The sequence below is a fragment of the Eurosta solidaginis genome, chromosome 2 (assembly GCF_040869045.1).
Source record: "Eurosta solidaginis isolate ZX-2024a chromosome 2, ASM4086904v1, whole genome shotgun sequence".
Taxonomy (NCBI): Eukaryota; Metazoa; Arthropoda; class Insecta; order Diptera; family Tephritidae; genus Eurosta; species Eurosta solidaginis.
In genome coordinates, this window is record NC_090320.1 from 194568934 (window position 1) to 194713112 (window position 144179).

The following is a 144179-nucleotide window of genomic DNA, read 5'->3' on the forward strand; positions in this document are numbered from 1 at the left end:
AATCAAGTTTAAAAATTAGAAGTTCCTTATTAACAGAGTCAAGGCTTTAGAGAAGTTGGTGTAGATCACATCAAATTGCCTTTTGTTTAAAATATCCGTCCATCACTAAAGAGGTAAACTCTACCAAGTTGGTAGTGGTTGATCTTCGAGGTACAAAACCATTCTGGCAAGACGACAGTAAAGAGCTACACATGTGCTGAAGTTGGCGAGTAACGAACAACGGTGAGGCATAGGGATTGTTTAAACAAAATTTGTTTTGGGGAAGAGGATCCATATATGAAAAATCGTTATAATTACACATTGTTACAAAAAAGGCAAAAGCGAAAATACCCGGGAAGCCATACCATTTTTCCAGTGGATCTCGAGGATATTAGAACGACTGCACGGGTTACGGACAAAAGGCCGGGTTTTCGTGACACATGTTTTTTCACTTTTTTTTCGGTTTCATCAGCTTTGGTGGTATCTGTTTCCATTAATTTATAGGAGGACTATGCTAACCATGCATTTCATCAAAACTGGGAATTAATTATTTTTACATATTTAAAGGGTAAAATGATATTCGAACTTATTTTCCCACGACCAGTGATCGAACACTGTTTAGAAACATTTGAAGTTACTATTTTACGACAACGCATTGAGCTTCATGAAATGGAATCTTTATAGTTTCAACAATCAATTTCATGGCTCAACAATTTTAATTGGTCAACTACAAAATACAAACGTACATAAATGTATATATTAGAGTGGCCCTTCTTTGTATGGAAAAAAATTGTCAAATTTTTAAGGTCTTACCCCCTGAAATGGTTATATATAAGGAGCAAATAATCCTCACAAAATTTTGACTTTATTGACCAACGTAAACTCGAGCTTCAAACGTGTTGAAATAATGAACCGAGCCATTTACCACCCTTGGGTGCTGATATGAAGGTGATTCAATAGACATATATGTTTACATATTTCAGAAATTAGATCCTCTCAACTTTTCATTGATTTAACAACAAATAATTCATGTACATATAGGTAAAAAAATGTATAAAATAATTAACTTAAATCCTGCTGAAGCTTCATTGAAAGCGTTTTTTTTTTTTTTTGATAATTTGGATACTTTTTTCTGTAATCCTTGGAATTATACTCTTCGATCAACCGTACCCCTCTCTCAGCTGTGTCATTTACAACCTTAATTTGTTTAGCAATTTTTTCGCCTCTCATACTCTTTATTCGACTCCCATCCGAAGGCTGATTCATTTAAAAAAGAGGCACTTATACCAAATCGATTAAAAAATAATTTTGTTGCTGGACAAGTAAACTCATGCAGTCCTTTGTTTATAACGTCTGTTACATCTGAACGTGTAATCATTAATTTTTTTAGGTGGCCGCATTTCTTCTTCCGGTTCAACTACATTATTATTTGTTCGCATCTTCTCCTTCATTTCAAAGTCAATTTCATCATCAAATAAGGAAAATGCTATTGCTTCAGGACTTAGATACAATAGATGATTAAGCAATTCACCTAAAACTGTACCCGATAATTATTAATCTACATTTCTAAATTCATGCAAAGCCATAATAAGCTTAAAGTCAGTCTGTGGCGCTTTCGTAGAAAGTTGAAATAATAACCAATACTCCACATAAATTTTTACTATGAAGATGCAGAGATCACGTAACGCTGAAGAAGTAGAACCATTCATCTTAAATTCAGATCTAAATAGACATATTTTTAAAGTATAAATGGCCTTGGACATCCACCGAGCGTGATGCATAGCTCCTGGATATTTAAAGCTTATATTTTTCTATGGAAATTCGCCCAAGAAAATCAAGCAAAGTACAGAAAATTATTCCTAATCATTTCGAGTAAAATTGTGTAAAAATTCCACTATGGTGCATTTATCCACATTGAAAATATCAGATATTTGTTTGTCCTCAACTCCAGGTAAGAATTTGCGTCTGTCGATACTTGGACAGGCATCTTGAAATCTTTTAAAAAATGGAACATTGGGGCCAGACGATTTGGGAAGTTTCCACTCAAAAGCTGCTCTTAACAATATTTCACGTATATGATGTCTACAGGGCAGGTAAAGAAGTTGTCTTTCTAGAAGGCCTTCTAGAAGAACGCACGCTCCATTCAGTGCAACAGTGTTCGTCGCAGTTATGTCGAAACAACAAGCTTTTACAGAACTATCCAAACCCCAGTCAGATAAGGTGTGAAAGACAGCTTTTACTTGCATTTTCCGAGTACAATTTTCAAGAGACGGCACATGTAGAATTTGTTCTATATCCCCATTTGTTATAATAATCGGAAGTCTATTAGCTATTTCACGACCGATTAATCCAGGTAAAAGCTTTCCATCCCAGTGAACTACTGCCGCATTCAGATTAATGTTATTGAACATCTTTTTTATTTTAGCTTTTTTCTTTACCCGCCGGCAGCTTTGAAGCGATGTTCTATTTAACACCAAAGTATTCAAATCATGGCCTACATCAGCAATAGCGAAAACTAAGTGCATTGCTTCTCGATCACTTGTTTTACACTTTTCTAGGGCACAAATCACACGTTCATTGATCACCTGCTTTCTGCCGCGTCTTCTTTGTGGAACATATTCCTCAATTTTTCTATCTAATGGTTTTCTGACACAAATGGTTGCCTCAATTTCGCTTGTATCATAAAGGTCAACTTCTTCAGCTAAAAAATTGTATTGCGTAATAATCAGAATAAGACTTATTTGTCACGGAAAGCCGATACAACTTACCAGACTCCTCCAATATTTGATTCCACCTCTCATTATTTTCAATAATTTCGGCTTGCTCTTGTCTTGCTAGTTCATGGTCAATTCCGTGCATATAACCTGGACGTCCCTTTTCCCTCTGTTTTTTTTTTAAACTCAATGTCCTCTTTATTTTTCATTGAAGTTAACGCATTTTTCGAAGCGATGTCAAAAAGATTGTCAAGTTCATTAACAAACTTAGATTCCGTCTCTTTTTACATCACGGACTTTTTGTCTGGAGGATTGAAAGAAAGTTTTTGGATATTCCTCCATTCGTCATACAATAGTTTCAATTTTGGAATACAATTATATTCACTTTGAGTAGATATTCTTGCTTTTTCCCAAAACAGCAAAGCTTTTCGTATCGCTAACCTCGCACTGTCTTGCAATTTAGATTTTACAACTCTTAAGTTAAAAAATAATACTTTCAGCACTTGTCTTTTTGATGGTAATTTGCTACTAATAATTTGGGAGAAAATGTTCCTATAAACATCTCCGAATATTTGCGTAAATTTCTCCGTGAAGATTTAACAAAAGCCATTTTATCTTTCAACGCGCGCACTTTAAGTCTCACAACAACTGAGCAACGACTGAAAGTTAATTTCTTATAAAGAGCTCAGCGTTTGGTTTGCATGCAGTGTTACCATTATAGTAGAAATCTGCCAATATTGGTAAAAAAAATGTTAATTTTGTAGAAAGATCAGATATTTCCATTTGGTAGATTTTTTGTAATTTTACAAAAATAATATTACAGTAAGTTTATATGACATGGACAAAGCTGTTTTCTTGAATTAACCCATTAATACCCGGCATCAAATCTGCCGGCAGGAATACCTCTTTACACAGTTAATTAATTTTTGGTTAAATAATAAATTAAACACAAAAAAATATTTTTTTTTTTCCAATTTCCAGCAAATGGGTATTGCCACAAGGGGTTCAGGGGCCTTTTAGGTCTGAAATTGATTAATTCACTTGCGTTCTAAGCAGTTTATGTCATAGTTGTAGCAACATTATGGCCCGGTTTCACCAACTCGACTTAAGTTAATTAAGTCATATTTTTTTATTTTTCTGTTTCACCACCAATACTTAGATAAGTCGCAAGTTAGCCTACCTGCCAGCTGGCTTATTCTCGACTTTTAACAGTGTTGCTGTAGTACAAATTTTGAGTCGAACTAAATGGCAGTATTGATACATATTTCATTATGCAAATATAACAACCCTGCTATAGTATGTATTCACTGGGTGGCGTGTGATTAAAACGTAGCTAAAAATACTACTATGAATAAAACAGCTGATAGGGTTTTTGTATGTCGAATGGATTTAGTAGCTAAGTTGGTAAAACCGAAAAAAAAACTTAGCAACAAATCTGGGCTAACTTAAGTTGCAACTAAGTTTTAGCCTAAGTCGAGTTGGTGAAATCGGCCCTAATTGTCTTCGAAATTTAAAATGCAGTTTTCGGTATTTGAAAAGGTGTACTCGTATGGGTACAATGGGCGTTTATAGGTTAACTTATATATAAATACGGCTAGATTTTTTCCAAATTTGAAAGTTTTTCTTTACATGAATGGTAGATCTTTTTTCTTTGCAGGCACCCCTGTTTGCATGCACAACAGCGAAACGTTTGCGTGACTAGCCAAAGCAGCACTTACTAGAAGTGATGCTGCCAATGCTCGAAATTTGGGCCGTTTGTGGCATGGGTTAGAGTTGTTCAATCTGGTGGAAATTTTTAGGGAATTTTTTTTTTTTTATCACATACAACCATTTCAGGGGTACTACCTAGACATTTCCGATTTCGCAACATAAGGGCCACTCTAGTATATATGCATACCAGCGTACATATACAGATTAATTTAACTGATAAATGTTGTAGAAATATACTACGAACTGCTATCGACTGCACTGTTCAATCACAATTAAGGCACAAAAATATTTTTTGTGTTTCAATAATCGCGACATGCTTGTATACGGCCTTCAAAATGATTTTTCGAATCATACTCACAGTCGTAATATACCAAAAAGTTCTTTTCACAAGTGACCGATGGAAATTTGCATCAGCTTGTGCACCACATTTACATAAAGGAATTACCAAATTACTGCAGTGGCCATGGAACAGAGAAGCAAGTGAGCGAGAACATGACAAGGAAACAAAGCGCCGTTCATATTGGACAACGGTAAGTGTGAAAGGTGATTGAAAACATGCACTTTAATCAGAAACTTACAATGGATGACATTTGTTTCACTTTTCGGCGCCTCCGGTGCAAACACTACTACATTACTCACTGCCAAAAAAGACGGATTGGTTAGAAAAGCATATATACGTGGTTGAACTACACAACATTACTACAACGGATGGTTATGAGCTACTTCTGCATCGCATACCTAAATCTGGAAAACAACCAGTTTTGTTGGTACATGGATTGCTAACATCATCACTTGCCTGGGTGCTGCTTGGACCGGAGAAAAGCTTAGGTATACAAATTGTATTGTTTTGTAGTTGTAACACCTACGTACATATGTGCATATGTATTTGTTAAGCCTCTTATGCCAACTATTCGAAACTTACCGCTGTTTCATTTACATTTCTTCTATTTCGTGGCAACACATGTACATATACGTGCTCTATGCCCTTGTTTGTCTTCAAATAGCCTTCCTGCTCGCCGACCGCAACTACGATGTTTGGCTAGCGAATTTACGTGGATAACCATATGCGCGTAGTCACACGTATTTTAACGTACGAAGCATTGAATACTGGAATTTTAGTTTTCATGAAATGGGCGCCTACGATCTACCTGCCATAATCGACTATATTCAAAATGAGAGTTCGTACGAGCAGTTGCTCTTAATTGGTCACTCCCAGGTATAGTAATTGTACTTAGGATTTTCGACGCGGTGTTGGACAATGAATGAATGTGTGTTGATATATATGTTTTTGTTGTTGTTTAATGGTTATTTTTGTTCACGCTAAGTATTGTTCTTTAACACTTATGTAACTGTTTAAAGTCTGGTTGTTTTTTGACATTAATCTTTTCATTTGTTTTGTTTTCGCACTCGTCGAATGGATGCAATTGCAAATATGGTGCTAATGTCCCCTGTCAATGGTTGTATTGTAGTTTCTTTGTTTCGCATTCTATTGTGTGATTTTAGGCGTTGAACGCAGTTTTGGTCCTTTGCTCTATTCACCCCGAGAACAATGAACGGATTCTGCGAATCCAAGCGTTGGCTCCCATAGTGGACTACATGATTTTGTACGTTTCAAATCGGATGATGTACGAGAGGCGATGGGATTTGTGAAGGTGAGTAAAAGTGGTAGCAGAAAACACTAACGAGTTATTAATGTAGCGGGGTAGTAGAGATTATTTGACTTGATGCGTCAGGTTCCAGGCGCTTGCATTTCATAGCACAATTGCGCTCTTATTACGTAAGAGAAAGAGCAATCGCTGTTAATTTATGAAGACCCAAGATTCATATGTAACTATTGAGTGGTCTCTTACTCTCCTTTCCCTCCCTTTTCCTCTCTTCCCTTTTCTTTATCCTTTTATTTACTCCTCTCTCGCAGACCTAGTCCCAGCCAGAGTCCCAGTCACAGAGAGTTGTATGTGGTTTTGATCGCTGTTTCATAAAAAAGGGAAACAATTTGGTTTAACAAAAAAAAAAAAAAAAAAAAATTAAGGAGTAGACCACCCTTACTATTTTGGGGTATGAAAAATAGTTAAGATTCAATTCTCAGACCTACTCAATATGGTCACGAGAATCGGTCGAGCCGTTTGGAAGGAGTTCAACCACTAACACTGTGACAAGAGAATTTTATATATGAAATAAAAGGTTTTTTTCTAAGAATAGACAGATCTCAAGTGAAGGTATTTACAGAGTTCGCTAAGAACTGCTCTATTGTAGCAACGCTCCAGATATAGCGGCTACTAAGTACTTCTGAGTTCACACTTTGTTTATTAGGGACGAAAGAACTTAGTCTTTAGCAACTTGTCAAATTTACATAAGAAAAATTTGGTTTAACAAGAAATATCATTTTACCCATTTAAGCCTGCTGTGATGGATTCGGTGTATACACTGCCAAGCATTACATTACAGAACGAAAAAAGATGATAAAAAAATTTTAAGGACTACCTTTATATAAATGGACCAACAAATACAAGGCAATTTTTCGTTTAATACAGACATAGTCTTGTTGAATTTTGACTTAAAAACTTTAACAATAGCTCTTGTAAAAGAATTTTGGGATTTAAAACTATAAAGGTGGAGCGCAATCTTTCAATTTAAGGCAAACCATGTACTTGGGATTAACTAATTAATTATTTAAAATTTAAACGCGCGCTCTACCTTTATAATTTTAAATCCCAAAATTCTTTTACAACAGCTATTGTTAAAGTTTTTTAGTCAAAATTCAACAAGACTAAGTCTGTATTAAACGAAAAAAAACCGAGAAGTTAGTTAAAAATGGATTGAAAAATTCCCAAATTAAAATTAATTTTCCTAATATCTCGATCCATGCGCCACCTAGCGGATTTTTTGATCAAATATTGCATTGTCACCGGGCTCTGATGTACGGCCCAAGTTTCAAGTCTCTAGCTCACCGGGAAGTGACTTAAAAATCGATCGCAAGATTCCCTGGGTTTTTTCAGGAATTTTCGTTTATCTCGAAACAGTATTGTTGTAGCGGCATTTTGTTTCCCACGAATTGTAGCGCCATCGACTCGCAAACTATGTGCTAAGTTTCAAGTCTCTGGACCACCGAGAAGTTATTTAAAAGTCGATCGCAAAATTTCCATTTTAAAATTATTTTTCTGTGTATTTCGATCCGTGCGGCACCTAGCGGATTTTTTTCACTTGCATTGTAATGCCTTCCAGATCTGAACTATGTTCTAAGTATCAAGCGTCTAGCTCAACGGGAAGTTACCGAAAAAGACTTTTCCGTGGGTCAAAAATTCGTATGGAAATGAGGGGACAAACATGAAAGGGACTTAATATAAAGGTAATAATAATAAAAATGGACTTTTCCGTGGGTCAAAAATTCGTATGGAAATGAGAGGAAAAACATGAAAGGGATTTAATATAAAGGTAATAAAAATGGTTTTGAAGATGGCGCGACGACGAAATTTTATTGTCTCCAAGCCACATTTGACAAAGGATGACGGAAAATCGTTTCATTATAATTTAGCATTATATTGATATACATAGATATAAAACAAAAATCTAGCAGACTGGTCTGACAGCAATATCGCGAAGCCTGTCAAAGACCACCAGAACTTTCATTTGATATTTCGAAAGTGTTAAGTTAAAAGTGTATGCTTTGGAGCTGTTAGATCATCATATATAGTGCCGGCAAGCTCGTAAATATTGATCCATGTCCATAAACCGATCGAAACCATTCTGGGCCAGGATTGTTATATCAACACGCTATGAAATAGGCTAAACGCAATGACTTGCAGTAACACCAATAACTCGATAAGGATGGAGAACAGCTCCTCCGAGCCAACCAAACTAAACGGGGACTTGTACCTGCTCCTTTTTATTTATTTTATTTACTTATTCGAGATACGAGACGTCTGAATAGTTACGTCCAACTAAGACCTATTTCTTAATGTATCTCCTACTTCACGGACCATTTAGGGGTTTTGCTGCCAAACTGTATTGTTCTTTTAATAAACGAAGTTGTTTGCTTTATTAGTTGCAGTGCTGATCGGATTATAGGCGGCCAATGGGGCGCCATTTGAAGCACTTTTTCTTGGAATCAATTGTTGCTTTCAGAGTTTCTCAAAGCAGGCGAAGCGGTCTGTGTGCGGTGATTGTGACAGTTATTCTAAATGTATCTCGTTTTTAACATATCTTATCCTTGCCCCAATGTTCCAGTGACCCATATGAGGGTAATGTTTAAGAAGTTTGCTGCAGCATGAAGCATCCCCCTGCATTTATTTACCGCTTTGTACGATGCGATGGTGGAACTAAGCGCCATGAATGCTGGTTAACTGTCTGCTATTCCTTACCAAGGTAAGGTGTCCTCACTGAATTTTCATATACAATTCTTCCATCAAGAAAATATTTGCAAGTAACTGGCCTGGAACTTGTGCGACTTTAAGCTTTCCAGAGAAAATAGCAGCCCTATGCAGCACACTATTTTGAACCCGTCAGCGTGGTGGAAAATCCCCTGCTTTCTGCGTACCCCGTCTCTCCTCCAGGCCCTTCTGGAAGGGAACCTCACCTGATAACATCTGTTAAACCTAAGCGAGGGCGTGTGATAATCTGATGTCCGAGTCTTGCCGGAAGCCCTGCTGAGGACACAACTGAGGTCATACTGTCTCGGGCTTCACAAGTTTAACAATGTTTAAGAATCACGTTTAGTGCGTCAGTTAAAAACAACCTTATCACCTCATACTTTTGTATTGGTCTGATGACATATAAAGACACATCATGAGTTCGGGTTTTAGTCCCCAGTTCCTAAAACTTGTTTGCCTCTTTGAGATCTCTTCTAAACTACGTTTAATTTTAACTTTTGAACCGAGCTTGACAATTGCTTATCTCGACGCTCAGATACTTAACTCTCATGGAGAGGGCAGTGGGCTTGCCTGGGTTAACGTATATTCCATTTTTGGGCTCCCTCTAGTACTTAAATTGAAGTTTAGGGAAATGGACCAGAAAAGCAATACCGACGTTGTCCACGTTTGCTCACCTTCATTCTTTTTTCACCGCGCTTTATTAGAATCTCGCGACAGCCCATAGAATTGAAAAGAAAACTACTTTCTGGGGAGTTCCTCTAGCTATGCGGAAGGTCTGTTACCGCCGCTAGAATGTATTGTTTGTAGTTTAGGAGTGTTTCTATGTTATCCATTAGGACAAAGAGAACAGTTTCCATTGACCTGCCCTCGATGTTCGCATACTGCGCCAGAGACATTTTAAGGTCTTTTGGAACAGACATTTTGTGGATATTCAAAACCTATCAAGTACCTTGAAGGAGGGCCTGTAGTATTAAGCGTTGTCATAAGATCTTTTTCCTGCTATACGTGTGAAGATGACTTTAACATTTAATCAGCCTTGCGAAACAAAGGCTAGAATAACATCCTCTCTATACACCCTTTCCAATGGGCTCACCAAGCTTATGCAGCGCGTAGAGAGACAATTTAACCGATACTGGTTTCTTCGTTGTGTATAACCGAGCCCACGTACGTTAGAATGAGGACTTGGCCCCAGAACACCATTAGTTGAAAGAATATGGCAGTCAGGGAAAAAAGTGTTCATGAAGGAGTTTAATGAATGGTGAGAAGATTCCGTCCATACCTCGACGTCTCTTCTCTTGAAGTAGTCGTTATAAGTTATGTAGCATTCATTGTATGCCTGCATGTTAGGGGATCAGCCCCAGAGAAATGTTTTTGTTTAGTTTTTTTTTTTTTTTGTGTTTCATTTCAATCTTTTAAATATGATATGCAATAACAGGCAATTCTTCCCTAAACCATTTTTTCTTTCTCAATTCCACCATCACTGAATATCTAAATAAAATTTTCAAAAATACGAAACGCACTAGGACGCTTAAAACTTTGTATTGTAAAACTATGGAAACTTATCACATGCTATCATATTATTGCATTTAAGGCGAAAGAAAAGACTGGATCATACGAACTATTCCCAGCTGGTTATCTACGCAAGAAATGTTTCAATTATAATTCTGATGGCTACAAAGAGTGCACAAGAATAATTAAAACCTTTTCGGGAAGTGGACGCTATTCAAAAGTAAGTTTTTAAAAACCAAGCAATCCGAAACTATTAATGCGTTCCTTCTTTCCGCAGTCTGTAGAGCAACTTTTCTTTGGCCAACTTATCCAAGGCGGCTCAGTTAAAGAGATCAAACATCTACAACAAATCTGGAAGTCTGGTGATTTCGACGTCGAGGATAATCGTAAATATTACAACAATTCCGTCGAGCCATATAACTATAATCTAAATCTTGTTAGCGCGCCATTATTACTCTACTTTAGCGAAAATGACGCTTTTGCTACGCCCGAGGGTGTGCATTATATTTATTCGCATTTACTAAGGAATGCGTCGGTCATTGGTGTCTACCGCATAAATTCGAAGCGATTCAACCATTTTGATTTTTTATGCGCACACGATTTGAAAAAACTTGTGAGCAATCGAGTTATTGGTATGCTTGAACAATATTTAGACGGCAAATTGCCCTACGTAATTGAATAAAGAGCCAAAGTTCATATGAGATACGAAGAAAACCTTAATGGTGTGCAGAAGAATTGACAATTAACGTGTTTTCAAGACTTTCATTACTCATTTTCGTTAAGCGTTACGAATAAGAAATATATATAATGTATTTCAATTTATGTATTACTCTTAACTAGAAACAAAGCCGTCGATTTTAGTACTCGATTTATATAATTTTGTATATCAACAACAACTGCGCCGTAGGCGAAATAAATGATGCTTAAAAAATCTCAAAAATTACTTTCTTTTATCTTTGCTTTCCATAACCTTCAAAGTTTTTATACCCAGCTGTACTTGTATACAGGGTATTATAAGTTTGATTGGATAACGGTTGGTTGTACAGTGTAACGAAGCTTTTTCTTTCCCCCGGTGCTTCTTCAATAAGTGCTGGGGTATACCCGCCGTGTCCAAGGTTCGCTTACAATAAATTTTGTATTTCGGGGCACCTTGCAAATCGTTTTCATATAATATTCACTTTATTGCTTTAACTCTATATATTATAACCATAATAAAAAAAATGTATCAAAGGAAAGATATGTATATATTCTTCACATCGTTTAATGCTTGCTCTATGATTAGTGGTGGGCTAACGGTCCTCGTGTCCCGTTAGGATCGTTCCGTTAGGACGCCTTGCTGGTCGTTGCCTGGGTGTGCGTAAATGTATCGTTGTGACGCCCTGCGTATATTTGCGTAACTCTGCTGCGGTTAACGTCGTATGTTTTCGTAGCCCTGTGGCGGCCAACGTCGTATGCTTGCGTGAATCTGCTGTGGCCAACGTAATATGCTTGCGTAACGCTGCTGCGGTCAGCGTCGTATGCTTGCGTGACTCTGCTGTGGCCAACGTCGTATGTTGCGTAGCGCTGTTACGGCCAGCGTCGTATGTTTGCGTGACTCTGCTGTGGCCAACGTCGTATGCTACGTAGGGCTATTGCGGCCAGCGTCGTATGTTAGCGTGACTCAGCTGCTGTGCTCTGTTGCGCCCTGCGTCGGCGTATTGCTGGCGTTAGGGCGGTCGCGTTGCTGCGGTGCGGTTTATTACTGTCGCGGCGCGGTCCCCGTCGGCGCAGGCGGGCGGACGTCACCTGTTCGCGGGTGCGCGTTACTGGGGCAGGGCCTTCGCTTACGCGGGTGTGAACGAAGTCTCAAGCGGTGTTTGCTGGTAGAACCGACACATTCACAACTTGAGGCCACGACGCACTCCTATGAAGCGATCTCTCTTGGTGGTACAACCGACACATTCGTGGTAGCTCCGGTCACGACCACAGCTCCGTGCTAACTGACTGCTGTGCTGCTGTGTCGCTCCTTTTATGGTTGTTGTGTATGGTGTTGCTAGTTCAAATGGTTGCGGTTCCATGGTTACCGTGTTGCTGTTAAATGGTGCGATCGCTCGTTGTGTAGTTGAGACTTTTTAGTTTGTCGTGTTGCTATTAAGTGTTGTGATCGCTAGTTGTGTTGCTGAGACTTGTTGGTTTGTCGTGTTGTTAGGGCCTTTTGTAACTGGCTGTTGTGTTAATGCTGTGTTAAATATGTTGTGGGGTCGTTTTGTGTGGGCCAAATTAATGAGGTTTTATTTGGTCCCCCAACAGGTATAAAGGAATCGAGATAGATATAGACTTCCATATATCAAAATCATCAGTATCGGAAAAAATTGTATTAAGCCATGTCCGTCCGTCCGTCTGTCCGTTAACACGATAACTTGAGTAAATATTGAGATATCTTCACCAAATTTGGTACACGAGCTTATCTGGACACAGAATAGATTAGTATTGAAAACGAGCGAAATCGGATTGTAACCGCGCCCACTTTTTATATACATATATAACATTTTGGAAAACACAAAAACCTGATTATTTAATAAATAATACACCTAGAACGCTGAAATTTGACATGTGGACTGATATTGAGACTCTTGATAAAAATTTAAAAAAACAATTTTTTAAATGGGCGTGGCACCGCCCACTTGTGATAAAATCAATTTTAAAAATATTATTAATCATAAATCAAAAATCGTTAAACCTATCGTAACAAAATCCAGCAGAGAGGTTGCCTTTACTATAAGGAATGCTTTGAAGAAAAAATAACGAAATCGGTTAAGGACCACGCCCACTTTTATACAAAAGATTTCTAAAACGGTCGTGGACGGATAGAATAAGCTATATCTGTGCAAAAAAGAGCTTTATATCAATGGTATTTCATTTCCCAAGTGGATTTATAACAACAAATAGGAAATACTTCAAATTTGAAAAAAATGGTCGTGGCACCGCTCCTTTTATGACTAAGCAATTTTCTATGTTTCGGGAGCCACAACTCGAAGAAAAATTCGTTCAGAATAGAACCATATGTATGTACATATATGTATTATTGCGCAGCCTTGTAACACTATCAAGCACACAAAACAAACAACAACAGCATTTCAAGTGTACAGCTGGGTATGTAATGTTCGGTTTCACCCGAACTTATACTTCCTTACCTGTTATTATTAGTAATGAGATGAAAGTAAATATGTACATTTATACACGTGTAAAAAATGTGAAATAAAATCAAAAAAATCTTTTTACACTCGAATGGATTTTTATTTGGATATGGGCAAATCCACCAAACCCTTATCTTTTCGCATAGATAAATCATGTTCATTCAAAACTGAACTCCAGTTTTTCGAAGAATGCAACGAAAGGGCATGCTGTGGTTACCACTGTCCGCGAGATGATGAAGGCTGCGACAAAGTTTTTAAAACAGGCCACTTAAAACAATTTTTTCTTAGATAACTTAAATAGTTTACCTTTTTTGCTAGGGGTCAAATATTAGGATTTTCCCGGTATTTTGTTTTTTCAATAAATTTAAAGTGAAATTGTCATTTCTTGTATTGGTCATAACTTCTAAACGGTAAAGATATTTTAAATTTTAGGTAGCGCTACTACTTCCAGTACTTAGCAGTTTTTCTGCAAGTTAGCGAAAAAATATTCATGTCCTCAAACTTTCCCGAACATTATATATTGCTCCTTTTATGCAAAAATCTTGTTTACATCGATTTAAATAATGAAAAATTCGTAATCTATATCTTATTTATTTTATAGAAATAAAAGATTTTCCAATTCCACAATTTCATTCTATAATGGAGTTCAGGATTTTGTGCAAATGGTCTAATGGCGGCCCGTGGTGTGGTGGAGCATGCTCAGCCTACCACACCGCATATCCTGGGTTCGATCCCCGGGCAAAGCAACATTAAAAATTTAGAAACACGTTTTTTCAATTAGAAGAAAAGGTTTCCAAGTGGGATCGTCCCTCGGCAGTGATTTAGCAAACACTCCGAGTGTATTTCTGCCATGGAAAGCTCCTCACTTAAAATTCATCTGCGTTGCAGATACCGTTCGGAGTCGGCACAAAACATGTAGGTCCCGTCGCGCCAATTTGTAGGAAAAATTAAAAAGGAGCACGACGCAAATTGGGAAAAAAGATCGGCCTAAAATCACTTCGGAGGCTATCGTGCCTCCTGTGTTTACCTAAAAACAAATTTATTATTATCATTATTATTATTATTATTATCTTTTTTTTCAGAAGAACAAGTGGAATAAGTCGAGTGAAAACAAAATTTTGCGAATATATGTATAAATGCAATTATTCTAGGTGGCATTGGAAAATCTTTTGTTTTTTATAGCATAGGAGGTTATTAACTTTTAGTTTTTCAAATCGATGTCAAAAACAGTTTTGCACAAAAGGAGGAATATATAATTTTTAGGAAAGGTTGAGGTCATGCATGTTTCTTCGCACATTTGCAGAAAAAGCTTGTGCTTAAAAAATAGAGTTGTTCAATTTATTTAAAACAAAAATGGTTCAAATATCTGTACCAGTTCAGAAGTTAAGACAAATTCAAGAAATGAGAGTTCCACTTTAAATTTTTTGAAAAACAAAATATAGGAAAAAGCCTAACATTTGACCCTCTAGCAAACAAGGTTAGCGTTTAAGTTATCCAAGGGAAAACTGTTTGAGGTGCCCTGTTTTAAAAATTTTGTCGCAGTTTTCATTTTCTCGCGGAAAGTAAGAACCACAGCATTCTATCAGTGGAGAGAGTAAGCAGCGTCGAAGTAGGCATACGAAAGGGGAAGTTCGGAACTTTCACATGAACAAAGCTCGATTCGACTAGGTGGTGCAATGAGTTAAAATGTTTGCGTGCAACAATACTTCACTTTGAGGTGGGTAGCGGTAGTTTTTCTTAACCTCCGAAGGCAAGGCGCTATTGATAAAGATTGGGGTAGTGGACAGATTCTCACGAAACCAAAAGCCAATCTTGGTTTATAGGGAAGGGTCAGCACTATGCCGGGTCGATTTGTGGGGAGGCAAAAAAATCACTCATTGCTCTTTGAAAATCATATTCTAGGGATCAAAATAAGAAACTTTGTCGAAGGAACCATACCTCTAAAACGAATTCTGATGTCCCCCCCCCCCCCCTTTGGGTCGTAGGGGCAAATTTTGAAAAATCCCACTTTGAAATTTCTATGTTTTTTCTTTTTGGAGTTTATTTTTCTCTTTAGAAATTTATTTAGTCAGAACATATGTAAATGAAAAAATGAATTTAACTTAGTAATAGAAAAGAAATTAAAAAAAATTATTAGAAATTAGCGTTTTTACAACCCCCTTTTAAAACCAAGGCATCACTGTGATGCATTTGCATGTCGTAAACATAGTTGTGTGGGTTTTTTATTCAACCGTTTTAAAAAATGAAGGTATAAAATTGCTTGTGTTGCTTTTTTTAAGCCACCACAAGACACAGCAGGTAGAATTGAAATTGCCCCTACCCAAAAGTTCCACCCAAAGTGAGGGGGGGGGGGGGGGGGCATCAGAATTCGTTTTAGAGATATGGCTCCTTCGGCAAAGTTTCTTATTTTGATCCCCAGAATATGATTTTCACAGAGCAATGAGCGATTTTTAAATCGACCCGCCCTAGTCAGCACTCTTCCACCAAATAAACAAATAGGTGGAGGATAAGTAATGAAGTACACGCAGTTTTGACAACAGAACAACAACCATAACACGCTAGAAGCATCCGAGATAGAAAGGCCTTCGAGAGCCTTAATTCAAGAGGACAATAGGATGAGTAACGATAAGTACGTTCACATTCATTTAATGACACTTAATAGATATTTTTTATTATTTTAAGAGTTTTTACTAAATAAATATAAATCCATGAAAAAATATTTCTTTCGAAAATAGACTTGGCATTGGCCGTTTTAACATGTGCTGTCACCTTAAATGAAAAGGTCAGATGTTCCAATTACCCTATGCATCCTCAATATAATAATATCTGAACTTTCATTCCCGTGCAACACCAGCTAAAAGTTATCAATTGGAACCAAATATTATATTGTGGCGAATCTTGAAAAATTATCAATCGTTCCGTGCCTTCTGTTATCGATCGAATTACTGAACTGTCGACTACATTCACTCAAATGTTCTGTTTATGAAATGCTGTTTATTAACAGCACTACTATGGTAGTAATACTTTAAAGTGTAGTCGCGTACTTCACTTATAACGTGCTTTTACACTTTCAATTGCCTCGCTCGCCTATTTCTTGGGGGTCTAGACTCTTCGTGAACATCCTTCTCGAATAGTTGTTTATTTACCTTTCTCATCTACTAAATTTCATATTCGATGTTATCTTCTAGGTATATGTATGAGTAATGTCATCTGAGCCTTTTGACTGTGTATATGCGGGAGTAATGCTGTCGGCACTCTTAGTGAAGCATTTATTTGCTAGCGGCAGTGTTTCGACTGTATGGAGTTAGGTGGAAAAGTCAAAACCATTACAGTTGTGCTCCTATATTAACAAAACCACTGAAATTGAATTATACAGAAGCCCTATGCTTCTAATACTAAAAATTTGAGTATGTGTGTGTGTCTATATATATATTAGGGTGCTTCAAAAAAATTTTTTCCCAACTCTTACCCTTTTAAATCCTTTTTATTGTAAAGATAATTATACTTTGACTCATATTTGCTCAACAGTCGTTTATTTAATAAAAATACAACTACAACATACTTCTATATAAGATTATCATTCACTTATGTATTTACTGAAAATAAATATTTCAAAACTAGCTATCGTCTCTGACTTTTTTTACACAGATAACACCTTTAATATTTAACACATACAGTTGTGTTCAAAAAAATAGTAGCGACATTTTTCTTACTTTTTTTAATTATTTTTTTTTTATTTTATTTATTTTTTTTTTTTAAATAATTCTTGTTCGAATTATAGTGGAATCGCAAATAGAAACCACATAATAAAAACTTTTAAAGTTCTAGAAACTTAATCAAGCTTCAAAAAATATCACCAAAATTTTCAAGTTTTTTGGAGTTTTTAGAAAATTTTCGAAAATGCAGTTTTGTACCCCATCCAATTTTATATAGAGTAATGACTATGAATAATGATCACATATGTAGGGTTGCATTCACTTCTACCACAAATAGTTATATTTAACTTGAAAAACTTCCTCGAACAAAATAAGCGGTATTTATATTATATTTATATTTTTAACACACATTTTAATCTGTATGTCTACAGTGTTTCCTGTGTTTCTGTTGAATCAGGACAATAGACATCCCCGCTACTTATCATACCTGAATGGCGATCCCCAGAAGATAGTGATGGCGAGTCGGGTAAAACTAGTAAGTTCCTAACTTCAGACAGAAGTGGTTTAGTTCTAGTTTCAATGTTGTTTCTGTATTGATTGATCTTTGGATCAGATGAGATCAGCAGCATTGTAAGCAAGTGTGTATTCGTGGCGTAGCGGGAATACTTACGAATATTGAATTCGCTAAATCTTCGACAATCTTTATTCCGGGGTTTTTGCGCTTCCTCTGAGAAATTCCCTATAGGTAAAGCCAAGGAACAAAAAACACCAAACCAAGGAACAAACAACACAAGGCAAGCTAGACGTCGAAAAGCTTAAATCACAACTGCCAATGATTTCGCAACTCGACTCTCACACCTGCTCTCTGAGAGCACAACTCAGACTGAAGGAAAACAGGAGCAGTGGGAGCATATCTCCAAATCACTTCGTACTGCCGCCGAGAAAAAAATTGGTTACCGGCGGCCACGAAAAAACAACTGGTACGATGAAGAATTCCGCCTTGCAACCGAAAGAACATATGCTGCCTACAGGGCTATGTTAAAAGCGAGGGAAACAAAAGGAGTGTGTGAACGCTATCGTGAGTTGAAAAGGGAAGCGAGACGCCTTTTCAGCAAGAAAAAAGCAGAAGCAGAAAGGCGTGAGTGCGAAGAGCTTGAGCTGCTAGCCACCAGGAATAACGCCCGAAAATTTTACCAAAAAATACGGCGACAGACGGAAGGTCTTAAGACCGGGGCAAACTCCTGTAGGAACGAAAACGGCGATCTTGCAACTGATGTCCAGAGAGTGTTTAGACCGCGCAGAGATAACGAATCCGACCCCGCAATCGATGATGATGGAATATATGTCCAGCCCCCGCCCGATTATGATGAAGTTAGAATAGCAATAACCAGATTGAAAAACAAGAAGGCCGTGGGCGCTGATGGATTTCCTGCGGAGCTATTCAAGTACGGCGGCGAGGCGTTGGTAAGGCGCATGCAGCAGCTTCTTCGCAAAATATGGGCGGACGGGTGCATGCCCGACGATTGGAATCTACGTGTTCTTTGCCCATTCCACAAGAAGGGGGATACTGCAAAATGCACCAACTATCGTGGAATCAGCCTTCTTAATATCGCATGTAAGGTCCTTTCAAGTGTATTGTGCGAAAGATTGAAGCTCACCGTGAACGGGCTGATTGGACCTTATCAATGTGGCTTCAGACCTGGTAAATCTACCATCTACCAGATTTTCACAATGCGCCAAGTTTTGGAAAAAACCCGTGAAAAGAGAATCGACACACATCACCTCTTCGTCGATTTTAAAGCCGCCTTCGACAGCACGAAAAGGAGCTGCCTATATGCCACTCTGTCTGAATTTGGTTTCCCCGCAAAACTTATTCGGCTGCACAAAATGACGCTGAGCAACACCATCAGCTCAGTCAGAATTGGGAAGGACCTCTCCGAGCCGTTCGAAACGAAACGAGGTTTCAGACAGGGTGACCCCCTATCGTGCGATTTCTTTAATTTGATGCTGGAGAAAATTATACTAGCTGCAGGACTTAACCGCACTGTAACAATATCTATAAAATCTTACAATTACTGGCATATGCTGATGACATTGATATCATCGGCCTAAACACCGGCGCTGTTAGTTCTGCTTACTCCAAACTGAAAAAAGAAGCGGTAAAGATGGGTTTGATGGTGAATGGGGACAAAGCGAAGTACCTGCTGTCATCGAGTAAAGAGTCAGCGCATACGCGCCTTGGCAACCACGCTACTGTTGGCAGCCATAATTTCGAAATAGTAAAAGACTTCGTTTATTTGGGAACCAGCATCAACACTACCAACAACATCAGCTCTGAAATCCAGCGAAGAATCACTCTTTTCAATAAATGCTACTTTGGACTAGGTAGGCAATTGAAAAGTAAAGTCCTCTCTTGGCGAACGAAAATCGTACTCTACAAGTCACTTATCGTACCCGTCCTGCTATATGGGGCAGAAGCTTGGACCATGACAACAGCAGATGAAGCGGCTTTGGGAGTGTTCGAGAGAAAAGTTCTTCGAAAGATTTATGGACCTCTTAGCATTGGCGATGGCGAGTACCGAAGAAGATTTAATGATGAGCTGTACGAGCTATACGCAGACATCAACATAGTCCAGCGAATTAAAACGCAGCGGCTGCGCTGGCTAGGCCATGTTATGCGAATGAAAGATGATGATCCGGCCAAGAAAGTGTTTCTATTGGAACCCGCCTATGGAAGCAGAGGTAGAGGGCGGCCCCCACTCCGTTGGAAGGACCAGGTGGAAAACGATTTAAACTCCCTTGGTGTGACCAATTGGCGCCGGTTGGCGGAGCGAAGGAGCGACTGGCGCGCCTTGTTGGACGGCCATAACCTTTTAGACAGTTAAGCGCCAATTAAGAAGAAGAAAGTCATATGCTTGATTATGCCAACACTGTGCACAGTAATTGGCATATAAAAAAAAAAATAAATAAAAAAACGTTAATTTGACGTTCTTAACGTTAATAAACGAAACGAAATGACTTCGTTTCGTTTATTAGCGTTGATTATCGTAACGAAATGATATCGTTTCGTTCGTTAAGCATGCCTGATGTAAAGAATATGCAACATATATGCGAGTTCTATGGCCATTTCTGGATGGTTTTCGGGACTATTCCGGCATCATTTCTGGATGGTTTTCGGGACTGTTCTTCCTTGCGGACAGGGCCGTGGGTAAAGCCTAGTTAAGAAAAATCTGCGAATAAAATCAGAATTTAATCAGTCCATGAAAATCAAGATTTTTTACACAAAATAAGTTAATTTAGTTGTAGCTAAGACCACAATAACCTACAATTGTTTTTTCTAAATTTGCGAAATTGTGACGCTTATCTGTTAAGATAAGCTTATATGCTGAAAAAGAACGTTCAACATTACAAGGTATAACCGGAGCATATTTGAATTTGCTCCAAAAGTGAACGCGGAATTGAATATCGGTTTCCAATATGTTGTTGCCACCCGAAAGTATTTCCGCTAATTTTGATATGTCTCCGAAAGCTGGCTTTCTTTTTGAAATAGCATTAATTTTGGCCGAGACTATTTGCGCACATGGTCCAAGCGTTGTGTGAAGTTGTTCTAATAATAGCCATTAAATCTGCCAGAGGGACTCCCCGAGACTCTAACTTGTTTATGACATTTGGTAAACTAAATCACTCATCATCGTTTCACTTTGCAATATCTCCTGCGGTGAAGCAATAAGAGTACTTTCCCCTGCAGTTAACTGCATGACAACCTAAACATAAATTTGAATTAGAAACAAGTAAGGAAGCGTAGGTTCGGGTGAACCAAACATAAGATACCTAGCAGTATGTATTGGCATTTTATATAATGTAATATTACTTTTTTACACGTTTTATAAAAATACGCGTAGTTTTGAATAACATTTTTTTTTTGCTGTAATACTACATTATAATACCGTGTAAGCTTTACACAGCTAGTTACAAAATCTCAAAGTTTAGTTCTCCAGAACAAACCTACTTAATTTTTTCCAAGTTGTTGGCATAAAAAAGTTTGCTTCCAACCATGTACCCCATCGCGTTAATACTGGTTGTGGTAGTAGTGGAGTATTGACAAGTATTTCCCTATACTTTTCAATACGCAGCGGGGCTTTTATAAATATTTTTTTAACCAAAGAAATCAATTTGTTCACATTTGGAAAATATTGCCGAATTTCCTCGGCGATACGATTTATACCATGTGCAAGGCACGAAAAGTGGATAAGATTTGCATAAAAACTTCTCAACACGGCGGAGTCTGTAACCAGCAATACGACTTTCTCATTATTATCACCGTGTAACCACAAAATCCTTAAGACGTTGTTAACGCACTGCTTGCAGGCGAACATGCGGGAAGTAAGTGTTTCTTCCACTTCACATAACTTACCAACTATTAAATTTGCAATATAGCGTCCACCTGTATGTTTGGTATGAGTTAGCTTATATATTTATGGAGAAAGCTTCTCCATATTTCATTGTCCAAGCTACGTTAGGGCATTTTAATTGCTATCATCGCTTCACAAATATCAAAATAAAATAAATTTTTCTTTACTTCTCCTAGATTTGAGTTATTTTGCACCATTTTACATTTAAGATTCCTCTCGTGCACGTCGGTGTTTAAGTGCTGTGTTAGCTCACATTTCCGAGTACACATTTGCTTTAAAAACAAACACCTTAAATATAGGCTTAAAATTTCTTTATATCACAAGCTTGACAAAATACAGTATCGGCGTCCAGAACTAAATTTGGGTATTTGATAATTTCAACCCAATTTCTGAGCTTCATGGAAATTCTTTTCTTCGCTTTTTCCATAGCAAATGCAGAAACACCAAGTAAGGAAGGCTAAGTTCGGGTGTAACCGAACATTACATACTCAGATGAGAGCTTTGGAGACAAAATAAGGGAAAATCACCATTTAGGAAAATGAACCTAGGGTAACTCTGGAATGTGTTTGTATGACATGGGTATCAAATGTAAGGTATTAAAGAGCATTTTAAAAGGGAGAGGGCCATAGTTCTATAGGTGGAAGCCATTTCGGGATATCAACATAAAGGTGGACCAGGGGTGACTCTAGAATGTGTTTGTACGATATGGGTATCAAATGAAAGGTGGTAATGAGTATTTTAAAAGGGAGTGATCCGCAGTTCTATAGGTGGACGCCTTTTCGAGATATCGCCATAAAAGTGGAACAGAGGTGACTCTAGAAAGTGTTTGTACGATATGGGTATCAAATGAAAGGTGTTAATGAGTATTTTGAAGGCGAATGGGCCTTAGTTCTATAGGTGGACGCCATTTCGAGATATCGCCATAAAGCTGGACCAGGGGTGACTCTAGAATGTGTTTGTACGATATGTGTATCAAATGAAAGGTGTTAATGATTATGTTAAAAGGGAGTGGGCCTTAGTCCTATAGGAGGATGCCTATTAGAGATATCGCCAAAAGGTGGACCAGGGGTGACTAGAATGCGTTTGTGCGTTATGGGTATCAAATTAAAGGTATTAATGAGGGTTCTAAAAGGGAGTGGCCCTTAGTTGTATATGTGAAGGCGTTTTCGAGATATGGACCAAAATGTGGACCAGGGTGACCGAGAACATCATCTGTCGGATACCGCTAATTTATTTATATATGTAATACCACGAGCAGTATTCCTGCCAAGATTCCAAGGGCTTTGGATTTCGCCCTGCATAACTTTTTCATTATCTTCTACTTAATATGGTAGGTGTCACACCCATTTTACAAAGTTTTTTTTTTAATTTATATTTTGCGTCAATAAATCAATCCAATTGCATGTTTCATCCCTTTTTCCATATTTGATATAGAATTATGGCATTATTTTTTCATTTTTCGTAATATTCGATATCGAAAAAGTGGGCGTGGTTATAGTCCGATTTCGGCCATTTTTTATACCAAGATAAAGTGAGTTTAGATAAGTACGTGAACTAAGTTTAGTAAATATATATCAATTTTTTCTCAAGTTATCAGGTTAACGGCCAACCGGAAGGACAGGCGGTCGACTGTGTATAAAAACTGGGCGTGGCTTCAACCGATTTCGCCCATTTTCACATAAAATAGGTATCGTTATAAAATCTATGCTCCTACTAAATTTCACAAGGATTGGTAAATTTTTGTTCGACTTATGGCATTAAAAGTATTCTAGACGAATTAAATGGAAAGGGCGGAGCCACGCCCATTTTTAAATTTTCTTTTATTTTTGTATTTTGTTGCATCATATCATTACTGGAGTTGAATGTTGGCATAATTTACTTATATACTGTAAAGATATCAAATTGTTTGTTAAAATTTGATTAAAAAAAATTTTTTTTTAAAAGTGGGCGTGTTCGCCATTCGATTTTGCTAATTTTTATTTAGCACACAAATAGTATTACGAGTAACGTTTCTGCCAAATTTCATCATGTTATCTTCAACGACTGCCAAATTACAGCTTGCAAAACCTTTAAATTACCTTATTTTAGAAGTGGGCGGTGCCACACCCATTGTCCAAAGTTTTACTGATTTTCTATTCTGCGTCATAAGATCAACCCACCTACCAAGTTTCATCGCTTTATCCGTCTTTGGTAATGAATTATCGCACTTTTTCTGTTTTTCGAAATTTTCGATATCGAAAAAGTGGGCGTGGTTGCAGTCCGATTTCGTTCATTTTAAATCGCGATCTGAGATGAGCACCCATGAATCCACATACCAAATTTCATCAAGATACCTCAAAATTTACTCAAGTTATCGTGTTTACGGTCGGACGGATGGACGGACGGACATGGCTAAATGAATTTCTTTTTTCGCCCAGATCATTTTGATATATAGAAGTCTATATCTAACTCGATTAGTTTATGCCGTTACGGATTGCGGTTATGCGAACAAAATTAATATACTCTGTGAGATCTGCTCAGCTGAGTATACAAAATTTAGAACATTAAGAAGTACTGAATGGCAAATTAATAAGTAATAATTGAGCCAACTCAAATGAGATTTCATAGAATACTTCTTTATATAAATAAAAAATTAATTTCGTAAAGTTTTATTAATTTAAGCAAGGTATAAGCAAATATGCAAGTAATATGCAATATGTAAGACAGGCGGAAATAAATGTACGGATTTGGAATTCTCTATTCAAAACATAAAGTTTTCGCCTTGGAACCATACTATCTTTTTTCCTTAAAAACATGCAATTGCATAAACATCCGCAGTCCACTTATGACAGAAGTCGCTCATATAAGTAAATAAATGAATAACGAAATTAAGCTAAAAAGTTAGATTCCAAAAGTCAAAGGTCTAAAAAAACACCCATTATATTATGTCTTAAATCTTCAAAAGTTCACCTTAAGACTTAGGTACCAAAATTAATTCAACTTTTGCAAAATATATTAAAAATCTCAAGTGTGAAAGAAGTTAATTTGCATAAATTAATTTACATACCAACAATGGCGGCATGTGCGAAGTGTTGGTAAGCCCTTATCAAATATCAAGCCAGCCAAAATGATTCAAAAACTGACACTGACCGACATATTTGGCAGCGCTTCAAAAAAGTAGCTTAACAATGTGTACAATGGCTTCGACGTTGTTTTGCTTTACCAATTTTATTTTGATTGCTCTTTCGAATGCTTGGAAAGTTGTGTACTATCGATTCTTCAATTTACCTTTTTTCTTATTATAATTTTTTTATTTCTTTTTCATTTCTTCCGCTAAATGCGTATGCCCTGCTCAGTTTTATTGATTGTGGTAAAGCGCATTCAAAAACCACAACACCGCGTGAACGCACGTCCCGCGCTCGCTGACAGTTAAAACGCGGAAAAAACCATAGCAATAAATAGCCGAACGATTACGTTAATTTGTTTTTGTAATTTCACTTTCGATTTTGGTGGCTCAATGAAATTTTGATGGCAAACTAAACTTAAAATTTCAAAATTCGGTTTTTAAAAAGAAAAAATTGATGAATAGTTGTAAAATAATCACAACAGTTAATTCGATCTCTAAGTTCTCGGCACGATTCTTGCCTATAAAATTCAATGCGTTCATTTCAAAGTGTTAATAATTGGCTTCTACTGATTTGCATATTTATAATGTGCAATAAAATATATCGAACTCGCGGTCAGTTTGATTTTTCTGAAACTGATCCGGATGATGAGGAAGATGAAAGTGTCGAAGATGAAACGCCCGAGGAGAAAGCGATGCGGAAAAGTATTGAAGAAGACTCATATATGCCTGTGGTATGTCATGATTCATTGATCGCGATTGGTTGCACTATTAAAATTTTTATCATTAGAGAAGTGGCAAAAATTTAAATACAAGTGTATTAGTGAGAGCGAGAGCACAAGCATCATACCAGGAAATAAAAGTAAAAACTGCAACATTAAAAACAGTTACTTCAAACATTTTGGAAAATTTGATTTTGATTTAGAAATAGTTTGAAATATTCCATAGTCCCTTTACTCATACGGAAAGTTGTGAAGGGTAACCGAAATTTTTACATGTAACACATGAAACTTGGTTTGTATAAGCGGTTTAACACGGCAAATACAGGCGCCGCAACCAGAGAAGTATACAGTGTTTAAAAATTATGTGGATATTTAAAAAAGAAAAACATGAAGATACATTTAGATAAACTTTTTGACTATTTCGCTAAATTACTTTAATCATTCTATCGTAATTTACATGTTTGGCAGATGAGTTAATTATGGAGAGGCCATTTTACCAGTTGCGTTTCCCCATCATAATATTTCTCACAGGAAATCTTAACATGTGTGCGGCAGCCATACGCAGTCTTTAAGGGCCAGTTAATGGTGACTTAACCATAACCAGATAAAACAGCTGATCGAACCAACCTTATGGAAATCAATGTAATCGATTACTGGTGCCATACCATAACGCTAAAGCCATAACCATAGCCAACCAATCGGTTTTTGGTTTTTCGCCATATCCATAACCTAAAAATATTTGAGTTCGAGAATTTATTAACTTTTTGTAGATTTAGTTTATTATTTTAGGCACATTTTGACTAAGAGACTTATTTTCTGTGGTACATGTTTGTAATTTTTTGCGTTTACTTAATTTTTATGAAATTTTCACGATTTTTAGGTTAAGGAACCAATAACTGATGCCAATTTGATATGGAAAGTAAAAATATGGTTCTGACTATGGCGTTGTGACTATGTCAACTTTAATTCGGGCTCTATTCATTGCTGGCCCACCAATTGCTGAACGATGGAGAGTAAAGCCCCCGTCACATAAGCAGTTTTTCATATAGATGCGTGTAACATAGTCATATGCATTATGAGTAGATTGCAGGTAGTTTTATGGAGAACGGCAGATCGAGCGACACTAGCTCCATCTGACACGAAAAAGTAGCCATCTTCCAACTTTTGTAGCAAGCAATGCATAGAAGAAGAATTTGACATTTGATTTGGCTAAGGGTGCTTTCACAATTTGCAAGTGAAATTATTGTTGGTATTGCTTGAGTTTAGCTGTTGATGACTGCTTTAGTACAGGGTAATTTTCATACCTATTTGTGACTATGGTTTCGAGATATAGGCCAAAACGTGGATCAGGGTAACACTAGAATGTGTTTTTACATTGTGGGTATCAAATTGAAGCTGCTGATGAGTGCTTTAGTACAGGGATACGAGATATAGGCCAAAACGAGGACCCCTAAAATATGTGTATAATATTGTAACGAATTTAGGGAAATTCCGCTTATTGATACCTTCTACTAACGTTTGTATCGCTAAACTGTTGAATAAATAACTCCAATATTCAATAATGCAAAATGGTCTTTATTAGACTACTTTGAAAATACTTCACAATAACACCTATACTTCGCAACTGATAGCGTGCTTAAATCAACTGATTGGTGCTTACTCAGCTTTCGCTCCTTTTATACTCCCTGCTTTCTCGTTCGCATAATTCTAGGCTTTTCTTCTTCTAGAATATACTACTTGTTTACCAGCTATAAACTTACCAGCTATAAACTACAGATGCACGTTTATAGCCTCTCGCATAGCCATATGCGCGTGTTATGTGAGTAATACTTCCACCGATGTTTGCATACTTTTGTGAGTATCTCCGCTGCTTGTATGTACATATGTGTATATATAATGATTGATTTGTGTAGGTACATAAAAGTACTGCTTAGTATCGGTTTAGAGATGATAGTGTCCCTTAGTGTTGCTAATATTCATCACTTATTGGATATCAAATGAAAGCTGTTGCTGAGGGCTTTAAACTAGTTTTCATTGTGATATTCGATTGAGGCGCATCAACCTGGCAAAACTGATAAATATGCATGCGAAGCCGAAATAAAGACATAACTTAATAATACCCACATACCTATTTACATACGTCCTATTCGATTAGCTTGAAATTTGGTACATAAATTTGCCTATATTAGTATTTACGATTCTTTTTTCGGGAAGTAGACCAGAGACGGACCGGGACTGGGATTAGAACAAGGACTGGGACTGAGACTCGGAGTGGGACTGGGACTGGAACAAAACACCCTCTGGGACTGGCAATAAGGGATGAAGAAGAATGAGAAGAACTTGAGAGAAGAAAAAAGAGGGAAAGAGGAGGAGACTAAGAAAGAGATAGAGTGAGACGAAGATAGAGATATATGAAGCGAAAAAGGCGGAGGGAAGAGTGAATTAAAATATTAAGAAAAAGCAGAGTTAGACGGAAAAAAACTTATTAAAATGTATGCAGATAGACCAAATTTAGGGCAGAACCACATCTGACGGGTCTGCTAGTTTAAGATAAGATGGCAATCGTAGCTGAATATGCCGTCCTCTACGATAACAAATATTGGCCCAAGTTGTTGGCTGGTATAGAAGATACTAGTTAATCAAATATACATAATTAATTACCTGAAAAAAAATGTTTGACCTCAGCTTGCAATATATCGCCCGTAATATTGCAATAAAGCCAATACACAAATAAGTTTATCGATATTGATATTTAGTAGACACTATGCTCTTTCAAAATAACTTAAAAAAAAATTGTTTAAAAAATCTTACAAGTTGGGAATTTTCGACAAAATTTCGCACATTTACAATAAAATATGACCATGCCATTTGCAGTGGAACTTTCACACCGGTTCAATTCAATTTTTGACCAACAAAAAACAGATTTATGCAATTTATTACCATTCCTATAACATTTTCATGCAGCATAAACCAATTTGCTAAATTCTAAACAAATATTATGTCACCTCAATTAAGGGGTACTAGAGTAGATGCGTGGTATTAATGGGAAATTTTGTAATTGGTTAATTTTGTTTTACCCCTAGGCAAATTTAAACTCCAGTTAAACTACAGAGCAGTTTTTTAGTCACAGTCTAATGCCGCCTTTGGGATAATCTTTTTTGTACGGCAACATTTGTTTTGAAACGGTTTCGTTTAGGTTGACTATGTGTAGCGTTGTTTACGAATTTTGTAATTGAAATTTAAGTAACTTCCCGATAAGATACAAGCCAGAAAGGAAAACAAATCATATTTTTGGTCCCATTTGGTTCATATTTGGAACACATATTACATACAGAAATAGAAAGCGACCCATGAAAAAAATCGCCACCCGGTGGTGCAAGGAGTGATATATTCAAAACACTCGCATCTGTGGTAAGATTTGGCTCATATTTGGAACAAATATGACATACAGTCCGGTAGAAGTGATATCAAGATACTTTGGAGCACATAAGTTGAAATTTTTTAAGTGAAGTTTGAGTAAATAAAATAATTTAAAAGAGTTTCAAGTTCACGGTTTTATTGAAAACAGTACTTACATTAAGTAATAATAATACTAAAAGCTAGCAAATAATTGGGTAGGTCCTAGGTACCAGTCATCAGACTCCTCATAAATTTAGGACGTTGATCAGACAAATAAATAAAAGCGTTGGGAGCGTGAAGTTTTTACAAAGGTGAGGCTTAGCATAAATTGATTAAGGTTCAGTTGGTCTTACTTATACACATATATGAAGGTATCATTTATAAAAATGTTTGTAAATTTATAAGATACTAGCGTACCCTCGCCCGCTTCGCTAGGCGATAAATTCAATAATTTGCTGAAAGAGAATAAAACTAATAAGAAACAAAGCAAATTCTTTGATACAATTTCATTCGAACTTTATTGCAACACTTTTTGGTAGACAACGTTTTTGGGTGTTCCATCTTTCTCGTAAATGAATAATGATTACGGTTTGCCTACTCGTGAGCAAGCTACATACAATTGCCCATGAGAAAAAATTGGGTATTCTAAATTAATACCGCACATTTGTAGAGACTGTCCTTACGCCTTATTAATTGTCATACCGAAGGCAAGGCGAATAGGGAACTACAAACGTTTGAAATCGAATGGTAAATCCGTCGGAATCAGTGGAGTTTTGGGTATCAAAACGTCTTCTCCTTTGTACTTACCTTTCAAAATTGTTGCTTCGATAACGTTACCCATTAGCTTCTTCACAGCGAGTCTGGTACCGTTGCAAAGTCGTGGCACATTAATGTTGCGCAGCATAATAATCGGTGCTCCAATTTTTAATCGTAAATTATGAGGTGGCAGGCCTGGCAAATCGAGTATAAGAATTCTGTTGGATAATTTACGACATCACCTTGATCAGTAATAGTGTTCATTGACTTATATGCAACTATGTCACCAGGTATTTGATCCAGAATAGCTACATTTATATCACTGACGTCTTTATTTTTCCCAGCTAAAATTGCTCCTTCGCTGAGCCCATCATAGTTTTGTAATGTTGAACTATGTTTGGAAATACACTCTGTATCAATGCCTCTTTAGACTGTGCAAAAGTCCAGAAATTGTTAGGCAATGTAAAAATTCCTGTTGGATCGACAGACATTTGGCCATTTCCGATTTTCAGTAATTGCTGTGAAAATTCAGCTGCTGACGGATCGTTTTGTAGTAAGTACGTTTTGTAGTAAGTGTAAGCGTGTTTACATGTCTCCATAAATACGATGATTTTAAACATGCATTGATTTCATCTGCAGCCGTGGATTTTTGGATCACAGGTAATGTTTGCCTGAAATCCAGCCAGTAAAATCATGGCACCTCCAAAGACTGTTTGACTACCTCGTAGATCTTTCAAAGTCCTATCAAGTGCTTCAAATAATTTCTTATGTGCCATAGTATACTCGTTCCATACGATGAGCTTACATACTTTGAGAACTTTTGCCATTCCAGATGTTTTCGAAATATTACATATTGATGTTTCATTTACCTGCATATTCAAAGGCAACTTTAATGCAGAATGTGCTGTGCGACCGCCTTCCAGTAATGTAGCCGCAATTCCGGAAGAAGCGAGTGCCAATGCAACGTTATTATCTGATCGAGTTGTTGCTAATATCAATGAAATCAAAAAAGGCTGGCCTGTTCCCCCAGGAGCATCCAAGAAAAACAATCCACCAGTTCCATGGCTAACATTATTCATGATTGTATCATAAACATGTTGCTGTTGGTCATTCAATTTCGTTAAATTTGGTGTTACAAATGTGTTTAGTTCATTACAATTATAATGGTATTCACGCTCCAGTTCTCGATGGGACATATAATGTATTAACAATTTATTTGACATCGACAAACAAATGTCGTCAATCCTTATCAATGCTTCATTGTAAATTTCCAATGTGAATTCGAACTCATAATTTGCAGTATTTCGACGCATTTGGTTTAAAATATCATCTACCATATAATCTTTGAAAGTATTCCATAATTCCAATGGATTAGATGGGGAGAACATTGCAATTATTATCAAAAATAATGTTCGTATTTGATATGGACTGGCTATTACAGCTGAAACGGCAAGCGTATCTTTCGAATGCTTATCATCCTCCAACAAATTTAATTGTTGACATGCTTCACGATATATAGCACACAATTCACCATTAATTGTTCTTAAAGCTTGGAATGATGTTGGGCCACGAACATTAATTAACAACAATCGCAAGTAAAAACACTCAGCATTATTTGGATGGACTGCATAAATGCTTCCTAATGAATCTGTTGGGAACACATTACTATGGCCTTCAACTGGTTTTTCTTGTTTTCGCCTTTAAAATGTTTTCCTGGATTTGTCCCATATGAAATATTGTGCAATTCTGCATATAGCAAAGTTCTTGCAAAATCGTCCGATTGACATAAATGAAAAAAGGCAGTCAAAGTTGTAGACGGTGCACTTGTTGCTCTAAGCGCTGCATTTTCAGGAGTAAAATACACGCGTTGGCCATTTTCAAGGTGAATCGCTAAATGAACGACTTTTGGATGTCTTTCGTGTATTGGGTATGAAAAAATTCGCCATATCGCTTCGTTACTGTTTATATAACGTCCCATTTGATATTTTTTAATCTCGTCGTTGTCACTTTGGACTGCACCTAATACAGCCATATCGCTTCCTTTATTTACATATTTGCAAATGTATTTAATTGATTTAACGGAATTACAGTATTCCACGTTAATATGCGCTTTGAATGTTTTGAACAATAATGGACAATAATGAACAATCCAACGATTGTCAACTTCGACATTTTGATTTCCCATCTTAATTGTCGTTGATTTACCATTGTAATCAGTGGATCGACGACGATATGCCGGATATCCATCGTCACCTGTGACCGTATCCGAAATTAATGCTCGTGGGAGAGTTCACATTCAATGCACCGCAAGGTCCATATAGCATATTTTTTGTGACGACTTCGAACAAATCGGGATCAATCGTTTGATCCGGTATTTCAGCTGTTATCACACTATCAATTTGATCCGGTGTAATTTTATCAACCAACCAAATCAAAATGTGTGCGTGCGGTAATCCCCGCTTTTGCCATTCAACGGAATACATATAACAACGCACCTCTCCAAACACTTTATGTTTGACAATAAAGTCCATAAGTGATTTTAGTTTTAGTTTGAAAATACTTGTAGTTATGTCGTGTCGATCAATTAGGAATTGGCCAGGAAACAATTGGTCTTTGATTTCACTCCATTGCGGATTGCATGTAAAAGTAATAAACAGATCCGGCCATCCATAAGCGCAAACATACGCCATGGCATCCTATGCAAATTCATGCATGTGTCGCGGGCTATCAGTATATGTTGCTGGTAATATGATCATTCTACCGATGTCATTCACATTTCCATCGTTATTCACTGCATCCCGTAAGTGAATGTTTTTCTCGGACCGTAACTTAGTCTGGGTAAATTTGATATAGTTTAAGCGCTCGGTCTCAATTTTTGCATACATATCCACGACAAATTGGTAGAACAATCTTCTGCATTTCAGAATGTGAAATTCTTCATTTTCGCAAATCATTAATCGGTATGAATAATAATTCATAGCGCTAACTTTTTTATTCGTTTCTGCGCCTGCATTAAAAAAATAACATTTCTGAGATTATTGTTATCATATGTGAATATTTTTGATGTGTAAACATCTTTGCTCACTGTATGGGGGAATATTGAATGTAAGATGTGAGATGTAAGATGTAAGTGTAAGATGTAAGGTATTGGTGGGTATGAGTACGTATATGGAGGATGGTATGGATATGGGGGATATATGATGCAAGATGTAAGATGTATGATGTAAGATGTAAGAAAAAAATTGTAGCGCTTTTCTATGTGCATCGTTAAGTTCACGTAAAGTTATCTAAGCTCCCTCGTAAGAACTGACTTACACTTCTCTGAATAATTGTGGAAAAAATAAGATTTCTTCAGAAAACTTCTATAAAAATCGACTACCTATTTTTAAGTTTGCGTGGTAGAAGTTGTAGAACTTATATTTCAGGAAAAAAGGTGATAGATCTACCACTGCTCACAGTTGAACTGCATACAAATTAACGGAACATATGCGTCGTTTGTATAACAAATACAAAGCAGTAGAAATGCTCAGCCGACAACGAAATATGACATACGTTTGTGTATGCGTGCTGAAGCATCTCTCATAAACAGTGTACAAACCTCGGTGTTTATGTTTACTCTCCTTCGAAAAAAATTTGCAACTCAGCAGCACGACACAAATCGAAAAATTCGTATATTTATTCAAAAAATGTTGTACACATGAAATGATCTCGAGACGCTCGTCACCCAGAGAAAAATTACCACTCATCAACGCAGCTTCCTTTTGATACCTATATTGAAGTACTCATTAACAGCTTCCATTTGATACCCATAATGTAAAAACACATCCTAAGGTTATTCTGATCCACGTTTTGGGCAATATCTCGAGACCCTCGTCACCCAGATGTATGAAAATTACCCTCTGCTAAAGAACTCATCGACAGCTTTCATTTGATATCCATACTGTATAAACACATTCTAGGGGTATCTGGGTCCACGTTTTGATATATAACTCGCGATCCTAGTCACCCAGGGGTACGAAAAGTACCCCACATTAAAGTACTCATCAGAAGCTTCCATTTGATACCCATATTATACAAACACATCGTAGGGTTATCTGGGTCCACGTTTTGACCTATATCTCAAGACCTTAGAAATTTTTAAAAAAATTTTTTCGCTAAAGACCTTCCCGGCCTCGTATCGGCCCCAAAACATAGACAGGAACGAACATCATTTCATTTATATCTGGCGTATTCCATCCCATTTCGACCAATTTTGAACCCGACCCCTTTAGAATTGGCTGAAAGTTTTTCTCCTTTTTCTAGCTTACGAAAGACGTTTTTCAGAAGTTTTTCAAATTTTTTCATCCAACTCAAAAAAAGTTATGAATTTAAAAAAAAACACCGTTTTTGTTTTCAAAATGCAATAATTTTTTCAAAAATTGACCGTTTGGGATCTTTTTTGTTTAATTTGTTTTTAAATGTACTTTTCGGAAAAAATTCAAAAAAATGTTTAAAGTTTTTTTTTGTAATTTTTCAGTTTTTCGAGATTTCCGAATTTCGCCCTTTTTTTGTTTTTTTTTTTCTCATAAAAAACTTCAATCAATTCTGCAATCATCCCCACTAATCCCGGAGTGGGCCGAGTATTTTTTTTTTATTTATTTAATAGAAAAAAAAAAATTTAATTTTTTTTGTATTTTTTCCGAAAAGTACATTTAAAAACATATTTAACAAGTAAGGAAGGCTAAGTTCGGGTGTAACCGAACATTACATACTCAGTTGAGAGCTGTGGAGACAAAGTAAGGGAAAATCGCCATGTTGTAAAAATAACCTAGGGCAACCCTGGAATGTGCTTGTATGAAATGTGTATCAAATGGAAGGTATTAAGGAGTATTTTAAGAGGAAGTGGGCCATAGTTCTATAGATGGACACCTTTTCGAGATATCGCCATAAAGGTGGACCAGGGGTGACTCTAGAATTTATTTTGTACGATATGGGTATCAAATGAATGGTATTAATCAGTTTTTTTAAAGGGCGTGGGCCTAAGTTCTATAGAAGGACGCCTTTTCGAGATATCGCCATAAAGATGGACCAGGAGTGACTCTAGAATTTATTTTGTACGATATGGGTATCAAATGAAAGGTATTAATGAGTTTTTTAAAGGGCGTGGGCCTAAGTTCTATAGAAGGACGCCTTTTCGAGATATCGCCATAAAGATGGACCAGGCCTGACTCTAGAATTTGTTTGTACGATATGGGTATCAAATGAAATGTGTTAATGATAATTTTAAAAGGGAGTGGGCCTAAGTTCTATAGGTGGACGCCTTTTCGAGATATCGCCATAAAGGTGGACCAGGGGTGACTCTCGAATTTATTTTGTACGATATGGGTATCAAATGAATGGTATTAATGAGTTTTTTTAAAGGACGTGGGCCTAAGTTCTATAGAAGGACGCCTTTTCGAGATATCGCCATAAAGATGGACCAGGGGTGACTCTAGAATATGTTTGTACGATATGAGTATCAAATGAAAGGTGTTAATGAGTATTTTAAGAGGGCGTGTGCCTTAGTTCTATATGTGGACGCCTTTTCGAGATATCGCCATAAAGGTGAACTAGGGGTGACTCTAGAATTGGTTTGTACGATATGGGTATCAAATGAAAGGTGTTAATGAGTATTTTAAAAGGGAGTGGGCCTTGGTTCTATAGGTGGACGCCTTTTCGGAATATCGTTATAGAAGTGGACCAGGGTTGACTCTAGAATGCGTTTGTATAATATGGGTATCAAATGAAAGGTGTTAATGAGTATTTTAACAGGGCGTGGGCCTTAGTTCTATATGTGGACGCCTTTTAGAGATATCGCCATAAAGGTGGACCAGGGGTGACTCTAGAATTTGTTTGTACGATATGGGTATCAAATGAAAGATGTTAATGAGTATTTTAAAAGGGAGTGGGCATTAGTTCTATAGGTGGACGCCTTTTCGGGATATCGTTATACAAGTGGACTAGGGTTGACTCTAGAATGCGTTTGTACAATATGGGTATCAAATGAAAGGTGTTAATGAGTATTTTAAGAGGGCGTGGGCCTTAGTTCTATATGTGGACGCCTTTTCGAGATATCGCCATAAAGGTGGACCAGCGGTGACTCTAGAATTTGTTTGTACGATATGGGTATCAAATGAAAGGTGTTAATGAGTATTTTAAAAGGGAGTGGGCCTTGGTTCTATAGGTGGTGCTTTTTCGAGATATCGCCATAAAGGTGGGCCAGGGGTGACTCTAGAATTTTTTTGTACGATATGGGTATCAAATGAAAGGTGTTAAGGAGTATTTTAAAAAGGAGTGCGCCTTAGTTCTATATGTGGACGCCTTTTCGAGATATCGCCATAAACGTGGACCAGGGGTGACTCTAGAATGTGTTTGTACGATATGGGTATCAAATTAAAGGTATTAATGACGGTTTTAAAAGGGAGTGGCCCTTAGTTGTATATGTGAAGGCGTTTTCGAGATATCGACCAAAATGTGGACCAGGGTGATCCAGAACATCATCTGTCGGGTACCGCTAATTTATTTATATATGTAATACTACGAACAAACCAATTACCATGTTTCATCCCTTTTTTCGTATATAATTATGGCATTTTTTTCATTTTTCGTAATTTTCGATATCGAAAAAGTAGGCGTGGTCATAGCCGGATTTCGGCCATTTTTTACACCAATACAAAGTGAGTTCAGATAAACACGTGAACTGAGTTTAGTAAAGATATATCGATTTTTGCTCAAGTTATCGTGTTAAAGGCCGAGCGGAAGGACAGACGGTCGACTGTCTTTAAAAACTGGGCGTGGCTTCAACCGATTTATCCCTTTTTCACAGAAAACAGTTATCGTCCTAGAATCTAAGCCTCTACCAAATTTCACAAGGATTGATAAATTTTTGTTCGACTTATGGCATTAAAAGTATCCTAGACAAATTAAATGAAAAAGGGCGGAGCCACGTCCATTTTGAAATTTTCTTTTATTTTTGTATTTTGTTGCAAAATATCATGACTGGAGTTGAATGTTGACATGTTTTACTTATATACTGTAAAGATATTAACGTTTCTTTTAAAATTTGAATTAAAAAATTTTTTTTTTAAAAGTGGGCGTGGTCGTTCTCCGATTTTGCTAATTTTTATTAAGCATACATATAGTAATAAGAGTAACGTTCCTGCCAAATTTCATCATGATGTCTTCAACGAATGCCAAATTACAGCTTGCAAAACTTCTAAATTACCTTCTTTTAAAAGTGGGCGGTGCCACGTCCGTTGTCCAAAATTTTGCTAGTTTTCTATTCTCCGTCATAAGTTCAACTCACCTACCAAGTTTCATCGCTTAATCCGTATTTGATTGCGTAATGAATTATCGCACTTTTTCAATTTTTCGAAATTTTCGATATCGAGAAAGTGGGCGTGGTTATTGTCCGATATCGTTCATTTTAAATAGCGATCTGAGATGAGTGCCCCGGAACCTAAATACCAAATTTCATCAAGATACCTCAAAATTGACTCAAGTTATCGTGTTAACGGACAGACGAACGGACGGGCATGGCTCAATCGAATTTTTTTCGATACTGATGATTTTGATATATGGAAGTCTATATCTATCTCGATTCCTTTATACCTGTACAACCAACCGTTATCCAATCAAAGTTAATATACTCTGTGAGCTCTGCTCAACTGAGTATAAAAAAAAATGATCCCAAACGGTCAATTTTTGAAAAAGTTATAGTTTGAAAAAACACCGTTTTCCAACTCAAAATAAGTCAATAGAAATTTGATGTGGCCCACGCTTTTATTTATTTTTCTGATCAACGCCCTAGATTGATTAGGAGTGTGATGACTAGTATTTAGGACCTACCCAATTATTTTCTTGCTTTTAGTAATATTGTTACTTAATGTAAGTACTGTTTTCAATAAAACCGTTTAACTTTAAGTTTGTTTTTTTTATATTTTATTAAATATATAGATAATTTGTAGATACGACAACAGCTGGATTTTGTTTATACCTGATAGTTCTCAAGTGGGCATCCGACGTCATTTTACAATCACTACTCAACCTTTAAGGAATTTTGTAAAATTCAAAGTTTTCGAGTTGATCTCCAACATTATTCTAAAATTATTCTTCAACCTTTGCCAGATTTTGAAAAATGTATAGTTCTCAAATGAATATCCAAAGCATTTCTCCAGTTGATATCCTACATTGGATATCGAGTTGAGGTCGAGTTTAAAAAAATCTTCTCCAAGGTGGTATCACCCAAGCCAAAATTATTTCGTTGTTGAAAATAAACACCTGGTGGCAGCAGTAATGAATCGTTATAAATTAAAAATAAATTTTAAATGCTTTATTTTATCTTCGTGAAAATATTGTAAAAATACTTACAAAAAAAATTCCCTTTTTTGCTGAGAACGTTATGATTCTCAAGATGAGCCACTATTTCGGAACAACTCTTGAGATTATAGAAGTATGTTAGCAAATGCTTGTTGAGTATATTCGACGCCATTACGAACGAACGCAAATAACAGAAAGGTTAACTAGAGTTTAACCCTGCCAGATCGGTCGCTTAAGCTCAGATTTAACTTCAGTTAAAGTAGACTGACAAACTGCAGAATAAGTTTAAACGTAGTTTAACTGACACACTGAGTTAAACTTGTGATGAAAAATCAGGTATTGGTCAGCAAAAACGAGCTTTTATTGTGAGCAAAACAATTCTTTTATCTCATCCGTCAAATGCCCGGCAGAATGTTAAATATGGTTAGTGTTTAGCGTTTTGATAGGATGTTCAATATGGCGGCGCATACGGCCGGCTATTTTGAGCGGGTGATAGAAAGAGAGGCAGCAGTATCTTTTAAAATCAGGTAACCGTTTCTTATTGGTATTTTGACGTCTGATTAAGATAGCACACTTGTCTTATCCACAATGTGGGCTTCCTCATAACCCGATGTCGAAATCACCAGAGTAACGGAATGAAAATAGTTTTTAATTAATAAAGTATACAAACACAACGTTAGCATTTTTTTAGTTTGAACACGATCTTATATTAGTCAAATAATTCCATTGGGCTTTCAGCAATTGGTTTTGATTGAAAAATATTATATAAAAGCTATAATAAAACAAGTAAGGAAAGCTAAGTTCGGGTGTAACCGAACATTACATACTCAACTGAGAGCTATGGGAACAAAATAAGGGAAAATAACCATGTAACCCTGGAATGTGTTTGTATGACATGCGTATCAAATGGAAGGTACTAAATAGTATTTTAAGAGTGAGTGGGCCATAGCTCTATAGGTGGACGCCATTTAGGGATATCGCCATAAAGGTGGACCAGGGCTGACTCTAGAATTTGTTTGTACGATATGGGTATCAAATGAAAGGTGTTAATGAGTATTTTAAAAGGGAGTTGGCCTTAGTTCTATAGGTGGACGCCTTTTCGATATATCGCCATAAAGGTGGACCAGGGGTGACTCTAGAATTTGTTTGTACGATATGGGTATCCAATGAAAAGTGTTAATGAGTATTTTAAAAGGGAGTTGGCCTTAGTTCTATAGGTGGACGCCTTTTCGAGATATCGCCATAAAGGTGGACCAGGGGTGACTCTAGAATTTGTTTGTACGATATGGGTATCAAATGAAAGGTGTTAATGAGTATTTTAAAAGGGAGTTGGCCTTAGTTCAATAGGTGGACGCCTTTTCGAGATATCGCCATAAAGGTGGACCAGGGGTGACCCTAGAAGTTGTTTGTACGATATGGGAATCAAATGAAAGGTGTTAATGAATATTTTAAAAGAGAGTTGGCCTTAGTTCTATAGGTGGACGCCTTTTCGAGATATCACTATAAAGGTGGACCAGGGGTGACTGTAGAATTTGTTTGTACGGTATGGGTATCAAATGAAAGGTGTTAATGAGGGTTTTAAAAGGGAGTGGTGATAGTTTCATATGTGAAGGCGTTTTCGAGATATCGACCAAAATGTGGACCAGGGTGACCCAGAACGTTATCTGTCGGATACCGCTAATTTATTTATATGTGTAATACCACGAACAGTATTCCTGCCAAGATTCCAAGGGCTTTTGATTTCGCCCTGCAGAACTTTTTCATTTTCTTCTACTTAATATGGTAGGTGTCACACACATTTTACAAAGTTTTTTTCTAAAGTTATATTTTGCGTCAATAAACCAATCCAATTACCATGTTTCATCCCTTTTTTCGTATTTGGTATAGAATTATGGCATATTTTTTCATATTTGGTAATTTTCGATATCGAAAAAGTGGGCGTGGTCATGGTCGGATTTCGGCCATTTTTTATGCCAATACAAAGTGAGTTCAGATAAGTACGTGAACTAAGTTTAGTAAAGATATATAGATTATTGCTCAAGTTATCATGTTACGGGCCGAGCTGAAGGAGCTGTGTATAAAAACTTGGCGTGGCTTCAACCGATTTCGCCCTTTTTCACAGAAAACAGTTATCGTCCTAGAATCTATGTCCCTACCAAATTTCACAAGGATTGGTCAATTTTTGTTCGAATTATGGCATTAAAAGTATCCTAGACAAATTAAATGAAAAAGGGCGGAGCCACGCCCATTTTGAAATTTTCTTCTATTTTTGTATTTTGTTGCACCATATCATTACTGGAGTTGAATGTTGACATAATTGACTTATATACTGTAAAGATATTCAATTTTTTGTTAAAATTTGACTTAAAAAAAAATTTTTTTTAAGTGGGCGTGGTCGTTCTCCGATTTTGCTAATTTTTATTAAGCATACATATAGTAATAGGAGTAACTTTCCTGCCAAATTTCATCATTATATCTTCAACGACTGCCAAATTACAGTTTGCAAAACTTTTAAATTACCTTCTTTTAAAAGTGGGAGGTGCCACTCCCATTGTCCAAAATTTTACTAATTTTCTATTTTGCATCATAAGTTCAACTCACCTACCAAGTTTCATCGCTTTGTCCGTCTTTGGTAATGAATTATCGCACTTTTTCGGTTTTTCGATATCGAAAAAGTAGGCGTGGTTATAGTCCGATATCGTTCATTTTAAATAGCGATCTGAGATGAGTGCCCAGGAACCTACACACAAAATTTCGTCAAGATACCTCAAAATTTACTCAAGTTATCGTGTTAACGGACAGACGGACATACGTAAAGGCTCAATAAAATTTTTTTTCGATACTGATGATTTTGATATATGGAAGTCTATATCTATGGCGATTCCTTTATACCTATACAACCAACCGTTATCCAATCAAAGTTAGTATACTCTGTGAGCTCTGCTCAACTGAGTATAATTATGCAACTTTCTTGAAATAGTGTCATATTGACAAAATCGAAACCATAAAGGATTAAATATTTTAAATATCTGTTAAGTGTTAATTTAAAACCATACTCTCTGCAATTTTTTTCGTTTTGCTGCTGTAACTAAAAAATATTCCCAATAGGTTTTGCTTATGAATTTGGTACGAACGCGGTTCCCGAACTTTCGAGTAGTTTTACTTTGTTAAGTTGCTATTATTATTGGGGACGTTGAGATGTGCATGTGTATGTATGTATATAAGAGCGGTCCTTACAAATTGAACTAATGATTTTCTTCAGTCTCTAGCTTTCAAACGTTAATAGGAAGATAAAGGAAAAACATTTATATTAGTTTAATAACATATGAATTAGAGTTTCTGCAAATTTAAATCTGCCAAACAATATCTGCTATTACAATACCAAAATTTCAATTAGAAATATCAAACCGTCTGATTTTTCTCTAACATTTTTATATGAGTACTTCTAAATTTAGATACAGTAAGATAGCATCAATTAGTTAAGTGGGAAATGAGGTCCACCCAATAAATTAATTTTATAATGTCGCGACCGTTATGTTCTTCTTTGACTTTTCCTGTTCACTACTAGTGAATTTTTTCAATCGTTATTTGATTATGTTTCTAACTGCCTGCAATAATTTTGTAAAATTATAAAATTTTGCACAAAAATGTCGCGACATTTACCACAGTATTATCTATTTTGGGTATTGGATGCGAAAGAAATAGTTCTTATTTCATTAGTCTGTAATGTATCGAGGCATTTTCAACACTGGTCGATTCCTTTATATCATCACAAACCACCGTTATGCGGTAAAAGTTATAATGCCCTAAGTACAAGTTCAAATTGTAAAAACAGGGTAGTTTTTCGTTTGCTGATTAGTATTTAAATTATTGAAAAACGAAACTGATATCATATTTTTTGTTTATTTATAAAGTCAACGTAACAATCTGCCCTTCTGTATGGGCGCATGAGAAAATGGTTTTAAAATCTCCAAAAATTAGTATAGGAAAAGGATTTTTCTTTCTGTGGTGCCGTTTTACGCAAAAGGGATCATGTCTCCTTGTACTCCTCAAATATGAAATGGACTTATAACATTTCTAAGCAACTTTTATTTAAATATTAAGCAATAAAGACTAGGCCCCAAGTATTTCAGTTAAGGTCTAATGTATCATATAGTTCTTGTTATCGCATTACCGCCATATGGCATAATTAATGTTTCAATAATTTCCACATACATTTGAACATACAAATATGCCGCACTTCGTAACAGCTTGCGAGCAAACATCTCGTGCGCCATTCCATATATAAAAATTACATATGATGAATTTCATATCAAATCCAATATGCGTTGAGCCCGACCCCCTCAGAATTTGATGAAATTTTGCACGGGGTTACATCTTACCCACCCAAACACAACCTCATTTTTAGAAATTGCATTTTCGAAAAATTGTGGGCGTGGCAAGGTATCGAAATATCCGAAAATATTAGAAAAATGACGATAATAGGTACATTTAAGGTGTGATTACTACGGAATGGCTTTACCGATTTCAAAGACCTTCATACCATTAGAAAGCTTTCAAAAAAATACACTGTAAAAGTTTTTAGTACACCGAAAAAAAATTTTTTTTTAAATAAAATTTAAAACTGAAAAAACACTTCAAAGATCAAGCGATTTTGAAAAATAAAATTTTATTTTAGAAAGGTCTATTTAATATATATAACATATCTGAAAACTAAAATGGGTTTTTTTTTAATTTATTTAAGTAAATGCATCTCTTGGTTACTTTCTCATATTTGGATATCACACGTAAATTAATCGACCAATTTGAAAAATTTTTATACCGTTAGAAAGGTATTAAAATCACCTTTGAAAACATATACTGTAAAGATTCTATATTACACTGAAAAAAATTTTTTTTTAATTTTTTTCTATATTTTTTTTTCAAACTGGGAAAACACTTCAAAGACCAAGCAATTTAAAAAAAAAAAAATTTAGAAAGGTCGTTTTAATATAAAAACTAGAATGGTGTTTTTTTTTTTTCTTTTAAAAAAATGTATAAGTAAAACCATCTCTTGTTAACTTTTTTTTTATTTTGCTATTATTGTGTGACAAAAATGGTACCTAGCTATACTTTGGAAGTTATACAGATACAGATACTATGACTAAGTATTCAGGTAAACTACGCCTGTCCATACTAGAGCGTTTGACGTCCGAAAACTTTGTTTTATTTTTTTGTATATCTTTGCTAATTTTTATCAATTCGTAAGATAAATCATGCCCAAAAATGTCTTTAGTTTCCTTAGATGTCATGGTGTTTGGTAATAGAGATAATATTTTTTTGCTTATCAAAATTATTTGAGCAGTTTTCGATTTGATATTTCATGTTCTCCAAAATTTGTTCGTAGTAAGCTTTGATCTTCTTTAGGTCTTCTGATAAAGTTGACAGTGAACCACCTCCAAGTAAATCCGAAATACTTTGCGCAATTTGCTGTGTTTTTTTTTTTTGCAGTATGAATCCCTTTCTAAATATTTTCGCTTCATTGGCGATGGATGGCTTCCAAGATGAGGAATAACATGCTTATTTATATTGTCGACGAGTTCGTTGCGTTCGAGTGATTTAGTATAGCTGCTGCATGTTGGAACTTCCTTATATTCTTGATACAATTCACCGCTAGTCAAGATTTCTTGTACCTCTTCACTTTCCGTTTCAGTAGAACGCTGATTATCAGCAATCTGTATAGCATCCTTAAGTTTAAAGCGACAACTTTCGCAAATACGGCAACGATGAATGTCGGAGACTGCTGGAAAATGCTCAGATATCAGCGCTGCTTCGTTTAAGCTAATGTTTCGAAGTTGAGAGGAACATTTTCTTGATAGCTGCACACATCTGTATTTATTAGTTGATTCCATATGAATGCCTAGTTTCGTTCTGGTCTGTGTCTATCCGTTGTGTTGTTTTTTATAGTCCATGGGTGCTGTGGCAGGTAATGTCAATCTATGTGTCCGTGGTAGGTAACGTTAATATGCGTGTGTGTGTGCGCGGTATTGATACGTCCGAATTGTTACCTTTTCCAAGGGTTGTTTTTGTAGGTATCTAGACATACCGCTTGTTAGCTAAGCGGTAGGTTGAGGTAGGTAGAAATCGGTGATTTTTGCCGTTTGGTAAATTTTTCGTTTTTGCTTGTTCATTGTTACGTGTTTGGTTGCTGTACCTTCTGGCTTGCGCTGTTTTTTGTAAACTAGTTTTAAGGGTTCAAATATTTCGTCAGAGATAGTGTTGGTTTGTTCGTTTATTATCCTGCCGTCAAATGTTTTTAACTTGTATATCTCCATGTTCTCAAGTACATTGAGCCGCCGACCTTTTCCTTGTACGTGAAGTATTCGCGCCGTTGTTTTGATGTTAGCTAGGGTGCACCCCACTGGAATAAAAATTTTTACAGTGTATTTTTTCAAAAGGTTATTTTATAAAAACTTTTGAAATCGGTTGATTAGTTTACGCGTGATATCAAAATATCAGAAAGTAACCAAGAGATGGATTTACTTAAATAAATAAAAAAAAAAAGAAAAAGAAACACCCTTCTAGTTTTCAGATATGTTATATATATTAAATCTACCTTTCTAAAAAAAATTTTTTTTTTTAATCGCTTGGTCTTTGAAGTCTTTTCCCAGTTTGAAAAAAAAAAAAATTAGAAAAAAATTAAAAAAAATTTTTTTCTTTCAGTGTAATATAGAATCTTTACAGTATATGTTTTCAAAGGTGATTTTAATACCTTTCTAACGGTATAAAAATTTTTCAAATTGGTTGATTAATTTACGCGTGATATCCAAATATGAGAAAGTAACCAAGAGATGCATTTACTTAAAAAAATTAAAAAACAAAAAAAAAACCCGCATTTTAGTTTTCAGATATGTTATATATATTAAATAGACCTTTCTAAAATAAAATTTTATTTTTCAAAATCGCTTGATCTTTGAAGTGTTTTTTCAGTTTTAAATTTTATTTAAAAAAAAAATTTTTTACAGTGTATGTTTTTGAAAGCTTATTTCAATGCCTTTCTAATGGTATGAAGATCTTTGAAATCGGTAAAGCCATTCCGTAGTAATCACACTTTAAAAGTACCTATTATCGTCGTTTTTCTAATATTTTCGGATATTTCGATACCTTGCCACGCCCACAATTTTTCGAAAATGCAATTTCTAAAAATGAGGTTGTGTTTGGGTGGGTAAGATGTAACCCCATGCAAAATTTCATCAAATTCTGAGGGGGTCGGGTTCAAAATGTACGTTTTTTTCAGCCTTTGATATGAAATTCATCATATCACAATTATGAAGCCACCCACTGCACCATTCGCTTGCTCACAAATATTACAAACTATTTTTCAACAACTGGTTTACAATTCTTTATCCACAATTGTCTCTATATATACAATCAATGTATGCTTGCACATAACTCATCACTTGCTTGTCCATCAATCAGGACAAATTAATTTCTAAATATGGCTATCCGGCGGAAGTGCATCATGTCACCACTGAAGATGGCTATATACTAACGATGCATCGCATCCGTCGACAAGGCGCTCAGCCATTCTTCTTACAACATGGGCTCGTCGACAGTTCAGCTGGTTATGTTATAATGGGACCTAACGTTAGTTTGGGTAAGTAACATATGTTTATGTTTATTTACGATAATGATACTTACATATGAAGATTTGGATATGTGTTGAAGGTTGTGCATTTATCATGCAAAAAGCATCAAAGGACAAGCTTAATAACCACACTATGAGGATATTAAGTTGTACATATGTATGTACTGCAATTAATGTTGTTATAGTTGGGCTTAAGTAAATAGCTAGAATGTTTTGGCTAATACGAATACTTACGTTTGTTATTGCCATTCATACTTAGCTGCTCCCATTGTCAGCTGTTGTTGTTGTTAAACCAGCTGTTGTCATATTTGTTTGCCATCACCTCAACTGTTGTTGATAATAATGTTTAGTTATCATTGCTTTGTGGTTTACCACTTACATTCATGGTTTCTTCTTCTTCTTATGACCACGTACCTACTGCTATGGTAAATTCATATTCCATATTCTAAAACCGTAAGCACTGCCATCCAATCTCTGATCCCCCTTGCCCAAAACAATTTGCTTGTGCTCATGATTCTGCAGCATATGCGTATGTATATATGTATGAAACACATTGTAAAGTAATTGCCGACATTGTGCAATTAATTAAATGGAAATAATTAACATAATCTCGTACACACATTCGGGATGATTTCATTTGGTTTCGCATTTGTCTACAGATTTTAAGTTAACATATACACTTTTACAAAACATATGAAATAGACTTGACAGGCGGTACAATAATTTAGATTTGTCTAGCTGCTTCATTCGATAATCCTTATTAAGATCTTAACTAAAGATAGAAATCCATAACTAGCCACTCGGAAGTTTTGAGTTTAGTAGAATTTCATCTCGCTCGTCTGTTATTTCGTTTACATAGCTAAGAAAAGAGGCCAAAATTATCTAAAAGGACGCATACCGAGTTTTTGATTTAATTCCCGCAGTTAAGACAGTTTGCGATGACAGTAAAGCAAATAGACGTTTTTTAATTCATTTCCTGAATGTTTTATTTATTTTATGGGCGATACACAAACTCAGCCGTAGCCCAGTGGGTGATCAACACAAGGAGGGTAGATTAGCGTTTTGTGAAACTATGAATTCCAACCAACTCTAATTTAAAAGTGTTCTCTGAATGCTGCATTGCTGCCCTTATTAACCGGGGTCAGGTAGATAACGTGTATTTGATAAAGTTACAGCCTCATTCTGTTTGGCGAACGATACGCTCAACGAACGATACCTGCTTGGACGATATCGTGTGCTTATGGTATTCTGAATCTTACGTTGCCGTTTATCGTGTAGCTTTACGTCGTTCGTCAACTACACGATAATCAAGTGTCAAACATGCAACTCTGTGCACATATGTTTTGTTTTTGCGCACGTCCATAAAGTTAACAAAATAAGTGAAATAAAAATAAAGTTCCTAGTGAAATAAATACAGTGATATAAATATAGTAAAAATGTATCAAGCTATTGCTCTATTAGTGTCCCAAGAAGAAGAATTAAAAATCCAAAGGCGGATATTGAGAGACCGCTCGAAGGTTCTTCACTTACCGGACGCTGAGTAAAATAACAAATTGCGCCTGTGTTGACATTGTTTACAAAATAATTTTATTTGTAGATTTGTTCAAAATTTTCGCGTTAACAAAGAAATATTTCATTATATCTTTGACGAAATACAAATATATTTCAAAGATACATTTCATAGCACGCATTTACTACTCCAACTAAAATTATCCACGTTCCTGCGTTTTTTGGCAACAGGCAGTTATCAGAAATCAGTTGGAAATGAAAGCATTTCATCTATGGCCCAGCCTACGGTAGCGAAAGTCATTGATGAATGCTTATCCATTTTTGAGAATCATTTTAGCCAAAAGTGGGTAAATTTTGAGAGGAGTGAGGAAGAAGAACGTGCAGTAAAAGAGTACTTCTTTACTAAATTCGGCATACCGGGTGTTGTTGGCTGCGTGGATGGCCCTCACGTGCGGATCAAGTCACCTCCTGCAGATATGAAGCACCTATATTACAACCGGAAGGGCTTTTATAGCTTAAATGTGCTGGTTGTAAGTATGTATACTAATAAGCTACGTTCACTATGGTGACAGCTTTTTTTGTTTCCTTCTATAGATATGTGACCACAATATGGTCATAACGTTTGTGGATTCAAGGCATCCAGGGGCAAACCACGACTCATTTATATGGAAGCATAGTGAAGCAGAACGGCATATGAGAACACAATATCAAAATGGAAAAAGGAATTTTTGGCTACTAGGTAATTATAGTTTTTAATTTCTCTATGATTCAAGAAAAAACAAACAAACATTTTTTGGCAGGTGATTCAGGATATCCTCTGCAACCTTATTTAATGAAGCCATTTAGGACCCCTTCGGAAGCGGTTCAAACTCGATACATTGAGTTACATTGTAAAGCTCGAAACCTTATCGAACGCTGCTTCGGAGTGGTGAAAAACCGATTTCGCTGTATCAGAGGGTCGAGGGGACTTCATTATTCGGCTGAAAAAGCAATAAATATAACAAATGTTTGCTGCGCAATCCATAATATTTGCGTTTCGTTTAAGCATGAACTGCCTCTGAGTTTGAACAGCGGCAATCTCTCGGAAGTACATCACGATCTCCTACCCGATGAAGAAGCGTCGAGTGCAGCTTTGAATGTAAGAATGCAAAGAGCTGAAAACCTCATTTAAAAGAGATTCCGCGTGTTTTCGTGTGTTTAAAGCAACGAAATCGCCGATGGACCCATGGCGGAACGATAGAAGGTGGCAGCTTGGTGAAATACCTACAAACATAAATAAAAATTCCATGTACTTTGTTTTTGTAAATTCGATGGACAAATGTCAAAATCGTACTGCGTCGGAAGTTGATGTATCAAATCAAATAAAAAAGCGTATAATCACCTGTCCCATGCTGCCACCTTGTATCGTTCCGCCATGGATGGACCTATGCACTTTGATGTATTTAAATGACTTAAACTCAAGTATCGGTTTTTGTTACATTATGGACAAAAAATATCCACAATTTAATCTGTTTGGTGCACAATGTGTTCATTTACAAAATCTATTTTACAACAATAGCAAAATAAGTTGTAATATTTTGACATATAGCAAGAAAGCAATAGATTTTCTTTGCGAAGTTTCAGCCAAATTCTACTATATCTTCATGCCTTTTGAATACTTTATATAATCAAGAGCCCTATGGTTTTATGGAAGCGAGTTATCCGCGAGATTTACCTAAAAAGGAAACCAGTAAACTCCCAAGAGCCTAACATTTTTTGATCTCACACGATTAATTAAAAAAATCAACCCAATTACGAAGTATACAAAATCTGCTATGAAGTACTATTTCTTGTATGTCTTATGTTCGGACACCATGAAAATGATTTAAGACTTTCCTGGTTTATAATTAACTACTTGTTTATTTGTTTTCGAAATGGTACCGTCGCAATATACCAGTAAATGCTTCTTTCTTTTCAGTTGCTCTTAAAAAAACATAATAATTCATATTCAATAATTATAAGCTGGAGTTAAGCTCATGAATTCTTAAATATTATTATTTTTGCTATTGACCAATTTTACGCCTTTTTTGCACCCAACTCCTAAATTGATTTAACATATCTGATGGCAATGAAAGTATACAAAAAATAACCTTGGGGAAAAAGTATTTAGTACTGAATGGAAAAAGTGTGCATTCATTTCAAGTTTACATTCATTAAAGATTGGGAATGGTTCTTACATTCACACTCTATATTGAATTATATTTTACCATTCAATAACACACACACTTTAGCTTTGAGTTAAACTATTTTAAGCCATTCAGGAATGGAGATTTATAATATGCAACCAAAAAATTACACATTTTTAAAAGAATGCTGATAGAATGCACACTCAATTGATTCAATCTTTTTACAGCTCTGATTGATAGCTTGTATCAATTCATAAAATTCATTTCATAAAAACAAGAGCATTTATATCGACGTTGATGATAAAACTTGCAAGATTTAACGTTAAATCTTTTCAGAGGCCTAAATCTCGAATAAAGCCTAGGTGGAAATATGGTCTGAGTATGTGAATGAATAGTTATGATTGATAATGAATGTCTACAAATTTCATTGTTTTATTTGCATAAGCTATTAAATCCATGTTTGTAGTATTACTTATATCTAAATCTTTATATCTATACTTTATATAAAATAAATATGATGTGAGATCCATGTTTTATAGTACATATTTACTCTTCAGTTGCGAACACAAAAATACCAGTGCCAATTTTTGTCAAATTTCAGCAAGTTTCGCTTCAGTTAAAATATTTTTGCATTTTTTTTTTATAAAAATATACGTCAATATATAATTAGACGAATATAAGTTGGAGCTTAAAACTTTACTCAAAAATCGGGAAAATCCAGCGGAGTCTCATGAAAATTTGCAACTTTTTACCAAGAATTTTTAGAAATTTTCTGAGAATTCAGTTTTGTAGCTCATTCTATTTTAGTATTGGCATGTTTTTTTCTAGCAGACCATCGTATTTTTTTCCTTTTATAAAAAAAATTCCCTTCTAAAATTTGTATGGAAAAAAATTCGAAGGTCCGTTAGAAAAAAAATTGCCAAAAATGAGGAAGTGTATTTGTTGTGCCAAATAAAAAATATATGTTGTTAGTGTATCAGTGTGTTTTTTATTTGACAAACTTATTTTGTAGTCAATAAAGGAAATTGGAGAAAAATCATTTTACATGAGGAAGTGTTTTTATCGAAATAAGATTAGCACATTATTGGACTAAAATAAAACTAGCTACAAAACTGAATTCTCAGAAAATTTCTAAAAATTCTTGGTAAAAAGTTGCAAATTTTCATGAGACCGCTGGATTTTCCCGATTTTTGAGTAAAGTTTTATGCTCCAACTTATATTCGTCTAATTATATATTGACCTATATTTTTATAAAAAAATTGCAAAAATATTTTAACTGAAGCGAAACTTGCTGAAATTTGATAAAAATTGGCACTGGAACCGAAACTTGTTAAAAGTGCCACTACTATTTTGTGTTCACATCTGTATACCGAAATTGTTCAAGACTTTTATTCATTTACTATCACAAAAAATAAATTAGTGGGAAAAAACTTTTTATCTATCTTATTAAGGTACTTATGCTTTCATAAAGCTTCGTTTTAACTTTTTAGGTACTTCTGGTTGAATACTTATGTCTGGAAAGGCCGAACCATTGTTTCTAGGTCTCGAATCAGTTCCTCGACGTACGAGTAACAGAAGCATAAATAGAAGCAGCAACAAAAAGGGTATCAACACTAAAAGCGGAAGAAAAACGAAAATTAGTCGAAGAAATCAATAGTGGATATTCCAAAGAAGTAAAAGTCGAAATTTCCAAATGAAGAGGGACAATAGTTTTAGTGAATCGCAAGGATCAGCTCAAAATATAATCTGAAACAGGGCGTTCTTCAAACAATGCATAGTTAAGTGGTTCTTGAAAAGTGCACTGAATTAGCAAAAATCTCGCGATTCACTAAAACTATTGTCCCTCTTCATTTGGAAATTTCGAATTTTACTTCTTTGGAATATCCACTATTGATTTCTTCGACTAATTTTCGTTTTTCTTCTGCTTTTAGTGTTGGTACTCTTTTTTGTTGCTGCTTATTATTAAGCTTCTGTTACTCATCATTCGAGGAACCGCTCCGGTACCTAGAAACAATAAAGTTTACAACAATTAAGTTTAGGACTCTCGTACAAACTCTGTAGTCATATTTGCTACTATAGCTTCTAACGCCTCAGACTGCCGAGAAAAAATAGCAACTAGCTGCTCTAACGACTTGGCAATGGAATTTGCAGCATCTGCTTGTAGCATAGCTGCTTCAGCTAAATTTTCCATTGCCTTGGCCTGTGCCTCACCCACGTCAACTAGTGCTTTGGTTGCATCGGCTTGAATTTTCGCCGAATCGGCAATGCGGTGTTGGAAGGTTTGAGTCTGAGTGGTTCTGCGCTGCGCTCTGCTCGGTTTCACTACAGCGGTCGTGCTGGTATTAACTTCCTCTGTGGAATTTTGGCGTTGCACAAGCAGATGGTGGCGTCGGGGACACTGGGCCTGCTATAGCACTCACTCTTGCAAATTCAACTAGCGCTGCAGCTGTGGAAGACGTTGTCCTCGATGGCCTTGACACACCAAGTGTCATTCCGCTTGGCGCTGCTCCTTTCGTCATCAGCAGCATTCTGCCTGTAGCACTCATATTTGCCGCGTTTTCCGCAATTTTTTTTTTGGTGCGGCATTTGAGGTCGGCAAAAATCTATAAAATAACATAAAATAATAATATTTGGATATACATATGTATGTACATATAATACCTTTCTCCATTCACTCGCTCTTCTTTGAGGTGGACCGTGAGCATTTACTTTTTGCGCAATTTTGGCCCATTGCTCATCAAATAAAGTTTTATTTGCGCCATATACTGGTGCTTCTCTGGCCAGATCATTTTCTTCCAGCTCATGAACAAGCACGAGGAATTGGGCGCTAGTGGTCTTTTTTGAGTCTTCTAGTATAAAATACAAGTTTTTTTTATACAATAATAACTAATTAATTAATAATACTCACTTTTTTTGTTTGTGTCGCTCATTTTAAACTAAAACGATAGGTGAATACCTGTTGTCTGTTTTTGACACTTTGTTGTCGTATTGGTAGCAGCTTTTCGTGATACAGAATACCAATCGACGAGCACTTTCGTTACGTAAGAGTCAGCTGTTATCGTTTTGTATATCGTATTGCAATTCATAATACGAACACACGAACGATGATTGTTTTGTAGGCGATATCGCCAAACAGAATGAGGCTGTTAATCATCATATTTTAATGTCGAAGTTACATAGTTTTTTACGGTGGTTGAAATCATTTCTTATTAACCGAATTTTTACTATTGTAATTGTTTAGGCCAGTGGCCTAATTAATTTCCTACTGGGTAGCCGCCCTCGACTTAATTATTTTTTCGTTTGTCAGCAAGCAACGGCTAACTTCCAATCGTCCCTCTTGATCCAGCATTTTATTTCGTTAAGAGAGAAAATTCGGGGTTCGGTGGCGATTTCGAAGTTGCCGTCGGCTCTGATTTAGTTTGCCTGCCAACAAGTCACCAGCTGTTCCTGCGTTTGCCGAGTTTTTATTTTGGAGTATTTCATACAACCAAAAACGTAAGTTCCTAAATTCCTTTCATTGTGATTAATATACATATATCAAAGAAATGAAGACTGATTTTTAATTATTATACATATTCCTATGCATAAATACTAATTATCTTGTTTTTATTTCTTTTCGCAAAACACAATTGGTTTCATTCCCGCCAATTGTGTTCATGGTCCTTCGTAGCCGTTCTACGAACAAGCAAATACAAAAAAACGAGATCTGATATCAAGGAAAAACCAAGCCAACAGGTGCCAAACATAATACATACCGACATATTCATCTCACTCCCACATACACGAAAGATTTAAATACGGATGAGTTTTCTGTTTACTGAGCAAACTCAGTACATTAAAACAAAAATATCCACAATAAAAGTGATTTTCCGCGGATATTCAACCAAATTATAATTCAGATTGTACGCGAGTGATTTTGTGTTTTCCGCTATTAATTCCAATAACAATTAAAACATCTTCGGCAGTTGCCATCTTAATTGTGTCCATCCAAACGGACATAATCAAAACAAAAAGTGGTTAATTAATTGCCTTGCAGTGAGTGCTTGTTAGTTTTTTTCCTATTAAAGTTCAATAAATACTTGAACAAGTGTCCAAATTCCGATTCTCTACCGCGTCAGAATATTTATATACATTTTCTATCGTTTAGTAACACAAATATACAACCAAATTAACACTGTGTATTTTTTTTTGTAAAAACACTAACAACGCACTGCACGTAAAAAGCAAATTTAACGTATTAATTAATTGCCACAATATCATTTGAATATAAAATCACTCGCACCGCATTTATTTCGATAATTATAAGCGTTTTAATTTATAAACATTAAAAATAATAGCGATTTGCGATCGCATTATTTAAAACAATTGCAAGAAAAACGAAATAAAAGAAGTAAACAAATGAAGGCGAATTTGCGTATATACATGGTGGAAAAAATTTTCTGTGGAGTATCCAGCTATTAATAACATTCGGATTCCACGATGGGTTAGGTTTTCTCCACAGTGCAAAATGGAACTCCACGGATTTTGCGACGCCTCCGAAAAGGCATACGCAGCAGCCATCTATGTGCGCGTAGAAGAAGGCAGTGCCGCCCATGTAAATCTTCTGTTAGCAAAAACAAGAGTAGCGCCGGTGAAAACGGTCTCCCTTCCTCGTCTCGAATTGTGTGGAGCAGTACTGCTAGCTGAAATGATGGACGCTGTAGTCATGAACCTGGATCTTCGATCGCTACAGGTTTATCTGTGGACTGACTCCACTATAGTGCTAGCGTGGCTTAGAAAGCCACCATGCTCTTGGTCAACCTTCGTGTCCCACAGGGTTACCAAAATCATCGACAAGGTTGGACAACACCATTGGTATCACGTCGATTCAGCGTCGAATCCTGCCGATTTAGCTAGCCATGGAGTGACAGCGCAGGACTTAATTGAAAACTCCTTGTGGTGGCAGGGTCCTTCTTGGCTGCAAGAAGGCAAGTCAGAATGGCCAAAACAAGAGTCGGGCTTCCAAACTGACGAAGAGGGAAAGCGCGTGCTCTCCCACGCAACGAAAGTCGTTGAAGTGTCGGATATACTCCAACGCTTCTCTTCGCTTCCAAGGGCTTTACGAGTTCTATCGTATGTCTTTCGTTTCATCCAAAGGACCCACCCCACTCAGAAATCATTGTTTCAAGTAGCTTCTGTATCAATCTCTGCGGAGGAAATAAAAGATAAAACCCAGCGAATAATTGCCCTCTGCCAGCAACAACATTTTTCAGCGGAGGTTTCGAATTTAAAATCCGGACTTGCGATAAGCGCTAAAAGCGAAATTCTAGCCTTAAATCCATTTATCGACCCAAGCGGAGTTTTAAGAATCGAAGGCCGTATCGGAGCATCAAAAGACATCAGCTATAAAGAAAAGCATCCAATTCTTCTGCCTTACAATTCCCATTACTCTCGCTTGGTGGTTAAGTTTATACATGAAATATCGCTTCATGGAGAAAATCAGTTAATGTTGCGAATAGTTCGAGCACAGTACTGGATTCCTCGGATCAAAGTTATGACAAAGTCTGTCATTCACAATTGCAAGGTATGTACTATATACAAAAAGCAAACGCAATCTCAAATCATGGCTTCCCTACCTTCAGAACGCACGACTTTTTCTAGGGCATTTGCAAATATCGGCGTTGATTTTGCAGGTCCTTTCGAGATAAAAAACTACAGAGGTAGAGCTTGTGTTATTACAAAGGGGTACGTTTGTCTTTTCGTTTGTTTCGCAACGAAGGTCATTCATCTAGAACCAACAAATGACCTTGGCACTACCACCTTTCTAGCAGCCTTTTCTAGGTTTATATCGCGCCGAGGATGTCCCAAAAATATATATTCAGACAACGGAACCAACTTCGTTGGAGCATCTAGATCCCTAAAGGCTGAATTTAAGACTTTTATATCTAATTCTCGTACTGCACTTCTTTCGAAGTACTTCTATCAAGAACTTTCATGGCATTTCATACCCGCATCAGATCCTCACATGGGGGGCTTATGGGAGGCTGGCGTGAAGAGCTTTAAAACCCATTTTAAAAAAAGTAGCATCTGGACTCAAATATACGTTTGAGGAGTTTTCGACACTTTTATGTAGAATTGAGGCTTGTCTTAACTCAAGACCTCTTAGTCCCGCTTCAAATGACCCATCGAGTTTAGAACCATTGACTCCTGGACATTTTCTTATAGGTGCCCCTCTGTTATCTCCCCCGGAGATTGAGGTTAGCGAGAATCCAGCATCAGTGATTAACCGATGGCAAAAGATGAAAGCATTGCATCATTCATTCTGTTAACGATGGAAGAACGAATACCTTACGGAGCTGCAAAAGAGGACTAAGTGAAAGCGACAGCAACCGGACATGAAAGCGGATGATCTCGTCGTGATCCGTGAAGATAACGTGCCTCAAAACGAATGGCAACTTGGCCGAGTCATCGATATACATCGCGGTGCGGACAATCGCGTCCGAGTAGTGAAGGTTCGGACCGAGAATGGACTAGTCACTCGACCAATCGTGAAACTGGTCCGACTACCAACGAACGAATCCGGAAATTAATTGACAAAACACCTCGCCTCCACGCTCATCACCCACGCGTCGCCTACTTTCTAATTAATTATTTTCTCGATTAAAACGACTTCTTTTCATTACAGAATGTCTCGTTTTGTCGCAGCACGCAACAGGTCGGAGCAAGGTTCGCATTCCTTCCCGATTCCATGCCGCCTATGCAACAGCCACCATGGTATATGGCTATGCCCGCAATATCGTGCTAAGTCACCAGAGGAGAGGTTGAGGATGGTACTCATCCACAAGTACTGCCCCAACTGTTTGTCGCCATTCCATCGCATGGAAACGTGCTCTAGCACGGCACGTTGCCATTATTGTGGTGAGAAACACCACACCACCCTACATATCGAGGCCGTTGCAAACGATCGACCGACGACAACGCTGCAGTCTCGCTGCCGCAACGTAGACGACGATTCTGACGACACTTTGTCAATTCACGTCACTGAGGAGACAAAATCGTGGGCTCAACAGGTTGAGGAAGAGGAGTTGGAGCAAAGTGAGGTAGTTGGCGTTCTTCCAATAGACGGCAGTGGCGCGCATTAAATACTTCCCGCCCGCTGCTCCAACACGAAAGGCGGTCGCGCGACTTGACATTAAATACTTGCCAATCGCCGATACCACGAAGCCCTACAGGTAGAGACTTTCGTACACCAGTTCATCAACGTGTAGGAAGCCCAGCATCTCGTCCTGCTCCGCAGAAAAATTGGCGACAGGGCGGCTCGGCATCAAATACTTTCCGACTGCCCAAACGTCGCAATGATAACAGAGCTCCTAATGCAAGCAAACCGTATACGCGGAAAGAGCCTAATCGAGCCAACGAGATCAAATCGCTCACCCTCCAACCCGCAACACCGAAAGGATTTCGAGCAGGGAGAGTAGCCTCAATGGCATCTGCACCAATTTTGACCACCCTCGAGCCGATAGCACCTACCGCCATAGTCAAAATTGAGTCCGGTGGCCGACTTCATCTTGTGCGGGCACTCATTGACCCGTGTTCTCCTAATACGACTATCGACAAAGAGCTAGCACGAGAAATTCGACTGGATCGTGCAGGGGGTGGCCACAGTAAAAGTCGTCACATAATCTTTCGTGGAAAACATGGCGTAACCGAGCGGGTCTCGACACTGGCGACGGTAGTTGAAGGGTATGCGAAAATAAGTCCACGAACAAATCTGGACCCAAAGTTTGCTACGCCATTGCAATTCATGCGGTTAGGAGATCCAAAATTTTATGTTTCGTCGCCTATTCGGCTCGTAATCGGCGCAGACGTGTACGCCAAAATCATGGTGAGCGGTACACCAACTTCATCGATAGGAAGCCTGCTATTGCAACCGACCATATTCGGTTTGGTCATTTCCGGCTCCACGGCAGGCTAGCAGCAGCAACATCATTCATTTTTTTATTCATTTTAAATTTGTTATTTAAATTTCAAATACTTAAATATGTACAAATTTTAGTTGACTAGTTTCGTAAGTCAAGTTTGCTGTTTTCAAATCTTCAAATTTTCAAATTGTTAAATTTTAATTTATGCAAATGTTCATTTCATAACTTCGTATGGTAGATTTTTCCTTTTTTTCAATTTAATGTTCATTTCATAATTTCAAGTCAAACGTTGAACCGGCTGGTGTTGGCATTTCGAATATTGCCCATGGCAAGGGGCCGGCATGTTAGGCCAGTGGCCTAATTAATTTCCTACCGGGTAGCAGCCCTCGACTTAACTATTTTTTCGTTTGTCAGCAAGCAACAGCTAACTTCCAATCGTCCTCTTGATCCGGCATTTTCTTTCGTTAAGAGAGAAAATTCGGGGTTCGGTGGTGATTTGGAAGTTGCCGTCGGCTCTGATTTAGTTTGCCTGCCAACAAGTCACCAGCTGTTCCTGCGTTTGCCGAGTTTTTATTTTGGAGTATTTCATACAAACAAAAACGTAAGTTCCTAAATTCCTTTCATTGTGATTAATATACATATATCAAAGAAATGAAGACTGATTTTTAATTATTATACATATTCCTATACATAAATACTAATTATCTTGTTTTTATTTCTTTTCGCAAAACACAATTGGTTTCATTCCCGCCAATTGTGTTCAGTAATCGATGGCATATCGTCATATTCTTTCGTTGGGATTTCAAGTGTTCTATAGCGAAGCATACTGGGCACAATACTTTTTGTGATATTCATCAAAGACATTTTCACTTGTTTTGAATCTTCAAAATTTCTCTTGTATGCCGATGCTATGAAGATTTTTACAAAGATTGAGTCCCCCTCAGACTCATACTCGGAAAAACAAGCCTGCCTTAAATGTCAATAAATGTTACTTACTATATCTCCTATTATAAATCGCGCTTACCCATCCCTACTTCCATCATATTAGCGGTTTACTAAGTTTTTTAATATTTACAAAATTAGTAAAAACCTTAAAATTGTTGGATTTTACAGAAAATTAAGAATGCTACCATTTTTTTTGGGTTACATTAAAAGAAAAAAGTTAGTTTTTAGAACTTTTGCATTAAAAATCACACCACTAATGTTATTTGACAAACACAAAAACTGTAAAATTTTCAGCATTTCATTGTCTCTTTCATTAAAGATAAAAAATTTACTACTTTTCTGGATTTTTCAATAAATGACAGAATTTTACTCTTTCATTCGATTTTTCAAAGGGTAGACTTTAGGTTTTTTCAATAAATTTCAAGATTTTACTGGTTTTTTGGATTTTTCCAATAAACGCCAAAACTCTACAATGTGTTTGTACTTTTTTAATAAATGTCAAAACGCTTACTACTTTTTGCGTTTTTCAAATAATTGTCAAAATTTAACTAATTTTTGACATTTTCAACAAATGCCTAAATTGTACCATTTCCGAAATATTTAACGAAAATTAAAATGTTTTGTATAATTTTCTTCCGATCTGTTTGAATAATATTTATGTATATTTTAAGCTAGGCAGATCTATTGTGTTGGGTGCAAATAAAACAAAGATTATTCCACCTTTCGGCTCGACGTTTCGCCAATTTTCCTTGGCATCTTCAGGAGCGTGACACTGTATTTATTTAATAAAACAAAAAACAACAAAGAACACAATCAGATACATATAAAATTAAAATTTTAAATATTGCAATAAAATATTGTTTGTACAAGAAGTATTTTCTTACTTACAAAATTGGAATTAAACGAAACACATAATTTTCACTAAAACATTTAAACATTTAAAAACATTTTAATATTAAAAAATTGTGTAAAGTTAATTGAAAGGAAAAATCGATACCACCTACATGCGGTAAACTTGTCATACTAAAAACTATATTACAAACATAATAGGTACGCGGCGGCGATATTGTCTGTATCTTCTTTTTTGTTTATTGTGTTTCCTCTTTTTTGCAAAATTCTTAGGCTTTCTAAGGTGTTGTTTTTTGTTTTATTAAATAAATACAGTGTCACGCTCCTGAAGATGCCAAGGAAAATTGGCGAAACGTCGAGCCGAAAGGTGGAATAATCTTTGTTTTATTTGCACCCAACACAATAGATCTGCCTAGCTTAAAATATACATAAATAAAATGTTTTGTGTTTTTGCAAGGAACCTAAACAGTTTTGCCAAAAATTTCTAGTTCTTATTTAGTAAATGTAAATATTTGACTACTTTTTTTATTCCACTTTTGCTGTACCTTATTAAGGTATTTAGCCATCTGTTATATCCCGCCATCTTCTGAGCTGTCCGTTTTATGCATCACGTTTCCTTTGCTAAGAACTGTTAATTCGATGCAAAACCCTTTCGATTCCATTATTGTCTTGGGTGACTTCAATATGCCACACATATCATGGTGCATCTCTGACTTTAATATCGTACCAGTTTCATCAAAGTCTTCCAACAATGAATTTCTAGACGGAATGTCTGAGCTGTGCCTTCAACAAATCAACATCCAATCGAATAAATTCGGAAGAGTGTTAGATTTAGCCTTTGTGGATGATGACTCTAAATATTCCATTAGTCGATGCGAACCCATTATTGAACCTGAAGATGCTTACCACCCTTCCCTCAAAATAGTTTACGAAGTTGTAAGTAATGCTTGTATCAGCGGAAATAAATGATACAACTCCAGTTATCGCTTCGACTTTGCGAAGGCCAATTTTAAAAAATTAAATCGTGATCTATCTCGAATAGTGTGGCCAATATTTAATGCTTATGTGGAGCAAAGCGTTTCTCACTTTTACAATACCATTTACTGTCTTTTTGAAAAATATGTACCTAAGCGGATTTGTGTACATTCCGATACAAGCCAAGTATGGTTCACTAAAGAGCTGAAAATTTTAAAGAATAAAAAGTCTCGATCTTTCAAGTTGTTCAAAAAGACGGGTTTACATAACCATTACATACAGTACTCGATTCTACGCTGCAAGTATTTTCAATTGAACGAAAAGTGTTACAAAGCTTATCTTTGTAAAATGAAAAGAAATATAACTTGCAACCCGAAGGCATTTTACGGATTCGTAAACTCTAAACGCAGGGTGAAAGGGTTTCCATCATCCATGAAATTCCAAGATATTTCCAGCGATGATCAAAAGATCGCCGACTTCTTTGCGGAATTTTTCAAATCAAATTACTGTATTGAGGCCAAAGTTTCACCTAATGAATACCCATACCATATTGATTCATGTTTTTCAATCAGAGCTCCATTGATATCTTCAGAAGGTGTATTATCTTATTTAAAAACTTTAAAAGTTTCATATACATACGGCCCAGACTGGATCCCGACACACTTTCTTAAAAAATGTGCTGCAAACATCTATCAGCCGCTAACAGAAATAAATCTGTTTATCTTTAATTTATGGCGTTTTCCCAACAATATGGAAGGAATCTTTTCTTATTCCGCTTCATAAAAATGGAAGCAGGTCTTCAATAGAAATCTACCAGGGCATAGCAAAGTTATCCGCTATCCCAAAGTTATTTGAGGCTATTGTTACCCACCACCTAACATTCTCTATTTCCCCATAATTGCAAGCTCGCAACATGGGTTCTCTAAGGACAAATCACCTATCACCAATTTACTAGAATTTACCACCCACGTTTCTAATGGATTTAGAAAAGGTCTTCACACTGATGTAATTTACACCGATTTCAGTAAAGCTTTCGACAAAGTATCACACCCATTACTTATTCATAAGCTCGGTCAGCTCGGTTTTCAACCCCGTCTTATATGTTGGATTTCTTCGTATCTTGGTTATCGTACGCAAAAAGTAATCTTTAAAAATACACTTTCTGGGGTCATCAGTGTTTCTTCTGGTGTTCCACAGGGCAGCCATCTTGGTCCAATTCTGTTCTTGTTGTTCATAAACGATATATCTAGTACAATTAAAGACTCAAAAATCTTGATGTACGCAGACGATGGCAAACTCAACAAACAAAAAAAAAAAAAACAAGTTATTATATCGATCGCGTGAACAAGATTAGCCTGGTTTCATTGGGCCACTTGAGGGCAGCGCGCTGCCACAACGTCCATTAAACAAAAAAAAAACAAGTAAGAACGGGACTGTTTTCGGCTGTGCCGAAGACTTCATACCTTTCATGAATGGGGCTGAACAATAATCTTATCCCGTTCGTAATCTCCGAATAATCGGATGTATAAGATAAGAAATATATAGTGAACAGATCTACATACCTTAACGATTTTTAAGATAAATATAAAATAAAAAACAGGTAGGTACTTTGTGTGAGGATGCAAAGTTTCAGGTTTTTTGTGGTCTGCGTGTAAAAACTACGACTACGAATCACGTATTTCAAAAATATATGACGAAAACGTAACTATTTGATGAAATTTGATGAATTTTGAAGATTCTAGCCGTAAAAAAGGGGTCAAAATGACAGTTTATATGAAGTATATAATATATATACGACCGATCTCTATGATTTTTTCAGACAACAATATATGCTATATACGTAAGCATTTTGTGAAATTTGAAGCTTCTAACTGTTAAAACGGGGCAGAAATTGCGCAAAGTTTCTTATCTGAACAATCGGTTGTATGGGATATATACTATATATACCACCGGTATCTATGATTTTCTCAGACAACAATATATGCTATACACGTAAGCATTTGGTGAAATTTGAACATATCTAAACGATTTTTAAGATAAATATAAAATAAAAAATAGGTAGGTAATCTGTGTGAGGATGCAATGCTTCACGTTTTTTGTGGTCTGCATGTAAAAAATATGGCTACGAATCACGTATTTCAAAAATATATGACGTAAACGTAACTATTTGATGAAATTTGATGAATTTTGAAGATTCTAGCCGTAAAAAAGGGGTCAATATGACAGTTTATATGAAGTATTTAATATATATACCACCGATCTCTATGATTTTTTCAGACAACAATATATGCTATATACGAAAGCATTTTGTGAAATTTGAAGCTTCTAACTGTTAAAACGGGGCAGAAATTGCGCAAAGTTTCTTATCTGAACAATCGGTTGTATGAGATATATACTATGTATACCACCGATCTCAATGATTTTTTTAGACATCAATATATGCTATACACGTAAGCAGTTGGTGAAATTTGAAGCTTCTAGCTGTTAAAATGGGGTAGAAATTGCGAAAAGTTTCTTATCTGAACAATCGGTTGTATGAGATATATACTATATATACAACCGATCTCTATGATTTTTTCAGACAACAATATATGCTATATAAGTAAATATTCGGTGAAATTTGAAGCTTCTAGCTGTTAAAATGGGGCTAAAATTTGCGAAAATATATATATATATACTATATATATATACTATATATACCACCGATCTTTATGATTTTTTCAGACAACAATATATGATATATACGTAAGCATTCGCTGAAATTTGAAGCCTCTAGCTCTTAAAACAGGGCAGTAATTACGAAAAGTTCCTTATCTGAACAATCGGTTGTGGGGGATATATACTATATATACGACCGATCTCATACATTTTTTCAGGCAACAATATGTGCAATATACGAAAGTATATGGTGAAGTTTGAAGCTTCAATCTGTTAAATTGGGTAAGATATTACAAAAATCCTCTTTTTCTGAAAAATCGGTTGTATGGAGGATATATGCTATAGTGGTCCGATCCGGTCGGTTCCGACAAATGTCTAATCGGACACCCAAATACACCTGCTCACCAAATTTTATCAAGATATCTCAAAAATTGAGGGACTAGTTTGCATACAAACATACAGACGGACAGACGGACAGACGGACAGACGGACAGACGGACATGGCTAAATCAACTCAGCTCTTCAACCTGATTATTTCGGTATACTTAATGGTGGGTCTATCTATTTTCCTTTAAGGACTTACAATTTTCGGTTTCGTGACGAAATTAATATACCATTTCATTTTCATGAAAGGTATAAAAAAAGTGCGCCAAAGGAGCACCTAGTTTTACGATTGTTCGCCGTCAGTGTGGATTTGTAAGCCGTTATCAGCTGCGACCGTGCGTCTTTCCTAATCCTTCCTACCTCGAAGGATAATATTAATGCCGTCAAACTTTAGTTTTCGGGTATAATCAGAGCGTTCGAGCACACTATAAACCCATTAGCCATAGCATCATCCGAAAATCCGAATTCTAATGATTTAGCTTAGGGCCATATTTCTGTGCACATCTGTTAAGTTTTACCAAATGTTCACACGCTCATAATGGAAGATAATAATTCAGTTAGTTCGCTGACGAATGGGATTCAATATTTTCCCTTGCGATAACAAGTACACTGTCCCACGATAATTGGCAACTTTGGCGATTTTTGTCACATCTTCTCTTCCATGCTTGAAAATCAGGGCCAAATATAAGTTATTTCCTTGAGCCTAGATAAGCCACATCACATATCTTATCAGATTGGTTTTCTATAGTTTTCTCACCTACTTTATTTTTTCAGCCTATCTTCTTGCCGATTACAAGTACGATGTATGGCTCGGAAATGCGCGGGGAAATCGCTATTCGCGAAATCATACAAAATTTGATCCAGATGGAGAGAAGTTCTGGGACTTTAGCTGGCATGAGATTGGAATGTACGACTTGCCAGCGATGATTGATTATGTACTGAAAACGACTGGCTTCAAAAAAATTCAGTATGCAGGACACTCACAAGTAGGCAAAAACAACAAATAGATTAAAATACATATGTAAAAGAAAAGAATATCCATCGATTTTGACATTTTTCTTAAAAATTCCAGGGTTGCACGGCATTTTTCGTGATGTGCTCACAACGACCCGAGTACAATAAAAAAGTGATTATGATGCAAGCAATGGCTCCTGCCGTTTACGCATCCGAGACTGAGGATCATCCTTATATAAGAGCTATCAATTTGTATTTTAGGGTAAGAGACATTTTGAATTAATTTATTAAACTTTGTTCTAAAAAACAAGATTATTCACTTTTCCAAACTGATGTTACTTTTATTCATGTCTAGAGTTTAGTTGGCAGTTCTGTGACAGAAATGTTTAATAGCGAATTTCGATTTCTTTGTCGCATGACCGAAGAAACGGAGCGTTTGTGTATAGAGGCTATTTTTGCAATAGTTGGAAGAAATTGGAATGAGTTTAACAGAGTAAGTAATAAATTGATGCGCTATTAATTTAGGTGGCAAATATCGGCAACTGCTTTGTACAATTTGTAGCATTCATAAATTAACTTTGAATAATTGTGGTTACAAGCAATAATCGCCTAAGTTCCGTTCTTATTAATTTAACTTAAGCATTTATTGCTGATGACAAGGATATATTGAAGAAGGAGATATATTGTTCAGGATTGAGTGCTGGTACATACTAGAGATGTAACAGAGTTTCGTTTCCAATGCGTCTGAAGTTCCGAATGATTTGGATTCCGACTCCAATGTTTGGAAGAGGATGCTTAACGGAAGTCGACCAGTAGAAACGCTTAGTGAAAAAAAATAAATAACTTGCGCAAGTGTGAATTTGGTTGCCCCTGAAAACCTTTTTCTTTTTATCGATCGAGGACTTATCAACTGAAACACAGACTAAAATGTATCATAACTCATGTCACATTTATATGCTTTGTAAACTGCTCAAACTTCCGATTTCGGTTCTGATTGCGATACATCAAATTTTGAGAGTTTCGATTCCGGTTACGGTTAAATTCACTTTTGTTAGCGCTCATACGCCCTGCAATGAAAGTGATTTGTATGACACTAGTTTTTCGCCATTTTATGGATAACGTTTCTTCGATTAACGCTTAACAACTTAGGTATTTTAGCCGCTGCTTAGCAAGGTACTCCATTATTTCTCTGTAATACCCGACTCCAATTTTGGGCACCATGGCTGATCAAGTCTTTTTCCTACAGTGTTTCCTACCTTAGAAAAGGTCTGCCTTCCACTGTTTTCATATTCGGGTATTAAGCTCCCTTTTTATTCACAAAAATTTACCTAGTCTGGGACCACTCTAAGGTCAACTCTTCTTCTAGGCTCAACTTAGTGGAGACTCCATCTTCGTCTTCTTCCGAATACGGGTACCTATAGAAATACTTTCTGAGCAGGAGCGCCTTCACTCATTCATAACCTGGCCCAGACAGCGTAGCCTTTGGGCTTGTTATACCTTTCATGAAAATGAAATGGTATATTAATTTCGTCACGAAACCCAAAATTGTAAGTCCTTAAAGGAAAATAGATAGACCCACCATTAAGTATACCGAAATAATCAGGATGAAGAGCTGAGTTCATTTAGCCATGTCCGTCTGTCCGTCTGTCTGTTTGTATGCAAACTAGTCCCTCAATTTTAGAGATATCTTGATAAAATTTGTTGAGCTGGTGTATTTGGGTGTCCGATTAGACATTTGTCGGAACCGGCCGGATCGGACCATTATAGCATATATCCTCCATACAACCGATTTTTCAGAAAAATAGGATTTTTGTCATATCTTACTCAATTTAACAGATTGAAGCTTCAAACTTCACCATATAATTTCGTATATTGCACATATTGTTGCCTGAAAAAATTGATGAGATTGGTCGTATATATAGTATATATCCCCAACAACCGATTGTTCAGATAAGAAACTTTTCGTAATTACTGCCCTATTTTAAGAGCTAGAGGCTTCAAATTTCAACGAATGCTTACGTATATAGCATACATTGTTGTCTGAAAAAATCATAGACATTGGTGGTATATATATTATATACCCCATATAAACTGTAATTTTTGCCCTTTTTTACGGCTAGAAGCTTCAAAATTCATCAAATTTCATCAAATAGTTACGTCTACGTCATATATTGTTGAAATACGTGATTCGTAGTCATAGTTTCTACACGCAGACCACAAAAAACCTGAAACTTTGCATCCTCACACAAAGTACCTACCTGTTTTTATACCTTTCATGAAAATGAAATGGTATATTAATTTCGTCACGAAACCCAAAATTGTAAGTCCTTAAAGGAAAATAGATAGACCCACCATTAAGTATACCGAAATAATCAGGATGAAGAGCTGAGTTGATTTAGCCATGTTACGTTTACGTCATATATTGTTGAAATACGTGATTCGTAGTCATAGTTTTTACACGCAGACCACAAAAAACCTGAAACCTTGCATGCTCACACAAAGTACCTACCTGCTTTTATACCTTTCACGAAAATGAAATGGTATATTAATTTCGTCACGAAACTCAAAATTGTAAGTCCTTAAAGGAAAATAGATAGACCCACCATTAAGTATACCGAAATAATCAGGATGAAGAGCTGAGTTGATTTAGCCATGTCCGTCTGTCTGTTTGTATGCAAACTAGTCCCTCAATTTTAGAGATATCTTGATAAAATTTGGTGAGCGGGTGTATTTGGGTGTCCGATTAGACATTTGTCGGATGCGGCCGGATCGGACCACTATAGCGTATATCCTCCATACAACCGATTTTTCAGAAAAAGGGGATTTTTGTCATATCTTACTCAATTTAACAGATTGAAGCTTCAAACTTCACCATATTATTTCGTATATTGCACATATTGTTGCCTGAAAAAATTGATGAGATCGGTCGTATATATAGTATATATCCCCCACAACCGATTGTTCAGATAAGAAACTTTTCGTAATTACTGCCCTATTTTAAGAGCTAGAGGCTTCAAATTTCAACGAATGCTTAGGTATATAGCATATATTGTTGTCTGAGAAAATCATAAAGATCGGTGGTATATGTAGTATATATAAAGTGGTATATATAGTATATATATATTAGGGCGGGTCGATTTAAAAACCGCTCATTGCTCTGTGAAAATCGTATTCTAGGGATCAAAATAAGAAACTTTGCCGAGGTAACCATACCTGATATCCCCCCCTTTGGGTCGAACTTTTGGGTAGGGGTAATTTCAATTCTACCTGATGTGTCTTGTGGTGGCTTAAAAAAAACAACACAAGCGATTTTACGATCTGCAATTGTGTCACAGTGATACCTTCATTTTTTAAAATGGTTGAATAAAAAACCCACACAACTATGTTTACACATGCAAATGCATCACAGTGATGCCTTGGTTTTAAAAGGGTTGTAAAAACGCTAATTTCTAATATTTTTTTTTAAATTTCTTTTCTATTACTAAGTTAAATTCATTTTTTCATTTACATATGTTCTGACTAAATAAATTTCTAAAGAGAAAAATAAACTCCAAAAAGAAAAAACATAGGCATTTCAAAGTGGGATTTTTCAAAATTTGCCCCTACGACCCAAAGGGAGGACATCAGAATTCGTTTTAGAAGTATGGTTACTTCGGCAAAGTTTCTTATTTTGATCCCTAGAATATGATTTTCACAGAGCAGTGGGCGATTTTTTGCCTCCCCACAAATCGACCCGGCCTAATATATATAGTATATATATATATATTTTCGCAATTTTAGCCCCATTTTAACAGCTAGAAGCTTCAAATTTCACGGAATGCTTACGTATATAGCATACATTGTTGTCTGAAAAAATCATAGAGATCGGTGGTATTCCGATTATTCGGAGATTACGAACGGGATAAGATTATTGTTTAGCCCCATTCATGAAAGGTATGTAGTCTTCGGCACAGCCGAAGACAGTCCCGTTCTTACTTGTTTTTATTGATATTAGTGAAAAATTGTAAGTTCACAAATAGCGATGGTTACTAGGACATATTTCTGAATTTCACTTCTTCATCAGCTAGCTTTTCGGGAGCTGAGCATTGAACTCGATTCTCCAACATTCATGTCAGTGCAACGGCAGATGCCTTTAGCTACTCAGCCATATGAATGTCCCGTTGCTCGCTGTACAATTGGTTTCTAAGAATTGCTTTTTTATACTCAGCTGAGCAGAGCTCACAGAGTATATTAACTTTGTTCACATAACGGTAATCCGTAACAGCATAAACTAATCGAGATAGATATAGACTAATATATATCAAAATGATCTGGGTGAAAAAAGAAATTAATTTAGCCATGACCGTCCGTCCGTCTGTAAACACGATAACTTGAGTAAATTTTGAGGTATCTTGATGAAATTTGGCATATAGATTCCTGGGCGCTCATCACAGATCGCTATTTAAAATGAACGAAATCGGACTACAACCACACCCACTTTTTCGATATCGAAAATTTCGAAAAATCGAAAAAGTGCGATAATTCATTACCAAAGACGGATAAAGCGTTGAAACTTGGTAGGTACGTTGACCTTATGACGAAAAATAGAAAATTACAAAAATTTTGGACAACGGCCGTGGCACCGCCCGCTTTTAAAAGAAGGTAATTTAAAAGTTTTGCAAGCTGTAATTTGGCGTTACTCCTATTACTATATGTGTGCTAAACAAAATCAGCGAAATCGAATGACGAACACGCCCACTTTTAAAAAAAAATTTTTTTTTAAGTCAAATTTTAACAAAAAGTTTAATATCTTTACAGTATAAAAGTAAATTATGTCAACATTCGACTCCAGTAATGATATGGTTCAACAAAATACAAAAATAAAAGATAATTCCAAAATAGGCTTGGCTCCGCCCTTTTTAATTTAATTCGTCTAAAATACTTTTAATGCCATAAATCAAACAAAAATTTACAAATCCTTGTGAAATTTGGTAGGGACATAGACTCAATGACGATAACTGTTTTCTGTGAAAATGGGCGAAATCGGTTAAAGCCACGCCCAGTTTTTATACACAGTCGACTGTCTGTCCTTCCGCTCGGCCGTTAACACGATAACTTGCGCAAAAAACGATATATCTTAACTAAACTTAGTTCACGTACTTATCTGAAGTCACTTTAGCTTGGTATAAAATATGGCCGAAATCCCAAAATGAAAAAAATGCCATAATTCTGTACCAAATATGAAAAAAGAGATGAAACATGGTAATTGGATAGGTTTATTGACGCAAAATATAACTTTAGAAAAAACTTTGTAAAATGGGTGTGACACCTACCATATTAAGTAGAAAAAAATGAAAAAGTTCTGCAAGGCGAAATCAAAGGCCTTGGAATCTTGGCAGGAATACTGTTCGTGGTATGATATATATAAATAAATTAGCGGTACCCGGCAGAAGATGTTCAGGGTCACCCTGGTCCACATTTTGGCCGATATCTCGAAAACGCCTTCACATATACAACTAAGGGTTACTCCCTTTTAAAACCCTCATTAATACTTTTAATTTGATACCCATATCGTACTAACATATTCTAGAGTCACCCCTGGTCCACCCTTATTGCGATATCTGGAAAAGGCGTCCACCTATAGAACTAAGGCCCACTACGTTTTAAATAACACTGGTCGACGGCCAAAATTTACCAGAGACGCCGTCGTGAAATTCTTATGTAAAACCACCCCCTGATTTCGAAAATCGAGTTCATTTTTGATTCTATGGTACCGTTTTTGAGATATTTGCAATTAACCGTTATTTGAAAAACCCAAAAAGATGGGTCCCTTTAATTACGTATATCTCACGAAAGGGTCAAGCAATTGCTCAACCAGATAGTTTTCGAGATATTAGCTTATCATTTCAGATTTTTGTTTTTTTTTTATGAAAAAATATGAAAAAATTACTTTTTGCGAGGGCAGCATTCCAAAACCACAACTCTCTTCCAGATATTTTTTCTTTGCGAAAAGCTCTGTTTAATTAGAAAAAAGATAAGCTATCATCGAAGAAAATCGATGCAAAACTACGTAAGTTATAAGCGATTAAATAAAATACCCAGGTTGCGCAACTTCAATGTATGTATACATAAATATTGTAACGAATTTGCTGCAATTCTCCTTGTTTGCAATCCTCTGCTGAGTTCGAATCACTAAACTGTTGAATAAATAACTCCAATTTGTAATAATGCAAAATGGCCTTTATTAAAGTACTTCACAGTAACTCTCAAACTGTGCAACGAATAGCTTGCTTAATAACCAAACTGATTGATAGCTCAAATGAAACTCTACTATTCAAAATAATACTGCTCTTGCTCACTAGATAGCGTTTTAGTCGAAACTGCTTGACAACTCAAATCAAACTGAATTCCATTGCCTCTACAATTGCCGCCTTTTATACTCTTTGATTTCAACCTTCGTATCTTCTAGGCGCTTCCAGAATCTACTAATCCAGCAGCTCTCAAACTTCTCAGCTGTGACTACAATTGCACAATTTTATAGTTTTTCTCATTGCATACTTATAGGAGTATCTCAGATATATGCATGTGTGCATTGACTCTCCGCTGCTCGTATACGTACATGGTACATATGTGTAGACGCAATTATTGTTTCGTTTATGTAGATACATAGTGATTGATCTATGGATGTGAATTCACGTCACTGCTTAGCATCGGCTTAGAGACAGCAGCACCCCTTATATTCGTAACACTGCCCTCCACCTAAGTTAGACAAATCTCTCGATCTAAACGCTGCTAGCATTGCCAAATGTACCACTCTTCTATTTCGTGATTTCCCAATTGCTTGTATGAGGTAGACGCGATCACTGATCGTCTTCACAACTCTGTACGGGCCTTCCCAACTGCACCGATATTTGGATGGAACACCTTTCCGCCGGTGAGGGTTGTATAGCAGTACCAGATCTCTCTCCCGGAAACCTTCCAAATTATTTTCCTTGTCGTACCTGTATTTCATTTTACTACTCATTATCCTGGATCGTTCCCTCGCACTCTGTTGCTTGGCCAATGAAGACCTACTTCGCAGAGCTTGATCGTGACGGATAGACTTTGCATCATCAGTATCGTCTTGACGTTTCACAACAGTAGTACGCGCTGGCTTGAAACCACCCTTGCATTCTTTCTCGGAAATTCGTTGCTTCGTTTTCCTGCGTCTTTTAGGTTTTGTCAATGGCAGTGTTTCTCTCGCAAGTACTTTTGGTTTTGCTTTATTTAGCCCATTCGACCTATTAACCTTTGCCTTTGACTTCCGTGGTTTTTGTCGAGCCTTCTTCACCAGTACTCGATTACTACTGAATCCTTTCCGCAAACTGAAGTTAGGTGGTATATCCTGGATCTCATAACGCATCACCCTTCTCTGCATATCGATCTTGATGTCATTGTCAACCAAGAAATCCACTCCCAATATAACTTCATCAACAATCTCCGCCACAACGAATTTGTGTAAAACCATGACCTTCTCAATTAAGACTTCACAGATCACTTCTCCCCGGACTTGGTTATACTCGCCAGTGACCGTACGCAACCTCGCTCCAGGTAACGGTTTTACTCCCCTGTTGACCAAGTCAGATCGGATCAAGGAATGAGATGCGCCCGTATCTACAGTCAGTACACGCTCCTTGCCATCCACATTCCCTCTGACGGTAAGACTGCTTGATTTCCTTCCAATTTGCGACACAGATATCACAGGACATGGTCGGGGCAAGTTTTCATTCTTTACATTCGACACGCTCTTGCTCATTTCCGCCAGCTTTGCGTTTACGGCCACCCACATTGTTGGAACTATTAGGACCAAGATCGCAATAACGTGCGATGTGACCGGACTTCCCGCATTTAAAGCATTTGATAACTTTTTCACTCCGCTTTTGCGATCCTTTCAGCGCCTCCAATATTGCGTCTACCCACTCTGGCCTTTCTACTTCCACACGGCGTGCTTTGAAAACTGGTTTACACAGAAGCGACGCTGTTTCCTGAATCAGAGCTTGTGACACCGTTTCTGCGAATGTTGGCTTTGGGTTTGCGTATGTAGCTCGCTTTGTTTCTACGTCCCGTATGCCATTTATAAAACTCTGGATTTTTACCCTCTCGGTGTACTCCACGGGTGCGCCCGCATTTGCCAAATGTGCCAACCTTTCAACATCCGAGGCAAACTCCTGCAAAGTCTCATTCGCTCTTTGGTGACGTTTTTGCAACTCCGTTTGGAATATCTGTTTTCTATGCTCACTTCCATAACGTCTCTCGACGGCGGCCATCAATGCTTCATAGCTGTTCCGTTCGTACTCTGGAATAGTCTGTAAGATTTCGGCAGCTGGTCCTTTCAATGCTACGAAGAGTGCAGCAACTTTATCTTCAGCATTCCAGTTGTTCACTGTTGCGGTCTTTTCAAACTGAATCTTAAACACCTGGAAAGAAACAGAACCGTCAAAGGATGGTGTTTTTACCTTTGGATTGCTTGCTGAAACAGCTGGGCGATTTAGTTGTAACTGCTCCATACGACCTTTTAAATCATCTACTTCTGCCTGAAATTGAGCCATTTTTGCATCCTGCGCTTCCAGTTTTTATGATACCTGTTCCAAAATTTCTGCCGACATTTCAGATATACGTGCCTCTTGCGCTTCCAATTGAGATGCCATATATGTCTTTTGGTCTTCCAGTTGAGATGACACTTGCGACGTCATTTCTGAAATACGTGCCTCCTGTGACTCCAGTTGGGATGTCATATATGTCTTCTGCTCTTCCAGTTGGGATGCCATATATGTCTTCTGTTCTTCGAGCTGTGTTTCCATCTTGGATGTTATTCGTGTCTCTTGGGATTCCATCTGTGATGACATATACGTTTTCTGTTCTTCCAATTGTGATGTTACTTTCGACGCCATTGATGTTACTGTCGATGTTTGAGCAGCTATTGCAGCCAATATCATGTTCAAGTCTGTGCTCGTAACTCTCTGCGATGTTTCGTTTTTCTCTTCAATTTTTGTTGTTGTCTCGTCCCCATCAGGATAAAAGACATACTCGTCCACACCAATTCCTTCTGCTTCCATTGCCTCTCGTAGCCGTGCCTGACGTTCGAGTTTAACGCTGCTTGTATTCAATCCACGGCTCTCCAACTCCTTCTTCAGTTGCTGGATCTTCAATTCACTAAACTTTGCCATGTCCTTGTTGTCCTCCGGAATTTATTCAACAATTGCTCTTTTGACACCAATTCTAACGAATTTGCTGCAATTCTCCTTATTTGCAATGCTCTGCTAAGTTCGAATCACTAAACTGTTGAATAAATAACTCCAATTTGTATAATGCAAAATGGCCTTTATTAAAGTACTTCACAATAACACTCAAACTGTGCAACGAATAGCTTGCTTAATAACCAAACTGATTGATAGCTCAAATGAAACTCTACTATTCAAAATAATACTGCTCTTTCTCGCTAGATAGCGTCTTAGTCGAAACTGCTTGACAACTCAAATCAAACTGAATTCCAGTACCTCTACAATTTCCGCCTTTTATACTCTTTGATTTCAGCCTGCACATCTTCTAGACGCTTCCAAAATCTACTAGTCCAGCAGCTCTCAAACTTCTCAGCTGTAACTACAATTGGACAATTTTATAGTTTTTCTCATTGCATACTTATAGGAGTATCTCAGATATATACATGTGTTTGTGCATTGACTCTCCGCTGCTCGTATACGCACGTCACTGCTTAGCATCGGCTTAGAGACAGCAGCACCCCTTATATTCGTAACAATATATTAAAGGTATAAAGTGCAAATGGGATATTGATAAACGAATAATACCATAACAATGATAATACTTTTTCTTTAAATAAATCAAATAGTACTTTTAATACTCGAATTGTTTTATAGTAGGTAGAGGGGTTGCATCGAAAGAAGAGTGCTTGGGTTCGAAACCTGCTGTAGGCATGTAGTTATAAACATGTATTTCCGTCTCCTATGGGTAAGTATGCAGGTAGATTTACAAAATTATAAGACACAGAAAATTTTTAAAGCCTACATCTAAAGCAGGTAGTATTTTCTTTTCCCGGCTTCGTATAAAAAGGAACCTTTCTGTCTAGGTAAGATTTGATTTTTTCAATTATATTCTTGTTCCGAGTATAAATATGAGTTAGATAGATAGATAATTAATTGAGGATCGCACTGCGACCATTGGTCTATTGTGCCCTCAACTGCTTCACAGCACCTCATCCAAGCCGACTTCTCTGATGAACCCTAGCAGTTCACCTGGCTTGAGGGATTTGATGTGAGAGTGCTCTGGCCATGGTGAGCCCAAAAACTTAGCCCTACGTCTTGAGATTGCGTCACATTCCAGGAGTATATGTTCCGCCGTCTCCGCTGATCGATCACAAAATCGGCATGTGTTGTTCGATAGGATGCCCAGCTTCTGCATGTGGCTGTTCAGTCTGCAGTGCCCTGTAAGAATAGCTGTTAGGATCCTCAGGTTATCTTTCGAGAGACCCATTAATGCTCTATATCGAGTTGTGTTGTAGCCCCCCAGCAGTAACTTAGATTGCCTCAAGCCTGGCATATTGCGCCAGTGTTTTTCCCTCTTATCCCTTTCTTCTAATAGTAGATGCCCTCTGATTTCCTGCAGGCCTACTGGCAGGAACGGCTCAGGACCAATAGGTCGTGTCATTGCTGCCTCCTTTGCCAGGCTGTCCGCTTGCTCATTGCCATCCACTCCCCGGTGGCCAGGAACCCAGGCCAACAACAGTTTGTTGTGTGCTCCTAGTCGATTTAGCTTTTCAACGCACTCAAGTACTAGTGCTGATTTTATTTCAGACGCCGAAATCGCCTTGAGGGCGGCCTGACTGTCACTGAGTATGGCAATTGTTTCGTTGGAGTATTCGCGCTGAAGGTTCAGGTCAGCACACTGGCTTATAGCGAACACTTCCGCTTGAAAAATGCTCGGGTGTGCTCCCAGAGGCGTTGATATCTTGGCTCTGGGTCCAATGACTCCAGATCCAATCCCCTCTGGCGTCTTCGAGCCATCTGTGTACCATACTATTTTATTTAGCTGATGAATGTACACAATTCTGCTTTCCTCCCACGTACCCTTGTCTCCCAATTCTACTTTGTACCTTCTCTCATAGACTATCTGCCTGAGGATATCATCCCTCGGGAGTTGAGAGATTGGGATCTTCTCTCTCAATTCCTCCATGTTCCGGGACGATATAACTTTACCTATGCCCGAGCCCTCCTTAGCAATATTCAGGAGGGTTCTCTTGGCTGACTGCTCTATTGATATATGCAGCGGGGTCAGATCAAGGATAGCCTCCAGCGCTGCTGTAGGGCATGTGCGCATAGCTCCCGTGATGCATACACATGCCAGTCGCTGAAGTTTTGACAGCGCTTGCCTCGTCGTCGCCCGAGTTGTTTTCGATGCCCAGGCTATCGAACCGTATGTTATCATAGGTTTTACTATCATGGTATACATCCATCTTAGCACATGCGGGCTACAGCCCCATGATTTGCCTGCTAGACGTTTGCATATCATGATGGACCTCGTGGCCTTAGCTCTCATGGAGTCGAAGTGCTGTTTCCATAGGAGCTTGGTGTCAAAAGTGACCCCCAAGTATTTCACCGCGGTTCCCTGTTCTAGTGCCACGCCATTTATTGTAATTGCTCTCAGGGCCGGTAGGGCCCTTCTTCTGGTGAAAGGGATGATGGTCGTTTTAGATGGGTTGATGTTCAGCCCCACACTGGCACACCATCCCTTCGTAATATTCAGTGCTCTCTGTATTATGTCACAGAGCGTACTCTCGAACTTACCCCTTGCAATTATGACGATGTCGTCAGCGTATCCCTGGCATCTTATGCCACTGTCAGATAGCTTTTGCAGGAGTTCGTCCACTACTAGGCTCCACAGAAGGGGTGATAGAACACCTCCTTGAGGGCACCCCCTCGTGGTATTAACCTTAACTGCGCTGTTGCCTACATGGACTTCAGCGATTCTTGTGCGGAGTAGATTGTCAATCCATCTCTGGATAGGCATCTGAATTTCTCTTCTCTGCAGTGCTATATTTACGCTTTCATGAGATGTGTTGTCAAAGGCACCCTCAATGTCAAGGAAAGCGCAAATCACTGTTTCCTCTGTTTCGAATGCCCTCTGTATTTCAGATGTTAATTGGTACAGAGCTGTGTCCGTGGACCTACCCGCTCTGTACGCATGCTGGCTATGATGTAAGGGCCAGCTCTTGAGGGCGTTCGACCTGATTTCTTGGTCCAATATCTTTTCCATTGCCTTCAAGACAAAGGAAGTTAGACTTATTGGTCTGAAGGACTTTGCCTGCGAATAGTCCTTTTTTCCTACTTTTGGTATGAAAACCACTTTTGCTCTTCTCCACATCATGGGTATGTATCCCAGTGCCAGACTATCTCTCATGATCCTGGCCAGATGTGGGATGATCTGTGTCCCTTGCTGCATTAGCACCGGGTAGATGCCATCCACCCCCGGAGATTTGTATTTCTCAAAGGATTCCACTGCCCATCTGACTCTGGCCTCACTGAAGAGGGAGTTGGCCAGTTGCCAGTCTGATGGGGTTGGTTTCACTCTGGGGAACACAGGTTCCGGTACTTGCGGAGAGGCACCCGGAAAATGCGTGTGTAGCAGGGCCCTCGCTCGCTCCTCCACCGTTCCGGTATAGGTACCGTCTGGAAGCCTAATCGCTAAGTTAATCTCCCTCTGCTCTTTGGCTAGGGCCTTGTGGAGCCTTGCCGCTGCAGGTGTGCTAGAAATTCCCTCGCAGAAATTTCTGAAACTTTCCCTCTTAGCTTTCCTTATCTCTTTATTGTACTTTGTTAGATTCTGAGTGTATTCCTCCCAGTTGCCGGTTCTTCTTGCCCCGTTAAAGAGTTTCCTGACTTTCTTCCTTAGTAGTGTCAGGTCATGCGACCACCAGGGGGTTGCCTTCTTACCCTTAACTAAGGAGACTCGGCAACTGGAGTTGTAGGCATCTATCATTATCTGATTTGCCCTATCTACCCTGCCCTCTAACTCAGTACAGTTAGTGCTTCTGCTCTTATTTCTGAGACTATCCGCGTTAGCCTCTATGATACTTTTATAGCTGCCCCAGTCTGTTTTCCTGGGATTTCTTTTAGGGCTGTATTGCCCCGGTACAGCACCCAGCTCAAACCTTATGATCCTATGATCCGATAGGGAGGGTTCTTCTGAGACTCTCCATTTCGAGATCATATTCTCAGTTAGGTTGTTGCCAAGTGTTATATCTAGGACCTCTGCCCTGACTCTCGTGACAAACGTCGGTTTGCTCCCGACGTTATATATATTCAAATCGTTGCTGACTATATATTCTAGTAAACTCTCACCCCTTTGGTTGGTATCATTGCTGCCCCACTCCGTGTTGTGGGAGTTAGCATCGCTTCCTATGACCAACGGAAGTTTCGCTCTTCTGCAGTGTTCCACTAGCTTCTGCACGTTAACTGGAGGGACTGTGCTGTCGTCCCCCGGGAAGTAGGCTGCGGCCAGCACAATGCTGGTGTTGTCTCCATTCACCTTTGCCTCGATCTGCACCGCCACCAGATCCCGGCTTAAAAATTCTGTAATGCAAAAATAGTTAATGTTTGACTTAAGCATTACACATGCTCTTGGTCTCTGCTGTGAGAGATCCCAAATAACTTTGTTATTACTTACATTAAGGCCCCTCACCTGTCCCTTGTAAGCCCAAGGTTCTTGTATGAGGGCGATGCCCAGATCATCCGAGGCGAACCTCCTCACCAGTACAGCCGAGGCTGCAATGGCGTGATGGAGGTTGATCTGGGCTATTTTTATGCTTGTGCCGGTCATTTTGGCCCGGCCGGCCTCATCGGATCATCTTCATCCGATAATCCGCTCTCGCTTTCGTCCCGCCTATTCAGCTCCAGCTCCTGGAGGTCGAGGCCCTCGATGAGCTCTTGTGTGGTGGGGATTTATTTTTCATCCCCAGGCTGCACGGTTTTGTCCTTGCTTGCTGCGGTGGGAGGGTTTGTGGTCTCGCGAGCTCTGATGGTATCGGTGCTCGCGTCCGTCATGTTTTCGTCCGACAGCTCGCCTCTGTCGGTGCCCTCTGCCTCCGCCTTGTCTTCCGCCTGCACACTATTCCCTGGTTGCCTCTGCCTCCAGGGTCTCACTAGGACCAGGCCGTACCTATAGTGCAGCTTAAGCCCGTTCCTGCGTATGATTTGATACGATTCCTCGTCTATGCCTACGTCGAGACGTAGGCCTGTTTCCTCTGCGCTACAATTTATGACGCGCCATCTCTGCGTCCTGAGGCCCTCATTTTGGTTGGCGAGGAGCCGTAACGCAAACTCTTTTGGGCGTTCCGCACTTCTGGGGAGGAACATAGCCACATTATGCGTTGGCGGTATTTCCTCCCCGCGTCTCGTGCATAATTGTGGCCCTGTCCACCCCTCAAGCGTCGGTATTACTTCAACGAGCCATTTAACTGTTTTTTCGTCCTCGCAGTCCACGAGGAGCAGCCCTGCCCCGCAAAAAACTAGGGCATGCCCACATCCCCTGAACACTCCGTCCATTATGAGCTCTTGGAGATTCGTCAGGTCTTCTTGACTTAGGGCCTCCGCCGGGTAGTTACTGGGCAGAACAGCTATTCGGATACCCCTAAGGGCTTCCGAATAGCTCTGCTGCCTTGGTGCCATCCCAGCAGGTACCCCAGTCGCCCTGGCTTGAATCTCCCTGCCCGTGGGTGCAGTGTTCCTGGGAGCGTGGGCCCGTTGCCTTTTTGAGCTCGGAGTTTCCTCCGGCGTAATTTGCCCGATCCTGCGCTTTTCAGCGGGAGCGGGCGCATGCTGGTCAGCTGCCGCTGGCTGTGCTCTCCTTCCTTCTTTGCTTCCACTTTGAGCGTTGGCTTTCCTCTGCCCGTGGTCTAGCTCATGCCTGCGCTCATCTGCCCTGGCTCTTGCCTCCCTGGGCGACAGGCCTTCCTCTAGATACCGGAGGTATCTTTTTACCCCAGCCCCACTTAGTCCAAAGCGTCTCTTGTCATCCAGCGCTCCTGGACTGCCCCGTGGTGGAAGTGCAGGTTGTCTGCCTCTGTTGTGCCTTCTGTTAGGCCGCTTCCACTCCTCCGGGTTCCGCTCTGTATTTTTCCCTTCGTGGGACCTTTCATAGGTGCTCTGTGAGCTGCTATTGGAGTCATGCTCCGACGGTGAACGCCTAGACTTACTCGTCCCTCTAGAGGGACTGCTAGGGTGGTGGTTTTCGTGCTTGGATGCACCGTCGTAGCCTCTCTTTGTCAGCTTTTCTCGCTCTCTTGCAGTTAACTCTGTTGTTTTCTCTTTCGGCCCGCGCTGCGCAATGGAGGTACTGGGCCCTCCATGGATCGCGGGTTTGTTTCCTGCCGCCGCCTTCTGCTCACCTTGTTTGACCTGCCCGCGCTGCTCACCGGTGGATAGGGGTCCACTGGGGATCGCGGGTTTTTCTGCTTCCTGGTTGGAGTGCTCTTCGGGCCCGCGCTGCTCTCCTTGGGTTTTGGTGCTGCCCTTGGGGTTCGCGGTTTTGAGAGCCGGTTCCCTGTATACTCCAGTGCTAGTGGAGGGAGATTCGTCCCTCTGATGCTCTAAGAAGAGCATTGCCTCCTCTCTCGTGAGGCTTTCCAGGAATTGCCTGGTGTACGTGCGTGGCCTGCTGCTTCTCTGCCCGCTGCTCTTCCTGGAGCCCGTTTTTTTTTGTTGTGATTTTTTGTTATTGTTGTTGTTGGTTTTTTTGTTGTTGTTGTTCATCATCTTGTTCTTACGACAACTTGCTTGACATGGCAAGCGTTGTTGTCTCTGCTTTAGTTTGGGGAACTGGGTTGGTCCGCCGCGGCAGAGCCCCTTGACGCGGTAAGGCCATGGTTACTCCCCAAGATGGCCCGGTGTTGGGGAGGCGCCGTTATAATACAGCCGGTGTTGTGGACCTCCTGGCTGCAAACCAGTCCAATGGGCACGGTGACGCATGACACCCTGGATTAGGAGGTGACAGTTCCTGGTTACCGATCGCATTCGACCACATCTGTCAGGTGAGCGCGGTTGACCCGCTCCCATCTGACCAATTAGTATCGAATGCGATCGGCGTAAGCCCCTGCACCGCTACAAGGTGACTGTCTTCGCAGGGGTAAATATGAGTTAATGCGCCTTGAAACTTCATAATAACTGCAGGGATCGCCGGAGATAGTTCAGTTCATAAGTCAAATTTCAAAACCGTGATTTATTAAAAAAAAATAAAATCAGTAAAAGGACTCGAGAATTTGAGTGTAATAACGATCCAGATATGTTCTGTTTCATGTGTGGCCAATATACTATCATAAGGCGACGACGGGTATTCTCAGATCATATCAAAACGTTATACTCTAAGTATTTTGGTATTGCGGGGAATCAAGTTATACTGAATTTCGTATGGGAAACGAGAGAGACTTTCTGTCACAAGCACAACTTAATGATTGGATAAGAGATTTGGAACTATCCAAGGAAAAGGCTGAGATCCACACTTCTCGTATGCAACAATTTAAATTTGTGTCATCCGATGTTAAGGTGATATATTGTAGAACTCGTCACGAACCATTTTCCAAAGACTATACCAGAAAGACAGTATATGCTACTGCAACGACATTCCTGGTTTATTCAAAGAGTTTGGTCAAACATATGATTTAAAAGAGTGGCGATTGTTCATAGACAGCAATCAACTGAGTTTGAAAGCTGTATTTTTGCATATTGGTAACAAAAAGCCTTCTATCCCGATCGCACATGCAATAAATACAGAGGAAACCTACGAGGAAATGCAAAAACTACTCAAATTTATCAAATATGAATAAAATGATTGGAAAATGTGTTCTGATCTCAAAGTCGTTGCAATGCTATGCGGTCTACAAAGAGGCTACACCAAGCACTGCTGCTTCCTCTGCAAGTGGGATAGCCGAGCTCGTAAGGACCACTACGTCAGAAATGATTGGCCGGAAAGAGTCAGGTTTACTTGGTGGGGATAACATCAAATAGCCAATCTCGTAAGGACCACTACGTCAGAAAGGATTGGCCGGAAAGAGTCGAGTTTGTTGGTGTGGATAACATCAAATACACCCCTCTTGTCAAGAAAGAGAAAATCATACTTCCACCCTTACACATCAAGCTCGGTCTCATTAAAAATTTTGTTAAGGCTTTGGAAAAAGAAGGCGAAGCATTCGACTATTTGAAAACAATTTTTCCAGATATTTCTCGAGTCAAGATAAAGGAAGGTATTTTTGTTGGACCACAAATAAAAAAGTTGATCAACAATAATAAATTCAAAGGACTAATCTCATCAGTTGAGGCAGCAGCGTGGGAATCCTTTGAAAAGCCCTAACTACGAGCAGATAGTGAACGACTTAATCAATAATTATGCGAAAATGGGTAAATATTAAAGGCTTATTAAAATGAATTTCCCAAAATTCTATAACTTGTTTACTTAACTAATATTTTCTTTCCAGGCGTAAATACGTCTTTAAAAATTCACTTTTTGCACTCACATTTTAGCTTTTTTCCGTCAAATCTTGGCGACGAAAGTGACGAACACCGCGAAAGGTTTCATCAGCAAATGAAATTAATTGAGAATCGATATCAAGGATTCTGGGACGTCGCAATGATGGGTGATAACTGCTGGTTTCTCATAAGAGAAACCGATCCTAAACTGAAAAAGCGTCAAAGTAGAACACATAATTATTTCGACTACATAGTAAAATCAAATTAAGATAAATATTGTTAGAATATAGTATAAACATTAATAAATTAAAAAAAAAAAGTTAAAAATATGGGTAATTTCATTCATAAATTGAACTTTAACTAAATAGAAACAGAGCATATCTAGATATTTCACTCTTCTTTATACCATACATACGTTTTGAGGTATACGTTGAAATTGCGCAACCTGGGTATTTTTATTTGATCGCTTATAACTTACGTAGTTTTTCATCGATTTTCTTCGGTGATAGCTTATCTTTTTTCTAATTAAACAGAGCTTTACGTAAAGAAAAAATATCTGGAAACAAAGTTGTGGTTTTGGAATGCTGCCCTAGCAAAAAGTTATTTTTTTCATATTTTTTCATAAAAAAAAACAAAAATCTGAAATGATAAGCTAATATCTCGAAAACTATCTGGTTGAGCAAAAAACAATGTATGATGCATTTATAGCAAATTTTACCGTCTTTCCGATTCTGTAAACTTTTTGACCCATTCGTGAGACATATGTAATTAAAGGGAGCCATCTTTTTGGTTTTTTCGAATAACGGTAAATTGCAAATATCTCAAAAACGGTACCATAGAATCAAAAATCATCTCAATTTTCGCAATAAAGGGGTGATTTTACATACGAATTTCATAACGGCGTTTATGGTAAAGAGAAAAAGTTGAAATTCGTGGTCCAGTGTAATCATTAACACCTTTTATTTGATACACATGTCATACAAATATATTACAGGGTTACCCTAGGTTCATTTTGCTAAATGGTGATTTTCCCTTATTTTGTCTCCAAAGCTCTCAGCTGAGTATGTAATGTTCGGTTACACCCGAACTTGGCCTTCCTTACTTGTTTTGTTTCTACTCCTTTCCTGGGCTATTGTGTTTTACAGCATATTCATATCAGATTCAAGCTCATACATTTTATACCCAGCTGAACTTTTACACAGGGTATTATAACTTTGATTTGATAATGTTTGGTTGTACAGGTATATAGATATAGGATTCCATATATCAAAATCATCAGTATCGAAAAATAATTTGATTGAGCCGTCCGTCTGTCCGTTAACACGATAAATTGAGTAAATATTGAGATATATTCTCCAAATTTGGTAAACGAGCTTATCTAGACCTAGAATAGATTGGCATTGAAAAGCAGCGAAATCGGATGATAACCATGCCCACTTTTTATATATATAACATTTTGGAAAACACAAAAAACCTGATTATTTAGTAAATAATACACTTAGAATGTTGACATTTGACGTGTGGACTGATATTGAGACTCTTGATAATAATTTGAAAAAAAAAAAAATTTAAATGGGCGTGGCACCGCCCACTTTTGATAAAATCAATTTTACAAATATTATTAAACATAAATCAAAAATCGTTAAACCTATCGTAACAAAATTCGGCAGAGAGGTTGGAATGCTTTGAAGAAAAATTAGCGAAATCGGGTAAGAACCACGCCCACTTTTATATAAACGATTTTTAAAGGGATCTTGGATGATTAAAATAAGCTATATTTTTGCAAAAAAGAGCTTTATATCAATGATATTTCATTTCCCAAGTGGATTTATAACAATAAATAGGAAAAACTTCAAATTTAAGAAAATGTGCGTGGCACCGCCCCTTTTATGACTAAGCAATTTTCTATGTTTCGGGAGCCATAACTCGAAGAAAAATTCGTTCAAAATAGAACCATATGTATATGTATTATTGCGCAGCCTTTTAACACTATTAACAAAACAAGAAACAACAGCATTTCAAGTGTACAGCTGGGTATGTAATTTTCGGTTCCACGCGAACTTAGACTTCCTTACTTGTTATATTTGGATTTATAACTTCTAACACGCTTATATTAGCTTCACTTTTATGTTTGTATGTATGTTACTCTCTTTTATATCAAGTAATAAAAACAAGTTACGTATACGCACCGGTACCCGTCTTTTAGGGTGGAACGGATATTTTGGCGTATTTTCGCATAAAACAACGTGCTTAATATTTTTTTTCTTCTAGAAAATGTTTCCTGTCATTTTGGGTCATTATCCGGCTGGTGTTGCTGCAAAACAAGTCAAACATTTCATACAAATTATCAAAACGGGACGCTTCGCACCTTACAGTTATAGTAGTAACAAAAACTTTGCGTTATACAAAGAACATGTACCGCCTCGTTATAATCTCTCTTTGGTCACAGTACCAACTTACGTCTATTATTCTTCAAACGATTTACTCTGTCATCCCATTGATGTTGAAGCAATGTGCAACGATCTCGGTAATTCAATTGGAAAATATTTAATACCAATGGAAGAATTTAATCATATGGATTTCTTGTGGGCAATGAATGTACGAAAATTGGTATATGTACGCATGTTGCACGTGCTGGGCAAGATAAAGGAGCACAGAAAGGTGAATAGTACGACTACAAGTGTTGTGTTTAAAAAAAGGCAAAAGCCTCGAAGGCTGCAGAGAGGTTTTGGTAATTAATGAAGAACAATGTCAAAATTCATTTTTGTCTGCTGGTAGTGCATTTTTATTAGTGCTCTTATGTATTTAGTTTGCTACACTTCAAACTGAGACTATTTATTATGGATTTCTTTTTTGCTTTTTTATATGATTTGTAGACCAATTTAACTAATAAATAATTTATAATGTAGATAAAACAAAAACAAGTCTTTAATCTCAAATTTACTCTATTCGCATATTTATTTTTCTTTGGTAAGTATACCCAAATAAAAGAGCCGGAAAGTAACTGACTTTGAGTTGACTGCAAAAGGTCAGTTATTAACGGGTTTTAAAGTTATTCAGCGTTGCCAAGGCAACCACTGTAGCTGAGAAATGGAAAAAAATTAAATTGTAACATAGCATGATATATCTAGTACAATTTTCACATAGATGCGTTTAACACAACCTTATGCATTCCAATAACAGTGCCACAATCAACCAAGATGTTGCGGATATAAATATGAAGGAACTTCAGACTTGGCAATTGAAGTTTATTTCGCCTTGCCCATTCACATACAAAATTTCGCGAAGCACTGTTATAAAGATTCTCCATATACTTGCTAATATATTTTGTGTGGTATTCGATTGTTATATTGCAGTTTTTAATTGCGAAAAATGTTAGAAAGTTGCCAACTAATGGGAAAAATAATTTCATTTGCAAAGTGTGACAACACCTTTAGCTAAAGCAAATGTCAAATTGTTTTGCTTGCAACAAAATTTGGCAGTTGGCTACTTTTCCATATCAGATGGCGCCAGTGTCGCTCAATCTACCGTTCTCCATAAAAATACGTGCAATCTACTCATAATGCATAAACTTGCGTTAAACTCATCTGCATGAAAATTTGCTTATGTGTCGGGGCTTTTAACACTTATTCAAATTTTTTATACGGTTTATTACATAAGTAAGTAAGTAAAAAGCTTATGGTATCAGGCCTTTATTATATAAGGAATATTAGTTGTATGTTGTTGGTTTACCTTAGGGATAAAGCTTATTTATAGCTTACTGACTTACTTGCTTAATTGGCGCTTAACCGTCTAAACGGTTATGGCCGTCCAACAAGGCGCGCCAGTCGCTCCTTCACTCCGCCAACCGGCGCCAATTGGTCACACCAAGGGAGTTTAAATCGTTTTCCACCTGGTCCTTCCAACGGAGTGGGGGCCGCCCTCTACCTCTGCTTCCATAGGCGGGTTCCAATAGAAACACTTTCTTGGCCGGATCATCATCTTTCATTCGCATAAGATGGCCTAGCCAGCGCAGCCGCTGCGTTTTAATTCACTGGACTATGTTGATGTCTGCGTATAGCTCGTGCAGCTCATCATTAAATCTTCTTCGGTACTCGCCATCGCCAACGCGTAGAGGTCCATAAATCTTTCGAAGAACTTTTCTCTCGAACACTCCCAAAGCCGCTTAATCTGCTGTTGTCATGATTCATGCTTCTGCCCCATATAGCAGGACGGGTACGATAAGTGACTTGTAGAGTATGATTTTTGTTCGCCGAGAGAGGACTTTACTTCTCAATTGCCTACCTAGTCCAAATTAGCATCTATTGGCAAGATTGATTCTTCGCTGGATTTCAGTGCTGATGTTGTTGCTAGTGTTGATGCTGGTTCCCAAATAAACGAAGTCTTTTAATATTTCGAAATTATGGCTGCCAACAGTAGCGTGGTTGCCAAGGAGCGTATGCGCTGACTCTTTGCTGGATGACAGCAGGTACTTCGTTTTTTCCTCATTCACCATCAAACCCATCTTTACCACTTCTTTTTCCAGTTTGAAGTAAGCAGAACTAACAGCGCGGGTGTTTAGGCCGATGATATCAATATCGTCAGCATATGCCAGTAATTGCACGCTTTTATAGTATATTGCGGTTAAGTTCTGTAGCTAGTATAATTTTTTCCAGCATCAAATTAAAGAAATCGCATGATTGAGGGTCACCCTGTCTGAAACCTCGTTTAATTTCGAACGGCTCGGATAGGTCCTTCCCAATTCTGACTGAGCTGATGGTGTTGCTCAACGTCATTTTGCACGGGCGTATAAGTTTTTCGGGGAAACCAAATTCAGACATAGCGGCATATAGGCAGCTCCTTTTCGTGCTGTCGAAGGCGGCTTTAAAGTCGACGAAGAGGTGATGTGTGTCGATTCTCTTTTCACGAGTTTTTCCAAGATTTGGCGCATTGTGAAAATCTGGTCGATGGTAGATTTACCAGGTCTGAAGCCGCACTGATAAGGTCCAATCAGCAGGTTCACGGTGGGCTTCAATATTTCGCACAATACACTTGAAAGGACCTTATATGCGATATTAAGAAGGCTGATTCCACGATAGTTGGTGCATTTTGCAGTATCCCCCTTCTTGTGGACTGGGCAAAGAACACTTAGATTTAACCGTCGGGCATGCATTTGTCCGCCCATATTTTGCTAAGAAGCTACTGCATGCGCCTTACCAACTCCTCGCCGCCGTACTTGAATAGCTCCGCAGGCAATCCATCAGCGCCCACGGCCGTCATAATCGGGCGGGGGACATATATTCCATCACCATCGATTGCGGATCGGGTTCTTCATCTCTGCGTGGTGAATTGCTGCCTCCATTTAGGAGAGCAGAGAAGTATTCCCTCCATAATCTAAGCACTCTGGACATCAGTTACAAGGTCGCCGTTTTTATTCCTACGGGAGTTTGCCCCGGTCTTAAAACCTTCCGTCTGTCGCCGTATTTTTTGGTAGAATTTTCGGGCGTTATTCCTGGTGGCTAGCAGCTCAAGCTCCTCGCACTCACGCCTTTCTGCTTCTGCTTTTTTATTCCTGAAAAGGCGTCTCGCTTCCCTTTTCAATTCACGATAGCGTTCACACACTCCTCTTTTTGCTCTCGCTTTTAACGTAGCCCTGTATGCAGCGTCTTTTCTTTCGGTTGCAACTCGGCATTCTTCATCGTACCAGTTGTTTTTTCGTGGCCGCCGGTAACCAATTTTTTCCTCGGCGGCAGTACGAAATGCTTTGGAAGTATGCTCCCACTGCTCCTGTATTCCTTCGGGATGAGTTGTGCTCTCAGAGAGCAGGTGCGAGAGTCGAGATGCGAAATCATTGGCAGTCTGTTGTGATTGAAGCTTTTCGACGTCTATCTTTCCTTGTGTTTTTTGTTCCTTGGTTTTAGCCGCGTTAAGGCGGGTACGTATTTTGGCTGCAACGGGATAATGTTCCGAGTCGATGTTAGGTCCTCGGATCGTGCGCACATCTAAAACACTGGAGGCATGCCGTCCGTCTATCACAACGTGATCGATCTGACTGCGAGTATTTCGATCAGGAGACAGCCATGTAGCTTGATGTATATTTCTATGCATGAACCTCGTAATGGATATGACCATGTTTCGAGCACCGGCAAAGTCAATCAGCCTCAGTCTGTTAGGAGAAGTTTCATTGTGTAGGCTGAACTTTCCGACTGTAGGGCCAAAAACACCTTCTTCGCCCACCCTGACGTTAAAGTCGCCAAGCACGACTTTTATATCATGACGGGGGCAGCGCTCGTATGTGCGTTCTAATTGTTCATAAAAAGTGTCTTTCACCTCATCGTCTTTCTCTTCTGTCGGCGCATGGGCGCAGATGCATGATATATTAAAAAATTTTGCTTTTATTCGGATAGCGGCGAGACGCTCGTCCACAGGCGTGAACGACAGCACTTGGCGACAAAGTCTCTCTCCCACCACGAATCCGACGCCAAAACTGCGCTTATTAGTATGGCCACTCCAAAAGATGTCACAATTTTTGATCTACTTTCTTCCTTGCTTCGTCCAACGCATTTCTTGGATGGCGGTGATGTCAAATTTTGCTTTGCCGAGGACATCAACCAGCCGGGCATCTGTACCAATCCCATTCAGGGAGCAGACGTTCCAGGTGCATGCCCTCTATTCATTGTCCTTCAAACGTTTGCCATGGTCGTCATCAATAGAGAGTGTGTTTACAATATGGCGAACTATGTACTCTTTTTACCTTACTCTGAGGCTTATCTGTCAGAAGTGAATCCAAACATTTTAGTTAAGTCTGACTTTGTAATGCTTTTCTGAACTAACCTTATTCTCAAAAGTTTGTTTTAATATGAATCTCAATTGACCATTGCACTATGGCTCTTCTGCCGAAAAAGCCTAACAAAAATTGAAAACTTCATGAAAGTGTTCGATAAGCCTTATCGAATAGAGAGTTTTACAATGATTACCAATAAATAACTTTTAGTAAACACAGAACTATATTTTAGGAAGCAGGATCGCGCAAATTTTAAACATTTACAAGACGTGAAAAAATTCATAGATTTTGTTTTTTCGATGTATTTAAATTGGCTTTGTCTACAAATAATGGGTCCATTTACTACTTTGTTGTAACGAAATATAATTTAATTTAAGTGCGAACAAAAATTTATATCCGTTTTTTTTTTTAGTAAGACCTGGTCGATCTACCTGTTTTAAGACAAGTCTATTTTATGGCCACTTTTCAAACTTTGATGGAAAATAAAATAAAGGTCAAAAACACTTCCGTGAAATTTCGAGATCATTAATCAGCAGTTATTTGCTAAATATTCAGTTATCTGAATTCATTAATGGCCGGTTTTTAGTGCGGGTTAAAGTTCACTATTTTTATACTTAGGCATTTTACTTTCAAGTCTATCGGGTTTGGTAAAATTTGGTAAAGTGGTCACTAAGATCAAAAGTTTGATCATAAACGAGCAGTACCACACCCCAACTTCAGAAGTTTATTGGTTGCTTTATGATTTGCTCCAATATAAAATTATTGAACAACTGTCAAATATTTTGGTTTAAGCATTTTTCAAAAAAGTGTATATAAATTTTACTATGAATTTTTAAGCACCCGGTTGTTGTGGTCATCTGTATATATGTACGTATATTCATTTTGAAACATGGACGTTTGACTTTTTTAAGAATATTACACTTCAAAAGAAGTGATGCGTCTATCGAGTTTGGCGGAAATTTAGATAAAATGTTTCATCATAAATGGGCAGTGCCACTCACCTTCATAAAAATCTTTAGTTTATCATTTCCTTCAGTTTTTACTAAAGAAAATTGTTTTTGCATTTTACTAAAGTCTTTCAACTTTGAAGATTTCTTTTGAAGCATCCTGTTACTGTGGGACAGTGCGTTTTCAAGCTCGAACTATTAGTTTGGAGGTGCAGTTTAAATCTTTAAAACATCTTCAATAGATCGAAAGTTATGGTCGGAAACATATTTTTTTGTATGTGGAACATATTGTACACATACAAACACCCCGCGAAATTTTAATTTGGATTTGTAACTCAACAAAAAAAGCCAACTAAGCACTATACTTATGTATGTAATTCTAAGAAAGAGTGTCACCAAGGGGGGCAGCACTGTTTTAGATTGCGACATCAAAAGCAATCCGAGCAAATGCATCTTATAACAACAATGCTTGCAATTTTCTATGTTAGAACAGCTGCTTCGAATAACGCCATAGCAATTGGACCATTGCTTCCATTTAGCTTTCTAGTATTCCATATTGGTTTAACACAATGTTGCGCTCAAATGTCATTTGCAAGTTGCATGTTAAACAATTCCATTGCAAATGTGGCAACAAAGCAAATATGCAACAACAACATTCTTCATATTGCCATGTGCATCAGTATTAGCTTTGAAGTTTTGATTGTATACAAACCAATGGCACTTTCTTGAGCTAACACAATAAAGGCATATGAATGTAGTATGTAGATCCTGTGTATATACGAACTGCTCTGTAAACTAGCGAGTGTTATTAGATACCTCAAAAAAAAAATGCTCATTCTAACAATAGCATTGAAATAAATATATAAGTTTTCGTATACGACATTGTATTTATATAGATTCGGTAAAACATTTTACGAGATCTCTTACTTAATATCTTACGAGACCCCGCTCAGGCCGGACCATGCTTAACTGTGTTCCCGGTCATAAAGGGGAAGAAGGTGACGCAAAAGTCGATGAGTCGATGAGAGGAGGGTGCAGTACTCGATGAATCGACGGTATGAGAAAAATAAAAAGGGTACAGAAGTGTGATATGATCCATCACGCAGGAAAGGTATGCAGAGAAGCGCGGAGCTGCAAAATTTCTAAGATGATGTGCAAGTCCTACGACGTTACACTTACAGGTTATGTCTCCGATATTAAGCACAACCAGTTTTGTAGCGAGTTATTTAACCACTGCGCGAGTATTCAATAATTGCCGCTAGAAAGGTCTCCTAAACATTATTAAAACAATAGTAAGCGCTTTTTTTACCAGTGAATGTTGATGTATGTATATACAGCCAAAAAAAAAAAAAAACAAAACACGGCTAATGTTCGGTGTCGTCCGTACTTAGACTTCCTTACGTGTTTAAAATGTATATTATATGAATGAGAGGGCGAATTCCTTCATGAAGTTGGAAATAAGCTAATGGGCTCAGGTAGCACAAAGTTTTCACAGCGGAGATCGGTGTGTTGTTTGACTGTTGGACCTAAGCTATGCAAAATCGTGTAGATATGCGAATTCGTCTGTCCAAGTATTGTCTCCGGTGGTTACTAACACTTATTAGATGTTCTTATGTACATTTGTCCTTGATGATAATTGTTTTGACTTGGAATTGCAACGTACGTGCAGCGTTTTCAAAATTTTAGACATTATTTTTCATACAAAATTTATGAATAATAATAAGGGCGAATAATGTTTAGCTAAGAAGCTGATGCTAGAGTTATTTTTTAAGGTGCATCGAAACCTGCAAGCACTAGCCCAGGATCGAGACAACCTCAACTAGAGCATTATCGTTGCAAAATACGGGCATTATGCATAAAGAGCGAGCATTTGCTCAGAGTCAAGTTACTGAGTAAAGGGGACTTGTTTGTGTTTGCTACATAAACAAAATACCACAATTTTGCACAGATCAATATTTCGCTAACAAATCGAAATCGAAGGTTATAGCTGGAAAATGGGACAACAGGTTAATGTTTTTAAGACGGTTCGGGGTGAACATTAAGCGATTTCAATTTGTTATAATTTCGGTGTTTTTTATTAAAAGTAGTTTGCTTTGGAAAGCTCTTGTAGACATGAAACTGCTTAAAATAAAATCCCTACAAAAAAAAACGAGAAGAACTTAATTCCAACTTTTCTTTTGCCACACGTTCAGAAAACCGCAGTGCTGCAAATAAAGTATCAATTATTTATGAGCAACAAAAAGGAAAATCAACAGCTCCAACCACAACATCAAATATATGCAACACATCGACAGACTGGATACGTATGCACATTTCTTGCTGATTTCCCGAAAAAAAGAACAGATGGGATAAAGAAAGCGCAGAAGTTACATGCTTGTAAGAAATTACATATTTGTCATGACAAACAAATTGGGTATATGAAGCGGAAGTGCGAGTGCAGCATATTTTTTATGGTGTAGAGCAAATGGGTTCCTCTTTCTTGCTGAGGGGAACATATTGCAAGCAACAAAATGAGACCTAATTTAGTGGAATATCTGAACAAGTTGCGTAAGTATGTACATATGTATGTATGCATCGCTTACAACATTAATGCACTCAGTCACTGCGAGATGAGTTAATATTTGGAAACACTCAACAGCAAGTAACGTTTTCCAAGAATAAGCAATATTATTATTTATTATAGTATTCTTCGCCTTTTTTTGCACGTACTACATACATATGTATATGTGACCATGTGTGTATATGGTGTACGGAGCTCCGCACGCCCACCATTTTAAGCAGACAATTTTTATTCTTCCTCTTTCATTTTATTTCTTTTTAGTGCTTAAACTTTAGCATCTACTTTAAACACTTTGCTACTTTTTAAGTTTTACTTGCATATCTCTTACATATCTCTTGACTGTGGCTGCGCATTTTGTACATATCCTACAACATATTTTGTATGAAGTGATCTATCTCCGTAAAGTACTCCAACAAAGTGGTCCTCTTTCATGCAGTAACAACCGATTCTTATTTCAGACAGTTTTGTTTTTTACCGAGAATAATAAAAAGCTTTCACGTTTATACCAAAAGAACAGACAAATTGTACTAATTCCACCAAAGAAGACTAAGTAATTAAGTCTTCTTAGAGGGCAGGTAAGGGAGATTGTTAAGCAAGCAAAAATTACGAAAAACGAGGAGTGCTGAGAAGAATATAAGGATATGCTGAGGATATATAAATGTAAAATCCACAGGTCTAAGAGGGTTTCCAGCGAAAAGGCGAATCTGGGGAAAGTCCTACCTAAGGGTGATACAGTCTAGGGACTGAAAAAAATAACGATAATCGATTGGTGACTAATATTAAAGTTTATATGGGATACTCCCTGCTATGTTACATATAGCAGTTGAAATGATTGTAGAATGTCTTAGAACAATCTCTGAGGTTTGCATAAAACTGAACCACCTATCGCACTCTCGGATAACGGAATGAATTGGTTAAATACCCAAAGAAAGAAGAACCATCTGCGCCAGAAAGATTACAGACCTATTAGTTGGACATTCTTCCTACCTAAAATCCTAAATAGATTAAAATATTGTATATAGTCAAATATGAATGAAACATTATTCTCTTCAGCACAACATGCTAACACCAAAAGCAAGTCGTAGGATTGCCATGAATATAGAAAACGCCCTGGAACACTAAAAATATGCCCGAAGTATTTTCATGGACATAGCCGGGACTTCCAACAATGTATCGGAACGAGCAACCATAGACAGACTCGGCTATAACAAATTGGACCAGCTTCATGCTATGCAACAGAAAGATCACCCCGCAATGGAGTGTATGGGACGTCACAAAATCTGTCAATAGAGGAACGCCGCAGGAAAGAATGTTATCACTGCTGTAGACGCTGGCATATGCAGATGACATTTAAGTTATTATAAATGGCGGCTGACTTATGTCAATAATCAGCTCTTGGATGGGTTAGGCGCTTCGGGATATACATGCCTCGGAAACTGAAGTGGAATTAACCACCACCGAGGAAAAAAAGGACCTAGTAATATTTACTAGAAATTATTAGGACCCGAATCGAACTAGGCCTGGGCTAGGTATCCCTCCCTATAAGAAAAATGCAGTGAAAACTATCTAGGATAGTAAATTATTGTGGAAACTCCATGTCGAAGAGAGAGCGAAGAAAAACTTCGCGGCACTGTTTGCATGCAAGAGGTTACTAGGATGCACGTGGAGCCTATCGCTCACACTCCCTCATTGCTTATTTACAGCAATTGTAAAAAACATACTTTACTATTGGGTTCTTGTTTGGAAGATAAACATACAAAAAAGTGCGTATACTAAAAACCTAGTGATGATATGCAGATTATCAAAGATAAGCATAACCGGAGTCCTAAAAACAACCATTGCATACCATTCTGCACATCCCGCTTGCAGATCTGATGGCCGCGAATATGGCATTAATAGCAGTGACCTTAATGCTTTCAACAGCAAAAAAATAACCTAATGATTATATAATCCAAATGTTCCACCTGCTTCTCTCATATTATCTGCGCAAGTGATACAACTATTGGACATCCACTTTCACAGCACTACGCTATAGACTGTCATCTAGCCAAAGGTCTTAGAGAGTACCGTTCGATAATAGTCCCTGCTTAATCCAAACCTGCCCGCTAGGCCAATGAAAGGACTTCTCCACGCAAGGCACGCACACCGAATACTTTCAGAAAAACAAAGCGGACTCGGAGAGAAACGCATGTTACTCTGAACCACATGGTATGGTCTATTGAACTTGTTACTGTTACTACTATTTACAAATCTCGAAAGCCTTTGGTGACAAAGTTTTTTGTAAAAACTGTATTAATTTTCGAAAGACTTAAGGGCTACTTTTAAAGTACTTCCATAGAGTAATTGCTTTTATACGACATAAACTTTATTTGGACTCGGCTTCGCTCTCAAAATTCTTATAGTCGTTCACAATTTGCGATGTTGTATTTGTTTTTTTATATGCAAATTTCAGACAGGAGCTCTTGGTTTGGCGTCAAGGATTATGGAAGTAAAGCAGCGTTTTTCAGTTTTTCACATCACTTAATTCTACAAGATATAATATGTACAAGTTAATATGTATGGGGTATTCCACAAAAGTCAAATTCGACTTTTATTTACTTGAATTCACGATGTAAATTAACGTTTTATAGTACGTTTTATATTTTTAAAAAGGTAGCGGACTTGTGTCCGCTTTCATATTCATTGGTTGTGATTCAACTTAAGAATAATTACAATGAATGTCTTAACTTAAAATTACACCTATCATTGGCCATACGTCACGTTGCATTTGCATGTGTGCCCTATTTCTTGTTATTGCCCAAAATCGAACTATTGCTGATTGTTGTTTACTGCGATCGTTGCTGACTGTTGTTTACTGTGCTTATTGCTGACTGTTGTTTGTTACAATTAAACCGATGATGAAGCATTTAATGAAGTTGCGCGTGCAGGCCGTTGGTAAGGGTCAACTTGATAAGCGGTTGCCTTAACTTATATAACGGCAAACACTTAATCACTAGTAATAACCCATCCAATAAATGCTTTCCCTTTGCGCAGCGAATTATTGATTTCAATTAGACTGAATGTAGGCTTAGGGTCTTCGCGGACAACTCGGCCCGTCATTGTAGAGCGATAAAGAATTTGTGTTCTTAAATGTTTATATTAGAATAGAATGCATTTATATATTTAATTGGTCCCACATTACAATTGGAGATATGGTTTATGTCATTTGAAAACATCCAGGACACATCCATAGAACCTGATACAATTTCCAGATCGAATCAAGTGACACTCTTTTTCCCAATTGCAATAGTTGAAATTTAGTCCTCATAACTGAGTCCACTTGGTGTGAATCGGCGACTTCATTTTAGCGGTCGAAGTTCCGCCAATGTTCCTGATTTATTGTTGAAGAGTATCGTTAGTTTTCTTTCACATATTTCTCATTATTCGAGTAGTGTAGCTGTATGAAACAGTTTGTGGCCTGGAATATCGCGATTTATGACATATCAGGAAATATGTTCAGCATTACTTTACGCTCTTCAACATTTTCAAGCATTTCCTTGTCATTATGCCACTGGTGTTAATGCGTCATAAAGTGACATGTCATGGCAGTCCTATCTGGTAACACGTAACACTTCGCTACTTCAAGTTCAGAGGCGATTGTGGTTGTATGTGAGTGGAAGCTAAGACTACTTGACCATCAAACCAACGATTTTAAAGTGTTTCATTGAGGATGGAGTTTCGATATTTAGAATTTAAAAACGCATCACAAACTGTCAGTAGAAAGCGATCGAACACCATTTGGGATCCGGCACAAATTTATCTTCAGGAGAAATCAATATTTTGTGATTATATATTTTAAGGGAGGGGCAAGGACTTGACAGTTGTTAGTAAGAGATGAGCCATTGCAGTATCAATCAACTTAGGGGTTGGATGCTCACTGAGCTAGTTAGATTTTCTTAATCAAAACTCGGGGCTCTAACGTAATTAAGCTAGCGGTATAAGCGCCTGTATTATATTCTACCATTTCCGCATCCTATTGCTAACCCCCTGGCACTATTATGTCCCCGAAATTTCTTTTGAGGCTCAAGCACGGGGCCATGTAGTCTTTTCTCCCCTGGCCTTCAAGCCTTGTTGAGGTTGCTAACGCTGTATTCTGTGCAATTAAGTATTTAAGTCTGCAGGCAGGAGGTGCAGAAGGGCAATTATTGCTTTGATCTTTTCAACAACAATAATTCAAGCCATTGAAAATATTTATGTCTTCTAGGCGATATCAGTAAAACTTTGCCTCAATATACTCTGGACTGGAAGAAAAAATTGTACTTCCAATTGTGACAGTCGCTATGTATTATTAACTAAGTTAAGGTGTCTGAAAAGATTCAAACATGTTATAACAAAATAATAAAAAAAATGTTTAAGTTAAACGTTTTTATAGAAAGCAATATTTACATTAAGAAAAAATTGTACTAAAAGCTGCAAAATATTTAGGTAGGTCCTAGGTACCTACTAGTCATCATACTCCTCATCAATCTAGGGGGTTCATCAGACAGTTAAATAAAAGCGTTGGACGCATCAAATTTCTATTGATAGTCATAAGCAAGACCAATTGAACCTTAATCAGGGTTTGCTACGCCTCACATTTTAAAAAATTTCACGTGCCCAACGCTTTTATTTGATTGTTTGATCAACGCCCTAGATTGATGAGGAGTGTGATAACTAGTACCTAGTCCTACTCTTTTTTAAATTATTTGATTTGCAAGTTTTAGTCTTCATAGCCTATTATTTCTCATTGTATTTAGTGCATTTAGTGACTCATTATTACAAGGACTCTTTCCTGACAATTTGTTATACAATGCAAGTCCTCGAACTCCAAAGTATTTTGATGTCACATCTGCCGAACTGTATGTAACATTTGTTCCAAATATGAGCCAAATCGGACCACAAATACGATTGTTTGTAATATCTCGATACTTGCGCCACCCGGCGGCGATTTTTTCATAGGTCGCTTTCTACTTCTGTATGTAATATGTGTTCCAATTATGAGCCAAATCGGAGCACAAATACGATTTTTTTTAATAATTCTATCCATGCGCTACCTATAGGAGTTTTTTTTTCTTATTATTGTATTTTCATCGGGTTCTGAACTATATTCCAAGTTTGAAGCTTGTAGCTTATCGGGAAGTTACTTAAATTTTAAGTACAAAATTCCACTGTCAGTTCTCGTTCGCCTTATTGACTACCTGACAATTCAAAAATTATGACGTCTTATGCTACCATCACAACTATAAAAAAGTTATCCGCTGTTTAATTGGTTCGAAAAATTGCAAATTTTTAGGCCGCTTCAAAGTCTGGGAGTCTTGCGAAAAATTTGTAGAGTATACAAATTGTCCCTTGTTTATGTCGCCAGGGTATTTGCGTGTGGAAGCCACTTATCATCGGGAACTTCCAAAGCATTATAACCCAATTACACAGCTAAACTTTTGTCGACACAACTGGATCTCAAAGAAGCGAACTCATACCAAAACGTCAAATATATCAGGGGAAACTGCTTAGACTACTGCCACCCGCGAATTCCTGTTAATCAAGATGAGTTATGATGACCGACCATTTTTCTCTCGCTGTATTCAAGAACCACCAGCACGTTCAATGCATATAAAACATTCCTATACGGCAACGGACGCTACACTTTAGCTTCTATTTACATTTCATAACTTTCAACTTTCATGCATTGAAACAACTAACCATCAAAAGATCAACGTTAGATCCGTGAATTTCAATGAAGCATAGTATATATTTCTGAATTCGGCTCATTATGTCAAAAGTTTCGGCCGCATTTTTAATCAACGGAAAAAGCGGGTTAAAGTTCAAGTCAACATCGCCGAGCATCCACGATATCAACTAAACTACAATTCGTCGCTGGTAGCACGTAATAGTTTGTAAGAGTAAAGAGACAACTCAAGCAATCTATAAGGCGAACAGGCGACACAAATCGGGGTCCATAATCTTTGTATTGAGACGTGACAGGAAATAAGATGCCAAAACTGTCAAATTGCAAAAAAAAACAGGATTTTTGTAAAACCGAAAAAAATCTCTTCTTGCTCGATACGGAGTAATGGTCCTAAGGCTTGAAAGCTGTATGAATATATTGTAATAAAAAATAAAAATCTTGTTTTATTAGCTTATATCATTTTATTTATCCTGTACGTACTTATTTTAAAATATGTATCTCCAAAACTTTTAGTAAAATTATTTTGATAAAATGCCCAATTCGTGCTTTGAAATTAACTTAATCAACATTTATTCGATTAGGCAAAGCTATGTTGACATGATGAAAAACTTTAAATTACCTTCTTTCTAATACCAACCAAATTTGTAAAGTATTTTTTTTAGAACAAGTATCGTCTCTTAATGATATCGATGCTAGTGCGATCGCTGTATGATCTATTTTAATTATATTTTCTTGTTTTGCGTGGAACAGCCCATCTTAAATATTCATTCTTGAAGGATCAAGTTTTGTGTGTGCAACTTCTGCCGTTTGCTTGTTAATTTTCTTGTATCTAACAAAAATATAAATAAAATAGCCCGGAAAGGAGCGTCGCAGCTTGCAACAACTATAAAAGATGCCCTGAAACAAAATGGAAAAATTTTACTTGAGTGTAAATAGTACCAACCACAACACATTGTCAACTTGTCAAGTTATTATTATTATACAGTTTTTTGTTTAAAATAAAAACTTTGCACCAAAAGCTGTTTCATGCATCATTTCAACTAAAAAAAATATTAAACGTCTTGTTTCTCTAAAAACATGTATCATTGGGAAAGTAGTTGGTTGGCTGAATATTTTGTTTAAGCTCAATTTGTCTCTGAGTAGATACAGTAATGTGACAATGTTTCGTGCTGGCGAGCTAATATTTCTAGGAGAAAACTACCAAAATCTATTTAACACATTGTTTGCATGAAAAAAATCACGATTACCTACAAAGGATTAGTAAAAGATTAGTATATAGAGGAACCGAGTTCATCCAAGTATTGAAGAGCCATAGAATACTGAAGTGCATGATCACAAAAACAAGTTCAAAACAAGTAAGGAAGGTTAAGTTCGGGTGTAACCAAACATTACATACTCAGTTGTGAGATATGGAGACAAAATAAGGGAAAATCACTATGTAGGAAAATGAACCGAGGGTAACCCTGGAATGTGTTTGTATGACATGTGTATCAAATGAAAGGTATTAAAGAGTATTTTAAGAGGGAGTAGGCCATATTTCTATAGGTGGACGCCATTTAGGGATATCGCCATAAAGGTGGATCAGGGTTGACTCTAGAATTTGTTTGTATGACATGTGTATCAAATGAAAGGTGTTAATGAGTATTTTAAAAGCGAGTGATCCTTATTTCCATAGGTGGACGCCGTTTCGTGAGGGGGTGACTCTAGAATTTGTTTGTACGGTATGGGTATCAAACGAAAGGTGTTAATGCGTTTTTTAAAAGGGTGTGGGCCTTAGTTCTATAGGTGGACCAGGGGTGACTCTAGAATTTGTTTGTACGATATGGGTATCAAATTAAAGGTATTAATGAGGGTTTTAAAAGGGAGTGGCCCTTAGTTGTATATGTGAAGGCGTTTTCGAGATATCGACCAAAATGTGGACCAGGGTGATCCAGAACTTCATCTGTCGGGTACCGCTAATTTATTTATATATGTAATACCACGAACAGTATTCTTTCCAAGATTCCAAGGACTTTTGATTTCACCCTGCAAAACTTTTTCATTTTCTTCTACTTAATATGGTAGGTGTCACACCCATTTTACCAAGTTTTTTTCTAAAGTTATATTTTGCGTCAATAGACCAATACAATTACCATGTTTCATCCCTTTTTTCGTATTTGGTATATAATTATGGCATTTTTTCGTTTTTCGTAATTTTCGATATCGAAAAAGTGGGCGTGGTCATAGTCCGATTTCGGCCATTTTTTATACCAATACAAAGTGAGTTCAGATAAGTACGTGAACTGAGCTTAGTAAAGATATATCGATTTTTGCTCAAGTTATCGTGTTAACGGCCGAGCGGAAGGACAGACGGTCGAATGTGTATAAAAACTGGGCGCGGCTTCAACCGATTTCGCCCTTTTTCACAGAAAACAGTTATCGTCCTAGAATCTAAGCCTCTACCAAATTTCACAAGGATTGATAAATTTTTCTTCCACTTATGGCATTAAAAGTATCCTAGACAAATTAAATGAAAAAGAGCGGAGCCACGCCCATTTTGAAATTTTCTTTTATTTTTGTATTTTGTTGCACCATATCATTACTGGAGTTGAATGTTGGCATACTTTACTTATATATTGTAAAGATATTAACTTTTCTTTTAAAATTTGAATTTAAAAAAAATTTTTTTTAAAAAAGTGGACGTGGTCGTTCTCCGGTTTTGCTAATTTTTAGTAAGCAGACATATAGTAATAAGAGTAACGGTCCTGCCAAATTTCATCATGATATCTTCAACGACTGCAAAATAACAGCTTACAAAACTTCTAAATTACCTTCTTTTAAAAGTGGGCGGGCCACGCCCATTGTCCAAATTTTTTTATTTTTCTATTCTGCGTCATAAGTTCAACTAACTTACCAAGTTTCATCGCTTAATCCGTATTTGGTAATGAATTATCGCACTTTTCCGTTTTTTCGAAATTCTCGATATCGAAAAAGTGGGCGTAGTTATTGTCCGATATCGTTAATTTTAAATAGCGATCTGAGATGATGCCCAGGAACCTACATACCAAATTTCATCAAGATACCTCAAAATTTACTCAAGTTATCGTGTTAACGGACAGACGGACGGACGGACGGACGGACGATACTGATGATTTTAATATATGGAAATCTATATATAACTCGAATCCTTTATACCTGCACAACCAACCGTTATCCAATCAAAGTTAATATACTCTGTGAGCTCTGCTCAACTGAGTATAATTATCCGGAAATTATTCTGAGTTGGACCCGAAACTCTTGACACAAAGGCCGAGGACACGCCTCCATTGTAAACTCAAAAGGAGGAATAAAACTAATTGATTAGGCTTTTAGTGTATTTACTTTCACGTCCCAAAATAGAATGAAACTTGATCTATGCTAAAATCTAACTCTAAGATTCTAAATTAGTTTAACTGATTTCTTAGTTGCTGACACTGCACTTCCCACGATTGGCCAAAATAATATTTTATCGCTTGCGCTGCAGGTCACACGAATTGCATTTTGTCTGCTTATGCAATATGATATCAGATCAATTACCTGCTTTGGCTTCGCTCGTGTTTGCGTGATGTCAGTACATTCTTAGAAGTAAGTGTGTCTGCGCCCTTGTTAAGTTGTGACATGAGGCGAAAAACTTGAACACCCATATATTATTGAAAATTCAAGTAATGTTACTTACACGTCCTGTGATATTAAATAATATTGAAAATATATTTTTGAAGTCTTTCGAATACGCAGTTTTATACCACAGAAAAGTCAAATACTTTTAAAGTGGTAATTTAAATTAGTTACTCTTAGTAGTTGCTGCTGAAAAGTATGGAGTAGAAAGTTTAATGTGGTCACATTAAATCGTTCCCGAGATGACCGGGTTAGTAACTTAATGGTGCTTGACATCGATAACCCATCATAAAACTTCGAGGAGCGTCTTTATTGCTACAAAAACAACAACAACAACAACACTATAAGATCTCTAGGAGCTAGCTGATTTGCTGACTCGCGATCTGGCTTCATGTAGTAGTAACCTAGCACACAGGACAAGAGCACAACACATGTTCAACCGTTTATTCCTACAGCTAGGACTTACTACAAGTGCCGTTACTAACGAGGCTAATTTATAGGCATGTGACGCTAGAAGGCCGTATCCCGTAATATCCCTATCCTGAGCCTCAAGTCTTTTCTCTTTAGAGATATGAACAAACCAAAGGACCGACCTGTTCGTTACATCCTATCCCTTCATGACCGGGATCCTAGTATAGGTGTATGGTCCGGCTTGGGCGAAGCCTTTCCAATGTTTGTTTGTCTTCCGGGACATTTCTTGATGACTAGTAGTGTTTCCCCAAAAACTTACTATCTGGTATAATTTTAGATATGTCATTTTCTTGAATTAACCTTCCTAGCTTAAGTCTAGTCCAATACAGGACCATATATTTCGTAGTAAATAATGCTAGATCGGTTGTTTCCGCGATGGCGGTTAACCCTGCTCCAGGTGTCTTGGCATGTACATCCATGCATCAGAGAGCTGATTGTTGGCAACCATCTGCCACTTATGACAGCCGAAACGTCATTGGAAACGCTGTGAGTTTGACTGGACCTCCTTTGAATCGCCTAACAATTGTTGTATAACCAGCGGCCACAGCATTGGTGATAAAACCCCACCCTGCGATGTTTCTCTGTCTACAGATTTTGTAGCACCGTATAGACCCTATTGCAATGAGATGTTTGTGCAGCTGAGCATGGATCCGTTCCAGTTTGTTAAGACAGGATGTGCCTTAAATGAGATTCTTCTAAGCCATTCTACAATCGCTCCACCTGCCATCTGCAACATAGCAGGGAGAATCACATCTGGACCTGGCGACTTGTACTTGGCAAACATTTCTATAGCTTCTTCAATTTTGGTATTTGTACGCAATTCTGGCACTACTAGCTTGTTTTTTGGAGAGTAGACGTTATTACATAACTCTTCCGCACCATCTTCTGATAGGAACTTCGTATTAAAAGCGCCTCAAAGGACTATTCGACACTGTGCGACCATTCCCTGTCATCTTTTTTATAATTCCAAGGATTGGTCACCCTTGTATAGGACTTTTTTCAGTCTCGCCGTTCTCTGAAACATTCTATGTCCGCAAAGAAATTTTGCCACGAAACCCTCTCGGACTTTTTAATTTCATGTTTATTAATCCTCAATCACTTCCGCATTTTTTCCAGCTTATGAACATTTCTTACATGCCCTCTATGAAGACTCAACTTCTTGCCGTAGTGGCTTTGCTTTTCCCTGGATTTTTTTTATACGACAAGTTCTAATGTACGTAGTTGTCAGTGCGTTTGATAGGAAGTTGTTGCACTCCTTCAACTCCTCTATGGTGGCAGTTATTTAGGTTGTTCCAGTCTTCCTGCTACACATTTCTGGAGCTGTTACAAACCAATCCGTTGACCTGGGATCTCTAAAGGTTTACCACTTCTCTACCCTCTTAGGCAGATGCTGGAGCTGATTTACACATGGTCTGAAAAGGATGGCCCGCCAAGGACCCTCCTCAAGCACATTACTTGACGTTAGTCCAACGTATGTAGGAACGCAACCCTTGTTGGCCACATGCTGCCTGTTTGGAACCACGTGCCGTATGAGTAACATTTACTGCATTGTCAAAGGCATATCAAATAACTCGACTTGGGACCTTCGATATGGTAGGGAAGCACACTGTTCACGGCAGCCAAATTACATCAGTTTTGAAATACTTTTATAAAATTAAAAATAAATTGTAATTAAATTAAATGAACTACTTTTCGCTGCAACCCTTAGAAGTAAGAGCACCCGTTACATCTATGAACGTATATATACATTAACCTGGGTCGATTTGTATGGACGAAAGTTAACCTATATCGCGCCATCGATTTTTCGATAGGATTTGGGCTCAAGAAAAAAAGTTCCACTACGCACACCCAGAAAAAATAATTTTTGAGCCTGCAAAAAAATTGATTTTTCGACCAAAATTCTTCTAAATCTCCATAAAAGAAATTTTTTTTTTTTTTTAAACTGCACTTACCAATTTTGCATTTGCCAATTGACACGAAAAAAAATACATAAAAATGATTTGGAGCCTTAAAAATGTAAAATTGCATAAAAAATCGTTGAAATTTTGCAGGCTCAAAAATTATTTTTTTTTGGGTATGCGTAGTGGAACTTTTTTTTCCTGAGCCCAAATCCTATCGAAAAATCGATGGCGCGATATAGGTTAATAAATCGACCCAATCTAATATATATATGTATTCATCCTTACAAACTCTTGTGGCAAGCGTAATGCATAATGATTAAATTTTAATTACTGCCTACTACCGCAATGCCATAGTAACATTTTCCCTTGCATTGATTCAGCATACTTTTCATATGCACTCCAATGTCCTTATGCTTTTGCATGCGGTTGCGTGTGTGTGTGTGTGTGTTAATGATGTGCATACTCTTATGCTTTTCATTACATTCATTGGCAAGGATAAAATGCCCCGTTTTTCACTCATTTACTGTTGCGCCATTGAAATGAAATGAAGTTGGTTTATTGTGGCAAGTTTACATCTCATTGCCAAACATTCATTTCCAGCTTTTTTGCTCCTACAAATGTATTTTTATGTATGGAGTTATCTATGACTATTTACCACGCAATCCTGACCTCAGCCCCTGCATCAAATTTACTTCTAAATTCAATGTCATTGTGTATTTCAATGACAGGAACTCGTACGTAGTCACATATTCACTCCCATTATACCGCTTATACCCTATTTGCCAAGCTTTGTGGTTATCTCATTGACCGATAACTTCATTGAGTTTTGCCATGTGCAGTTTATGGAGCATTCGCTGGTTTGAAAGTTTTTCGTTTATATTTGCTTAAAGCACCTTTTAACAGTGTATCTTTCTCTTTAGTAACGGTCTTCATTACATTGCAATCAATGGCTTTTTATTTACGGTTTTTGTAAATATTTTGGGAGATGCAATAAATTCATCATATGGTGGGCCTTTTTTTTTTACATGATTTGAATATGAAACGAGGAAACGAAGTTGTTGTTAACTAAAATAAAAAGATTTAAGAATTCGAGTATTTCTATTAACTTTAACTCGTTTGGAATTGACGAACGAGGTTACAAAGTTAGTCGACTGTTTGGCTCGGAGCACAGGTTTCAAGGATTCTCATCGAAGGCTCAAATAACATTCAGTCAATCAGGGGTCAAGAAAAGATCCCACAAACCTGATTTGAAAGAATAAATAGCATTGATGTCCCAAGATCTAATACACTCAAATACACCTCTTGAGGTGTTGAAAGGACAGAAGCTTTACATATCAGGAGTGTAGAGAGAGGGAAAGCGAGCGAACCTGTATTTTCAGTATGCGGCGGAAGGAGTATGGTATTGCTCTTACCATCGAGGCTTCACACTGCAGCCGGTTCAATGTACCGGAGCAACTTGAGATTTTTTCTCGACCAAGGGCTGTCATTTCAATGTTACCCTATTTAATTTATTACATCCCTTCCAAGAATTGTCATCCTTAGAGAAGGTAGGTTGAACTGGCCGGTCCATGAGGACCTCGCATAGACTGATTGAGTCCGCAGTGTTACCAGAAGTTTATTTTAACGACCAAACTAAAAAACCCTATCAAAAACCAGGACCTATGTTATAAAATAACTCCGTCCTCTTGGCAAATACTAGAAGTTTTCTAGGACTTAAGCCATTTGCTGCTTATAGATCTGACGGCTGTATTACTCCTAATAGCTGGAGTCTTAGCCTGGCAAACGCAGGGCACGAGCACAGAACGTGCTCGATCGTTTCCTCCTCCAAGCCGCACTTCCTACATCTGCTATTACTGAACAAGCCTAATTTAAAAGCATGTGACGCCAGAAGGCAGGGTCAAGTCAGACTAGCAATGGTACCCCTCCGATGGGTGCATTCATCGCACTGTGCTACCAGAACACACACCCAACAACACCAGGTACATCAGCAGTAGTATGACAGCACGAACGCATAAGCCTTAATCAATGGAAGGTGCCCACCCGTCTTTAAAACCTAGACGATGTGCAAGTTGTACCACCTCTGAATCAAATTAAGAAGAATACAAGACATTCGCTGGTCCTTTGTAATCCTCTTTATCTGACTTACATATGTCCGGCAAAACGAGCGTGCGTTTCGCAAAGGCATCGCTTCGGCCTCGATTCCCTTCATTTCGGCTGGTAGAATATCCAAAATCAAACCTAATTTCTATTTTTCTCAAATATTTGGTTTACCAGCCATCAGCAAAGCTTCTACACTCACCGCGCTAAATGCCATTAACACTCACAGACTGAACCAGAAAAAACTTATTTATAGGACAGTGCTCATGGGCTTTCAGCTTTTGACCCTATCAGCCACGAAACGCTACTACAAGATACTCAAAAATGTGGGTCGAAAATTCTCTCTGTGGCCGGCAGACGTCGGTGCAATTATATAACAAAACTAAGCACAGGGTGCCGCAGGCGTGGATCGTATACTCACTGTTTTTTAATTTCTACAATGACTGCTTGAAAACGGCAACGGGCCCTGGCACCTGGCCGCAGCAAAATTCTCAAGTCGTTGGCGTCGCATGGCCTTCAAAACCACACATTGGTAAAGGCTGCAGTTCTGCCGAAATACTGCACTTAAAACTGCTACGAGATATTTCATTATGACCCTTGAACATCAATTACATATTGAAATCCCAGCAAACAACTTTTTGATTTACCCACACCTCCCAGGCGGATAAAGAGAGATATTCGTAAGCACTGCGATGAGATTCCACACCTTCCAACTCAGTCGTTTGATATAAGAACAAGGGGGGCCTAAGCGTAATCCTTGCCGCGTCGCGTCGTCTAACCCCGCTAACAATATACACACATTACCCAACCACTGCATAAGACGAAAGCTGCCTACCCATGGAGACACGAGTCACTCTAGCCCAATTTCACTCTGGATTCTGTAATAGGTTAAACTATTCCTTATCCAGAATTAACCCCTACACATGTAATGTATGTCCTGTATGAGATTTGTATGACATCAACTATTTGTAGTAACCATCCATGTGGCCAGATTCACTTGAAATTGAACAGTGAACAACTAAAAGCTTTGCAAAGAATACGACACTATAATAAACAAACATACAATTTTTTTATATACATACATAACTTATAAAACGGTTTTCGTGGCCTTGCTTCATATGTAAAGTTATAATCAAATTTTTAAAAATTTAATTTTCATTGATTTCCCGCCCGACTCCTCGCTTTTTATGTCCAGACCACTTCAATGTACTTTCGCAGATGAAATATAATGTAACGAAATGTAAGATCCTCCTTCACTAATGACACATACAAAAGGCGCCCTCTCAAAGTTCATTAACAACCATCGATGTGGTCGAACTGCGGCTGAGAGTATGATAGACATGTGGGTGGGGCTCACATTCAGTAAAATGGCTATACAAAACGTTCGATTACTAGTGAAATGACTAGCGATAACTGCTTTTGGATTAAACATTTTGTATTTTATGGACTCCCCATCTACCAACAAACAAGGTGTAAATACATGCAGATAAACATATGTATACCTATTCCCACCTACCATAGATAGTTCCATGCATGCCTACATGGTTATGTATGTATGTAGTGTACTTATTTAAGTTTGTATGAATATGTTGATTCAAAACCAATTTCCATCCTTTTCCAAATGAATATCTGTTTATTATTCAGGCGTTTCGCTAGCGGCAATTAACTTTTGTAACATTTGCATGTAAACAGAAATAGCGACAACAACAAACAACAAAAATAATGCAACAATATGCACATCAAGATAAATAACCACAACTCCAACTTAACAGTATCAAAGGATCAGATCAGGAGCAGGCATTCAGGCAGGACAAACCTATCGATTTCATGCTTTCTAAACGGTGATTTACACTGATATGACGATATAAGCTTTTACATGGCGGGTAGATGTGGATAATTAGTGTATGACCTGCCGGAAATGAAAGAAGCTCAGTCAATCAATATAAAAAATTAGACGCCGAGTTTGAATTAAAAATTCTGGCTAAGTTCAAACTGGTAATGGTTTTTTGCTGTAGGAAATCCTTCTCAAAACACTTTTTCTAAAAGCAAGAAAGCAAGACTCTTGGCAGGAAAACTGTCTGAAAATTTGTATTCTGAATGAAACTATTTTGGAATAAACAACGCAAATCAGTTAGCTTCTCTTCTCGAAAACTGATCCCGGGTTCAAACCTTACTTGAGCTTTCCAACGCTGGTAGGGAAGCCCTGTCTTTGTCTTTGTTACTACCAGAGACTACGAACAGAATCGTTTTTTGAGCAGCAGCTATGCCATTAATTCTGCTGTTAAAAGCGTCAATTTTTCGCGCCATATAGGTACTAAGGTGGGAATGATAAGAGACTCATAGGGCATCATTTGTTTTGTGCATTTTGTTTCCATTTGAATTGATCCTTTTTCCCAACTTTTCACATCTCTTATTCGATGGTCAAAAGTAATAAATACCTATCGAAGTCCTATCACTAAACTTAGGCGATTATCGCTTATGACCACAGAGATCAACAGATTGTCAGTAATCCGTCATTAACCTCATACTTGTTGTCTTCGAGGTGGGATATTGTAGTCCATACCACAGTATAGTTGGATATTGGAAAGTATATTTATCACATAGACTGTGATTAACAATGGAGAAAGTCTTCCTCAATATAACTTGAATATTCGCGTCACCGTCATCAAATGCGAGTACTCCGAGGTTTCGGAAAAGGTTTCTACAGCAGGGCTCGCAAATCTAGCACACATCCCAAGTTGCAAAATAAAGATCGCTTCTTCCGCTGTCACAAATCCTTAATGGATAAATACAGCCTTGGCAGACGCCATTCGGAGTAAGCATTAAACCCGTATGTCTCGCCAATTTTTAAAAAATAATAGTAGAATTGCAGGAAAAACTCGATATACTTATAAACTTCGCAAGGCATTGCCACTATGGAAAGTTTAAGGCAATGAGGCTAGTGTCTTCTTATATTATAACAAAGATTATAAAAACTAACCATTATCTATGCCTGCTATCTGCTACCACAACTCAAGCTTCATAGTATACACCATTCCTATTTCAGTAGCAAGTATGAGCTGAGAAAATTTCAGCTTTTAAGAAGTAGTGAAGTTCTGGCAGCCACGGGCTCTGGCTCCACAAATCTAGCAACGATGGTATATAAATTTGAAAACTTATTTAAGATTGGTTTTTTGACTAACGAAGCGGTCATGTATTGAAATCTGTCTAGCGCAAAATCAAACCTTATTCCAAACGCTTGCTCAGCATTGAACATAATAACGTCCTGTATTCGTGTCTGCTTATTCAGACTCATGGCTTTTACTATACGGATGAACCTGAAAACATACGAAAAGCTTTGTGGCTTTGGTATGCCCCTTGTGTCCGAAAAGTGTGGCCACAGCAACAGCAAAAGAGGTAGAGAAACCTTCCTAATCCTTTGAGTGTGTCCTTACTTGTCCGTTTCTCTGATTTTCACTTTTCGGCTGCGGTTGCTCTATCAAGTCTGATAATTTTACCTCTGTGCCCAAGAGATAGGCGCTTTGCTTCATTTCCCATTCCAACTTTCGTCATCTAAGCCACGTGATTTTCATTTTGTTGTAGCGGTAATCTTTGTATTCTTCTTGACCTTCTCCTTTGCTTTTGTATTTGCTTTGGCTTCGCATCTATAACTGTCTTCGTATATGTATTAGTATTCGCCCACGCCTGCGTCTACACCTTTGTCGTTATCTTTATATTTATTTTCGTTCTACTCTTGTTATTCGTCTTCATATTTCCCGTCGCTTTATACATTGCCTTTGTCTTCCTTTTTTCCTTTGTCTTTGTCTTTTGGTCTTAGTGTTCATATTTGCCTTTGAGACCCCTTTCTTTTTCCCGACAGGGTATAGCTTCAATATGTGAACACCTGCTCTCCTACCACGGCAATGAGTTGTGTTGGTTACTGTTATACTCTACCTTTTCGTGTCTGTAAAATTCATTGGTTCTGTTCATTAATTGGCAATGATTAATTGCCTTATGTGGTTGATGGTATGAGCTTGTGTTGGTGTCATATGATGAAGCTTTATGAACTCGGAAAATTCTTCCGAAGAAATACTTATGTATATGGATTGCATTTAGGCAGATGTATATGTAGACTTATACGCTTGTATACTAATTGACGTTTAGCGCGCATTTGTGTCTTAATTGAGCTATTATAGCCCTGAAGATATGGAAAATAGTTGCAAAGTACAGTTATGAAGATATAATCATCGATTAAGAGGTAATCCTCTTTTAAGGTCGGTGTCACTGCTGAAAGATAATATGTTTAATTAGTAGTGCGGCGGATAGTGATTTTTCCGGATACCGAAATTCCGGATTAGACTCTATGCTACATATATATTATACAAATTTATAACTATACGAGTATACGTAATGTATGGCCTGATATTCTATGGCACATTTTCCCTGTCGTTTGATCTAGTTATGTAAAGGAAGTGGTTAACATTTTCGTATCTCCTTTTTATTTTAAATATTGAACCTTAAATTTGTTGATCTTCGATATGTATTTATGCGTAAGAAATTAGAATTATGTTTTAGAAAGTATTAGATGTCTTTTGACTTTTGAATACAAAAAACTTGTCTTCTGTCCCATGGTGCATTGTATGCGAATTTGTGAAATGATTTTCGTTCAAAGCATGCGTAATTTCACTTTAATTCCTACTTCGGCAATAGCAATGAAAACAAGTAAGGAAGCCTAAGTTCGGGTGTAACCAAACATTACATACTCAGTTGAGAGATATGGAGACAAAATAAGGGAAAATCACTATGTAGGAAAATGAACCTAGGGTAACCCTGGAATGTGTTTGTATGACATGGGTATCACATGGAAGGTATTAAAGAGTATTTTAAGAGGGAGTGGGGCATAGTTCTATAGGTGGACGTCATTTAGGGATATCGCCATAAAGGTGGACCAGGGCTGACTCTAGAATTTGTTTGTGCGGTATGGGTATCAAATGAAAGGTGTTAAGGAGTAGTTTAAAAGAGCGTGGGCCTTAGTTATATAGGTGGACGCCTTTTCGAGATATCGCCATAAAGGTGAACCAGGGGTGACTCTAGAATTTATTTTTACGATATGGGTATCAAATGAAAGGTGTTAATGAGTATTTTAAAAGGGAGTGGGCCTTAATTCTATAGGTGGACGCCTTTTCGAGATATAGCCATAAAAGTGGACCAGGGGTAACTCTAGAATTGGTTTGTACAATATGGGCATCAAACGAAAGGTGTTAATGAATATTTTAAAAGGGAGTGGGCCTTAGTTCTATAGGTGGACGCCTTTTCGAGATATCGCCATAAAGGTGGACCAGGGGTGACTCTAGAATTTGTTTGTACGATATGGGTATCAAACGAAAGGTGTTAATGAGTATTTTAAAAGGGCGTGGGCCCTAGTTCTATAGGTGGATGCCTTTTCGAGATATCGCCGTAAATGTAGACCAGAGGTGACGCTAGAATTTGCTTGTACGATAAGGGTATCAAACGAAAGGTGTTAATGCGTTTTTAAAAGGGTGTGGGCCTTAGTTCTATAGGTGGACCAGGGGTGACTCTAGAATTTGTTTGTACGATATGGGTATCAAATGAAAGGTTTTAATGAATATTTTAAAAGGGAGTGGGCCTTAGTTCTATAGGTGGACGCCTTTTCGAGATATCGCCATAAAGGTGGACCAGGGGTGACTCTAGAATGCGTTTGTACGATATTGGTATCAAATGAAAGGTGTTAATGAGTATTTTAAAAGGGAGTGGGCCTTAGTTCTATAGGTGGACCAGGGGTGACTCTAGAATTTGTTTGTACGATATGGGTATCAAATGAAAGGATTTATTGAGTATTTTAAAAGGGAGTGGGCCTTAGTTCTATAGGTGGACGCCTTTTGGAGATATCGCCATAAAGGTGGACCAGGGGTGACTCTAGAATTTGTTTGTACGATATTGGTATCAAACGAAAGGTGTTAATGAGTATTTTAAAAGAGAGTGGGCCTTAATTCTATAGGTGGACGCCTTTTCGAGATATCGCCATAAAGGTGGACCAGGGGTGACTCTAGAATTTGTTTGTACGATATTGGTATCAAACGAAAGGTGTTAATGAGTATTTTAAAAGAGAGTGGGCCTTAATTCTATAGGTGGACGCCTTTTCGTGATATCGCCATAAAGGTGGACCAGGGGTGACTCTAGAATTTGTTTGTACGATATTGGTATCAAACGAAAGGTGTTAATGAGTATTTTAAAAGGGAGTGGGCCTTAATTCTATAGGTGGACGCCTTTTCGAGATATCGCCATAAAGGTGGATCAGGGGTGACTCTAGAATTTGTTTGTACGATATGGGTATCAAACGAAAGGTGTTAATGAGTATTTTAAAAGGGCGTGGGCCCTAGTTCTATAGGTGGATGCCTTTTCGAGATATCGCCGTAAATGTAGACCAGAGGTGACGCTAGAATTTGTTTGTACGATAAGGGTATCAAACGAAAGGTGTTAATGCGTTTTTTAAAAGGGTGTGGGCCTTAGTTCTATAGGTGGACCAGGGGTGACTCTAGAATTTGTTTGTACGATATGGGTATCAAATGAAAGGTTTTAATGAATATTTTAAAAGGGAGTGGGCCTTAGTTCTATAGGTGGACGCCTTTTCGAGATATCGCCATAAAGGTGGACCAGGGGTGACTCTAGAATGCGTTTGTACGATATTGGTATCAAATGAAAGGTGTTAATGAGTATTTTAAAAGGGAGTGGGCCTTAGTTCTATAGGTGGACCAGGGGTGACTCTAGAATTTGTTTGTACGATATGGGTATCAAATGAAAGGTTTTATTGAGTATTTTAAAAGGGAGTGGGCCTTAGTTCTATAGGTGGACGCCTTTTGGAGATATCGCCGTAAAGGTGGACCAGGGGTGACTGTAGAATTTGTTTGTACGATATGGGTATCAAATGAAAGGTGTTAATGAGTATTCTAAAAGGGCGTAGGCCTTAGTTCTATAGGTGGACGCCTTTTCGAGATATCGCCGTAAATGAAGACCAGAGGTGACGCTAAAATTAGTTTGTACGATATGGGTATCAAACGAAAGGTGTTAATGAGTTTTTTAAAAGGGTGTGGGCCTTAGTTCTATAGGTGGACCAGGGGTGACTCTAGAATTTGTTTGTACGATATGGGTATCAAATGAAAGGTTTTATTGAGTATTTTAAAAGGGAGTGGGCCTTAGTTCTATAGGTGGACGCCTTTTCGAGATATCGCCATAAAGGTGGACCAGGGGTGACTCTAGAATGCGTTTGTACGATATTGCTATCAAATGAAAGGTGTTAATGAGTATTTTAAAAGGGAGTGGGCCTTAGTTCTATAGGTGGGCGCCTTTTGGAGATATCGCCGTAAAGGTGGACCAGGGGTGACTCTAGAATTTGTTTGTACGATATGGGTATCAAACGAAAGGTGTTTATGCGTTTTTTAAAAGGGTGTGGGCCTTAGTTCTATAGGTGGACCAGGGGTGACTCTAGAATTTGTTTGTACGATATGGGTATCAAATGAAAGGTTTTAATGAGTATTTTAAAAGGGAGTGGGCCTTAATTCTATAGGTGGACGGCTTTTTGGAGATATCGCCATAAAGGTGGATCAGGGATGACTCTAGAATTTGTTTGTACGATATGGGTATCAAACGAAAGGTGTTAATGAGTATTTTAAAAGGGCGTGGGCCCTAGTTCTATAGGTGGATGCCTTTTCGAGATATCGCCGTAAATGTAGACCAGAGGTGACGCTAGAATTTGTTTGTACGATATGGGTATCAAACGAAAGGTGTTAATGCGTTTTTAAAAGGGTGTGGGCCTTAGTTCTATAGGTGGACCAGGGGTGACTCTAGAATTTGTTTGTACGATATGGGTATCAAATGAAAGGTTTTAATAAGTATTTTAAAAGGGAGTGGGCCTTAGTTCTATAGGTGGACGCCTTTTCCAGATATCGCCATAAAGGTGGACCAGGGGTGACTCTAGAATGCGTTTGTACGATATTGGTATCAAATGAAAGGTGTTAATGAGTATTTTAAAAGGGAGTGGGCCTTAGTTCTATAGGTGGACGCCTTTTGGAGATATCACCGTAAAGCTGAACCAGGGGTGACTCTAGAATTTGTTTGTACGATATGGGTATCAAATGAAAGGTGTTAATGAGTATTTTAAAAGGGCGTAGGCCTTAGTTCTATAGGTGGACGCCTTTTCGAGATATCGCCGTAAATGTAGACCAGAGGTGACGCTAAAATTTGTTTGTACGATATGGGTATCAAACGAAAGGTGTTAATGCGTTTTTTAAAAGGGTGTGGGCCTTAGTTCTATAGGTGGACCAGGGGTGACTCTAGAATTTGTTTGTACGATATGGGTATCAAATGAAAGGTTTTATTGAGTATTTTAAAAGGGAGTGGGCCTTAGTTCTATAGGTGGACGCCTTTTCGAGATATCGCCATAAAGGTGGACCAGGGGTGACTCTAGAATGCGTTTGTACGATATTGCTATCAAATGAAAGGTGTTAATGAGTATTTTAAAAGGGAGTGGGCTTAGTTCTATAGGTGGGCGCCTTTTGGAGATATCGCCGTAAAGGTGGACCAGGGGTGACTCTAGAATTTGTTTGTACGATATTGGTATCAAATGAAAGGTGTTAATGAGTATTTTAAAAGGGCGTGGGCCCTAGTTCTATAGGTGGATGCCTTTTCGAGATATCGCCGTAAATGTAGACCAGAGGTGATGCTAGAATTTGTTTGTTTGGGTATCAAACGAAAGGTGTTAATGCGTTTTTTAAAATGGTGTGGGCCTTAGTTCTATAGGTGGACCAGGGGTGACTCTAGAATTTGTTTGTACGATATGGGTATCAAATGAAAGGTTTTAATGAGTATTTTAAAAGGGAGTGGGCCTTAGTTCTATAGGTGGACGCCTTTTCGAGATATCGCCATAAAGGTGGACCAGGGGTGACTCTAGAATGCGTTTGTACGATATGGCTATCAAATGAAAGGTGTTAATGAGTATTTTAAAAGGGAGTGGGCCTTAGTTCTATAGGTGGGCGCCTTTTGGAGATATCGCCGTAAAGGTGGACCAGGGGTGACTCTAGAATTTGTTTGTACGATATGGGTATCAAATGAAAGGTGTTAATGAGTGTTTAAAAGGGCGTGGGCCCTAGTTCTATAGGTGGACGCCTTTTCGAGATATCGTCATAAAGGTGGACCAGGGGTGACTCTAGAATTTGTTTGTACGATATTGGTATTAAATGAAAGGTGTTAATGAGTATTTTAAATGGGAGTGGGCCTTAATTCTATAGGTGGACGCCTTTTCGAGATATCGCCATAAAGGTGGACCAGGGGTGACTCTAGAATGCGTTTGTACGATATTGCTATCAAATGAAAGGTGTTAATGAGTATTTTAAAAGGGAGTAGGCCTTAGTTCTATAGGTGGGCGCCTTTTGGAGATATCGCCGTAAAGGTGGACCAGGAGTGACTCTAGAATTTGTTTGTACAATATGGGCATCAAATGAAAGGCGTTAATGAGTATTTTAAAAGGGAGTGGGCCTTAGTTCTGCAGGTGGACGCCTTTTCGAGATATCGCCATAAAGGTGGACCTGGGGTGACTCTAGAATTTGTTTGTACAATATGGGCATCAAACGAAAGGTGTTAATGAGTATTTTAAAAGGGAGTGGGACTTAGTTCTATAGGTGGACGCCCTTTCGAGATATCGCCATAAAGGTGGACCAGGGGTGACTCTAGAATTTGTTTATGCGATATGGGTATCAAGTGAAAGGTGTTAATGAGTATTTTAAAAGGACGTGGTCCTTAGTTCTATAAGTGGACGCCTTTTTGAGATATCGCCATAAAGGTGGACCAGGGGTGACTCTAGAATTTGTTTGTGCGATATTGGTATCAAATGAAAGGTGTTAATGAGTTTTTTAAAAGGGAGTGGGCCTTAATTCTATAGGTGGACGCCTTTTCGAGATATCGCCATAAAGGTGGATCAGGGGTGACTCTAGAATTTGTTTGTACGATATGGGTATTAAACGAAAGGTGTTAATGAGTGTTTTAAAAGGGCGTGGGCCCTAGTTCTATAGGTGGATGCCTTTTCGAGATATCGCCGTAAATGTAGACCAGAGGTGACGCTAGAATTTGTTTGTACGATATGGGTATCAAACGAAAGGTGTTAATGCGTTTTTTAAAAGGATGTGGGCCTTAGTTCTATAGGTGGACCAGGGGTGACTCTAGAATTTGTTTGTACGGTATGGGTATCAAATGAAAGGTTTTAATGAGTATTTTAAAAGGGAGTGGGCCTTAGTTCTATAGGTGTACGAATTTTCGAGATATCGCCATAAAGGTGGACCAGGGGTGACTCTAGAGTGCGTTTGTACGATATTGGTATCGAATGAAAGGTGTTAATGAGTATTTTAAAAGGGTGTGGGCCTTAGTTCTATAGGTGGACGCCTTTTGGAGATATCCCCGTAAAGGTGGACCAGGGGTGACTCTAGAATTTGTTTGTACGATATGGGTATCAAATGAAAGGTGTTAATGAGTATTTTAAAAGGGTGTAGGCCTTAGTTCTATAGGTGGACGCCTTTTCGAGATATCGCCGTAAATGTAGACCAGAGGTGGAGCTAGAATTTGTTTGTACGATATGGGTATCAAACGAAAGGTGTTAATGCGTTTTTTAAAAGGGTGTGGGCCTTAGTTCTATAGGTGGACCAGGGGTGACTCTAGAATTTGTTTGTACGATATGGGTATCAAATGACAGGTTTTATTGAGTATTTTAAAAGGGAGTGGGCCTTAGTTCTATAGGTGGACGCCTTTTCGAGATATCGCCGTAAATGTAGACCAGAGGTGACGCTAGAATTTGTTTGTACGATATGGGTATCAAACGAAAGGTGTTAATGCGTTTTTTAAAAGGGTGTGGGCCTTAGTTCTATAGGTGGACCAGGGGTGACTCTAGAATTTGTTTGTACGATATGGGTATCAAATGAAAGGTGTTAATGAGTATTTTAAAAGGGCGTAGGCCTTAGTTCTATAGGTGGACGCCTTTTCGAGATATCGCCGTAAATGTAGACCAGAGGTGACGCTAGAATTTGTTTGTACGATATGGGTATCAAACGAAAGGTATTAATGCGTTTTTTAAAAGGGTGTGGGCCTTAGTTCTATAGGTGGACCAGGGGTGACTCTAGAATTTGTTTGTACGATATGGGTATTAAATGAAAGGTGTTAATGAGTATTTTAAAAGGGCGTAGGCCTTAGTTCTATAGGTGGACGCCTTTTCGAGATATCGTCAAAAAGGTGGACCAGGGGTGACTGTAGAATTTGTTTGTACGATATTGGTATCAAATGAAAGGTGCTAATGAGTATTTTAAAAGGGAGTGGGCCTTAATTCTATAGGTGGACGCCTTTTGGAGATATCGCCGTAAAGGTGGACCAGGGGTGACTCTAGAATGCGTTTGTACGATATTGGTATCAAATGAAAGGTGCTAATGAGTATTTTAAAAGGGAGTGGGCCTTAATTCTATAGGTGGACGCCTTTTCGAGCTATAGCCATAAAAGTGGGCCAGGGCTTACTCTAGAATTTGTTTGTACGATATGGGTAGCAAATGAAAGGTGTTAATGAGTATTTTAAAAGGGCGTGGGCCCTAGTTCTATAGGTGGACGCCTTTTCGAGATATCGCCATAAAGGTGGACCAGGGGTGACTCTAGAATGCGTTTGTACGATATTGGTATCAAATGAAAGGTGCTAATGAGTATTTTAAAAGGGAGTGGGCCTTAATTCTATAGGTGGACGCCTTTTCGAGCTATAGCCATAAAAGTGGGCCAGGGCTTACTCTAGAATTTGTTTGTACGATATGGGTAGCAAATGAAAGGTGTTAATGAGTATTTTAAAAGGGCGTGGGCCCTAGTTCTATAGGTGGACGCCTTTTCGAGATATCGCCATAAAGGTGGACCAGGGGTGACTCTAGAATGCGTTTGTACGATATTGGTATCAAATGAAATGTGCTAATGAGTATTTTAAAAGGGAGTGGGCCTTAATTCTATAGGTGGACGCCTTTTCGAGCTATAGCCATAAAAGTGGGCCAGGGCTTACTCTAGAATTTGTTTGTACGATATGGGTAGCAAATGAAAGGTGTTAATGAGTATTTTAAAAGGGCGTGGGCCCTAGTTCTATAGGTGGACGCCTTTTCGAGATATCGCCATAAAGGTGGACCAGGGGTGACTCTAGAATGCGTTTGTACGATATTGCTATCAAATGAAAGGTGTTAATGAGTATTTTAAAAGGGAGTGCGCCTTAGTTCTATAGGTGGACGCCTTTTGGAGATATCGCCGTAAAGGTGGACCAGGGGTGACTCTAGAATTTGTTTGTACGATATGGGTATCAAACGAAAGGTGTTAATGAGTATTTTAAAAGGGCGTAGGCCTTAGTTCTATAGGTGGATGCCTTTTCGAGATATCGCCGTAAATGTAGACCAGAGGTGACGCTAGAATTTGTTTGTACGATGTGGGTATCAAATGACAGGTTTTATTGAGTATTTTAAGAGGGAGTGGGCCTTAGTTCTATAGGTGGACGCCTTTTCGAGATATCGCCATAAAGGTGGACCAGGGGTGACTCTAGAATGCGTTTGTACGATATTGGTATCAAATGAAAGGTGTTAATGAGTATTTTAAAAGGGAGTGGGCCTTAGTTCTATAGGTGGACGCCTTTTGGAGATATCGCCGTAAAGGTGGACCAGGGGTGACTCTAGAATTTGTTTTTACGATATGGGTATCAAATGAAAGGTGTTAATGAGTATTTTAAAAGGGCGTAGGCCTTAGTTCTATAGGTGGACGCCTTTTCGAGATTACGCCGTAAATGTAGACCAGAGGTGACGCTAGAATTTGTTTGTACGATATGGGATCAAATGACAGCTTTTATTGAGTATTTTAAAAGGGAGTGGGCCTTAGTTCTATAGGTGGACGCCTTTTCGAGATATCGCCATAAAGGTGGACCAGGGGTGACTCTAGAATGTGTTTGTACGATATTGCTATCCAATGAAAGTGTTAATGAGTATTTTAAAAGGGAGTGGGCCTTAGTTCTATAGGTGGACGCCTTTTCGAGATATCGCCATAAAGGTGGACCAGGGGTGACTCTAGAATGCGTTTGTACGATATTGGTATCAAATGAAAGGTGTTAATGAGTATTTTAAAAGGGAGGGGGCCTTAGTTCTATAGGTGGACGCCTTTTGGAGATATCGCCGTAAAGGTGGACCAGGGGTGACTCTAGAATTTGTTTGTCGATATTGGTATCAAATGAAAGGCGTTAATGTGTATTTTAAAAGGGCGTAGGCCTTATTTCTATAGGTGGACGCCTTTTCGAGATATCGTCAAAAAGGTGGACCAGGGGTGACTCTAGAATTTGTTTGTACGATATTGGTATCAAATGAAGGTGTTAATGAGTATTTTAAAAGGGAGTGGGCCTTAATTCTATAGGTGGACGCCTTTTCGAGATATAGCCATAAAAGTGGGCCAGAGCTTACTCTAGAATTTGTTTGTACGATATGGGTAGCAAATGAAAGGTGTTAATGAGTATTTTAAAAGGGCGTGGGCCCTAGTTCTATAGGTGGATGCCTTTTCGAGATATCGCCGTAAATGTAGACCAGAGGTGACGCTAGAATTTGTTTGTACGATATGGGTATCAAACGAAAGGTGTTAATGCGTTTTTTAAAAGGGTGTGGGCCTTAGTTCTATAGGTGGACCAGGGGTGACTCTAGAATTTGTTTGTACGATATGGGTATCAAATGAAAGGTTTTAATGAGTATTTTAAAAGGGAGTGGGCCTTAGTTCTATAGGTGGACGCCTTTTCGAGATATCGTCATAAAGGTGGACCAGGGGTGACTCGAGAATATGTTTGTACGATATTGGTATCAAATGAAAGGTGTTAATAAGTATTTTAAAAGGGAGTGGGCCTTAATTCTATAGGTGGACGCCTTTTCGAGATATCGTCATAAAGGTGGACCAGGGGCGACTCTAGAATTAGTTTGAACGATATGGGTATCAAATAAAAGGTGTTAATGAGTATTTTAAAAGGGAGTGGGCCTTAGTTCTATGGGTGGACGCCTTTTCGAGATATCGCCATAAAGGTGGACCAGGGGTGACTCTAGAATTTGTTTGTACAATATGGGCATCAAATGAAAGGTGTTAATGAGTATTTTAAAAGGGAGTGGGCCTTAGTTCTGTAGGTGGACGCCTTTTCGAGATATCGCCATAAAGGTGGACCAGGGGTGACTCTAGAATTTGTTTGTACGATATTGGTATCAAATGAAAGGTGTTAATGAGTATTTTAAAAGGGAGTGGGCCTCAGTTCTATGGGTGGACGCCTTTTCGAGATATCGCCATAAAGGTGGACCAGGGGTGACTCTAGAATTTGTTTGTACGATATTGGTATCAAATGAAAGGTGTTAATGAGTATTTTAAAAGGGAGTGGGCCTCAGTTCTATGGGTGGACGCCTTTTCGAGATATCGCCATATAGGTGGACCAGGGGTGACTCCAGAATTTGTTTGTACAATATGGGCATCAAATGAAAGGTGTTAATGAGTATTTTAAAAGGGAGTGGGCCTTAGTTCTGTAGGTGGACGCCTTTTCGAGATATCGCCATAAAGGTGGACCAGGGGTTGCTCTAGAATTTGTTTGTACGATATGGGTATCAAATGAAAGGTGTTAATGCATTTTTTAAAAGGGTGTGGGCCTTAGTTCTATAGGTGGACCAGGTGTGACTCTAGAATTTGTTTGTATGGGTATCAAATGAAAGGTGTTAATGAGTATTTTAAAAGGGAGGGGGCCTTAGTTCTATGGGTGGACGCCTCTTCGAGATATCGCCATAAAGGTGGACCAGGGGTGACCCTAGAATTTGTTTGTACGATATGGGTATCAAATGAAAGGTGTTAATGAGTATTTTAAAAGGGAGTGGGCCTTAGTTCTATGGGTGGACGCCTTTTAGAGATATCGCCATAAAGGTGGACCAGGGGTGACTCTAGAATTTGTTTGTACGATATGGGTATCAAATGAAAGGTGTTAATGCGTTTTTTAAAGGGGTGTGAGCCTTAGTTCTATAGGTGGACCAGGGGTGACTCTAGAATTTGTTTGTATGGGTATCAAATGAAAGGTGTTAATGAGTATTTTAAAAGGGAGGGGGCCTTAGTTCTATGGGTGGACGCCTTTTAGAGATATCGCCATAAAGGTGGACCAGGGGTTGCTCTAGAATTTGTTTGTACGATATGGGTATCAAATGAAAGGTGTTAATGCATTTTTTAAAAGGGTGTGGGCCTTAGTTCTATAGGTGGACCAGGGGTGACTCTAGAATTTGTTTGTATGGGTATCAAATGAAAGGTGTTAATGAGTATTTTAAAAGGGAGGGGGCCTTAGTTCTATGGGTGGACGCCTCTTCGAGATATCGCCATAAAGGTGGACCAGGGGTGACTCTAGAATTTGTTTGTACAATATGGGCATCAAATGAAAGGTGTTAATGAGTATTTTAAAAGGGAGTGGGCCTTAGTTCTATAGGTGGACCAGGGGTGACTCTAGAATTTGTTTGTACGATATGGGTATCAAATGAAAGGTGTTAATGAGTATTTTAAAAGGGAGTGGGCCTTAGTTCTATGGGTGGACGCCTTTTCGAGATATCGCCATAAAGGTGGACCAGGGGTGACTCCAGAATTTGTTTGTACAATATGGGCATCAAATGAAAGGTGTTAATGAGTATTCTAAAAGGGAGTGGGCCTTAGTTCTGTATGTGGACGCCTTTTCGAGATATCGCCATAAAGGTGGACCAGGGGTTGCTCTAGAATTTGTTTGTACGATATGGGTATCAAATGAAAGGTGTTAATGCATTTTTTAAAAGGGTGTGGGCCTTAGTTCTATAGGTGGAACAGGTGTGACTCTAGAATTTGTTTGTATGGGTATCAAATGAAAGGTGTTAATGAGTATTTTAAAAGGGAGGGGGCCTTAGTTCTATGGGTGGACGCCTCTTCGAGATATCGCCATAAAGGTGGACCAGGGGTGACCCTAGAATTTGTTTGTACGATATGGGTATCAAATGAAAGGTGTTAATGAGTATTTTAAAAGGGAGTGGGCCTTAGTTCTATAGGTGGACCAGGGGTGACTCTAGAATTTGTTTGTACGATATGGGTATTAAATGAAAGGTGTTAATGAGTATTTTAAAAGGGAGTGGGCCTCAGTTCTATGGGTGGACGCCTTTTAGAGATATCGCCATAAAGGTGGACCAGGGGTGACTCTAGAATTTGTTTGTACGATATGGGTATCAAATGAAAGGTGTTAATGCGTTTTTTAAAGGGGTGTGAGCCTTAGTTCTATAGGTGGACCAGGGGTGACTCTAGAATTTGTTTGAACGATATGGGTATCAAATGAAAGGTGTTAATGGGTATTTTAAAAGGGAGTTAGCCTTAGTTCTATGGGTGGACGCCTTTTAGAGATATCGCCATAAAGGTGGACCAGGGGTGACTCTAGAATTTGTTTGTACGATATGGGTATCAAACGAAAGGTGTTAATGAGTATTTTAAAAGGGGGTGGGCCTTAGTTCTATAGGTGGAATCCGTTGCGAAATATCGCCATAAAGGTGGACCAGAGTTGACTCTAGAATGCGTTTGTACAATATGGGTATCAAACGAAAAGTGATAATGAGTAGTTTAAAAGGGAGTGGACCTTAGTTCTATAGGTGGACGCCTTTTCCTGATATCGTCATATAGGTGGACCAGGGGTGACTTTATAATGTGTTTGTACGATATGGGTATAAAATAAAAGTATTAATGAGGGTTTTAAAAGGGGGTGGTAGTTGTATATGTGAGGGCGTTTTCGAGATATCGACCAAACTGTGGACCAGGGTAATACCACGAACAGTATTCCTGCCAAGATTCCAAGGGCTTTTGATTTCGCCATGCAGAACTTTTTCATTTTCTTCTACTAAATATGGTAAGTGTTACACCCATTTTACAAAGTTTTTTTCTAAAGTTATATTTTGCGTCAATAAACCAATCCAATTACCATGTTTCATCCCTTTTTTCATATTTGGTATAGAATTATGGCATTTTTTTCATTTTTCGAAATTTTCGATATCGAAAAAGTGGGCGAGGTCATAGTCGGATTTCGGCCATTTTTTATACCAATACAAAATGAGTTCAGATAGTTACGTGAACTGAGTTTAGTAAAGATATATCGATTTATGCTCAAGGTGACTGCGTATAAAAACTGGGCGTGGCTTCAACCGATTTCGCCCCTTTTCACAGAAAGCTGTTATCGTCCTAGAATCTAAGCCCCTACCAAATTTCACAAGGATTGGTAAATTTTTGTTGGACTTATGGGGTTAAAAGTATTCTAGACAAATTAAATGAAAAAGGGCGGAGCCACGCCTTTACCTTCTTTTAAAAGTGGGCGGTACCACGCCCATTGTCTAAAATTTTACCATTTTTCTCTTCTGCGACATAGGCTTAACTCACCTACCAAGTTTCATCGCTTTACCCGTCTTTGGTAATGAATTATCGCATTTTTTCGATTTTTCGAAGTTTTCGATATCGAAAAAGTGGACGTGGTTATAGTCCGATGTCGTTCATTTACATACCAAATTTCATCAAGATACCTCAAAATTTACTCAAGTTATCGTGTTAACGTACTGACGGACGGACGGACGGACATGGCTCAATCAAATTTTTTTCGAAACTGATTATTTTGATATATGGAAGTCTATATCTATCTCGATTCCTTTATACCTGTACAACCAACCGTTATCCAATCAAAGTTAATATACTCTGTGAGCTCTGCTCAACTGAGTATAAAAATGCATTGCACGTTAGATTTTGCACGCATGCTATGCATTTTGTATGACCTCGCCAATATACCAATACCAACCCAAACGGCTTCTCACTAGAAAATGCAACAAGAGAGATACTACGCATTTCAAGAAATATCGCATACATAGTTAAATTTAAAATTCAATACTACAATGCTTTTTCTCAAGCCTTATGGTATATTAATACAAAATTTATTAAGGAAATGCTTTAAAATTTTTCACATACATTTTATAAAAACTATTTTTAATGCAGATACATTTGCACTTACATTGGAATAACTAGCATGTAGTGAATAATTAATCGTCTTTAATCGAACAAAAAATTTGTATGTGGTATCTTAAAGCAAATTGTTTTAGACTTTGGATAACATAAAGTAAAATTTGAAATTTCAACACTTTGCGATACAACTTAACCGTCATCTCAGGCGGTTGGGGGCTCAGAAAGTTAGGGGATCAGAAAAAAACGTTCCCGAAGCTGCATATATCGGTTAGGTTAGGTTGAATTGGCAGGTCAATAAAGACCTCTCATAGACTGAATACATTCATGGTGTTCCCATATTTTGTTTGACGACCAAACGGAAGAACCCCAATCAGGTGCCAGGACATATGTTATAGAATAACTCCGCCCTCTTAGCAAATACTAGCAGTTTTCTAGGACCCAGCGTAGTTGCTGCCTCGATATCTGGAAACTCTGCCGCCCCTGATAGCTTGAGCCTTGACCTGGAGAGCGCAGGACATGAACACGGAACGTGTTGAACCGTTTCTTCCTGCAGCTAACACTTCCTACACTTGCTCTTGCCCAACTTATAATCACATGCCAGAAGGCAGTGTTCAGTCAGTATGCCCATCGTGAGCCTTAAGTCTTCTCTCTTCAGAGATATAAGCTACTTTGTTAGTCTAATATCGTAGGCTTTGCACAAGATCTTTCTTGCTTGATGAATCGTATGCAACTCCTGTCTCCTTTTGATTTCACCTAAACGGATTGGGACGTCTATCGTCGACAGCGAGTGTTTCACCCTCCTTTGCAACCCACCTCATCGGCCTTTCCGTTACCTTATATGCCTTTATGACCGGGAACCCATTAAAGATGTATGGACCGACCTGGGCGAAGTTTTTCTAATGCTTCTTTGCATTCCAGAACACTTCTTGATGAAATACTGTGTGAAATGATTACCTTAATCGCAGCCTGTCTATCAATATATATATTGACGCGACTGCAGTTTAAGCACGCTTCTCCAGAATTTCTGCTGCTCTCTTCACTGCTATAATTTCCGACTGAAAAATGCTGCAGTAACTACTATATTTGTATGCAGATGCGCATTTCACAAAAAATTTAAAAGTGAAAAACAAAATTGAAGAAAAATTAAAATTTTTGTTTATTTTTAAAACTTACTTTTCAATTTAGGTTGAAAAGAATGCTCAAAAAAATTCTAAATTTTTTCTTTTGCACTACCTTGCCGACAGTTTCCAGTGATTTAGGTTTTTTGTGTATTTATGTAGCAATTTAGGCAAACTCGCACACAGCCTTAGTCATTAATTTTGAACGCCTTTAGCGAAGTTCCTTTCAACATATGTTGGAATGATTCCCTTTCCACAATTCAGAGTGGTGAAGCTCATAACTGTGTCATCAAACCTCTTCCCACCTAATGAAATTGTTGTACAACCTGAGTGCTTACGCCTAGCATGTTTTACCGGGTGTTTTATGCGCAGGTGCCTCACAAATTCGACGAATTTTTTTGTCTTTTAGGCGTGCATCACAAAATACGCATTTTCCCATGAGCTTATCATCAATGAAAAAAACTCCAGGTATTAATACCTTATTCTTTACCTTTGTATGCATTTATGAAAATATAAATTATATCTTTATTAACCCTCAATCTTTTAAAATAGATGAGCTATTCGAAGAAATAGGCCATGATCACCCAGCACCCTTACGATCACCTAACGTTGACAAAATGATTGAAGAAGAGTTTTACAGGTATTTTAATGATACATAAACAGATTTCAATATACTTCAGAGTTATCCTCTTATGAAGGACCTATCACTCAAAACGAATCCGCCCTTAGCTTCCTCCGCCCCAGTAGAGTGTTTATTTTCTTTAGCAGGTATTTTTTATAGTCCTAGAAGGCAATCAATGACGGACTTTTCGTTTGAAAAGCTAGTACTAATGAAGACAAACACAAAACTACTTTAATATTGTTAGCTGTTGTACAATTTATACTTATTTAATATGTTGTTTTATTTATTGTTGCTTTTTAATATGAATTTTACTCATATTCAATAAAAAATTTATAACAGGTGTTGTACATTTTGATTTTCCATTTATGAATCAAGCTGACATGTTTTATCAGAAAAAGTACTTTCGTGTACTTGCAAGTATTTCGTAAGTATATCTACTTGCACCTTCGGATTCGAAGTACAAGTACTTTAGTACTCATACTTTGTACTTTGTACTCAAAACAACTTATTTGTGGTGCTAAAAAAAATAAAGACCATTTTATCATGCTTTTGTAAAATTTTTACCGACGCGTTGTAGCTTATGATGCACCAGAAATTGGCAGGGCCCTTTTTTCTGAAAGAGCTATAGTTGGTCATCAAAAGCAATCTGAAGATTGACAACAACAATGACATTTAGGCAATTTAGGCAATTTAATTATGAGTACATTAAGATAATGAAATCTTTTACAGTACAACGAAAAGATGTCATAACCATTGCGGTTTATATAATACTAACTAACTTACATATATATAGTTCTATATCTTAAGCTGTGTTTCAAAAAGGCAAAATAGATGAGAGTGAAGTAGAAACAGAGAAATATGTAGATATCAAAAGTGCCAATAGATAAAAGGCTCAAGTGCTATCACTAGAGAAAAACTATAAAGAATCTGTTTATAGTTGTTTTGGTTTAGAGAGTTTCTTACAGCAGTAGGAATAGAATTCCAAAGACGTATGGTGTTGACGAAAAACAACCTAGTAGACTCTACATAGTTAAAAATAGGGACAGCTAAGGTGCAGGATCTAGTCGATTTATTAAAGACTATTTTAACGTACAAGTACAGCGGCGACTTTGTTGAAATAAGACGGAAAAAAAATGCAGCTCCTAAGCTTATGGTAATCGAATAGGTTGCATCCTAAAAATCTAAAAATTTTAAGTCCTTAAAGGAGAAGAGATATATCCACCAATAAGTGTACCGAAATGAAGGGGATGACGAACTGAGTTGATTTAGCCATGTCCGCCTGTCTGTCTGAGCGCAAACTAGTATCTAGTTTTTGAGATTTCTTGATGAAATTTGTTTAGCTAGTACATTTGGGTGTCCGATTTATAATTTTTCGGAACCTTCCGGATCGGATCACTATAGTATATATCCCTATTACAACAATTTTGCCATTTATTCCTCCTTTTATCAGCTAGAAGCTTGAACTTTTACAAGTTGATTACATAGTATAAGGCAAACATTGTTGTCTGAAAAACTTTCCAAGATCGCTCATCTATATAATATATATCCCATACAACCGATTGTTCAGATAAAAGGTTTAACAAAATTTCTTCTTCAGGATGTTTACATGTAAGGCAAACATTGTTGTTTGAAATAATCGTTAAGATCGGTCGTATATATAATATATATCCCATACAACAGATTGCTTGTTTGATTTAATGAATTTTTGACACTTCAACACATAATTGTTCAGCTCCATTCACGAAAGGTATAACATCGAATACTGTTACTGCTTTAATTTTATGTGTGCGGAGTAACAATATTTTTTTTTTTTTTTTTTGTGAGAAATAACTTTTTCCGGAATTTTCGTATAGAGATATGATCAGCTCTAGAACGTCACTTATAAGGTTAGATAAGATTGAACTTGCTGGTCCTCATATAGACGGAATGAGTCCATAGTTTCATCAGAAGTTTGCTCAACGACCAAACTGAAGACCCCACGAAACCAGAACCTATGCTATAAAATAACTCCGTCCTCTTGGCAAATACTACAAGCTTTCGAGGACACTTATAAATTTAGTGATAAAAATCATTACAAATGTCTCATTCAACTAGGTGTTTCGGTGTGGGGTTTTTGACCACGCTTAGATCGTTGGCAACAAGCTTCCTAGGTACCAAGCAAGCCCCTGTCGCAAACACATTTTTTTGAACAGGGTATTAGTCCACTTGTTACCTCAAAATACGCAAATTGTTCCCAAAAAATGTGACATTAAATATTTTGATCGTATGGTTGTTGCCACGCTTCCTTATTTTAAAATCATTATACTAGGCCCTCAACAGATTCTAACAGGATCAAAGGCAGATTTTCAAATACCAACACACAAAGTTACCAAGAAATATTCATTTTAATATCGTCTTCCAGAAGCTTTAATGTTCAAAACTAAATTGTTGAAGATTACTCCTTTCGAAAAATATATACATATTTTTTTAGATTTCCCCTATTTTGGTAAATCCTTTTACTCAAAATCGGGAAAAATGAAGATTCATGCCTTTGGCAAGAGGGCGCGGTTATATGTGCATACATGCAATTATATTTGAACTTATTTTTTTCACTTTTTGATCGTACTTCCTTCGTGTGAAGCGGTGAGACTAAAAAAAGTATTTCAGCAATAGATTAATTTACTTCAATAATATCATAACTTCAAAAGCAGGATTTTTGAGTTAGATCAATCATAGCCAATGCTGTGTAAAAATTCTTTGCGATCCGTTGAAACTTGAGCGCCTGTGATTAACATGAAAATGTGCATTGTGCAAATGTGCACAAGCCCAATACAAGCAACCCGCTCACTTATTATGTATGTCCTTTTTTGTGAGGTCCCAGCTAAAACATATCGAAAAAAAAACTATCAAATGGGCTCCGCTTTTTATTGAAAAACAAAAAAACGTAGTATGGACGAAAAAATCGGGCTTTGCGATTTTTAAGCGAAGCAGTTATGGAAAAAGTTAAGAAAACTAAATGAAAGTGCTTGAATCCCCCCCCCCCCCCCCCCTCCACCCCAATTCAATCAACATCAAATTTGTTCCTCCTGCAGTGCTATCAGTTTCTGCCATGGACTATGAGTGTTTTGTTCAAGCGATCCATTAAAAACCTTCAAATGAGAGGAAAACTCGTTGAAGAGATTTACAAGGTATAATCGAAATAGCTGTCGCCTTGCCCGTCCTAATGTCGAGTTATTTCAATTTTTTTCCCAAACTATTGATAAGAGAAACTTTAGTTTAAATTAGAGATTTGTGCGTTACATACACTTCCCGTCATGAGAGGAGAGCGAGTCAGCAATATGTTCAGAAGAATGTACAACTCATTCAAATCACGACAAAATATAAAAAATTGATTTCTCTGTTTAACAAGGTGTTAAAAAAATAGACTCATTTTTGGTATCTGCACGAAGTATTCAAACCCGAAGGAAAATAGTCAACTTTTTTAACACGCTTTTATTAGCTTGGCCTGTATGTAACGGAATCTTTGAGCTTAATTTTCACCGGTTTGTAGAAGTCTGATTAATTTGAAACTTTGCATAAGTATCAAGGACCGATGACAATGCATTAATGTGATGGTGTGGTGACATAAGGTCAACGGCCATAAGGTCAATTGGCCTTATTAACACTTTGAATGGCCATAAGTTTGATTGAAACTTTTCACACGTATCAAGGCTCGATGACAATGCATTAATGTGATGGTGTGGTGACATAAGGTCAACGGCCATAAAGTCAATTGGCCTTATTACCACTTTGAATGGCCATAAGTTTGATTGAAACTTTGCACACGTATCAATGGTCGATGACAATGCATTAATGTGATGCTCTGGTGACATAAGGTCAACGGCCATAAAGTCAATTGGCCTTATTACCACTTTGAATGGCCATAAGTTTAATTGAAACTTTGCACACGTATCACAGCTCGATGACAATGCATTATTGTGATGGTGGGGTCACATAAGGTTAACGGACATAAGGTCGATTGAACTTGTGACCACCCCAAATGGCCATAGATTTGAAACCTTGCAAATAATGCGCAAAACGCTTTCCTTTATTAGTGATAGAAGTGGATGCATGGCACATCTACGAAAGAGCATACTGGAGCCCTTTTTAATACGCTTTTATTAGCTTGGCCTGTATCTATGTAACGGAATCTTTGAGCTTAATTTTCACCAGTTTCAAGAAGTCTGATTAACTTGAAGCTTTACATACGTATCAAGGACCGATGACAGTGCTTTAATGTGATGGTGTGGTGACATAAGGTCAACGGCCATAAGGTCAATTGGCCTTATTACCACTTTGAATGACAATAAGTTTGATTGAAACTTTGCACACGTATCACGGCTCGATGACAATGCATTATTGTGATGGTGGGGTCACATAAGGTTACCGGACATAAGGTCAATTAAACTTGTGACCACCCCAAATGGCCATAGATTTTAAACCTTGCACATAATGCGAAAAACGCATTCCTTTATTAACACGCTTTTATTAGCTTGGCCTGTATGTAACGGAATTTTTTAGCTTCATTTTCACCGGTTTTTAGAAGTCTGATAAATTTGAAACTTTGCATATGAATCAGGGACCGATGACAATGCATTAATGTGATGGTGTGGTGACATAAGGGCAACGGCCATAAGGTCAATTAGCCTTATTACCACTTTGAATGGCCATAAGTTTGATTGAAACTTTGCACACGTATCAAGGGTCGATGACAATGTAGTCATGTGATTGCGTGGTGACATAAGGTCAACGGCCATAATGTCAATTGGCCTTATTACTACTTTGAATGGCCATAAGTTTGATTGAAGCTTTGCACACGTATCAAGGCTCGATGACAATGCAATAATGTGATGGTGTGGTGACATAAGGTCAACGGCCAAAAGGTCAATTGGCCTTATTACCACTCTGGATGGCCATAAGTTTGATTGAAACTTTGCACACGTATCAAGGCTCGATGGCAATGCATTAATGTGATGGTGTGGTGACATAAGGTCAACGGCCATAAGGTCAATTGGCCTTATTACCACTTTGAATGCACCGTAGCGAGCGCGGCCTCGATCCACTTCCACTGTTGTTTCGGGATCCTGCCATCTGCGCTGCTCTCGTCTATAATGCCAATAATCTGCCGACCCTTGGCAATTTCGGCGAAAGACTGCGTCCAGCCTCCCTGCGTCCTGGCCCTTTTCGGTGCCGTGAGGTTGGATTCATCCATGGACCGCTGGCGTTTCGAGGTTTCATCATTCTCGACTAAAACTTTTAAAATTACTTGAACTAAAAAATTAAAAATAAATAATAGTTAAAAAAAAACTAAAAAAACACGCTTTTATACCAAACCGAACTAAAAAATAGAAAATAATTTTCAATTAAAAAGAGTTTATATAACAGTAGTAGAAGGTCAAACAATCGTTTATAGTTAATCACCTCAAAATAAAATTATAATAAAATTTAAGTTATTAACAGAATAATTTAATTCACAGTAGAAAGCGTGGGGTGCTTGATATTGAATGTTACAATCATTCTATTGGCAACTATCTGAGAGGAAAGATATGAAATGTAGTCAAATGCACCCCACGCTTTCTACTCTGAATTAAATTATTCTGTTAATAACTTAAATTTTAGTATAATTTTATTTTGAGGTGATTAACTATAAACGATTGTTTGACCTTTTACTACTATTATATAAACTCTTTTTAATTGACAACTATTTTCTATTTTTTAGTTCGGTTTGGTATAAAAGCGTTTTTTTTTTTTTTTTGTAGTTTTTTTAAACTATTATTTATTCAGTGATACGCTCTAATATATTGTAACGAATTTGCTTGCAAATCCTCTTATTTTCAATCCTCTGCTAAGTTCGAATCACTAAACTGTTGAATAAATAACTCCAATATTGAATGATGGAAAAATGGCCTTTATTAAAGTACTTCACAATAACACTTATACTTTGCTACTCGCTGGCTTCATAACCAAACTGATTAATAACTCAAATGAAACTCTACTATTGGCCGCCAGATCGCGTGCTTAAGCAAACTGATTGATAGCTCAACTCAAACTGAATTACAGCGCCTCTTCATCTGTTGCCTTTTATACCCTTTGGTTTCCTCGTTCGCATTTTTCCAGAATGTACTAGCATTGTCCATGAGCTCGCAAACTTCTCAGCTATAACTAAAAATGCACAATTTTATACATCTTTTAGGCGCTTCCAGAATCTACTAGTCCAGTAGCTCTCAAACTTCTCAGATATATGCATGTGTTTGCGCATTGACTCTCCGCTGCTCGTATTCGTACATGGTACATATGTGTAGACGCAATTCTTTATTCGTTTATGTAGATACATAAAGATTGAATTATTGATGTGAATGTTTGTAGTTTACAGTCTCTCGCGCGCACATAGGCGTATAAGTAAATGCATCTGTGTGTGACATCTCTCTGGGCTGCCTTATATATGTGTATACTTGATTTGATTATTAACGTAAATACTGCTTGGCATGGCCTTAGCATCGCCTTAGTGATGGTATAGCTTAGTGATGCTAATATCCGTGACAATGTGTATGTACGTGCGTACATATCAACTTCAACTTTTTAGCTAAGAAAGCACTTTGCTTAGCAAACACTATTTGCATTGCATACTTTTAGGCAATCACGGAAGAAAAGCTTAATTGCATTCAGTTCGGGAAAGTTTGCGGTTACAACGAGTGCACACAAAAAGTTTATTGCTTTTTTGCATTTTGTATTTTTTTTTTGTTATCGCGTCTTCTCCGCAAACAGCTTTTTGATATCTCATGCTAATCTGTTAACTCTTTTGTTCTTCTTAATGTTATTATACTTTCTTAGTTGCATGAGTTTATGCCCTCAGCGCTCATTTACAGCAAGAAGTGCATTACTTAACGTAAATATTCGTTCATTTAAAAGTTCGACAGGAATGCACTTTGAAGCAAAGCAAATCAAAACAAGTAAGGAAAACTATGTTCGGGTGTAACCGAACATTACATACTCAACTGAGAGCTAGGGTAACCCTGGAATGTGTTTGTATGACATGCGTATCAAATGGAAGGTATTAAAGAGTATTTTAGTAAGGAGTGGGACATAGTTCTATAGGTGGACGCCTTTTCGAGATATCGCCATAAAGGTGGCGATATGTGTTTGTACTATATGGGTATCAAATTAAAGGTATTAATGAGGGTTTGGCCCTTACTTGTATATGTGAAGGCGTTTTCGAGATATCAATCAAAATGTGGACCAGGATGACCCAGAACATCATTTGTCAGGTAACGATAATTTATTTATATACATATATAATACCACGAACAGTATTCCTGCCATGACTCCAAGGGCTTAATATATAGGTGTCACGCCCATTTTACAAAGTTTTTTCTAAAGTTATGTTTTGCGTTAAAAAACCAATCCAATCACCATGTTTCATCCCCTTTTTCGTATTTGGTATAGGGTTATGGCATTTTTTTCATTTTTCGAAATTTTCTATACAGAAAAAGTGGCCGTGGTCATAGTCAGATTTCGCCCATTTTTAATACCAAGAAAAAGTGAGTTCAGATAAGTACGTGAACTAAGTTTAGTAAAGATATATCGATTTTTGCTCAAGTTATCGTGTTAACGGCCGAGCGGAAGGACAGACGGTCGACTGTGTATAAAAACTGGGCGTGGCTTCACCCGATTTCGCCCATTTTCACAGAAAACAGTTCTCGTCATAGAATCTATGCGCTTACCAAATTTCACAAGGATTGGTAAATTTTTGCTCGGCTTATGGCATTAAAAGTATTCTAGACAAATTAAATGAAAAAGGGCGGAGCCACGCCCATTTTGAAATTTTCTTTTATTTTTGTATTTTGTTGCACCATATCATTACTGGAGTTGAATTCTGATATAATTTACTTATATACTGTAAAGGTATCAAGTTTTTTGTTAAAATTTTACTTTTATATATTTTTTTTTAAGTGGGCGTGTTCGTCATCCGCTTTTGCTAATTTTTATTTAGCACACACATGTAGTAATAGGAGTAACGTTCGTGCCAAATTTCATCATGATATCTTCAACGACTGCCAAATTACAGCTTGCAAAACTTTTAAATTACCTTCTTTTAAAAGTGGGCGGTGCCACGCCCATTATCCAAAATTTGACTAATTTTCTATTCTGCATCATAAGGTCAACCCACCTAGCAAGTTTCATCGTTTTATCCGTCTTTGGTAATGAATTATCTCACTTTTTGGGTTTTCCGAAATTTTCGATATCGAAAAGGTGGGCGTGGTTATAGTCCGATTTCGTTAATTTTTAATAGCGATCTGAGATAGGTGCTCAGAGACTTACCTACCAAATTTCATTAATATAGTTCAAAAGTTACTCAAGTTATGGTCTTTACGGACGGACGGACATGGCTAAAAGAATTTCTTCTTTCGCCCAGATCATTTCGATATATAGAAGTCTATATCTATCTCGATTAGTTTATGCCGTTACGGATTGCCGGTATGCGAACAAAATTAATATACTCTGTGAGCTCTGCTCAGCTGAGTATAACAAGCACTTATATTGTTGTGGTGAAGTGTTTGGAAAATCAAGATGCCAAGGAAATGGCTGGAGTTGAGTTGCTGTAAAAGCGACTTCCACATGCGTACCTATTTGAGTATTATAAGTAGGTATAAGCGCACTTCCTTTTTCCTTTCAAAATACTTTTGTATTCTCTGAAGTATTTTGGAACGTAAAGTTTTTCGGTAAACTTGTGTGTTTCACGATTTGTGTTTAATTGAAATCTTTTAATTGCTGTCAAAGTTTCGTAAAATGTTTCTCTCTTTTGACATTTGAAATTAATTTAAAGAATTTATACAAGGCAGCGTACAAGCACATACGTAGCTATTTAGAAGCACTTATTTGAAACATTTAAGTTCCTTTTTTTATAAATTTTTTTTTTTATTATTTTATTTCATATCATTGCATTTATCATTATTTCGAAATAAATTAGGCGGACTAAGTAGGATATAGAAAGGAAGAAATTTTCCGGACAAGTTCAAAATCCTCCCCATTGAGAAGAACATTTTTATATCAAAGGTATTATAATGTATTCGTTCAGGTTTACTTTTAAATTCATTCAATTTTTATTACTGCATTCAAATGAAATTTCAAAAAAGCTATCCACTCAATTCCTTAGATCGCATATTTTAAAGGTTTCCACTTGACTTACTTCACATGTGTCCCTTTTTTCGTTGTAAAGCAACTCCTCTTTTCTGACCAAAGCAAATAATTTACATTTTCAGTAATCGCGTGTTGATTTATTTAAAAAGATTTACCTTTTTAATGTTAATTCAAACCCCAGAGGAAAACTTATCACACATGTACGAACGTGTTATTGCCGGCAAAGAAATGTTATTCTTAGGTAAGGTTTATTTGAAAAAGCTTACATCAGATTACTTCATTCAGAGGAAAGAAATATTCTTTATACAAATTTTTTTTCCCCCTCTGCAGTAATTGGCCTTGCAAATGCCGTTCGAAGTCGGCATTAAATTAAAAAGCTGCACCGTGTAAATTGGAAGAGAAGCTTGTCCTTAATATCTTTGGAAGTATATCGCGCCAAGTGTTTTTTTTTCACGTTAGTATTTACCATCCACTTGTCTACTGCTGAAGCTGTGTCCCACATCGAAGCTCTCCTCAATACCACGATTCGTTTATGACGTGGAGCCCATATATTGGATATTTTTATAGTATCGATTAATGCAGCTAGAAGTTGCTTGCATGCATTTACTAGCTTTGAGCTAGAGTGTAGCACAGCTAGCGGTTCTATTACCTCTTACAGCATTGATTATAATATCTTTATTGAAAGGAATATACATATTTCATCCTAGCTAGCTGCGGTGCCACGGTCCTCCTTATTTCTTATAATCGCTTATACAATTTTTTGTTGGGTAAGCTTGGTTACATGTACATATTTCTTTCACTCACCTTCTACTCTCTTTTGTCCATTGCAAATATTGTACTTTGGTCTCTTGCAACCAGTGGCGTGGATAGAAAGAAATTGTGTGGAAAGTTTTACGCCTCCGAATATTAATCCGAAAAAAATATATTAACTCCATAGCTTCCAGTCTGTCATAACTTATACATAGAAAGCACTGTGCTCTCAGCCGTTAAATATTATTTCAACCAAATTCCCCCTTCCTTGTATGCGCATATGATGGTATAGGTTTTTAAAAATTCTTAGAAGATGGACGTCTCTTGCATTGCCCATTGAGTCTTAAAATAGTTAAAGGGTTAGCCATAATCATCATCTTTAATTGGCGGCGAAGTCAATCAGCATAACCTGTTAGATGTTAAATCATGGAGGCTACAATTGCGACTGTTTTTGGTCCCCACTCGTTGTTTACCCTGGCGTTTATGACGGTCAGTATGATTTCAATATCATGGAGCGGCAGTCATCGTATACCTTTTCGAGTTTATCATAGAAGTCATTATCCTTGCCGTTCGCATGTTTAAGCACATGTGAAAAACCTCGCTTTGATGCAGCCTTGGATCCGAATTGCGCATTTAACATTTCTCTGAAGAGACTCAAAAAATTAAAACTAAGTTTTTTAACTTCTAATACCCAAAATCGAGTATACTATAGCTCACATATCAATTTTGGTCTCAAAAATAATCGTGCATCTGTCATAAATATAAAGCAAGTAAAAGATATTTAAATAAAAGTAACAACCAATTGCTTGTACTAAGCGAGGACAAAGGCAACGTCGCGGTAACAATGGACAAAACGGAATACGACAAAAAGCAGCAATTAAAAGTGAACAATATTTCCACATACAGAGTTCTGAAACGGGACACGACGAACAAATTGCAAGAGAGGAATAATGACATAGTTGAAAAGATGTTCAAGTTAGGTTACATTGATCTGAAAGAAAATAAATTCCTCACTTGTAAAAACGCTAACCCACCCAGAATATATGGCCTGCCGAAAATACACAAATACGGCATACCGCTTCGGCCTATTTGTTCGTCCATTGACTCCCCATCATACAAATTATGTAAATATGTCGTCAAGATTCTGAAATACTTAACTAAATCTTCTAACTACAATGTGAAAGATGCGACAGAGTTCAAAGAGAAGATAAAGGGTACATATATTTACGATGACGAAAGTCTAGTGTCTTTCGACGTAATATCTTTGTTACCCAGTATTTCGGAAGATGTTGCCATTGATATCATAGCTGCTAGGTGGAATGACATAAAAGAACACACATCGATACACAAGTACTTGTTTTTGACCATGGTCAAATACTGCATCAAAGGTAATAGTTATTTGAAATATAATGGAAAGTTTTATGAACGCACAGGAATGCCCATGGGATCACAAGCGTCCCCAGTCATAGCCGATATCGTCATGGAGGAATTGTTGAGTAAATTTGAAAGATACGCCACTATCAAACCACGTCTTTTGACCAAATATATCACCGACTTATTTGCTGTTGTCATAACAGACGATATTGACAACATGCTTAATATGTTCAATGGGTACAACCGGAACATTCACGATAGTTCACGATAGAGGTAGAAAAAGATGATCATTTACCTTATCTTGATACTCTGATTATAAGAAAGAATAATAAATTACTAATTACTAAATGAATTTCCCCACGAACTGGTACGAAATTTTCATAAAATAACCCACAACGACCAGTCAAGTGACACAAATGTTAAAATATACAAATCAGTAACATATGTCCTTGGAATAGCCGGGAGAATTAAGAGTTCAAACTTATATGATCAGGAAAAATACAGAATAGCGTTTTCATATAATAACACTCTCAGACAGGTATACAGCAACATGAAAGACAGGATTCCTAGAAATCTGACTTAATTTATCAAATCCCATGCCCTGGTGACGGGTCCCACCTATGCAACAAGGATAATAAGTAACAATTCTTCCGAAAATAAAAAACCTTGTCTGCTAATTGCAATAAAACTGGACATCACCATGAAAACGTTAGAATTTTGGATATCGAGAAACACTATAACAAAAGATATATTTCGGAAATGCTTCACATTTTGAACACCCCTAATAGCAGGAGAATGAATTTTAAATCAGACACTGAGCAATGTGCAAGGGTTTACCGAAACTTGGTGCTGAAACAACAAAATCACACAATGCAAGCTGCGCATAGCTCATCGTAATATGTGTATTCCAGCAAACATCCCGCTATCAACAACCTGGAGTACAATAACAAGAATGAAGATGCTACATACATATATATATGTTTTTACTTTTTGTCTTATTATTCTATACTCTCTTTATATAGGTATTGTTGATATTATTTTTTGTTTACATACACGGTACCTTAAAATTGCTTATACTTACGGTATTCAAATTTTTTTATATTTTTATTATACTCAGCTGAGCAGAGCTCACAGAGTATATTATCTTTGTTCGCATAACGGTAATCCGTAACGGCATAAACTAATCGAGATAGATATAGACTTCTATATATCAAAATGATCTGGGTGAAAAAAGAAATTCATTTAGCCATGTCCGTCCGTCCGTTCGTACTCCTGTAAACACGATAACTTGAGTAAATTTTGAGGTATCTCGATGAAATTTATATGTAGGTTCCTGGGCGCTCATCTCAGATCGCTATTTAAATTGAACGACGCCCACTTTTTCGATATCGAAAATTTCGAAAAACCGAAAAAGGCGATGAAACTTGGTAGGCGCGTTGACCTTATGACGCAAAATTGAAAATTAGAAAAATTTTGGACAATGGGCGTGGCACCGCCCACTTTTAATAGAAGGTAATTTAAAAGTTTTGCAAGCTGTAATATGGCATCCGTTGAAGATATCATGATAAAATTTAGTAGGCACCAATCCTTGTGAAATTTGGTAGGGGCATAGACTCTATGACGATAACTGTTTTCTGTGAAAATGGGTGAAATCGGTTGAAGCCACGCCCAGTTTTTATACATAGTCGACCGTCTGTCCTTCCGCTCGGCCGTTAACACGATAACTTGCGCAAAAAACGATATATCTTAACTAAACTTAGTTCACGTACTTATCTGAAGTCACTTTATCTTGGTATAAAATATGGCCGAAATCCAACTATGACCACGTCCACTTTTCCTATATCGAAAATTACGAAAAATGAAAAAAATGCCATAATTCTGTACCAAATATGAAAAAAGAGATGAAACATGGTAATTGGATTGGTTTATTGACGCAAAATATAAATTCAGAAAAAACTTTGTAAAATGGGTGTGACACCTACCATATTAAGTAGAAGAAAATGAAAAATTTCTGCAGGGCGAAATCAACAGCCCTTGGAATCTTGGCAGGAATACTGTTGGTGGTATTACATATATAAATAAATTAGCGGTACCCGACAGATATTGTTCTGGGTCACCCTGGTCCACATTTTGGTCGATATCTCGAAAACGCCTGGACATATACAACTAAGGGCCACTCCCTTTTAAAACCCTCATTAATACCTTTAATTTGATACCCATATTGTACAAACACATTCTGGAGTCACCCCTGGTCCACCCTTATTGCTATATCTCGAAAAGGCGTCGACCTATAGAACTAAGGCCCACTACCTTTTAAAATACTCATTAACGCCTTTCATTTGATTCCCATATCGTACAAACACATTCTAGAGTCACCCCTGGTCCACCCTTATTGCTATATCTCGAAAAGGCGTCCACCTATAGAATTAAGGCCCACTACGTTTTAAATAATCATTAACACTTTTCATTTGATACACATGTCATACAAACACATTCCAGGATTACCCTAGGTTCATTTTGCTAAATGGTGATTTTCCCTTATTTTGTCTCCAAAGCTCTCAGCTGAGTATGTAATGTTCGGTTACACCCGAACTTAGCCTGCCTTACTTGTTATACTCAGTTGAGCAGAGCTCACAGAGTATATTAAGTTTGATTGGATAACGGTTGGTTGTACATATATAAAGGAATCGAGATAGATATAGACTTCCATATATCAAAATAATCAGGATCAAAAAAAAATTTGATTGAGCCATGTCCGTCCGTCCGTCCGTCCGTCCGTTAACACGATAACTTGAGTAAATTTTGAGGTATCTTGATGAAATTTGGTATGTAGGTTCCTGAGCACTCATCTCAGATCGCTATTTAAAATGAACGATATCGGACTATAACCACGCCCACTTTTTCGATATCGAAAATTTCGAAAAATCGAAAAAGTGCGATAATTCATTACAAAAGACAGATAAAGCGACGAAACTTGGCAGATGAGTTGAACTTATGACGCAAAATATAAAATTAGTAAAATTTTGGACAATGGGCGTGGCACCGCCCACTTTTTAAAGAAGGTAATTTAAAACTTTTGCAAGCTGTAATTTGGCAGTCGTTGAAGATATCATGATGTAATTTGGCAGGAACGTTACCCTTATTACTGTATGTACGCTTAATAAAAATTAGCAAAATCGGAGAAGGACCACGCCCACTTTTAAAAAAAAAATTTTTTTAAAGTAAAATTTTAACAAAAAATTTAATATCTTTACAGTATATAAGTAAATTATGTCAAGATTCAACTCCAGTAATGATATGGTGCAACAAAATACAAAAATAAAAGAAAATTTAAAAATGGGCGTGGCTCCGCCCTTTTTCATTTAATTTGTCTAGGATACTTTTAATGCCATAAATCGAACAAAAACAAGTAAGGAAGGTTAAGTTCGGGTGTAACCGAACATTACATACTCAGTTGAGAGCTATGGTGACAACATAAGGGAAAATAACCATGTAGGAAAATGAACCGAGGGAAACCCTGGAATGTGTTTGTATGACATGTGTATCAAATGAAAGTCATTAAAGAGTATTTTATGAGGGAGTGCGCCATAGTTCTATAGGTGGACGCCATTTAGGGATATAGCCATAAAGGTGGATCAGGGTTGACTCTAGAATGCGTTTGTACGATATGGGCATCAAACGAAAGGTGTTAATGAGTATTTTAAAAGGGAGTGGGCCGTAGTTCTATAGGTGGACGCCGTTTCGAGATATCGTCATAAAGGTGGACCAGGGGTGACTCTAGAATGCGTTTGTATGATATGGGTATCAAATGAAAGGTGTTAATGAGTATTTTAAAAGGGAGTAATCCTTAGTTCCATAGGTGGACGCCGTTTCGAGATATCGCCATAAAGGTGGACCAGGGGTGACCCTAGAATTCGTTTGTACAATATGGGTATCAAAGGAAAGGTGTTAATGAGTATTTTAAAAGGGAGTGGGCCTTAGTTCTATAGGTGGATGCCGTTTCGAAATATCGCCATAAAAGTGGACCAGGGGTGACTCTAGAATGTGTTTGTACGATATGGATATCAAATTAAAGGTATTAATGAGGATTTTAAAAGGGAGTGGTGGTTGTTGTATAGGTGGTCGCCTTTTCGAAATATCGCCATAAAGGTGGATCAGGGGTGACTCTAGAATGCGTTTGTACGATATGGGCATCAAACGAAAGGTGTTAATGAGTATTTTAAAAGGGAGTGGGCCGTAGTTCTATAGGTGGACGCCGTTTCGAGATATCGTCATAAAGGTGGACCAGGGGTGACTCTAGAATGCGTTTGTATGATATGGGTATCAAATGAAAGGTATTAATGAGTATTTTAAAATGGCGTGGACCTAAGTTCTATAGATGGACGCCTTTTCGAGATATCGCCGTAAAGATGGACCAGGGGTGACTCTAGAATGCGTTTGCACAATATGGGCATCAAACGAAAGGTGTTAATGAGTATTTTAAAAGGGAGTGGGCCGTAGTTCTATAGGTGGACGCCGTTTCGAGATATCGTCATAAAGGTGGACCAGGGGTGACTCTAGAATGCGTTTGTATGATATGGGTATCAAATGAAAGGTGTTAATGAGTATTTTAAAAGGGAGTAATCCTTAGTTCCATAGGTGGACGCCGTTTCGAGATATCGCCATAAAGGTGGACCAGGGGTGACCCTAGAATTTGTTTGTACAATATGGGTATCAAAGGAAAGGTGTTAATGAGTATTTTAAAAGGGAGTGGGCCTTAGTTCTATAGGTGGATGCCGTTTCGAAATATCGCCATAAAAGTGGACCAGGGGTGACTCTAGAATGTGTTTGTACGATATGGATATCAAATTAAAGGTATTAATGAGGATTTTAAAAGGGAGTGGTGGTTGTTGTATAGGTGGTCGCCTTTTCGAAATATCGCCATAAAGGTGGATCAGGGGTGACTCTAGAATGCGTTTGTACGATATGGATATCAAATTAAAGGTATTAATGAGTATTTTAAAAGGGAGTAATCCTTAGTTCCATAGGTGGACGCCGTTTCGAGATATCGCCATAAAGGTGGACCAGGGGTGACCCTAGAATTTGTTTGTACAATATGGGTATCAAAAGAAAGGTGTTAATGAGTATTTTAAAAGGGAGTAATCCTTAGTTCCATAGGTGGACGCCGTTTCGAGATATCGCCATAAAGGTGGACCAGGGGTGACCCTAGAATTTGTTTGTACAATATGGGTATCAAAAGAAAGGTGTTAATGAGTATTTTAAAAGGGTGTGGGGCTTAGTTCTATAGGTGGACACCTTTTCGGAATATCGCCACAAAGGTGGACCAGGGGTGACTCTAGAATGTGTTTGTACGATATGGGTATCAAATTAAAGGTATTAATGAGGGTTTTTAAAGGGAGTGGTGGTTGTTGTATAGGTGGTCGCATTTTCGAGATATCGCCATAAAGGTGGACCAGGGGTGACCCTAGAATTTGTTTGTACAATATGGGCATCAAAAGAAAGGTGATAATGAGTATTTTAAAAGGGAGTATTCCTTAGTTCCATAGGTGGACGCCGTTTCGAGATATCGCCATAAAGGTGGAGCAGGGGTGACCCTAGAATTTGTTTGTACAATATGGGTATCAAAAGAAAGGTGTTAATGAGTATTTTAAAAGGGTGTAGGGCATAGTTCTATAGGTGGACGCCTTTTCGAGATATCGCCATAAAGGTGGACCAGGGGTGACTCTAGAATGAGTTTGTACGATATGGGTATCAAATAAAGGTATTAATGAGAGTTTTAAAAGGGAGTGGTGGTAGTTGTATATGTGAAGGCGTTTTCCAGATATCGACCAAAATGTGGACTAGGGTGACCCAGAACATTATCGGTTGGATACCGCTAATTTATTTATATATGTAATACCTGGCAAGATTTTAAGGGTGTTTTATTTCGCCCTGCAGAACTTTTTCATTTTCTTCTACTTAATATGGTAGGTGTCACAACCATTTTATAAAGTTTTTTCTAAAGTTATATTTCGCGTCAATAAAACAATCCAATTACCTTACCATGTTTCATCCCTTTTTTCGTATTTGGTATAGAATTATGGCATTTTTTTCATTTTTCGCAATTTTCGATATCGAAAAAGTGGGCGTGGTCATAGTCCGATATCGTTCATTTTTCATACCAAGGTAAAGTGGGTTCAGATAAGTACGTTAACTGAGTTTAGTAAAGATATATCGATTTTTGCTCAAGTTATCGTGTTAACGGCCATGCGGAAGGACAGACGGACGACTGTGTATAAAAACTGGGCGTGGCATCAACCGATTTCGCCCATTTTCACAGAAAACAGTTAAAGCCATAAAATCTATGCCCCTACCAACATGGAAAGAGGGGTGGGGGTCCCACGACCCCTTCGAGAAATTATTTTTCAATAATTTTTACACATTATAACTTTACGTATACTGGCCTTCACCAATATCACAGACTCAAGGGGTCAAATAAGTCGAGGGCTTACAAAGTAAGCAGTGACACCCTCCGCCCGCCCACCCCCCTTTTTCTCTCCCTCTGGTGTAAAATCTATAAATTGTTATAACTCAATATAAATTTTGTCCTAAATCAATAGTTTTTGGTATCTGGTACATACAGAACGAGATCTAGACAATTTTGGAGGAACGATCAGTGGTCCTCTCCTCTACTCCCGCCATCCGCCCTCCATCAATTGTTTTTATTAGCACGCTTTTATTAGCTTTACCTGTATGTTTCTATGTAACTTTTTATTCGCTCCAATGCGCCTGCTGCCTTATTAACATGGTTTTATACTTAGCTTCACCTTATTTGTAATCCCGTAAGGGTCATATCGAGACCCTCCGGGATCATTTCTGGATGGTTTTCGGGATCGGTCCGGGATTACGCCGGGGTAATTTCGGGACTTTTTCGGGACTATTTCGGGATCATTTTGGGACCCTTCCGGGATCATTTCTGTATAGTTTTCGGGATCCGTCCGGGATCCCGTCGGGGTTATTTTGGGACATTTTCGGGACTATTCCGGAATCATTTCGGGACTATTTCGCGATCATTTGGGGACCCTTCCGGCATCATTTCTGGATGGTTTTCGGAATCCGTCCGGGATTCCGTCGGGGTACTTTCGGGATCATTTGCGTACCTTCGAGAGATAAATTCTTGATGGTTTCCGGGATCATTACGGGACTTTTTCGGGGTCAGTTTGGGTCCTTTCCGTAATCATTCCTGGATGGTTTTAGGGATCCGTCCGGGATCCCGTCGGCGTTATTTTGGGACTTTTGCGGGATCATTTGGGGTCTCTTCCGGCATCATTTCTGGATGGTTTACGGGATCCGTCCGGGATCCCGTCGGCGTCATTTTGGGACTTTTGCGGGATCATTTGGAGTCTCTTCCGGCATCATTTCTGAATGGTTTACGGGATCCGTCCGGGATCCTGTCGGGGTCATTTTGGGACTTTTGCGGGATCATTTGGGGTCTCTTCCGGCATCATTTCTGGATGGTTTACGGGATCCGTCCGGGATCCTGTAGGGGTCATTTTGGGACTTTTGCGGGATCATTTGGGGTCTCTTCCGGCATCATTTCTGGATGGTTTACGGGATCCGTCCGGGATCCCGTCGGCGTCATTTTGGGACTTTTGCGATTTGGGGTCTCTTCCGGCATCATTTCTGGATGGTTTACCGGATCCGTCCGGGATCCTGTCGGGGTCATTTTGGGACTTTTGCGGGATCATTTGGGGTCTCTTCCGGCATCATTT

General features: G+C 37.9%; 2 protein-coding genes across 2 annotated transcripts; both read left to right on the forward strand.

Annotated features, from left to right (window-relative positions):
- The first annotated feature begins 4696 nt into the window (after positions 1-4696).
- Lip2 (Lipase 2) lies at positions 4697-10961 on the forward strand. The gene is given in 7 exon segments (XM_067769185.1): positions 4697-4933; positions 5054-5231; positions 5408-5619; positions 5907-5991; positions 5994-6055; positions 10362-10499; positions 10557-10961. Coding segments are annotated over 7 exon segments (1275 nt in total). The 5' UTR covers positions 4697-4738.
- Positions 10962-24899: 13938 nt separating this feature from the next.
- On the forward strand, positions 24900-84206 carry Lip1 (Lipase 1). Its single transcript, XM_067766737.1, has 6 exons — positions 24900-25360; positions 45299-45476; positions 63628-63839; positions 63926-64069; positions 64163-64300; positions 83568-84206. Exons 1-6 carry the CDS (start codon positions 25160-25162, stop codon positions 84033-84035), a joined length of 1341 nt encoding a protein of 446 aa, XP_067622838.1. The 5' UTR covers positions 24900-25159; the 3' UTR covers positions 84036-84206.
- Positions 84207-144179: the final 59973 nt, after the last annotated feature.

What these genes read in the sequence shown, in the direction of transcription:
- Lip1 (XM_067766737.1), top strand. Translation starts at nt 25,160, where the DNA reads ATGCGTTCATTTCAAAGTGTTAATAATTGGCTTCTACTGATTTGCATA. An exon ending in AGTATGCAGGACACTCACAA is followed by an intron (nt 63,840 to 63,925) that starts GTAGGCAAAAAC and finishes TAAAAATTCCAG; the next exon opens with GGTTGCACGGCATTTTTCGT. An exon ending in ATTGGAATGAGTTTAACAGA is followed by an intron (nt 64,301 to 83,567) that starts GTAAGTAATAAA and finishes TTTTTCTTCTAG; the next exon opens with AAAATGTTTCCTGTCATTTT.